This window comes from Sinohyriopsis cumingii, unplaced genomic scaffold (assembly GCF_028554795.1).
Source record: "Sinohyriopsis cumingii isolate HCF-2022 unplaced genomic scaffold, ASM2855479v2 utg002414l, whole genome shotgun sequence".
NCBI classification, from domain to species: Eukaryota; Metazoa; Mollusca; class Bivalvia; order Unionida; family Unionidae; genus Sinohyriopsis; species Sinohyriopsis cumingii.
This window is the reverse complement of record NW_028316202.1, coordinates 8,924-153,102: the sequence shown is the minus strand read 5'-3', so window position 1 is coordinate 153,102 and position 144,179 is coordinate 8,924. Positions and strand designations below refer to the sequence as shown.

At 34.0% G+C, this 144,179-nt stretch overlaps 1 long non-coding RNA gene across 1 annotated transcript; it reads right to left on the bottom strand.

Moving 5' to 3' along the window:
- Window positions 1–75,085: 75,085 nt before the first annotated feature.
- On the bottom strand, window positions 75,086–135,892 carry LOC149770752 (uncharacterized). The gene is made up of 5 exons (XR_016418477.1): window positions 135,869–135,892; window positions 114,372–114,395; window positions 111,320–111,343; window positions 110,858–110,872; window positions 75,086–75,787 (listed from the first exon to the last, which is right to left on the bottom strand). It is a non-coding gene; the product is annotated as an uncharacterized LOC149770752 (long non-coding RNA).
- Between the last annotated feature and the right edge of the window lie 8,287 nt (window positions 135,893–144,179).

The window sequence follows — 144,179 nt, the reverse complement described above, 5'->3', positions numbered from 1 at the left end:
TAACTGTACTGGCTAACGTTTCATCGGCGGTTTCACAAATTCAGTACTCACAAGGAATGTAAAATATGTTCGATAATGTCACGCTTTTGAATCCATTGTTTTATTTGTGTTACAATTGTTTTGCTTTTAATGAGAGAAACGTACTAGTGCAGTCTTAGCTATGTCACCTATTTTGACGACCAATCTTGCAATTCCTTCTCCAGCACCTGGTCCCACAATCGTTTTTAAGTCATGGAGGAGATCTACATCATCACGCTGACGTGCACGGATATAATTTGATGCTTTATAAGCAGGGTCATGTAGGCAATAAGCAGCATTAAGACCATTTCTGCTGATTCCCCAGGCTTTCTTTGTTATAATCGACTTGTATATCCAGCTGTGTACATGGCGGTCATTAACTGTATCTTTTAGCTTAGTATGTGGCGCTTCTTTGCTCCATATCTAACATAATTTTCAGTAATCATTGCACATCCAGTATGTGTTGAACTCAATTTAGATTTGCGACACGAGGTTTCATGCGAAGTCGTACACAATACGAATACATGATCCTATTATATACTGTCTCATTCAATGGTCGCAAGAAAAAGGTAATTCGCATATGCTTTCTTATATTATTCGGTCATTGACTTCTCTACACATCCATCTCTTAAACCGTCCAAACATGGAGATGGATACCTATTTCTAAACTCAGTTCGTGTATCGATCATTGGTCCCGCTGAATCAGGAAAATCCCTAACTGTTGCTGAATATGATTTTACGAGGGCTGCAGCTGGATAGTTTATACATGATCAACGGTGCTATGATGTTTCATAATGTTTTTCTGAAAATACTACTAAGCAGAAATGGCAACACCATCACAATCAATTTATTTTCCGGCATCGGTGAAGCACCAACCATCGATGATCTGAATACAAGCGGAAACATTCATATAGTACACGACGATATGACGCTTGCAAATCAAGTCAATCCCACACAAGTATTCTTGTCATGAATCAGTCTCAAATACACTCACGTTATCTGTGTGACTGAACGATAAACACATGAGCAGAAGGGGATTCGTGAAAACTGTAACATGTTGATACTATTTTGTGGCATTGACAATCATATAATTTGGGCTATTTACCAAGGAATAGTGTTCAACAACTTTGAATTAGTTAAGAAGAGAAAGGTCTCGACTGATATTCAAAAATAATGCACTTGTTCGGGTAATAATTATTAGACAAAAACAATCGTTAGATGGAAAGGTAGCGGCGTACGCGGTGTGCTTTTAAAAGACACGGGTGCAAAACACCCAGAAACTACAATCGCTGGAAATTTAAATATCCCTGAGGCAAAGGGTTACTGTGATTGTACGACACTTGTACCAGTGAACAGGGCTAATTGGCTAGAACTGCGTGAGTGTACTGCACCTGTAAAACAATGACTTTGGACAGCGTCTGCCCGTCCTGTAACTGTACTGCGCGATTGTATTATTAATACAACTATGATGAGCATTACATATTCTCGACTTGAAAAATTAAGCGAGGCAGAGAAACAGCTGTGAGATGACTCACAAAGAGATCCGTGCTGATAGTAAAATAATGTATGCTCGTGGATGGTCTTAGATGATATTGTGATCTTCCATCAGCAACAACTGTTGATATTGGTGTGACTGGAATCATATGAACGACAACCATCTTAGGTGCCCAGATTGGAATTATTTTCGGGTCTATATCGATAATAACCGCTGTCTCTGGCGGTGTTATAAATTAATTTGATACAATTATATTCAGGAATACGTTTCTTTTGATAGCTTTTAGCAGTAACACAAACAGTGTCAACACGATGAATATACCGTATTCGGTGGCTATCGAGAATAAAATAACTAGCATGGCTGAATTTGCGACCGTTTTGACGAAAATGGGAAATGTCCGACAACTCCGAGCACAAATACGAAACAGTGCTGTTTGGGGATTTACAAACAATATAATTCAAGCAAGATTGGCCTCAGCTGTAATCTCACAGCAAATAGCCTGGGCAACCTTCTATCAATTCAGAACTTATGGCTGCTTAATAGCCGCATGCACCCTAATGTGTACAAATTTTGACTATTTTTTTATGGATTAACCATCCTGGGGTTGCGCATTTCTTTATTTTGTTTGCTTACCTTGTCAGGAAGGATACGGGCTGTGGAGACAAGTCAGGATCCAAAGTGGGAGAGAGACAAAAGCCCCATAACAACACTACTGAAACATTAACATACATTCTAAAGCAATTGATTGTAGCTTTCTAAACAAACATTTCTTCAAAACGTACATGTCACTAATCAAGCATACTAATCAAATCAGAAACATAAGAGCAACTTGAAACAGGAAGAAATTTGACTGTCTAACATTAAGTGTTTCTGCTCACAATATTTATCGGGAAGCTTAATCGCCTGCAAAACGAGGATCGACGTACATTTACTAAGGTGTGTTACGTTCAGAAAATTGCTTATGACGCATTCCCTCGTATCTTTCTAAACTATTGTTCTCCTTGGCTGGTGAGTCTAGATTACACAAACATAGAAATATTAATAACTTCAGGCAAAAAAAATCCTCGTTGAAAAATAACACTACGCTCTTGCACTTGGACTAATATATACAAAACAATATGGGATGGAGAAATGTATGCATCCATTGAAAGTAAATCTGATGATCAAAGCAAACACGTGCCATCCAGTTTTTTAAGATGAGAGAATAGAAATGTGAATGTCCGAATTTGGACTAATTATAGAATTATATACTGTGGCTTTGACATTAGCTATGTATGAGATAATCTTCAATGCGCATCTTGTGAAAGCGTTGAAAATGACTAATACATACATGCATACATACATGCAGGCGTACATATATATATATATAGATATATATATATATATATATATATATATATATATATATATATATATATATATATATATATAGATAGATAGATAGATAGATAGATAGATATATACATACATACATAGATACATAGATACATACATACATACATACATGGGAACTAACTGTGGTGCAGCAAATTATGAAATTATTTTAGATTTTTAATCGGCAGTCGCTCAGTCGCTACAATTAACCATATATAATCTATTATCGGCTTCGTTTATGAAATCAATCCGCGTAAATATCACATGATAGTAATATAAAAGCAAGCACGAGTCTTATCGGGCTCTTCAGAAATTTTACACTATTTCGTTTTTTAAATCATTTGAATCCCTTCTAGCTTACTATAACATAGTCAGAGTAAGATATATTGGTTACACATTACAATGGTGAACTCCAACGCTCATTTGTCTCATTGTATCCCTTTTTCCTCCCCTATTACTAACTATTACTAACTTTATGCGTTCTTCCATACAATTTTATTCTAATATTAGTTTGTTCTTTCTCTGCATAATGTGCAACCTTTGTATTCAACGTTTTCTCTATGTTGTAAAAATGTGCTGCCGCATCCGATCAAAAGAGTTACGAAAATACAGTGGTCTAACGAAACTCAGAAACTGTCCTATCGATTTAAACATGCAGTGCATTGGTCACTTGTACACGAATAGGCATTCATAGTTTTACAATAAAGTTTGCAATGATATACTTTTCATAGTTCAAAGCTGAGGTGAATTTTGTTTTGTTGTTGTAGTAGGGTTTAACGCCATTTTTCAGCACACGATAGGCTATACATGGCGGCCAGTATTAATGGTGGAGGAAGAACCCGAGAAAACCCGGGAAAGAACAACCGACCCACGAGAAGCTACTGGCAAGTGTTCTCACATACCCACATTGGCTGAATCCGAGACTCGAACCCACGCAGATAGAAGTTTGATGGCAGTGATCCGTAACGGAGAGCGCTTTAGACCACTCGGCCACTAGTGGCCCCAAGCTGAGGTGGAAAAACCATAATAAATACGTTAATATATCCTTTTCAGCCCAGGTAGTATAGTTTACGACCAGTAATTAAGGCGTTGCAATACATGAAAATCTAGGCGGAGAGCTCCATTTTGCTCCTATTCTATCGGTGGTATGAATCATAACCAAAAATGTACTAAACGTACCATAGTAATCAGACCAGTCATCGAACCAACAAAAGATATTTCAATCTAGTTAGACCGATTCGTCTTACCACAAATATTTCTAATCTTTAACTAAAAATATTAAGTATGTAAACACACTCTTAGTTTTTCATATCATTTATTAATATATTGAAGGGATTGAATTTTCAACGTTATGTCCGAATCACATCTCCGGGTCATTTATCCGATGTCAATGGCAATGAATGCATATTCCTTTCAAATCTAGTTTTAGTTCCATAAAGAAAGAGACCATTATATATATATATATATATATATATATATATATATATATATATATATATATATATATATATATATATATATATATATATATATATATATATATATATATATATATATATATATATATATATATATATATATATATATATAAAGAAAGAGACCAGTATATATATATATATATATATATATATATGACAGAGAGACATTTAATTTACACTGTGAGCTTGACCTTTGTCCACGATTGAAGATAGAGGTATAGCCAAATTGACTATTCTCGATTATTTTAAAAAATAAATATCTGAATTTGAATTCCGGACTAGGATTTGATTACGACTTTAGAATATTTTTTTGTAAGCAAACTTCTTTACAATTTTATTGACATTTGCATTTAAAACGACCCAAATCTTGTAGACACTATGATATCTTATGTCATGTGACCCTCTCATCAAACGAGTCACTCGCAGAAAAATATGCATATGTTGTGATCTATCAGACTCATTTATTCAAGAGTTGAAACAATCCGAAATCATTCTCCTTCATTTCGGAAGTTGCTGACGTTTCATCATTCATGGTCTGAGTTTGACAGGGAGAAAACAAAATGTTTATGTACAGATGATGCATAATTTTGTCACCATGTGATTTATTTATAGACGACTATTTAGGTAGTGAATCCCTGATAATTTTTGAGTCCACTAATATATTCGAGTGTGTTTATCAGGTATCGCTATAAAATAGCGATCTTGCTGGGACCGTGAGGTTTTTACGAGATATTATTTACCCGCTGATCTCATTCGGTTCAATAAAAAAATATGAATCTCTATAGTATTCCAATGCTTCATGATTCCGCCGTTTTCTGTTCTTGATTGCAGATAGTACAATAGATCTGAACAGTATGAATTATACTCTCAAAGATGGATATTCGTTTTGTTCATCCGCTTATAAAATGATGAAAATCACTTCTCTGCTCCATTTTGCATCATCTCATTCATCCGCGTCGATTATTTTCAGATACGGCGATCGCTTTGAGATATGTTACTGACATCACATTATGTTGATATGATGGATCGCTAGGTCTTGTATTTTACCATAATGACATTCATACACAAATCAAGATACTTGCATCGTTTTTCTTCAACGATGACCAGACGCATTTATTCTTGCTTAGCCACCGTGATTAGAATTAAGTTTAGGAAACATCTGAGTCTTCACGTGTCTAACTGCTCCATACTGGCCACTTTCATAATTGTCATTGATTGGTCTTCCAGTAAGATATGTTGATATTATTTACTGACACATTGTATTTTCTACTGCTTTCATTTCTTACTATGGCAATGTACGCATATATGATGTCTCTAAAGGTATCTTCTATATTTTATATTTCCTTATCGACATGAGTTTCTAATGCATTAACGCTATGATGCATTTAAAAGCCTGAAAATGCTCGATGACATCGAATGTGTCGACAGCAATCCATGAGCATGACATAGTCTGTCAATGTCTTGTTTGTCGGTTAATCCAAGCTCGATGATGTTTTTCTTATCTTCACCATACACATGATTCATGCAGGCGATGATTTATGTCTGTATCTTCCAAAGTCAGTATTATGTGTTCGTTTATCACTATACGCATTGAGACAGCAAATATTTGCTAGAGACAATTCCTACCAGCAATCAATAATCGGCTAATTCCGTACTTCTGATGACAATTCTAATCCTGGATAATTTTTTGGTAGATAATCATCATACAAATTACCATTAGTGCGAAGATAAGGATACTTAAACTATAGTACTCGATCTTGTCATCGATAACCATTTATTCATTTGGTAAATACATGAATCGTGGAACATCGAATATGGAAATATCATCACTTACAATCTTTGATTTAGTCACGTGTTTCATGTACCTCTTAGCCACTTTCTCAAAAACAGCCCCATTTGCATTGTAAATAGGATGTTTCTCTTTTCGTGAAGACCTATCTTTTTGTGAGCAATGTCTTCCCGAACGAGTAATGATTCTGACCAAGGATATATGCATTTTCCGATACTCTACTTGTGGTCGTGATCATATAGTGTCATTATTATGAATCATGTTTGATCTTGTGTCTCAAAGAATTTGGCAAACTTCTTAAGATTTGTCATTATTATATACAATACCATTCTTTAATTACATTTATTTTTAGATCATTCTTCAACTGGAGGTAGCAACGATACCCATGTTTTATGAGCCACACTGAAAATTACCCGATAGGTGTTCATCATGTCATTTTTTCCTAAGAGATTTTATCTTTCCAGACATGTGAATATTTAATCTAGTTCCAAATCTTAATTTGATCACCACGTTGCTGGAATTTGTTGGTTATCGTAGATAATCACATCCTCATTGATCTATTATGTTCACTGATATGTATTTTATATATGTAATTGATCATCGAAGGACGCACATAAAATATGCGGATGTATTTCACAGACATACCGAGTAGAATTCTGCCAGATTCTCAAGAAAATTCGTTGAATCTTGAAACGATTAGTCTATGATTTCAGGAAATTTAGCTCATCCTATGCTTGAAAACACTTTCGCTCGATAACCCTAGACCTTAGCTGGTCTCATGAACTAAAATTTACACGCACGAATGAAAACAGCTTCTATTTCCTTTCCACTTGGATACCTCACATTTAACAGACGTGACATAATCAATTTTTCCGTAATGTCCACAATTAGAATATTGCACCAAAAAACGTGTCAGTGATTGTTTTTAATGTGATAGCTTCTGCTTTAGTTAAAGTCGCTTCTAGACAGAGGATCAGAATCTAATTCTACCTGATAAGTACAAGTGAGTATCATTGGCGCTGATAAATATTATATTCTATCGTTTATTGTTTATCTTCTTCTTGCATAATTTCATAAAATTTTCGTTGTGTAATATGCGATTAGTCCAGGCTGAATTTCTTGATCGTTCTCATGAAGTCTTTGTCCTTGTTGCTGATGACAACGGTATAATAATCTGATGGAATGGTTATTTTCTTATGCCTCAATGCTGTGGCTACAATGATCTGGTCAGGTTATTACTTTTGTGTGTGTTCCTGGCTACAGTCAGTGCTAACTCTGCTACAACCGATCTGAAATATATTGTTAACTAATCGTATTTGGGTTCATCCGGGTTCCAAAACGGTTATTTATGTTCTCATGCTTGTTCAAACAATTTCATGAATTCCTGCTGCAGAGGTATTCTAATATAAGCAATGATAAAATCACAGCGAGACAACAGGACACGATAGGAAACAACTATATGAGTAAGGAGAATGCAGATGATATGAAGACAATGGGTGGGAGCCAACGTTCTTGGGATAGAGCATATATGATGACCAGTGGTGGGGGCTAATTCTCTTGAGAAAATACAGATGCTATGATGACTAACGGAGGGACCAATATTTTGATGCAAATGATTGAAAACCAATTAAATAATTATATATATATATATATATATATATATATATATATATATATATATATATATATATATATATATATATATATATATATATATATATATATATATATATATATATATATAATGCATAGTGTATATGCAGTGTTTATTACAAATTTTATTTCGTTATATGCAATTGGCAATGTAACAATTTTATGTAGCACTTAACCTTGTCGAAAATCAAGTTTATCTCCTACATGACCTGAATCATTCATGTTGTAACTACTATATAGCTAACACATTCTCTACATTTTATGAGTTGAATATTAGGATGACAGTTGTAAGTATGATTTCACGCTCAGTGCCTGTATCAGCTTCCAGCAGAGTCTTACTGTTAGAAGTGACACCAGAACATTAATCCTAGCTTTCTGGATATTTGATACCAGAGACTGTCAACATGTTTCATTTTGTTGTTAATCTTCCCATGGCTAACTGGGCCTGAAATATTTCCTGCCCTTCTGAAAAGGCACAAATGTTACATTATTTAAGGTCCTTTATCTCTAACCCTTTCTGGAGCAAGAGCAGAGTGGTAGAGCAGGCAATTTTTAGTTGGGCTTGATATTGTAAGCAACACTGGCTTTCTAGCTGATGTGGAGATTTTAGCGCTATTTTGCATCAAGTAGTTGGACCCTTACTTGGTGTTTGTGTGTCCTTTTGAACTCGAATGTAACAGACCTGAATCATTGATGTTTTAACTACTATATAGATAAAACATTCTCTACATTTTATGACTTGAATATTAGCATGATTATTAATAAAAGTAAACATATATATTTGGGTCAAGGTCTTGGTTACTGAATGCCCCATATAAATATACATGGTTCCCGTGATATAACTTTAAAACCAGACCTTTTAATTATAACTGGGGTTCTATCATGTAAACATTAGGAAACTTCCAGAAGAATATTTTCCATAAGGTAATATTCTTTATTTCGAAACTATTAATTGTGAGCAAGTAGAGGACAATATAATCTTGTTCTTCTAGAAATTATGCATTCGTTCTGTAAAGATTTAGCATGATCAGTTATATTAATTTGTGTCCAGTACTTTATTTAGGATGTAATTTATTAATTCAAATTATTTATTTACTGGACACACAACGTGCTCTTCAAACATAATGTCCTTGCAAATAGACACTTCCAATTATAATGAAATCTCAAAAAGGATATATTTTGATTGTATTATTGCCATCCAAGAAAATTATCTTTGTACATCATCACAACACGGGCCATTGCAGGCACATCATCACTTCTAGTATTCGATTTAATTTTTATTTCCACTATAGTTTATTCAGAACCATAATCAAAGGGACATGCAAACACTTGTCTCTGTATTTCTAAGATTATTTCAAATTTAATTCGGAATACGGTAATTTCTTTCATTACATTTGTATTTTGAGGAAATAATGTATTTGTTAAATTGTACAATGCTTGATGCTTCTCACTCTTGTCTATTGCGTATGACTTGATTTGAGACAATCTAGTCCTAATATATGTATAAGCATTTGAGCTAAAACTTTATTTAAAAGTGTATTAATTAAACCTAGCCTTTTATCTGAACCGTCAGAAATTGTACAGTTTCTCCACTTTTATATCCTGATAATATTAGAGTTATCTAGAAATGAGTCACAACATTTGCAATGATCGAACGTGTCACAGGTGAGCTATCTATATATATCTTTCTCGCGCGCGCGCGAACATCATAACTTTGTGCATTTATTTAAAAAATGTTTCGATAATGTTATTATGATACATCAAGGATGTTGGCACTTCATCACTTTGTTGGACCATATAGTCGTATATATATATATATATATATATATATATATATATATATATATATATATATATATATATATATATATATATATATATATATATATATATATATATATATATATATATATATATATATATATATATATTGGCAAAATGTGCTATTCCAATACCCGCCAGTCGTATAACCAAAAGAGCAGAAGCGAGTAAATCAATCACATTAGATTGCGTCATGGAGTTGAGAAAAGAAGTAGTATATAGGATCAGGATGTGTCAAGAGGTTTCTGAAGATGAGTCTCAACAAAGCAGTGAGAATTTAAATATATATGCATATGTGTTTACATACATAATAGTTCAAAAATTAGTTAGTAAAGATTGAAATAACTTATGTACACCATGCTGATTGAAAATGATCGGATGTTGATTACCCTATAATAAACGGGATACCATAAGCAAGCACGTTATTTAAATGCAAGAACTGGCGATTTATGAGCAGTACAACTCTCCGGATTCGTCCCCAATCCACTCTGTAGTTTTGGTGAAAAAGAAAGACAGAAGAAAATATTGATGCCTATACCTTTCTTTAAATAATTGCTTTCTATTATGAACCGATGACAAAAAGAGAAATTGTTTTGTTTTCACAATTGGCAATGCACAGATAATTCAGAACTGGATGACACAAAATAATACTGGCAGGTGCCCATTGCAGATGAAGCCGGACGTAAAGTTCGTTCGAGAACTATATTTTCTTTGACGATAAACATGTGTACCAGCATTTACGGGAAGAGCACTTTACAGATTTAATAAACATTTTTGACAAACTATTAATGCTAAAATCACACGGAGACATCCAAGTGTAATGTAGTATGCAATGCATTTTTACCATCTAATAAGTCTGTTCGAGTAAATGAATCCAGCCTTGACAAAACTGAATACACCAGAAACGAATATATTTCAAAAACAAATAAACAGATCCCATCTCTCTTTCGGTTAGTCGGGTTGTACAGAAAATTCGTGAAATTCGATGTTTATAGTCTGATGATGGACGTGGCTAGAGAAAGGCTAACCGATAAATATGGTACCACGCCAGAAGAGACATTATAAAATTCTTAGAGAAAAGTAAATCAGTTCACCAACCCTACATTTGCCAGAGCCTCCGACAAGAGAAAGTTTTGTAATAGGATCAAGAGAAAGTAAAATTACTCCACACTAATGCAACACGAAATAGCTAACTCTGGCGAAAATTTGTTCCGAGATTGAACATTACCAGTACAAAGTTTCTTATAGAACAAAAATCACAGGTAACTTTTCGGAACGGAATATGTTCTGGAAATGGATCACAAGCCCTCCATGTAATCCCCGAGTTAGTAATATTATTCATTATCAGTTTTAGCATAACCCTGACATATCTCATTATATTATTCTCTGCTTCCAGATCGAATGCGTGACTATGATTATATATATAATTGTTAATAAAACCCGCCATGACTTGCTTTCTATACACTGCTATCGTGAGATAGACGGTGTGTACTGAAAGTGCAGTCCATTTCGCAATTATACAAAGACAGATATCAGAATCCTTTATAATTAATTTGCTCCTATAACTCAATAGTAATGTCTTACGTTAGTTATGGATGCAGTGAGTTTTCCATATCGGTTTTCCCCATTTCTAGTTCTTTAGTTTCATTAAATCTAAAGCGAATCAAGCCATTCATATTAATGAATGTGTAGGGTACATTTCCTCATTGCGCTTTGTTGTTCATTTGTGGTTAGTAATTTCTGGGTTGATAATGATTTCCTCTGATACTTTTGTCTTACACCTATAACATTATATGAAGTATGGTTAAATTAGTAAAAACCAATAAAATCATTAAAATGATGCTGATAAACTTCTACCTTTTCAGGTACATGTAAAAAATCATACAATAGTTTATTAAACGAGTCTAGCAAATATTGCATAATGTTTTGTTTGATAAATTCGACCTACGTTTCAGTCGTTTCTATATGGATTCGCTTATTATATTACTTTGTCGGCAATACCGCTGAGATTTCGTTATAATTGCAGTTTTTATATCGTGTGTTTCTTGTATTACATTCATCCATTTTGTTAATAATTTACTTTACTGTTAAACAAACTACGGAATAACTATTGAATGTGTTTAATATACTATTTTTTATAAAATGTCTAGAACACAGCTTTTTCTATTGACATATCTTATATTTATTAATCGCTACTACTTTAGAGAAATAACATTTTCTTCCGGCTTCTAACTATAAAATGAACCATGTCATTCTGTCTCTTTTACACTCACTATTCTAATTTATAAATGTTCTGTCTGAATGACGTCATATTCCTTGTCGTATGGAGTTAGTTCTTCCTAGTCAAATATTCCTTCACCATTCGTTTCCTTTATGTCTTCTAGTCCGTACATCACATGGTCTCCTAAAAGTGCGTGTTTGACTGTAAACAGTCTCTTCCGAGGAATCGGAAAGATAACGTTTCGAAAAAAAAAGACATCTATATTCAGATTCTAACTTTTTAACTGCTGTCTTATTTAGGTATTCATACTTATTTATTGGCGGAGTGACATATATGACATGTTGCTAGGTTATTGGAAACAACTGCTGACATGTATTTTGGCCGCTTGGAAGACTGATCTATCATGACCTAAAGTTTTGTTCAAGTTGAATACAAAAAATAAAAGATAAATAGATGAAACTACTACTACTGATACAACTACGGCTATTACAGCCATTACTATTATTTATTATTATTATTATTATTATTATTATTATTATTATTATTATTATTGATAGTATTATTATTATCGAGGGCAACATGCTTTCCACATATGTTAAATACTAATATATAATATGTTTTATCAATTGGTACCTGTTTCCTTTATGTAAAAGTTTATACCTGGCAGCAGAAGTATTACCATGAACAATAGTATACTACCTAATTTGAATATGCTTTCTGGAAATAAATCAAAAACATTCCAGCTTGGGTATTCATTTGGTTTCTTGCATACAATATTTTAGCTTGAAACAGAAATTGCATTTAGTTGTCACCATTAAACTACAACTTGCAGTTCATAACGTTGACGACATGCTTATTACGGGTACGAGCGGATGTGAATGGGGAGATCTGGAGTGGCTTGGTTATTAAACAGGTCATCTTTATGGCATATTACAAAAAAAATACGGCTTCCAATATATTCTGGCTTATATAGATCGGATGCAAGAGCTTGTTTGCGGATCAATCCAGGAAAGTATAGTAATTTTTCCAAACAGCGCCATTACTGGCTATTATAACTGAGTTTATTGACTCTGTCTTATATAGTTATTTCTTGTATTAGTAGTTTTCTGCCAAGCAATTTCGTAGGAGATTTTGTTTTAAATTATACTATAGTGCACTTGAAAGACTTTGAATATCAGAAGAAACCCTAGTTCTACATTGCAAATATAAAGTTAGGAGGAGAGAGGACGATGTACGTTGTAACAACATCTGTCCAATCCTTTTGCATAGTATTAGTTAATAACATCCGTTTAAACTTCAATTACATCCTGGTGAGCAATAATGTATAACAATCCAAAACAATTGGCTCTGTATCTGCATACGTTTTCACCTAATATTGAATATTCTCGCTTTTGCTGACAGGTTTAAACTTCACAACTACAGTAATAACGGTTCACGGGATCGAAACAAAACTTGAAAATATATCATATTAAATAAATTATATATCCTACATTCCCATGGAAGTCTAACGTAAACTGAAATTCCTGTGAAAGCTGTGTACACAATAGAAATATAAAATTTGTTTTGGTTTCTGTACCAAAATAATCCGTCGAATCGTATCGTTAAGATATGGTTAGAGATGGGGTAAACGCCATAAAGCTGTACAAGAGTAATTTGAATGTCATTCATTAGTTTCAAAGAAATTTAATGTGATGTGACTTTTGCAATATTATAGTGGAAAATGTTGACATACTTTATGATGATGACATCTTATGATGATGCAAATTATCTTGCTTAAATCTTTCCTTTCGAAAAAGTATTAGTAAATAAATATTTATGTCTTATGAAGCTCGCTTATAGAATACCACATGGAACAGACTCTCACATTTGTGTTAACTGGTTTAATATCGTTATAATCTCTAAGTTATTTCAAAATATCCTAACTAAATACATCGATTTAGATTAAAGATTCAACGGAAATGTAATAGTAATCTTGAAAAACCACTCAAAAGAGAGTAAGTTCGAGAAAACATGAACAAGTCGTACTAGAGCGGAAAATATGAAAAACATAATATTGTGATGCGCAAATTAGGGATATACATGATCCTTCATAATGATAACACGGTTCAATCCGATCTTGTATCAAATTATCATGCAAAAAAAGTAATCTGGTATTAAAATGTTTGATGCTTATAGTGCGGATAACTTGCATAAATTAAATATAATGGATATTTGAATTAATTATGACATTCGCAATATTCCACTTCATTTGATAGGACAGCGCGATAATGGCGAACTTATCCTAACTTACTATAACTCAATAAATGCAACAGACACATAATAATACAAGTTAGTTATGTGTGGGTTTGTGGGTTTTAGGTTTGCCCTGGCATAATAATGGATAGCCATTTGATAAATATGTTTATGAAATTTGCACGTATATTGCATAAATAACAGTTGAAAGACGACACGAAGATGTACCAATATCGCATTAGAAGATAGGTATGTTGGTCTTTACTCGAAATTTAATCGTAGGATTCTTTGTTCTTTGTTTTTCTTGATATCAAGATATCACAATCCTGGTTAATTTATGTCGCTACGCTACAATACGAAATATTATGAAAGGTGTATACCGGGGAAACAATTTCAAAATTTCCCCAAAAACTAAAGGTATATGCTTGAATGAGTGTGCTAATAGAAGATGTTTTAAAAACAATGAATTAATCTATTGTATCTCTTATTGTGCCCTGTACCATTTCTACATCGATATTCTATTATTACAGTGTTACAATTATTATGATGCATTAGAACAGAGGCATTATTTATATTCCAGCCCTTGTGTGCTTATATGCTCGATAAAGCAACATTATTTAATGTATTCTACCAAAGTTGTAATTTTGTGCGGATTATATTTCATTACTGGGAATATTTTAGACGTTAGCATAATTTGCATGTGGCTGATATTTACACACACACACACACACACACACACACATAGATATATATTATCCAAAATGCGACCTTTAGTCGACATACGAGTAATCGTATATATCTAATGTCACCCTAAAGTCAGACAACATTTTCTACTGTTTCTGTGAAAATAAAACTTTGTTAGTTACTTGATATGTATAAATGAGATAGTAATAAGGTTAAAACTTATGTTTAAGTCAACTTTTTTAAAAGGATATTTAGTTGTTAAAATTTTAATTTTCTTATATGTATTCACGGTACAACCTTTCGGCGACATCATGTATACTAAGCATATCTTTGTTGGTAGCGTGTATGTTTATATCACTAACATAGATTTTAAGTTTATTTTTGATCATTATCGTTTTCACGTATCGCACCGTTAACATAGATAATGAAATATCATAGCCCCACATATTAGATAGATATTTTTCCCACTTCTAGGTTTAACCTCCGAAGTAATACCTTCGAACGTGATGCGCATGCTTATATATTGGCCTAGTCAGCCTCCAGAAAAGCCGTCTCGACATTTTCAAAAATAATCGCGGGTTTGCAGTTGCCTTACAGAAAGCGCGTTGTAACTATTGCAAATTTAATGCAGGAATTTGTAGACGTAACAGGGATCTAGCAATGTAGCCAGCTGGAAGAATATTCCAAAGTACGGAAGAGGTTGGTTGATCATGCAGTTTGGCTGAATGTGACTTGCTTGTTTATTCCATCAATAACAAAACTACAGTCGTATTTACCTGATATACCCATTTCACAACTAAGCTTGTTTAATAGTAGGCATTTCAGTTTAAATGCAAAAAGAATAATGATATCACATATGATGGATGTCTAGGAGGAATTACAAGTTGCTGCAATTACAATATTATTTTTTTTTTCTTCAAATGCCCACTATATGCACATACTGAGTGGCCCCCACCCTTTCTCTATGTTGTTTACATGCATATCTTCAGGCATTTAACCTTTGATTACTGCTGTTTTTAACTTTTACTTTACAAAGTAATGATCACATTAGTTATAAAAATGTTGATGCACAATTTCAGTTTGTTACATAAAATATGGTATGGTTTGGCTGTTGAATATTTGTGACCATCTTTGAACTTAAAGTCCAGCAAGGAACCAGCCAGTAGTGGGGGGAGGGTCCTTTCAAAGGGTTATTTTGTTTTCTTTTAAATCAAGATAAATTTGTTTTTAAAATAATTAAATTTGTTTTTAAACTAATAGATACATGTATTATGTTGTTGTTTTTTTTAAAAGCTCTACTGGTCATATACCAGAAGTGAGTTTGGATGGTATGTTGACTGTCTTCAGTTTTCTATTGTTTGTGTGTGTTAACACAAGTTTGTTGTTGTTGCTTCTCCTAAACTACTTTTAGGATTGACCTGAAACTTTACAATCACATTAATCTAAGGGTCTAAAAAATAGTGCTGCTCTGACATCCAATATGGCGACCACAGTGGCCATCTTAAAAATAGTTGTATCACTATTCCTAAAGGATGGTCATATCACCATTCTGTTTTCACATGACGTCTAGCTGGTCCCTAATGAAAATGATACCACCAGTCTGACTTCTGGTATGACCCAAACGACAGCCATGATGGAAATCTTGTTATTGCTACTTTTTCTGATTGGATGTCCATATCAACCCGGAGTTTTCACTTAGAGATTTTGTATAATATCTAGCTGGTCCTAACAAAAATGGTGCTGATCTGATATCCTAAATGGCCACTACATTAGACATCTTGAAAGTCTTGTCATTGCTACTTCTGAATGGATGGTCATATCAGCATGGAGCTTTCACTAAACAACTTCTTGGGCTTAAATGACAGTGTACTATAATAAGTTCAGTATGGCTACTACAGTGGTTATTTTTAAAATATTGTTATTTCTACTCATCCATTAGGGATGGTTGTGTTAACATGGGGTATTCACCAAAAGAATAATAAAGATGTCTAGCTGATCCTAAATAAAAATGGATCCGATCTGACATCCAATATGGCCACCGTGGCAGCCAGCTTAAAAATGTTGTCATCACATCTCCACTTAAACAGAAAGTAAAAATGAATTGGGGTTTTCACTATGATAATAATGATAATAATAATAATAATAATAATAATAATAATAATAATAATAACAATAATAACTGTATTTAAAGAGGGTAACACAATTAGCTAAGAACTAATCTACTCTGAGGTCCTCATACAAAGGAATTTATTTATTTTAGCTGCATCTCTGAAGCCACTGGATATATTGGGTTTTGAAGAAGGAAATAGAGTGGGCACTTCTGATATTTACTGAAATACTATTCCAGAGCAGAGTTCCAGAGTATAGGAAACTTTTTTAAATAACTCCTCATTTGGTTCGGGAATTTTATACTGTTTGGTAGACATGTATCGCAGGTGGTGAGTATTACCAGGTTGCCTTTACTGGAATAGTGATTGTAAATATTCAGGAGCGATATTATGGGATATCCTGTGCATTAATTTGGCTTTTCTCAAACAGATTCGGTCTTTAATAGGTAATATTTTTAACCTACCAGCCCAATTTTCCTTGCTTTCTTTCTGGATTGATATTCGCCCAAATGCTCGTTTTTGAGGATGTGCCAGTTTTGCTATGTTTTTTATCATTTGAATTACCCCATACTGTATTACAGTAGTCTAAACAGTGTTGTATGTAACTGTTATAAAATAGTGTCCTGTGCCTCTCAAGGAGAACATGTCTTATCCTACTGAGAAGTTATACAATTGAATTGACTGTTTTACTGATAGGTTTGATATGTTCAGTCCATGCTAGGTTATTATCCACCAGAACATCAAGTAGTCTATCACGACAGACCATTTGCAAATTTGTATCCTTCCATGTCAGACATAGTTCATTACTCTCAAGATTTGTCCTTCTTTGCCGTGTTGAGATAAGGTTTATTTTAGTTTTACCCGTATTCACCACCATGCCATTGCACGTGCACCAGTTTTTCAGTTTGTTTAGGGCATTCTGTAAAGAGATTTCTAGTTCATGCTATGTGTTTTGGATGTCTGACAATGTTGTGTCATCTGCATAGAGATTTGTAGATGATATTGAGTCTCTTAGTAAAAGTGGTAGGTCATTAATAAATAAAATGAATAGTAATATACCTAGAATCGAGCCTTGTGGTACCCAATATCTAATTGTTCCAGGTTCAGACAGAACATTATTTATGTAAACATATTGTGTTCACTCACTTAAGTAAGAAGTAAACCATCTAATTGTTCTTTCATCACACTGGTAGAGTTTCATTTTCTTCAAAAATAATTTCATAATCCACCATGCCAAAAGCTTTCCTGAGATCTACAAATACAGATCCTTTTATTATACCTTGGTCAAGTGCATGAAGCCATTGATCAGTTAGGAAGACTGAGGAAGTCTCACAGGAATGTTTCTGTCTAGAGCCTGATTGATTAGGGTGTAACAGCAAGTGTTTGGTTAAATATGACACGAATGAGTCATGGACATGTTTTTCAATCAATTTTGACAAGATTGGTAATATTGAGATTGGTCGGTAGTTATCAGCGTCATTCTTAGAACCAGATTTGTGAATAGGAGTTACTTTTGCAGTTTTCCATATTTTGGGGACATATGAGGTTGCAATACTTAAATTAATTATGAATGTTATGCTATCTACAATAGCAGAGGCAGAAGATTGAATGAGTCGTGGACCAATCTGATCAAGTCCTGTAGCTTTCTTGGTATCAAGTTCACTGAGACATATGGATTTGTATGATGTCCAGTTGGTCTTAAATGAAAGCTGTGATATTCTGATGACAAAGATGTCCATCACAGCAGGGCTTATCATTGGAAAAGTACAGTAAATTTATTTGCTTGATATATTTAACAGTTGAAAGTGTTGTGCATTCTCATTGGGCCCAACATTATGGTAGCTTTCCCAATGCGCTATGACTTTAGTCATGCGACACGTTAGAACCCACCGTTATACTTTAATATTTCCTGATATCCATTGAAAGGTACTCAGTTAATTAAACACCCTATCACCAAATACTAAAACCCCATCATTCAAATAACACCTGTTCTTTTCTTTTATTATTTGTGTGATTATTAATATAATCCAGGATAATTACTGCCTCACCTGGCCGCTACATGTATCTGTTGTACCTGACTTGACCAGGCTTCTAGTGGATGACTTTTTTGTTTGGATTTTCAATGACATAGTCACATGATTGGCCTGCCATGATGGAGTCCACTGGTATCATGTAGCATATATCTCACTGATTTCCATTATCAACTCATAATGTGTGACACATATTTTCAATTTTTGTTTAGATATGCTTAGTTACAAATGGGTGAACCGCTCCGGTGGCCTAGACGTTAGAGCGTCCGCCTCGGATGCGGGAGGTCGTGGGTTCGATCCCCGGCCGAGTCATACAAAAGACTTACAAAAATGGTACTAACAGCTGCCTCGCTTGGCGCTTAGCATTAAGAGGTTAGTGTTAGGACTGGTCGACCTGATGTCAAGATAATGTGACTGGGTGGGACATCATGCTAGTACTAGGCATCACTATAAACTGCCACATTGCAGACATCGTAGCGATATGACTGAAAAATTGTTAAAGTTCCGTTAAAAATCCAAATCACATTACATATCACAAATGGGTGATGGGGTGGGTGGGTTGACATGGTTTACTTTAGGTACTATTAAAACCTGTTATTAGTTCTACTTGTCATAGAACAGAAGAGGTTACATGATTGTCTATCATGCATCATTTTTTATCCATCCATTTGTCTGTTACTACTAATTTGTTATCACATCTCCTAAACTACATTGAGGATAGCGGTGAACCTTTTCTTACACACGCATTCACCTCATGGTCTAATTGGTCCTAACTGAAGACACTGCTGCTCAGACATCCAATATGAAAACAGAATTTTCACCAGAATACTTAACATACAGGTATCGTCTAGTTGAAAATGTTGTCATTACTTCTCCTCAATGGATGGTAATATAATGTTTTTAACTAAAATACGTGTCATGATGTCTAGTTGGTCTTAAATGAAAAGGTGCTGATCTGAGTTCCATTACAGCTGTCACAGCCTTGATCGATCTTAAAAGCTCTTTATCATTACTTCTCCATAGCAAATAGTTTTGTGACAATGTCACTGTTCACAAATCCAATATGGCTATCATAGTGGCCATTTTGAGAATGTTGTCATCACTTCTCGTGCTAAATGGATTTCAAATTAACATGGGGATTTTACTAAAAACTTAAGGTGTCTAATGAAACACAACAAAAGTGCCATGTAACAAGTGAGGCATTCTTTCTCAATCAATTAGTGTCTTGTTCATCTCCTACTTGGGCCAGTTACATGGTTTGGTCAAATCAGTGAGTATGCATGTAGATAACTATCTTCAGTCTTTTAGTACTAGTCACCCTGACTTTTGATACCTAAAATTAATCAGACTCTTCCCAAAGGCATGCTGATCAAACTGTTTGGTAACCACAGACAGTATGGAGCATAACTTATTCCTAACAAAATAAAGAACAAGCAGACTGACATCTGTAGAACAGGTGCAGATATATTATTAAATGGTTGTTGTATAAAAACCGTAAGAAGAATCATTAAGGTTGCCATGCATTACTAGAAGGTACAGCTTACAAGTATCTAGTCCAGAGTTCTCAAACTAATGGCCAATGGAATTATTTCCTGCAGCCCGCAACGACATATGGAATTTGTTGTTGTTGTTATAGGGTTTAATGCCATTTTTCAACGCAGGATAGGCTAAACATGGCAGCCAGTATAAATGGTGGAGGAAGAACCTGGACAAACCCCAGAAAGAACCACCAACCGACGAGAAGCTACCAGCAAGCTTTCTCACATACCCACAGTAGCCGAGCCACACAGACAGAGGTAAGATGGCTGAGATCCATTGCAGTGAGCGTTTTAGACCACTCTACCACTTTGGGCTCCACGGAATTTGTAAAATAATTAATAATGCAATTTTTTTTACAGTCAGCCAGTTTAATACAAACTGGATTGTTACATCATTTACTTCTTCTTTCCAACATTTCAACTAGCTACTATTTTTTTATATGAACCACTTTTGACATGTCAAAACTTACTAATCTTTGAATTTCAATAAATGTCAAAACTCATTCATGTTTGAATTTAAAAGTTTAAACTATCCAAGTTATATTTATTCCAAACGTCTGACATAATGTAGTTTTCAGTTCAGCTATGGCGAATATAAAATTAAAATTGTAAAAACAGCTCACTGGTTGAGGTTTTTGTGCTCACATTTGTGACTCTAACAAATGAAAGGATGATGTCAGTTAATGCAGCAATATACTGATTATTAACTACCATCACTTAATTATCATGTAAAAATTCCAATTGCAACTACAGTAGCTTATCACTGGGAAAATATTTGAATATAAATTAAGGAAGAATCCCTCACTTTTTATTTGTGTTTTCAAAACAGGTGAACTGGAAAATCCAAACTGCACCTTTTCCTACTTGGATATACAAAAGAAAAATTCATAGCGCAGCATTCATTTCAGTTTTTTTTATCTAAGTATTTTTTCTTCTTCTCTTGCTTGGAGTATACTATGCAAAAATAAGAGCAACTCCTGAGTAACATCTAATTTGTTTTATCGGTATAACAGAATGGATAACTGCATTTCTTATAAGTTTTGAAATTCTATTTCTAAGAGAAAGTATATCCAATGTCATGTTCAGTTTCATACTGTTTATGTAATTGATTAAACTGTTATTTTTTTAATGGGGGAGCTTGTGTTGTCCTATTCAATATCACTACTCAGATCTCTGGTATTCCATCCATTAATTTCATATTTGACATTGTTATTTACTCAGTCTGGGCAATAACACCACAGTTAATCATATCCTGTGCCCAAAGTTTAAGCATGTCAGTGCAGATTAACAGTACATGCGTACAAGTTTTGTTTTTATCTATATGTTTATAACAGCTTGAACTAACTAGACAACAGTAGTATGCAGTTATATAAATATGTATTACAGTATGAACTGTGTTTGTAGCCATTAATCGAAGAACTTCAGATACCATGATGGAAAACTGCATGGTAGGTTTCTCAGATTTTACTTTTCATACAAGATTTTTTTAGGAACCATATAGAGCTTCAAGATTAAAAGAAAACTGATAGCACAATGACTCTCTCTAAATCAAGATTGTGCCCCTCTTGTAAGCTATCTGTCTGATCTTCTCATGAGAGGTGCTATATAATTTGCCTGAAAGAAACCTTGATCCATTTGTCGAAATTATGCATTTGCACAAAAACTTCAAAGTACAGGTATAGTAGGCAGATGTACCCCCCTCTGAAAAATTTCTCTGGGGAAACAACTGACTAGCTAATTCTTTCTCCCTCCAGCTGAACATGCCCCCCGCCAAATAATTAGCTAGGTGATTCTCCACCCACACCCCGCTACTTACACCATTAGAAAAATTAAATAGCAAAACTAAATTTATAAAAACAGATACTAACTTAGTTTAACAATTTTATAAGAACAAATCTCTGCAGGACCCCATGAATATATTTATTTTTAAAACCATCCATATTAAAAAAAAACTATTTATGTTACAACCTTCCATATTAACAAATATATTAATGTCCATTCTTCATTGAGAGGGTTATTATGTTGTTCTTATTTTGTTTGGATTTTATATATAATTAGAATATAAGATGAGGAAATATAATTTTGTTAGGGTCTCACTTGGAAGAAATATGATTGTCCCAATTTGTCAGTTTTGTTAGCATGTATAAAATAATTTTGTATTTTATTGAAATTGCTATTTAAAACGAAAACAACAGGAAGTTTGCAACCAGTGTTGTAAGTATTCTAGGTGTTCCTTACTTTATGTATATTTAAAGAAAGTGTCACAGGTGTGATGATTACAGGTGAATGTTATTGTTCTAACTGATATTTTGGTGGTTCAGGGGATCAGGGAAGGGTAGTCAGATTTTGAAAACAAGTAAAGCCACAAAAGGTGTCTATTGCAAAACCCACCATAAATATCATATTTTGTATACATAGTAATTATGACATGTAATTCCAGATGTTCCCTACAGGAAATTGGTCTATAATCCCATTAAAAGAGCATCTGGTGGCATAAAATATTATTATAAATAAAGTTGATTAGCCTTAATATTACTTCTTGACTCACAATCATGGATGACAAGTTATACGTTGATATAGTATTAGATGCTAATGATAGCACCTACCCAGCAAAGATAACTTCTTAGAAGAAATGAAGTATCAGCAGTCCTCACAAGCTTTCATTTGGTAAGTAGTGCTTTAAAAAATGATTAATCATAATATAATATTAATGCAAAATTCTAAGATACTCTGATAACATGTACAGTACATGGGTCTATTAGCCATACCCCCTCCAAAAAAAAAAAACAAAAAAAAAAAAAACAAAAAAAAAACAAACAACAACAATATAACACTTCTTGCTAAGCTACTTAATATATGGATACATCCATACTATATCAAAATCAAGTATCCATCATTATTCCAGGGAGTAGAAACTGTTTGTCTCTGCTCTCTGTCTTCCTCTGTTTCTCTTTCTCTCTCTCTTCTGCTCTGTCTTTCTCACTCTTCTTACCTGTCATCATTGCTTCCTATCTCCATATTCCTTGTTTTCTTCTCATTCTTCTATTTCTTCCTCTCTCATTCTTCCTTTCTCTCCCCCGTCTTCTGTTATCTCGTCTCTTTTCCATTATGTCTTCTTTTTTTCCTATCTATCTTCCTAAAGTCTTCTACTTTTTCTTCTCTTTTGTCCTCTTAATCCCATTACCATTCTTCGTCCCTCTTGTCCCGTTTTCCTCTATATCTGCCTCTTCCACTGTGTCTGTCTTCCTTTCTCTTTCTCTACTCTCTTTCTTCCTCTCTGTCTTTTTCTATCTCCTATATCTCTCTCACTTTTCTTCTATGTCTATTCCTCTCTCTTTCTTCTCCTATATCTTTCTTTCTGTCTTTCTCTCTCACTTTTTGTCTCTCTCTCGCTCTCTTTTCACCATCTGTCTCAAGAACTCTCATATACTCCTCTTCCTCTTTCATCATATCTCCATCTGTCTCTCTCTTCCTGTATGTTTCTATCTCAATTCCTTTCTCTCTTCTTTCTCTACAGCTCTTGCTTTTACTCTCATCTTTCTCGCTGTGGTACATAAAGCCCATAATTATAAATTGTAAATATTCTTTTCTTGTACTTTTGAAATAAAATTGAAAAGTGTTTTTATTTTAACAGGTAAATTCACATGGTGTACATGACAAAACATATGAGAAATGCCAGGAAGGGCATTACTGGGTGGGGTTGAAACATCATGTAATACAAGATGTCAATGACTGCGATAAATACAATAGAGTGAATGTAGGCCAATACAAGCACTACCTCCTCTGAATTATTTACCAGTGCCATCAAAACTGTGTAGTTTAGATAACATACAGTGGGAACATATATATTATTGCAGCCACAGACAATTTTTTTCAAATGGTCTGATGCTGAAGGTCTCCCCAACAAAAGTGCTGATGAAGTAAAAAAAAAAAACAATTCTACTTAATACATGTATCATATGTTGCCTTGGTCCTATCTATCAGGGAAAAGAGTCTAAAACTTTCACTCATAACACTGGTCAACAGTGAAATCATTACTGACTTGAAAAGGCCCTAATCTGTAGTATTTTGGTGTGCCGAACACGAATATAACCGTGAAAAATTTGTATTGGCTCTCGTTTTGAAGATATTCATATACCTCATTTTCTATGTTTCACTGTGTAAATTTCTCCAGTAGGACTGCAGCAACATCCGGAATAATGATGTAACATTGCATAATACCATCATGCTCACATCATCCACAGTTGATTGCATCATTTTCTGATGCAATGCAATACTAATGCCATGCGGCTGCTGAAGTAAGTTGACGTCAGCAGTGTACTATACATGTGTAGGCCTATTATACTAATGCCAGGCGGCTGCTGAAGCTGACGTAAGCAGTGTACTATATAAAGCCCAATCAGATAGGTTCAGCATTTAAAATATTTTAGACGTTGTGCGAGACAGTTCAAGCTACTGTTAAATAAAACTTATTATTTTATCCATTTACGTACAATAAAGAACAGTAATGCCTCGAAAGTGTGTTAATACCGCGGACAATTTTTGCTATATTTGTGGGGAAGTGACATTTGCCAACGAGAAGAAAAGTATCAATTCTCAAGTGAAGAAGGCATATCATCTTTACTTCGGATGCAAGGTTGGTGACCAAGACAAGCCTTGGGCTCCGCATATATGCTGTGCTACATGTACAACACAGCTTTCACAGTGGTTGAATTGCAAAAGGTCATCAATGCCGTTTGCAGTCCCAATGGTGTGGAGAGAGCCAAGCAACCACATAAATGACTGTTACTTCTGCTTGGTTCCTCCTCTTTCCGGCGGAATAACGAAGCGAAAGAAGTCGAGAATAGTCTACCCAAACATTCCGTCTGCATTGAGACCAGTTCCACATGGTGAGGGACTTCCTATTCCAGAACCTCCAGCAGAATATTCTCTTGATTCATCTGACGAAGACAAAGGTGAGTCGACCTGTTCTTCTCCTGGTCCATCAGCATGCAGTGATCCAGATTTTCACTGTGGTGCATCATCAACCTAACACAGAATAACACAGGAAGAACTAAATGACCTGATTCGTGATTTGGACTTATCAAAGAACAAGGCAGAATTGCTAGGATCAAGACTCCAACAATGGAATCTTCTAGAAGAAGATGTCACAATTACTGCATATCGAAAGCGCCACCAGCAATTGGAGCCTTTCTTCAGAAAGGAAAGTAATCTGATATTCTGTTCCGATATTGAGGGCCTCATGAATGCTTTAAAAATCACTCATGACCCACAAGAATGGAGACTATTTGTGGACTCTTCGAAACTGAGTCTCAAGGCTGTGCTTTTGCACAATGGAAACATTCTTCCATCTATTCCAGTAGCGTATGCTGTCCACATGAAAGAGACATACGATAACTTAAGGCAGCTACTGAATTCCATTGAGTATAACAAGTACAGCTGGCACCTCTGTGGTGATTTGAAGGTAGTTGCCCTTTTAATGGGACTGCAGCAAGGATATACAAAATACATGTGTTTCTTATGCGAGTGGGATAGCCGAGCAAGGGAAATGCACTACATGAGGAAGGAATGGACTCACAGGCAGAATGTAGCCATTGGAGAGAAGAATATCCAACACCCAGCTCTGGTTGAGGCTCAGAAAATCTTGCTACCACCCCTTCACATCAAACTAGGTTTGATGAAGAACTTCGTGAAAGCCATTGACCGGACTTTGCCAGCATTCCGATACCTGCATGAAAAATTCCCTCGACTCAGCGAAGCAAAGATTAAAGAGGGAGTTTTTGTGGGTCCTCAGATTCGAGAGCTTTTCAAAGATGACCGGTTCAACAACTTGCTGGAAGGTGACGCGAAACAAGCATGGAATGCTTTTCGCCTAGTTTCTACAAACTTCCTCGGAAATGTTAGGGCAGAAAACTATAAGGAACTAGTAGAAGACATGTTGATGAAGTATAAGAAACTTGGCTGCAATATGTCTCTAAAGATTCACTTCCTTCATTCCCATTTGGATTTCTTTCCTAGCAACTGTGGTATTGTTAGTGATGAACACGGCGAACGTTTTCATCAAGATATCGCAACAATGGAACAAAGATACCAGGGAAAATGGTCCACTACAATGCTGGCTGACTACTGCTGGACACTCCTCAGAGATGCTCCCGAACAGCTGTACAAGAGACAGGCGAAGAAATCTAAGATGTAGTCAATGACTTGATTTTTTATAGGTAGGCTATTACAGTTGACCTTTTACTATTGGAATGCATTTCGTTATGTAAACATTAATTTCTTGCAGATTACAAAAAAACTAGAGCCAATTTTGCAATTTGACTGTCATATTCGTGTTCAGCACATAAAAATTGATAAGAATTGACTAATTTTATTTCAGTAACATGACTTTTGTAAAAATTTGTTGTCCAGTGTAATTTATTTACAAAACCTTGCAAGTGACCATTTTGGTATAGTGTTAGGTTATTAAGAAGAAGGGGTCCCACGTGGCCGAGTGGTCTAAATCGCTCACCGTTACGGATCAATGCCATCTCACCTCTGTCTGCATGAGTTTGAGTCTCGGGTTCGGCCAATGTGGGTATGTGAGAAAGCTTGCCAGTAGGTTCTCGTGGGTTGGTGGTTCTTTCCGGGGTTTCCCCCGGTTCGTCCTCCACCATTAATACTGACCGCCATGTATAGCCTATATTGTGCTACAAAATAGCGTGAAACCCCATAACAACAACAACAAGTACTAAGAAGAAGTATGAACAATATGTTATTCCATGTAGGTGATTTTTGAAAGGTTATTAGTCTGAAATTGTAATCTGTATCAAATTTAACGTAATTGATCATTTGAAATAAACCTTATGTGGGAGTGTTTACGCGAACTTATTACATGTATTATATTTGACATGTTGACATCTAAGCAGATTAGGAAAGAGTCCATTAATGAAAAGAAACCAATTAGTTGTAGTGGGGGAAAATAGGTGAGCTGATTCTGCCCCCATCCCCGATTTGTTAAGTGACCCATTACATGTATAATATTTCACATGTGCACATTAAGCTTATTTCCAATCAGTCCTGCGAGGGGGTGAACGAATTGTCTGTTACACTGATTGAGCTAAACTATAATCAGATGTGTATGAAAGAGGTGGTGGCCTTCTTTACCCCTACCATTCCAGCCACACCACCAACAATGCCAATAACGGAAATGTGATTGCTCTTCCATGTTAAATATACAAGTTTCATGAAGTTTGTATTACTAGTTCTAGTGGTATGGTATTGCACAAAAGGCTTCATCACAGAGTTGTTGATGATGGTGTTACTTAAGTTTGTGCAAACCTAGAATTCCTTTGTGTGCTTAGGTGTATGATTAATTTTTGAGCATGTGCTTTACTACATTAAACAGTGAGACACAGTATGTGCATGCGTGTTAGAATCTAATTGTAAAGTCTGAATATAATCAGTAAGAGCAATTAATGTATTGTATTTATAGCAACAAGATATACCAAGGGATGTGGGGAAAGTTTGGGGTTGAAAATAATCTCGATCCTGATGGATTCAACCTAAACTATGCATCAAAATAATGAGGGATCATAGCCAGTTATCTTCCTTTTAAAATGATAGGTGGCAGCATGGAACAAAGCAGTCCAAAATTATATACGGTATACTTCCTACCTAACAAACAAGCAATACAAAAATATAGCATCTACATTTTGCTTTGCAAAATGTCTCAATCATATGAATCATGGACATTATCGGCAGTGAGACATTAGTTTAAAAGACGAGGAGCTAAGTTATCTATGTCAAAAAATGAGTTAATCAATAGGTTAAGCAAACTAGGCATCAGTGATATTGTTGCCTGGCTCTGTCAAAAAGCGTATTTATTGTAAATGTATATCAAATCTTATTTACCTCTTCATGACCATGCATTTCACATTTGTTCACCCAAAAAAAATGCAATGTTTTAAGAACCTTTTATCAAAGTTTGAATACGAAACTGTTCTCAAAGTTGTTTTGCATTTTTAATTGCTTATAATGTGTGAATTAAAATAATGTATCTAGACTGATCAATACTAAATTGTTCGGGGGAATGATGAAGTCCAAGGATAACCAAATATCGGGACCAGGTATTTATCTGGCTCCACCTTTTGGAAAGATAGCTGGCTACGATCCCTCATTGAAGTATGTTCATCCATGTCATAATTCTTATGTGGACGGTAAAACATTGCTGTTTTATTATGTGACCAGGAAAATTATATTTTCATTTCTTCACACAAAATATTTGAAAACAGTTGAATACATTCATTGCGCTTGGTAACCATTTTATTAGTCTTGCATGAAATGAAGCTTTATGTACTAATCTTTAAAATATTTAACTGTTTTATCATATAATGCTGTGTTCATTAAAACGTTTTATAGAACTTATAACTAAGCAACTGTAAACTGAATGTTTCTATTATTAGCTGAAATGAAGATATGCTTAATGTGGAGATGGAATTTAGTATTAATATGTTTACATTGCTCCTATCCTTAATGTTTAGAAAGTTTTACTGTCTTTAAACTGCATTGTTTGAGGAAACACTATGGGCATTTACAGGTATATATTGGTCAGTATGAGTGGTCTCATTTACTTTCAAACCTAAGTTAATTACCTGCCTTGGTATGGGAATTTAAGAAAAAGTATATAAATAAGTTAACAAATAGGGATGCTTATAAGAAAGTTTGAAGATAGAATGCAAAAATGTAATTCAAAATGTATGTTAATATTTACTCAGATGTTTTGCTATGAACATCTGAGCAGATTTTCCGCCAAGGCAGATTTGGCTGAGTTTACCAGCCACGTTGTTGCTGACATAGGCTCAGGTGAGTTTGCAAATAGTGAAGATCGAACTGGTAAACTTAAAATGTGCAACACGCTATTTGTGGAATAGACACGGAAACAACCTTTGGTCTGAGTGTGGTATGAATCGCAACCACATTGAATATTATAATACACCCAGTGGAATTGTCGAAACCAGTGTCACAGATGATGCTGGTAGAATTATTTCGTTATGACTGCATTCTGGAACGCGTGTCTATTCCAAACTTTTCACGGTAGCACAAAACAGTTTCAGTACAATTAAAAAGTCTACTCGATGGCTATTGAGGATCAAATAATTAGCATGGCAGAGTTTGAGTTAGTGTTGGTGGAAGGTGGAAATGGAAAACCACTGGCAACTCGGTGCACATGTACGAAACCAGGAGTTTGTGGATTTACAGAGAGTACAAGTAATTTCCTTTTAAAATAAAAAGTTTATAAATACCAAAAACAAGCGCAATTCATTGTGTTTATCATGTCACAGTCACGAAGACATGGTTTTCAAGTACAGTGGTAAGAGCGGTATTTTGTTGGTTTCCAATTTAATTCACAATCTTTTACTCTACATGACTATCCTCTTGCATTGATGCCTGTTGGTATTTTTTATGGATTATAATCCACAGTTCACATGCATACATATGTGGTTTCATAAGATATGAGGACTAAGTCATGTTGGGATAGGGTTGTCACCTTTATCAGTAACTGGTACAACGATATGGTCATAAACTAAGTCATAGAAAGAACAAAAACTAACAAGTTTTGTAAAACTTAACAAATAATTTAATTATCAATGTTTTATAAAGAAATTTTAAGAGCAAAATATAATTATGAACTCAATCCAAAATAATCATATTAAGGTTAAAAAAATGAAATGTTCTGAATAATTTTCAGATCCAAGAATATACTTGTTTGCCAACAATCCTGATGTGTCAAAATGGTGTTATCCAGAACTTTTTTGAATAATTCACACTAGTTCCAAAATCAAATTATTGTCCAATGAACACTTTCTATTTCCACTGAATAATCCAACGATTTCCAAAGTCAGTTTCATTTTAACTTTATACGGACAGCTAATATCTAGGATTTTGAAGTATTGGCAAGGGAGACATAACTTTATCACCAGGTTGAAAGGTCTTACCTATGTACGTTGGACCTGCCTTAACTGTAATTTTGAGTGAGTAGACAGAAGATTATATATTGCTTCTTCACAATCAGAGATATAATTTAAACGATTAGTATCAGATTCCTCTGTACAATTCCAATGGTCCATGGATAATATATCTCCAAAAACTAGTTCAAAAGAACCGAAACAAGCCATTAACAAATTAAACAAGATCTACAACATTTGGAAACATGATGCAAGAAAGTGTAAAAATGATGCAATAACTTCTGATAGGTTTCACTGACTCCTAAATGAACAGACAAGATAGTTGAATGAGCTAAACTATGAATTTCTTGTCTATATGGCATAAGAGCAACAGTTTGATAGCTCACAGACCACTCTTCACCAGTGGGTGCCTCAGGTGCTCTCGATTTTGTCATAACGACCCCAATTTCCAAAACTCTCAAGTTGTTACATCTGCAGAACCAGCTTCACTAATAACCCTCTGAAACAAACAGGAACTATCAGGATATTTTTCCTTTTCGACGACAAGTGACTGCAATTTGCCAGTCAGATTAGAAATAAGAGAACGAGTAGTTAAACTATGATCACAATGATCAATACCATTTTATTGATCAGTAACAGGAGCAAAGGTGTCCTCATCAAAAGTCTGACCAATGTATGTGTCATCCAAAGGAATAATTTCCTGAAAAACATCTTTCCCAAGAGCGCTTTTTGCCATAGCTTTAGTAATTGCACAAGCAGGATATAAATAAGGGATTTCGTTTTCAATATGATCAGATTTTTTACCCAAACTAGGACTGACAGTTACAAGTTGATTAATCACAACCTTATCTCCAGCTAAGTCGTTGCCTATCAATAAATGAACATCCTCAATGGGCAAGGAACTCACAGCGCTGATAATCGTTGGTCCTGAAACTAGGTGTGAAGACAACCTAACGTTATGGAGTGGAATTCGAAGTTAAATGCACTCTACTACCTAAACAAGAACACTTTCATCAGAAGAAGACTTCTCAGACAAAGGCAGAGTACCTGATAATAAAATATTCCGAGAAGCTCATGCTTCCCGTAATATTTTTATTAGGATAGGATTGACCCAATCACCAATAAGTGATATTAAACCTTTTGATATAAATGGCTTATAATTCTCCATATAATCTGACTCGGGTTTATTTGACCCTGCAAATGTATTTCTCCTATACATGACTATGGCCTTGACCTCAGATAAATAAACTTTCTCAATACTTGTTTTTATTATTTAGCAATAATGAATAATGTACCCGTTCTATTCCACTGAATAATCCAAACAACTGTCTTTTCTTCTTAAATAATAGCTAAATACAACAGAGAATTCGTTTGCAAACTCATTTTAACATATGAGATTATAATCCAAAATAGGAATGAGTTTGATTGCTCAGTTATCTTCTTATATGAACCTTCAAGAGTCTGTTACGACTATTTGTCGCAATATACTCCAGGGTACAGATATGACTACTTAATCTAACATTTCAAAATACCTGTTCAAGTGATATAATCTACCAAATAGGAAAAACATTTCTTCTACGAACCCACCTAACCGACCTGTCCAGTGGGAAACAACCCAAAACTTGTCAATAGATTTACTAATTTTAATTTTAGTAACAGTAAACACGCGCGTGAGCATCTATTTATATACACTATCCAATTTTACGTTCATAATATCTTAATATAGAACATATGAACGTGCAAATTTTCAACTAAACATAATCAATGCAATTTTCAGTCATGAATTTAAAAAAAAAAATTATAGAGCTACATCAATCCAAAACCCATATTAGTACTCTATTGTTTGTGTGTATGTAAGTATAGCACGTGTGCATAAACATTCCGACACTTTTCGCAGGATAGCAGGATTGTGTGCTTGAATAGTGATCCAAAAGCGGTTGCTGGATTGCCAGTCTGATTAAAATCAGATCTCCACTGTTGTGCGTGAAGATCTAACAGCGACAACTTAGGGATCATGTTCTGGTAACGTTATCACCATAATCGCTAATTTTATCAGCCAGTGATATGAAGTCTTATATCTTTGCGTTTGGAGCCTGAGCAGTGTGGATGAAGAATAGCAATGGTACGGAACGATTTGATTCATTGTCAGATTTGTTAAAGCTGCATTTATACTGGCAAATGCAATGGTCACCAGAACATGACACATAAACGGTCGAAGCCATATCTTCACGTTGGACAGCGGAGATTTGATCTTTTTGAGATTGCTGGATTTGTAGTCTGTGTCTTTGGATAGTGATCAAATAACGGTTGCAATATTATGGGACGCGTGTATCGAACTAAAAACAAAACGGGTATATGGACTGTAAATGTGGCGCATTGGGTTTTAATTTTTAAAAAAATAAAATTATCATTCCCAAAATGTGAAATTCCCGTTTGGCTCCAGGAACACACAATGTTAAATTCCCTTTTGGCTCTAGAGTGCTTGTTATGTAAACCAACAGTATGGCGTAATTTTTAAAACAAACTTCTCAATTGACTCTAGGGTGACCCAGTATGACGTCGCCGAGAATGAAAAATTTAGAACAGAATGGAGACGGATAAGAGCTGAATGATTGTGTGCATATATATATGTGTGTGTTTGTGTGTGTGTGTGTGTGTGTGTGTTTAAAATTTAAATTTCACACAACTACATCAACAACATGAGTGCAAGCCTAACCTAAGATTCTAAATCATGCCGGAAATACATCAAGTAGAAAAAGAAGACGCAGGAGCAGATGATAAAATCAAAAAGTACTTAAGGTACTATCTTCCGAGTTGACACAAGTACTTACACACTTTTAACAATCACAGGACATTTACAACATCCCAAGGATTGGTATCTGGCAAATAAATGGCATGGCCACTACAAACACAAATGTAATCACGCAATGGCCAATAATTACCGCCCGATATCACTCATCAGTAATCTTTGCAAAGAGCTTGAACATATTGTATGTTCTAACATCACGAAACACTTGGATAACTATATGATACACATGATGCAATACGGAAATTGCACAGTTCGAAACACACCTTGCTAAGTTATTAATGATCGGGCTAAATATGTGGATAGAGGTGACCAAGTAGACAATTTGCATTTTTCACTTTGAAAAAACTTTTGACATGTACCCCATGAATTGTGGAATTGAAAGGAACGCTCAACGCTGAATATGCGCTTTTTATGTCTCCGAGAAAAATATTTATTGACAAATGGACCTAAATCCGGCTGGTGTTACTAGTATATGCTCTTTATTACCAGTTAAAAGTGAAAATCAACAAGCTTTGTAAAATTCAACAAATAATTTATTTGCCTTGAATACAAAAGTCAAAATTAAAAAAGAACTTACGGTATTACAAATTAAATCCAAAAATAATCAAGTAATTACAGACACAAGACCTAATAATTTAACACTCTGAATAAACTTAGTAGAAATCCAAAATTAAGTCCAATGCTGAAGGTGCTTGTGTGTATGTGATGACCTGTATCATGCTGATGTGCCAACAGTCTTTTGTTGAAACACATTAATACAATTCGAGGTTTTAATTCAGTGTAAATTCTAATGAATGTCTCTATCCAAGAATATTATTTTTTGTGAGCACTCTGCATTTCCAGAGAAAAGATTCATTGAATTTAATAATTTGAAGAAATAAATTCCAAAATGAATAATGGACACAACAATAATACAAAATGATTATTTAGCACGAGTGAATAATCTTTCCAGTGACAAGAGTATGTAGTCCCCTACTTGACGTTAGTTCACAATTAAAAGAAGAAAAAGTTACCAAACGGAAAATAACCTTCTAGAAAGATCTGAATGATTAGAAAATAAAATGCTTATTATTAGAAAGTGTTTTACTAAAATCATAATATATATCAGGTAAATTATAGGGGGATGCGAGTAACATAGACCCAGATCAAAATAAACATATTTGCTTATATTAATAATGATCCTGATAATAACCTATGCACATAGAGAATATTTTATCTGCGTATTAGTTGTTTACAGAATAGCATAAAACATGAAACAATTCAGGGCAAGTGGAAAATAAACTTGATTTTGGACAAAGTTATGTCCAATATGCAGTGTTACTTTACAATAGCATATAATAAAATATAATAAAAAATAAAAAAATAAGAAACAATGAAAAGTAAATACAGATAACACTAGTACAACGTAGCTTCTAGAGTACCGCAAGGAACAATACTTTGACCAGCACACTTCTCCTAACAACAGCAGTGACAGTCTAATTGAAATTGAATATTCGCAGAAGACTGTATATGCTACAGATTAATCAAAACCGAGCCTGATCTTAAGATATTACAAATAACATTAAAAATGCTTGGACGATGGGTTCGAAAATTTGACATGCGATTCCAACTTAACAATGCAGCATATTCTTATTGACAAGAAAGAAATGAATTAAACCAATATGTCGTATTTATTAGAAGATAGTATGTTAGAAAACAAACCTCAATCAAACAAAACATTTAAGGCTCACAAGTACTTGTGATATGAAATGGAACCTTCAAATTTAATTCGAACTTTGCACCAACAAAGACGTTATCTTGTCATCTTGCGCATAACAAGAAAAAAGGTTTACTTAGACCTATTTTAGAATACACTTGTACAGTACGGGACCCCCATTCCCAGTCCTAAGAACATGAAATTGAAAAGAATCCAGAAAATGAGCAGACAGGTTTGTTACGTCCAATTATGACTATATGCCAGGAAGTATGACCTCGATATTGGATTAGTTGTCTTTGAAGTCATTATAAAGATGTAGATTGAAAAAAAGATTAGTGGTTTTATACAAAGGTCTAAAAGCAAAGCAAATATATCATTCCATAATTTAATCAAGCCTAAAAGAACCATATAATACATCAAGACAATATACATATATCAAAACACGCGCACGAACTGATAGTTACAGATTCAGCCTTATCCCCCCCCCCATATTAAGCACAACTGCCAAATCCCCAGAAAACACAATTTACAAAGTTAGCGAGGACACGTTTTTTTAAGTAAACTATTTTTGTAATCAAGCAAACCGGACATTATGATGTAGCACCGAACGTATCATGATACACGAAGAATGAGCTTATAAGCCTCTCATTTTTGTACGTCCTACCCTGCGACCGGTTGGAGTGTCCGCCTCGGAAGCGGGAGGTCGCGGGTTCAAAACCCGGCCGAGCCATATCAAAGACATAAAAATGGTACAAACGGCTTCCTCGCTATACGCTCAGCATTACGAGGTTAGTGTTAGGACTGGTCGGCCTGGTGTCAGGATAATGTGACTGGGTGTGGCTTCATGCTACATTCTGCGTTATGATTCATCAGTGCAAGATATACATCACTGTAAACCACCACATATCGTAGCGATGTGACTGAACATATTTTAAAGTTACGTTAACAATCCAAATCAAACACACACACACACACACACATCCTCATCTGCGAACCTATCACTTTTCACTACAAGAGACATGAAATGATTGTTACATAAAATTAAAAGAAAGTCATAAAGCTGCTTTTAGATACTACTAAGACGTTTTCTTGTTCATGTAAAACCTAATTAGATTCAAACTGAATATATACTTTACAGTCACTATCAAAACTTAAATTAAATTTCTACCGACTGACATTATGTCAATTAGCCGTTAGCCTGTATGCATGCATATTGGATTCGCGCATCTAATTATATTCACAACTATTACTGTAACTAAGAGTATATTAGTTATAATGACCCATAATTAATACTGAAATGTAAAGATTTTGCGAAAGAAAATGAAAACATAATGTTGACGTAAATTTAGTATTTGTATAGACTTGACTTAGGGACTAGCACCTGATTTAACATTAGTTTGTCAACTATACTGCAGCTTTAAAACATTAAACCTGACTCCACACATTGTGTTGTATTTCGGGTTTGATTAGTGTGCAGCAAATTTAGAACCCTGTTTCCATTCTGCATAACTAGCTTTTTTTTTGTTTGGTTTTTGTGAGATTTATTCTTCGTCTGTTTTTCCCGCACATAATTATTATAAAATCACAATAGTCCAACATGAAAATATGCAAACATATTCATAATGATCTATTTATCTATCTATCTATCTATATATATATCTATCTATCTATCTATCTATCTATATCTATATATATATATATATATATATATATATATATATATATATATATATATATATATATATATATATATATATATATATATACCTGTCGGTATGTTTGCCTGCCTGCCTATCTATCTATCTCTCTCTCTCTCTATCTCTCTCTCTCTCTAAAACAGCATAGATACAACATATACTTTATCATTTTTCAGCATTTTGTTCTTTTCAGCATGTTCTGTACATGGTACTTATTTAAATTTTAGTGTGTGGGAGGACAACGCAGGACTGAATGTATGAAAGTTGGGAGGGACTGAGAGGATAACGGAGGGATGATAAAATATGCTTAACTTATATATAGGTCGACAGTGATTATATCCCAGGCCTATTGTTTAAACCAGGCAACTGACAATTTTCAAACTTTTCAAGAAAAAAGGGAACGGCGGTGGCGCAGTTGGTAGAAAGTTGGACTTATAATCCCCACTCAACCTGCAACCTCCCGCCTCCTAAGCGGACGTTCTACCACTAGGCCACCGTAGCGGGTTGAATGAGTTCAAAATAATCCCAACCTGTTTCTTTAGTTCATACAGTAATATGACAATAATTAATTCAAATAAATGATTCGTCTCAAATAAATCTAAACACAACATTAAATACATATGCATATTGATAGTAAAACAATAATAATAGGAATTGAAACAATTGTTCACATATGTCTTCATATACATCTCCAAGATTCTATTACGATTCTTCATTGCATTATATCACTAGGTGAAATCCCCTGAATATAATATTGTCCTCTCATTGGTTAAAATAAAGCAAACGTCCTACGTTTATTTATAACTTATTTTCAGTTGGCCAATAACAAGGCAGAATTGCATTCAGCGCGCTGTTCTTTCATATTAAGCGGGCGTGATCATAGCCATATTAAGCAGTAGCGTGGGAAAATGGTCTGCCATTCTATAAAGGTATAATAGCAAGCCAAAATGTGGATATGCACACAAAGTCGAATGCATGAGATAAACATCGGTAACAAATTTATTATGCTACGCGAAATATAGCTTGAAATATCAGCGTTTATTCTTAAATAGGTCGCGCGAGAAAGGAAAGAAGTGTCCTCCCTTCCCTTGTAGTTATTATATAGTACATGTATGACAGGTAAATTGTAAGGAACGATACGAGCCTCTGTGGTGTGAGCCGTACTACCGCGTGTTAGCCAGTAGCATTTCTTGCTGAAAGGGGCACATCTCTTGTTACTTAATTTCCTGTATATAGCGTTCGTATTAACTAATACTAGGATCTACAATTTTCCTATTCTTGTTGTTGTTGTTGGTGATGTTGTTGTGGGCTTAACGCCATTTTCAGCAAATGATAGGCTAAACATGGCGGCCATTATATATATATATATATATATATATATATATATATATATATATATATATATATATATATATATATATATATATATATATATATATATATATATATATATATATATATATATATATATATATATGGTGATAGAAGAACCAGGTAAACGCATGGGAAGGTCCACTGAACAACTGGAAATTGCTGGGAACCTTTCTCAAATGCACTTTATCGCCGAGCCCGATATTCGAGTCACCCGAAGCGAACAAAATGAGAATATGTTGTTATTTTAAAGGCGAGCATCTTAGACCACTCGGGCACCTGAACCCATGATTTTCCTTTTCTATTTGTTAAATTGTTTTTGAGAAGGATTCTTTCCTCCCATTCCTGGCGGGGAAGCCGTGCAGCTTCTATCTTAGGGCCCATCTCTTCTACTGGAAGAGGTATGTCTGACAGCCCTTTCTGGAAATGCACCAATCCCAAACCATCATTCACCGCCCCACCCCACCCCTTTTCTGTGTTTCGGCTATTTTCGGCGAAAATGACCACTCGGTATTAATTTATAAGGTTAATTGCCCGTCCTAGGACGGAAATTAAAAAAAGAGTAAAATAACTGGGATCAGAGACTTTAAAAGAAAGTTTTAATATACAAATACAAATAAAGTTTTAAAAGAATTGGGATGCTGCAAGTTTCGAATTCGCGACCTCTTGTTGGGCAGCCTGGATTTCGCAGAAAGACAAATGTGGGTGTTTATATATAACTAGGCTGATTGCCGTCCTAGGACGGGAATTTAAAAATTATAAAAGAAAATCAATAAACTGGGGGAGAAAGTTTAAAAGAAGTTTGAAAATAAAATAAAACAAGTAATTAAACAAATATATTGTGAATGCCCTACGAGTTTCAGAATCCTGACCTCTTGTTTGGCAGCCGGAACATATAGAAAGACCAATGCCTTGTTGTTGTTTTTTTCTTTCAAGTCGGAAAAGATGTTCTACCACATCTGATCATGATATCTGTAATGCAATTTATTATTTCGTTGTGTAGCTCTTTGCTAATTTTATCCGTTGTGTATAGCAAGCTTTCTATCTGAAAGGTACAATGCTGAGTTTTTATTTTGCAGTTAAATTATTTTTCTATGTGTTTTTCAGTTCAATATCGAATGATTGTTTTGCTTATAAACTTTGTTTTACATAAAGTGATATACTGGTAATTTTTAGAAAATATCTTCTAAATATAACATCTCCAGTTAGCCAAACAAATTTTTTTTTTCTCAGTCCACATTTTCTTGATGTGACTATATATTTAAGAACATATTTTTTATATATCTCATTTTTGTTGCTGGTTCTATTAATTTGGTTATATTATTGTTTCTGTATATTCCAGGCATTTTTTCAACGTACACACAAATACATATATATTTTCCACACAGACTCTCTTTTATCTAGTTTGTTTTTCAATGCTTTTTCAAATATTTTCTAATTTATAATGTCTCAGAAGTGGGATATTTAATCATCCCTCTATCATTATTTTATGCTTTTCGCTGCGGAGGTAATGTAATTTCCCTCCCTATATGAACCGGATTATTTCTTTGTCAAACTTATATATCATACTGTCCTTTAAATCTACCTAGTTAAAGATATACCATATGTTAATATAAATATGTCTAAGCGACATGCATTCGATCCATTATATTCAAATTTGCATGTGCCTACATCTGTAAACTAGTTCGTAGTTTTTCTCAGTTGTGTTGAATTTGTATACTCTTAGATCCCAACCCCACGCACCCAAACACAAGTCACTCCTAAACATTTTACACGTGTCGCTACACGTTCTGGTTCGAATCTGGGGTGGTTCCCAAGCCAGTTCCCTATTAACAGAATTTCCGTTTTATGCATGATTAATTTTAGATCCTATTGCTTCTCCGAATTCCATAAATTCCTTTTCTAAATGTTTGAAGGTGTAAGCATCTGAAGTAAAATTTGTATTAGTCATGAACATGCTGTACCATTTTTAGTTCCTTTCTGTGGTTTGGGAGTTAAATTCCCATCATATTTGTATTGTTATATATTTTTATTTGGAGGGCTTCTATTGTTATTACATATAATATCATCAATAAGGAACAATCCTGTCTCGATGAACGTTCTATATTAAATTGCATCGTGCGTATATAAGAAACTATATATATGTAGCTATACTCTATTCTGTCAACAGCCTTTTCTTGATATATAAGATCAAGGCCACTCCTCTCCTTTAATTTCCAAAAAAAGCAATCGCTGTTTTTGAGGTTAGAATTTTGTTATGAATATAATGTTAATTATGTTTCCGATACATGTTTTAATTCTGTTAGCAAGGATCTTATTTTATAGTCTGTATTTAAAAACGATATCGATATCCAACTCGTTATGTCTTTTACATCTCCTTTCCTCTTATACGTAAGTGTTTCCACCACTTATTTCATCGTGGACGTCATTTCATTATTTAATAGAATATTAACATATAATATTTTTGATATTAGAATTAAGAGATATTTTAAGGTAATATATAAATATGTCGATATGCCACCATAACCAAATGCTTTTCCTTTATGGAATTGTTTGAATGCTGCAGCTATTTCATTTGATATTATAAGTTTTTCGCATTGAGACCTAGAGTCCTGTGTGATTTGTGACAATTCTATATTCCTAGCGTATTCTTCTATCACCTCCACTTTGATATATTTGTCCAATGTTTAGTTCTTTTTAAAAGCTGTATATTTCTTCCATTATGTGTGTTGCTTTAGTTATGGTAACGTTATCGTTTTTAGTTTTTCCATATGCCTGCTACTTCTTTTTCTTATTTCTTCCATGATTTGCATCTTTCTTGCTTTAATATATAAATTGGAGAATTATCCTGACCTTATTTTGTGCTAGTTAATTTGTATTCTTATAAAGCTTCGTACATTCATCACTTGTATTTTATCCTCTTCTTTTTGTATTTAAATATGTATTATTATATGTTTTGGTTATTGATTTAATTTTCATCTTAATCCCCCTCCCCAATTCTTCCATTAGGCTGTAATATTCCCTATTTAAAAAGGTTTCTAACAGTACTTTAAGTATGGCTTCGTATTCTTCGTCTTCTACAACTGAATTGTTTAATTGGCATAGGTTCTGACCCAATCTTGCCCAGCTTCACTTTATAGCTGGTAAATCGTACCTACATTAACGGTCGAATAATTCAGTTTTCTTGTATTTCTTTGCAGTTTTGACTGTATTATACAAATCTGTGTTTCAGGATGCCTGAAACGGCTGCGATCAGTACACGTACTGATGAAAATAAAATTAAAACTTTCGTTTGTTATTATGGTTTATTTTTGTAACAACTAGTAAAACTGTATATGAATTTCATCAAACTTTTAAAAAATCATTTATTTATCATTAAATTGTTTAAAGATCGTATATATCATTCGAGTCGCCCTCTTGCCACACAACTTTGGAAATGGTTCAGAGAGCTTCTCATTTTAGCATTATGGATATAAAATAAAGGTGTGCTGTTTATCGATAGAGGGGATTTGCTTCATGGATATATTTCATTTATTTCATTTTTTTGTGGATGGAATATATGCGTTATTCACTCAATACAAGCCTATTTTACTTTATGTTCCGCTCGAACGTATTGGCTAGCAAAAGGTATAGCAAATTGAAGTAGATGCTCTCTTACTGGATAATGTCAGCTGATCACCATTTATTTTCTGCTTTGTTCATCTTGATATTTGTATAGAAAATAGTAGTAGTAACAGAGCCTGATTTTTGGCCGATTGGACCGATGTCACAGATGCCCAACGCGTTAGTATTTTTAAAAAATATACCTATAGAGAGAAAGTAACGTTAAAGAGATATAAGAAATTTTAAGCTCGATATCGTAAAATGTTTAAAAGTGTTTTTTTTTCCAAATGCAGTACTTACAGGAGGCCCCTCGCGTAAATCTAGTATTAGCATAGTTCTCTTTCATAACTCAACGTTTAATACACAAAATCAAAAAGAAAAATGAAAAGTAGGTTGCTGGATTCCAACCTGGTACACCTGCGTGATATGTGGATATGTTTACCATTAAACTAAGAATATTACGAAAATACTCTTCGGTTGTCTTGGTCATAATGTTATCAACGGCTATCGATCACATTAGGACAAAAACAATTTTAATTTGATTGGCTGGTTGGTTGGTTGGTATGTGTATGTCTATAACACCATTTTATGTGGCTCTACATGGCGGCCAATATTTGTGGTGGAAGAAGAACCCGGGAAGAACCATTGACCCACATGAAGCTACTGCCAGGTTTCTCGAATGGCGGCGTAGGTAGAGTCGAGACTCAAACCCATGCGGACGGAGGGTAGTGTCAGTGATATCATAAAGGTGAGCGCCTTAGACCACTCGGACACCCGTGACCCCATTCATAATTGACTCCAGTAAAATATGAAAATACATTTTAAATGAAAAATCCACTGATTCACAGACTAGCATATAATAAAAATATATATAATCATCTGAATTTCATGTATATAATGAATGCAATATACAGTTAAAAAAAATTAAAATAAAACAAAATAAATGCAAAATCGATCTATATCTAAAAAACCACGCCTATCTTCAAGATTAAAACATTTTACAGTCCGGATAAAAACTATTACGCTATTCCTGATTACGGCCAGTTATTCCAGTCCCGTGTAGTAAGTATACTAAATCAGTCGCCTGATTACGAGAAGTGATCACATAAGCCAATACTTTATGGATGCCGCCAGCAGAACCCGGATATTTAGACCGTCTAACTCATGCGATCACTTTATTTCCGTCTCGCTTGTTATCGTAATAGCTAAATGCGCTGTATATAATACTGTTAGGTGACAATAAATGTTACCTGAGCGAGATATATACTAAACGTTTGGGCGACACATGAACCATCCGGCGACCGGTCGCCCAAAGGATGGTTTTATGCATGAACGTACATCGTTTTACCTTTCGGAGAGAGTAAATGGGCGACAAAAAATGTATGTTTGTCATTTATTTTATTTTACCACTTTTTCGTGTATTTTTATATTCCTTTCAGTATGCTATACAGTATTCACTATATAGGCACAATCATGGCTCACACATATTCAGTATACAACGATGTCGCTGAAAGGTTGCAATTTAGACGTTGTTGCCTAAAGGTCGGATTTGTGCATATATATATATATATATATATATATAGATAGATAGATAGATAGATAGATAGAAAAATAGATAGATATATAGATAGATAGATAGATAGAAATGCAATGCACTGACAACGAACAGTGCTAAAGTAGTATATAGATAGCCCGAGCGCTTTCGACCCTTTAAAGAGTCTTTTTCAAAGGCAAATACAAAACATAGCTAAGACAAACAAATAAAACAGAAAACCGGTTACGTTTGCGAAACTTTACATGGCTGTTTCTACAGGAATTCAACCTTTTAACTCTATTATGTGTCAACTAGCCTATTTCAGCTTGTTGCTGATACTGGAACATATTTGTATTGACCTAGAAATTGATGAGCCAATACGAACACGACTTTTGTCAATTTTTAAATTGTTCGATAATGAACAGATATTACGTGCTGGTAGAGGTGTCTTATCATACAATGACATTGATATCTCTATTACTGAATGTAAATGTCATGTTGTCTTGCCAAAAACAGGTAAAGTGTTATCCTAATTAACACTAATCATTTTATGTTCGCATGGATTATCATACATTAATTATTTTATTCCTGTTATAAATAATAATAATTAATTTAGAATGGTTGTTGTTGGAACGAAAAGTTTAATTTGGGACATACATTATTCATATTTGTGTATTCGAAGTTTATGTTTCAAACAAGCGTTGCCTCTTTTAACACTCATCGCTGAAATGTACGCTAGACTACATCAAATTGAAGTCATACTTATACATATTTAAACAGAGTGTTGTGTACCATAGAGTGTCATCTAGTGATCTTATGTTCATTTGAAATAATAGGATGCAACGATTGTGATACTAATCTTGTCAAAAATGTTCAGATTAACACATATTGAATGTTTTGTCAAGCTTTTTCATCAGCGACCGAAATCACCATACATCATAGGGATGTTATTAGACAGTAATAATAGCATAGTAATAAAACTTTGAATGTGACAACATCGTGTATTATGTTAATTTCTATCATTAGAGCGATTTTGCTCAAATGTAGGTAAAATGCAAGACCTGTGGGTAATTGAACTCTCAAACTACACGTTCCCGTCTCGTATGGTGTTGGTCAGAAAGAAAGATGGCAAAAACTGTTTTTGTACTAACGTTTGCTAAAACTATCGCGTGTGATGCGGAGCAGGTGCCAACTATCGAGGTTTTTTCAAACTTGGTAGAAAACCAACATTTCGAAATTGGGTCGCATGACCATTGTATACTGCATATGTTCAAAGCCGATTATGCCACACGTTAACGGCATATGTAACACCAAAAGTTTTATATTAGTTGAAGTTCGTGTCTTTCGAGTGGTCACCTGTGTCGCATCATCATTTGTATTATGTGCAAATTGTTAAAATAAAAGGGAAATGTAATTATAATGACGATATGATTCTGCACACGAATTTCAGCGAGGAGCATATTATGGCTTTAATCAACCTGTTCGACAAACTCTATAATACCAATCTCACAGAGATGATCGCCAAGTGTAATACTGTATGGAATGCTTTGACCATCTAATAAGTGGGTCTTCGTAGATGACACCAAAACCTGACAATATTGAAGCAATCAGATTCGCGTCTGCACCAGAAACCAATAAATAAGTTCAGTTGATCCTTTCTTTAATAGCATTTTACAGGAAATGTGTATTAAAACAAATTCTTTAAAGCTAACCCGCTGACAGACTTGACTTGTAAAGGACAAGACAATAACTTGCCTTGGGCTTTGAGCCCGAAATAGATTTAACTCTCTTGTGTGAAAGTTGATAAGTCCATTAACCATTATTTGTCAGAGCTAAATAAACCATTATTTTCAAATACGGGCGCAGCATGAGGGGTGGTTTTGCTATTGGAGGAAAAGGGGCAAAAGTAACCGTCACTGATGTAAGTATTAAATTGCTCTCTCTGGAGCAAAACTAATTCTTGATCGAAAATAATCAGCAGTCTGGAGAGTAGGTAAATATCGCGCACGCCTTTTCGGAAAGGAATTTGTTCATGAAATCTGTCATAAGTCCCTCATGTTTTTTTTTAATGAATCGATATTCGCCAACGCACGATTAACAGATTGGGGTCTGACTTTACATATGCATCGCTTACAGATCGAGGAAAATAATATAGTATGTAGTAGCGACAAATCATCCCCATTACGATCTAGGTGCAAAAGGATAATCAATAAAATTTTCGTGCAAATACCTTACTATTTTTTACGCTTCCTCAATTTTTCTTTTGAGAGTATTTTTCTGTCCATTTAAAGCCTCCTCGTGGAAATGAAAGGCATATGGGCCATCAACATAAATTGTCGATGTGTTGATACGTTTTACATGGATATATATTATTCTCGATTATTTCATGGTTTGTCATCATTACGTTTGGCATAATACACATTGTTTGCTTTAGCGTCAACATTATGTCAATGAATCATATTATGGTCTCTTAGTAGTTGCGTGATGTTTAGTTTCTTTTTTCAAGATGACACCATGAGCAGGCACGTGTTTACTAAAATAATCCATTGCGTGTACATTGTAATTATCGAAAGAAACCCACATAAGTTACGTGTAATGCTTTGCACCTATTAAAAGGTAGAAATATGATTCCTTTTTTAATTTTACGCTGAGTTTTATATAAACTTGTTCGAGTTATTGTACTTTAGTTTAATTAAATCTATGAAATGAATCAAAGCATATGGATTGCTGAGAGTCGGCTTAGAAACCTGTACTTTTTTGCGGCTTGGTTTGTTCTGGAGTTAAGCGTTTGATCCACATCATTTTTGTCTTATTGTATTTTGGTTGCATTCATGTTTATAGTGGGTTCAATTGTGTTCGGATGCAGTTTGGGATAAGTTGTTTATTTAAAGGTTGCTTATTGGGAGTACCAGGGTGATCATTGACATTTTATACTAAATCATTAATTTCGAATTATTGCGAATTCATTTAAGGACACTCTGGATTATACCATTATGATACATCATTAATTTTAGCACATCAGCTCGTCGAAGACTATTAGCACACCAGCACATTCTATATTGGATTTCTTGGACGTGGGATAGCACCTTAAGGATTATTTGGGATTTAAATCACAATACTGTACTGTCCTTTTAAACGTTTTTACCTTGTATCCGAGGAAAATAAATTATTTCTTGAATTCTATTAAACTTGATATTTTATTTTTAATTTTCTGATAAATAGTTTAAACCCATATTGTAGTCCGAAGTAAATATATGAATCAAGCTATGCTTTAAATGGCCCTAATTTCCAAGCTTTTATATCTAACTTTATCCAAAGCCAGTCAAATTAGTAAAGTGATGTTGATGTATTTCTACGCTTTCAGGTAAAACTCAAAATTCATGTCAGAATTTATTAAACGAGTATTGTTGATATTTTGTAATAAGTGTTTTCTTACATTCAGTCGACATGCGTTTCATCTAATCCTTTAGTTATCACACTGCTCATGATATAAGGCATAACAATTTGCTCCTTTTTGTTATTTTCTGATCTATATCAAGCAAGTAGATGCTAATTGGTTTCATGGCTTTCTTAAATATTAACGAACAAGGAATCTGTAAAGCCACTGCTACCTTCACCTGGAATTTGAATGTTTGCACCTAGAAAAGTTTATTACATTTGCATAATGCTTCTTTTTTTCGATGATAGCATGAATTAACTTTTTATAATAAAAAATCGAGCAGGTTTAGTCACTTTGTCCGAGTTCGCTTGTAATTTATTGTTTGGTTGTATTCACTGCTTTTGTTGTTTCCACGTCCCTATTACTACACAGATTTCGTTATATTTGAACATTATTTACATTATTTTCTTCCTCCATTATATCCAAAATATCATCTGAAAACAGTCATTGTCTAATTGGTTCAATGAATACAACAAACAATTGTTATATATGACTAGTAATCTGTTTCTAGTGTTATAACTTTGGAATAATTATCAGCAACCACTTTAATGAAACAAGGTTTCCTCCCGGATAGCAATTATCAACTGATTAATCTCATTGTTACCATTATACAAATATACAACTGCTCAAGATTAACATTCATAGTTTTTCAAATCGTCTCAATTATTAATACGACATATTATCTGTCGTCTGAAGATAGCCCTTCCTCTAAAATATTAATTAACCATTTGTCCATTTAAGTCTTCGAATTTATGTACCACTTACTCTCCTTAAATTACAGGTCTGATGATAAGCAAAATATAATATAACTTTTGCAAAAGTAGACATATTGTTAGATTCTACCTCTCTACTATTTCATATACTAGTGTTGGTTCGTATGTAGCTATTGACAGAGAGCCTAATAAGTCAACTCATACTTTTTGAAATGTTGCTAGGTTACTGGTTTAAATTGGCGACATGTTTATTGAAATTTGATGTGACTTATTAAATCCTTCAATAGGTCCGAAGATATATCTACCCATTTCTGGATTCATTTTAAGTACAATACATTCCCGATTAGTCTTAGGAGAGTCCGACTAAATTGATCCACTGGTACACCTTTTTGTCTGATTAAGTGACACTGATCTATTGAACATTTCTTCATTGAATAAATTCGTGATGTTAGGTCATATATAACTTATTCCACTCATTGAACTGTATTTAGGCTGACTTTCTCTCTTAATAAATATGTATGTAAACGCTTCGTGTACATACTTTCCCTAATTTGTTTTTACTTGTTTAGTCTAGGCATCTTTTGCAATGACAAAACTCACTGGTAGAATAAATTCATGGAGATTAGTATACATTTGATAGGCTTGCATATCAACTATGCCTGCCCTGAACTAGACACGTAAGTGATTAACTTAAGAACCGAACAGGGAATCTCTTTTGACCTACTTTTGTAATGTGTAAATAGAGTATTTTATCACGCAATCTTTATGCATATAACACTTTAACGTCTACTTGATATACAATATAATTTGACCCCAATTGATTAATAATTATGAAGACAACGAGACTTAACGAACATGGAATATCTCCCTTAGGTATAGTTCCATATACTAAGAAAAAGTAAGTTTCACTTAATTGTTCATGCCGACATCATAGATGACAATCAAATGAAACAATAGGTAGGCATAAGAAAGCAATGCACCTATAATTGTACATTGGGTAGTATTAAAGATGAATGTCGAAATTGGAAATATTATTCAAGACATCATCCGTATTACATGACTCGACTTCAAAGCTTCTGATCATACAGAGGCTTTGTCCATATACTAAGCGGTTTTGTGCACGATTATTCGTAACAAAACATACTGCACACGAAAATGTAACATAAACTAGAGGATGGATCTCGACTGGCAGGCCGTGAGGCTGGGAATTCATGTCATTCGATAATAATATGAAAGTGAACAAACTGCTTGCACTGTTTTAAGCCTATCAAGAAATATACTACATGAGCAATTCAAAGAACTTTAAAAGGCTATGTATGTGGTAGGAAAGCTATAAACAGGATAGAAGCAGGCAGAGTAGTTGTACGCAACCTCCATTCAAATGAAGTTATGGGCAAATCATTTTTCTAGATTGTTACTCCATGACGATACTTATCCGTATGATGAGAAATATTGTTGGATTGTCCTAACAGGCCTTGAGCAACAAAGCAAAAGAACACGTTTTCCAACTTTGATAATTTCGTTCATTAAATTTATATTAAAGAAGACATCAGAAGTGAAACAAGATCATACAGCAAAGCAACTGCAGTGGTCGCGACGATATTGATGTTGATGATTTACTGTTTGCGATTTTCCCTAGCAGTATACCGTTATCTGGAATTGTATTCACAAACGTATATGAAACACATAAATACCCAAACTTCATTAAATAATCCATGGTAATTACCGTCTTTAAGGATGGGAGGAAGAGAAAAGTAGACACAAATACGTATAGGAACATAACAAATGTTCCAGTCACAAAAAAGGTCTGTAAAAAGAACAAGTTATTTTTTACTGAACAGAACTCTCTATTCCAAACCCATTACAACAGGGTTTTAGAAACAAATGCGGTAATGTAACTGTACAATGAATGTACTCTCCTATCATGAAAGACTCGTTCTAGAGCGTGACAAGTTATATGCTAGTTGTTGGAAAACAGTCTGTAGAAATCTTTTGTAAGCAGTGATTAGTTGAGGGCCATACTTTGTCTGCGTGGTTCGTATCCTAATGATAGACGAGTTGATCACTAAACTGAATAAAAATTTGCGTGGTCTCGTGACCGATTCTCAAAGCATCAGTCATGCTTCTTTAGCGGACTAAACCACTCTAATGGTTCATTCGCATCATTCCATGCAACACTTGCTTAACAAAATGTCAAACTACACGAAAGTATGGAGACCTATATAACAAAAAGAAAAGCTCCGTTGTTTTATTCACTAACAAAGGAATATATATTTTCCCGCTTTTCTGTTCGACAAAGCTCAAATCCTCTCAGTCAAAAATAAATTGATGATTATGTACATCTAACATGCACTTTAAAACCAAAAGAAAGAAATATAATCACCATGCGATAAAGACAATCATTAGTCTATGTCTTTTTATTGTATTTGCGTCAGTAACGGCGAAATGAAGCCCTTACCAAGTCTTAAAATCGGGAATTAATCACAGTACCTTCTGTTATATACGGCTGGGAACTACGGCATCTTGTATTACATGACGGAACAACTAGAGCTGTATCAGAGATGTACAGTAACGTGTATGCAATCTCTATTAGCTAAAGCTTGCATACGCTTCACTGTATACAGAAGCCAGTACTATAATACTTTGGAGAATGGTAGCAATGGTAATTAAGGCGAAATTTGCAGCGTTCAACAGATTGTGCTCGGGAGACTGGTAATATATATGGAACATACATTCATTATACGCTAATGTCAGTATTTGAGAAATTCTTTCAACACAGAAAGAGAATGCATTCGCAGAAAGTAGAACGTGTCTTTTAATGCAAAATTCAGCAATGGATATCGCGTTTTAAAAGAGCTGGATAAACATATAAAGTTAGTCAAAAGGATGTTAAAACGAGGTTGCAGAATTCCTCAAATCAATGATCATTATGAAAATCATAAAGTTCATTGGTAAACGGTTGAAACAGTGAACTATCCAATATCCACTGTCAGGGCTGGAAATCCAAGATGGCGCTCTTTGTGTACAACATTAAAACAAACTAGCGGCCATGTAGCCTTCTGTCTTTATTGCTATTATTTAGCATTCTGTTTTGGTTTTGAATATAAATTCAGATGGAGATCTGACTAATTGTACATTATGTTGTTTTTGCAACAAGCTGGAATGTTACTAAAGTAAAGATCGATGACTTATATTCACACAACCGATTTAAATTAATGCGACCCTCAAACCTAAAGCCATCTTCCAGCTACAGAAAAAACTGTGTTTATAGTATTGCTGCTATAGGTTATGTTTGGTGACGTACTGCCTATGACCCGGGAATGGTTTTATATTGCCAAGCGACTATTGGGAACAAACACAATATAATCGTTGACCTCCAACTAATTGTATTTAGAGTCTGTATTCACTTGCAATATCATGATAATTTCTTTTAAATCAATTGTTGTACCAAAACCATCATTCTTGTTCAACATTCCTAAAAAAAGCAATCATAACAAGTCATTGTTATACATTTTAGACAACATTTTCCTATTTATATGTTATTAAATATGCAAGATTGGACATTCAAGAAATTATATTGAATGAAAGTAATACTCGAAGATGAGGATAATAATTAATATACTGAAGTTCAGTATTTTTTATAAATAAGTTTCGGAACACCTACTACTTTCTTTTTCGTATAAAATATAGTCTTTGTTCTTTTTTGGAGTTGGGCTACTATTAAACTTTCAGAGCCATTGCTTGGGCTGTTTAATGTAGTTTTGTCATTCATGATTCATTATTTCTATTTCAAAACAATAAAGATATAAAAGGATTCATTGGAGACATCTAGCCCTCGGCAATAGCATGCACGTGAATTACAGGCCAGCGAGGTCCAATAAAGGATCATTGATATAGATCAGAGTATATAATACATTCCCAGCAAAAACGTATCGCGAAAAAGCCCCCAGATTTTCTGTTACTTTGATACTTTTAAAGCTATTTCAGGCCATTACCTGCAATGCTTTATTCGTTCAATTTAGATAGTAATCATCCGTACCAAATACGTGTCTTGTATCACAAAATACAGTACAATAATAGTTGAGATTGTTTCAGTGACTTCATATACTATAATCCTATTATATTCTAGACAATATGGGAGTAACCGTCTATTTGGATATTCAAGATAGTATTGTTTTAAAATTAAAATCTTTAAAGCTAGACATGGAGTTGCAGAACAAAAGTCTACGATTAAGCATAGGAAACACTAACAAAAAAATCGTTCTTGATAAACAGGCAAAATAAAACTGATTGTTTTGAAATAATCGATATGAACATACTAAAACTTCCATTTAGTGGTAACAATGTTGAGGAAACTATTTCAAAACAGGATAAGACGGAATAGCCTTTACTAACATTACAATGATATTGGAATGATTATATCTAACCTTCCCAATACTTTAGTATGGTCAAAATAGTTCAACTAAAAAAGATGCAGAAAACAGTCAAAGACATGCTGCGCGTTAAACTGACAACTGCTAGTATATATATATATATATATATATATATATATATATATATATATATATATATATATATATATATATATATATATATATATATATATATATATATATATATAAACTAAGGTGAGAATTAGGAAAGGAAAAACAAAAATAACGCAAATGCAAACTACCAAAGATTGAGCTTTGTATTTGTTACATAGTGATTTGCCAAATTCTAGAACATTTACATTAATGAAGTAAACACTTTCAGTCGGGATCCGGGTAAGCGAGTGGTCTAAAGCGTTCGCCTTACCAATCACTGACATTTCTCTACCGTCCGTGTGACATAGAGTTACGGGCTAGGCCTATGTAGATATATGAGAAAGCTGCATTTAGTTTTATGTGTGCTTGAGGCTTATCCTGTTGCTGTTTAATGCCATCTATTTTAATGGCCGTCATATACAACTGAGAAATGGCGTTAAAACTCAAACCAACCACATCAGCTTTAAGTTTCATTTTAGACACTAGATCGTATTAGTTATATATTGAGTGCATTAAATGTATTTTTGAACATGTTTGTTATTTTTTTAAAATGCAAACATATCATTTGTAGCTGAACCCAACTGTGCATGCTGTGTATATGTTTTCTCTTCTGAAAGAGAGAGGGGCAGAGAGACAGAGAGAGAGAGATTATAGTTGCCTGGTAAATAAATATGGGAATCATCTTCGCAGAGGTGTTGATTTTGAAAACAGCTAACTAGAAAATGTCAGCCTTCGTATGCAGAATGTTATACTTTGTTACAATTCTGTCCTGCAGGCCATCCTTGTTTAGACCGATTTCATCATAATTTATTAGACAAAAGGATATACGTCCGATATTATCAATTAACATTTACTAGAAAATGTATATTGTATAATGGATATAACGGTGATTGACATAGTTGATATCCTTAAGAAATTATTACAAGTTATTCTTTTTAATGTTAACTATCACACACTGTAACTCAGACAAGCAACTCCTAAACGGTTTCACCTTACCATAATAGCCACATCGTAAATCTGTCATTATTCAGTTCAAGTGTATGATATTCCACTCTAAACTATTTATCTATGTGTGCATGTGTGTTGCTGTATTTGTTATTTAATGTATTATCAACGCAGTTTACTATCCTGGAATTATTTTGGGTTATACTATGTTTTCCCACCCAGAATCAAAGTCTTCTATGTTAAGTAATTACAATGTTCAAGTCTAATTATGCATTTGTATTACTTCAGTCTTCCTGTCTCTTCCTTTTGCCCATTACCTTCTTCACTTTGTATTCTTTTTATGTTTGTTTTGATAGAAAATCACTGCATGCTTGTAATCATGCTTGGAACATTTTGTTATATAGTGCATCATGGGCTCATCGGAAACTACGTAAATTTTCTTCTCTTTGAATTTTATATTATTATTTTGCAAATCATCCAACTCCACTGATGATGAATTATTTTGGAATAATGTTTCTTGATAATAATATCAACTGTCATTTTGTATCTTACATGAAGCTGTTATGTCTTTCTTTTTCTCTTTCTCCCTCCCTCTTGATTTGTTGATTGACAGCTTTCAAGTTTAAATGGTTAGAAATGTGAAAGATACGTGTACATGTAAACTACAAGTTTTACGACAAAGGTATACAGCTTTTAAAGTCCAATCAAGTTTCGATGGCATCAAACAACTGAATGTTTAAACTTTGGAAAATCAGTTACATCTAATTATACATCGTTTAAGCTTGAGACGATAAATGTATTCTTTACTAATTAAAAATAAGCTGCAAGTTACAATGTATAATGTTGACAACAATATTATGCACATAACCTACAACTTTACGGATTTTCAGTCAAGAATATACTCATTTGAAATAAGAGGAAACAAGGATACTCACCTAGTGTTGCATGAAAAGATAATCAGGTGTCAAACGTTCTGTCGAATAACTAATGGCGCTGTTTTACGTAAAACGACAGAGATAAGGCAACATGTGCGACGAGAGCGATAAAATGTTTCGGGACAAATTTGGCTCGTGTCTAGAAATGTCAGATTAAACCCAATATTGCTGCTTTATGGTGCTTTCACTTGTAAGTCTTTATTTGTTATTACAAGAAACTCTTCGTTACCTTAATAATTAAAAATATGAGCACGTTACTCTCTTCCGTGTTTATAGGGATGTCATAATCGATTTTCAATATAAATGGGAGTTGTTTTCACAGAATATATTATAAAGCATCACGAAACCATCTTAAGAACCATTCACTTCGGATGATCAACATGATTTGCCTCAATTATCTATACTTGTATCTCTATTATTTGTGTTACTTAAAGGAACGATACAGTCGTCAATATTCAATCTAGTATAATAATGTGTTCCGATGGTGCGACAGCAATTAGAGGGCATGCTGTTTGTAAACAAGTGTAAAGTCATGGATAGTTTGCTTCACGACTTAATAAAGGGTGTCATACCTAATACATATAGAGGTTGGGAAATTGGCAGCTCACTTGGACAAACCGTTACGTATATATTTTTGCCTATTTATATCTGGAAGGGGATATGCTTCATAGCCATATTTTTAAAGAATTAACCTTAGTTTATGCTCAATAATGATTCTTTCCGAAGATAATACAAATACTACCCTTGCTGGAAGCAGTATAAGACATGTTTGCAAACGTGTATGCCATTCTCTGGACGATCACGGTGAATTCACATAAGGCACATATACGTGTTGTTCGCAGCGTCTAACTGAACAAAATATAGATCATTTGGAATATAGCGCCTTAAATTAAGTACACTTCGTCGGTCTGTTATTACGAGTTGTGACAACCTATCTCCAGTAGTTCACATCTTCTTGAAAAACGGTTTCTGCAACTGGTTTTGTTTCCAGGTTCGCTCTTCATAGATATGTTCATTTGCCATGTTAGCAAAGTTTTAACATAAATGGTGTATGTCCTCAGACCGTTATTCGTATCTAATGCGCTTGACACTTAATATAGTATGTCTTTGGTACAGCTTACGAGACAATGATGCAGACGCTACATTTGATGTATATTGTAAATGTTTCTCTTGCTTATTTTAATGTTACGATTGGACTAGTTTATTACTCAATTACTCCTGATTACTCAAAAGCGGGCCTTAATGGAAATGTGTTCCTAATTTGTGCGTGTTAGTTATTAGATTTTGGATTGTGCCAGCATCGAACGAACATTAACATAGGACAAATTACCTTGGAATTTTGAATCATAACAAATTGTTCATACGTTTTGAAGCATGTCATAATTGTGCATATTAACTAAAGCGACCCTGCGCTCATAAACTAAGTAACATAAAAGGGGGAAAACCAACAAGTTTAGTAAAATTCTTGGAATAATCTATTTATCTAAACTACAAAGCTAACAATATAAAAACCTAACATTATTGTACATTAACACCCAAATAATCCTATCACATTTCCAGAAAAATAGTGTATATCCAGTGGTGTTCTGAATGAAGTCAAATTTTCAATGTGCACGTGCACTAGTAGCCTCGAATGTGGTATAATCCATAATGTCTTTAAATGAATTCATAGTAATTTCAAAATAATAAAGTCTAAAAGTGTATGAGTAATTGTGTAATTCCAATCAATAGCTAAAATAAACAAATCCTCTCAAATAAAAATTCAGCACAATTAGATGGCTAACTCCAGTTCAGATGATTAATATAGCGATAAATAATCATGTTACTCACTACATGATATAGACAATTAAGACACAATTTCAGACAAAAAGTAAGAAACAATTTCAAAACCAGGTTGAGCATCATACATTTAGTTCCATCGCATTAGAATCAACATTCTCATACATAACGGATTTTGAGGCATTTGCCCTTGATATTTTTCAGTCACTTTAAGGATAATTTTAATGATATATATCCACTTTGTTCTGTGCTTCAAGCGTCAATTTTAAATGACCCAATCTTGATTTGCAAACGCTATTTGCGATTAATATATACTAAATCAGGCATTATTTCCAAACCGAAGTGCTACACTTGCCGCAAGATGTCCGTATCCGCCAATCACTCGAAACAGTGAGATTGGGAATCATCATCTTGTCAGGGGCTCGCAACACTGTCAAAGCATATTAAGAACATTAAGCGACGTAGTGTCCTCTCGTCATGGTGAGACTTTACAAAGAAAATAATATTTTGCATTGTTTTCGAATGTGAATGTCTATCATTGTCTGACGACAATGTAGTACACATAAAGTACCAATAAATATTGTTTTGCAAGTTCTAACAGAATTAAACATGGATGAAGTGGAATATAGTGCCTTAAGTTCTCACGGTATTATCGATATGCAAAACGGAAACGCAGTCCAAATATGAAAAAAACATAATATGGAGAATCAATGGGTTTCGCTGGGGAAGATTTGTTCCAACAGAATGTAAAATTTAGTTGAAAGAATGTTGAGGGGATTTATTCGAGTTCTTATTAACACCAACAGAGACACTATTATAGTGTTTTATTGTATATGTCTTTCAAACCTGAATTTGAAAATGTCATTACCGAAATTAACACCGGATACTTTAATGCGGAAGTGAAAACACGCGATTTATAAATATTTGAAATATTTATCTTAGTTATCCTAACGTTAATATTAATATAGGTCATTTATCTTTACTACAAGACACTGTAGATACTTAACGAATATAGTTTTCTTTCAGACATGCTACATATTACACTTTGTATTGTTCGAACAATCATGAATATTTAAAAGATGAGAAATAGAAAGTCAAACAAGCTTAGAACTGATCAACCAATGATTTATGTCCCTAAACAGAAAGTGCAAATATAATGTGATAATAGTCTTAGATAGTCTGATGTGCCAGCAGTCTTAATATTTCAGAATTATATAATCTAGAATATCTTTGAATGAATTCACAATCATCCCGAAGTAGTGTTAAAGTCCATAATGCCAAAGTGCACATTGCAGTTCCAATAAATAATTTAAATACAAGATGCATCCCCATATTAACTCTGAAGACCATTTAAATTAAATACAGGAATTATGAATGTTGCTTTACTTCGGAATCTTATATACATCCCCAATGTCGTAATAGCATTTTCCCAATGAAATCTAATGGTAAATTGCCCTTACCTGTAAACAAATAAGTTTCCAAAATTTTGGAAGATAGAAACCAAGGCTGGGTCTTTAAATCCAACCAAAATAAACATATATTTATAGCTTACAACAAGAGAAAAACACGAAATCAGAAAGGCAGGCCTTAGTCTCATGATGGACCAAGTTACCAATGAAAAATAAAACCACTTACAAATCAGTATAAGTTCCTCATGCGATGTAATTTCAACAGGCTTTTAATGTTACAAGTACCTGATAATATGTGTTTATACAGATTAATTTGCACACGGCAATAAGCGAGTAATTCGTGTTTGAATATTTGTATATCTTCTATTACATCTTGCATTAATATATGTTCTCTTTAATGATACAAGTCAGTCAGATCAATTTTGCAATATTATTGCCAAGGATTGTTTTTCAACGCTCTATGTTTCTTGTACTGACATATTATGATTTCTTCACTGTGATGTTTGCAATAAACAACAGTTCAAATCAATCAGCATATTTGTTATAATTAATAAGTATCAATATGTATAACATTTCACACGATAATGTACACAAACATGTCTCAATGATATACGTTTCATGCTAATGAAATGCATATATTTTTTCTAAATGGTTCTTGTCATGCGGCTTTTATCATCTACGGATTATACGTCAGGTATTGTAACACTTGTATATATAAGAATAATACACTGATGGTAAGACAAAAAATGATGCAATAGCAGCTTTACATTGTTACATGAATCAAATAAAAAAAATCTCTAGAAAATTACATTACTTTACAATCAAGGATGATAATATATACAATGTTGCGTATATAAAAGGTCTGATTATGAGTATAACTATGGTGAGAATAAATTGGAAACTGGACTGACATGCGAAACAGGTGATCTTGTGCAGCTACAGACGAATAATGTATTTATAGAGGTCCTAGTGTTAACTTATCATAATCTCCGTTGTGTAGATGGTTATATTTACCAGTATGATATAACCTTGAAACAACGGAATGAAGACATTCAGGGTACATAACTACGTATAAGCTCTAAAATTAATATTCCTCAATTACAGAGAGAAAAAAAATACTTTAAAAGAAAAAAGAACAAATATTGAATGTGGTCTTACACAGTAACGTGATACCATTTTTGTATGTTTAGTACTGGAAGCAAACACGTTGAAGTATAAGCATTATTGTCCCATTGTACCCAAAGACGTGCAAGAGATGACGTAGTTCACGTGAATTTTAATGGTATTTTTCCAAAATAGTCAGCGTCATTAATCGTGCCGTTCTATATATATTTAATTTGTTTTCTTTAACTATATGTTTCCTATTAGTATGCATCTTTGTACTAATATTTCTTCGAATCAATAACTTTTCGGATTCGGAATATTTTCAAATATAGTAATGCTGAGTATTTGTTGTTTTGAATTAATGGATATGAATAGGAATGTTGCCACACTGAGCGAAAACATAGAATAAAATAGCAGTTAAAAGACCACTAAAAACTTCTACAAGATACCTAATGGGTATATCAATTTGTGAAGTATGTTGACAATATGGAAGCAAAGTTAGGGCGAAAATAAAACTTTCTTAACTTTGAATCGAGAAGGCTTCTGGTGAATGTAGGGATATAGATGAACAGGTAATTCTTTAAAAATATATAATATAAGCTAGAAACAGCAGAGGCCGAGCAAATGGACATAGAGCCGCCATGCACGATGTAAGCTGTGACGAAGAAAAATAGACCGATAATATTCACGTTTACAAAGTTCAAAGACATTACTTCACGTGCTTGTGTTGCCCGGAATAAAACTAATCCAGTTTCAGTTACTAACTGATGCGAGGAATATTAATAAGACAGCTACGGTAAACTATGACAAATTTATTATTGACGGTAGTGGATATGTATTTGATTCACATTTGAATTGTTTAATGTTTGACTATATAGAACTTGCCTTGCATACATTAGTAGTTGAATGAAGAAGAGAGGATGACATACCGAGATCACATCGACAAATAGGTTTGTTGTTCATTAGCAAACATTTAGTCAGAATAAACATTGGATCTCGTTTGTCTTTAAATCAAGATATCACAATTCTGGTTATATTATGCCACATACCCACATTTATTATTAGAAAAAAGTATATCTTGTAAAAATTTCAAAACAATTTCAAAATGTTATATATATGAAGTATTTTTGAATGAGAGTGGTAAGCGAATACAGCTTTAACTAAAATAAATGAATGAATTGGTTCTCTTCCTGTGTCTTATTAAATGTATGCATGGGCATTATAATACTACTGTGTTACAACTATTATGATGCATTATAAAGGCGTCACTATATATATTATCACGCAGCCTCTGTATGTGTATATGCTCGCTCTATCTACATTATTGAGATTATCTCACCAAAATTGTATTTTTGTACGAAGAATGTCTTGATTAAATAAGGAGTTTTAGATGTTAAAATAACTAGTATAACTTGTATTACTCGTTTAAATTTCATTTTATCCAACCAAATACACTGTCAAACGTTATTCCAATCATCATTAATTGTTATCTTTGCATGGATTAGAATAAAATGCATTGTTACAGAGTTAGGTTAAACTATAGAGAATGATTAAATTTCACCCCTACAGCAACACTATTTTCCAGACAAAATCGCCTGATACTCCACAAAAGTTCATATATTTTCTAATGTAAGCAGATCCCATGAAATTTTCTGCTATGTCTACTTATGTAACATCATGGTGCATGTTCATTGTCAATGTAAACACGTACCCTAAACTGAAAGGAATAACACATACACCATATTGTTGGACAGTTGGTAATACATGAGACTATTACGCTGTTTATTGTGTTATCACTTAGGACAATTCATCAATATACTCTTTACTGACACGTATTGTTCTTTGCACTCGTAACTACCAAGCGATTCTTCTTACCAACGCTAAATTGATACCATTGATAGTTACATTTTGTTCAAATTGTCAAGGTCTTAGTTACGTTACTGTAGCTTTCCGTATGGAGAGATCTTACCCTCGTAATGTACACATATCAGATAATTCCCCTTATGTCTACCAATTTCTGTACAACTTTCTTTCCTTAAAGTACTTATCTAATTATGCAAATGATCTCTCCAAGAAATTAGAAAGATACACTTTAGCAAAGATAAACTTATATTTTGTTGTTGTTGTGGGGTTTAAAGCATTTTTCAGCACACGATAGGCTATACATGGCGGCCAGTATTAATGGTGGAGGAAGAACCCAGTAAAACACGGGAAAGAACCACCGACCGACGAGAAGCTACTGGCAAGCTTTCTCACATACCCACATTGGCTGAATCTGAGACTCTTACCAATGCAGACATAGGTGAGATGGCACTGATCCGTATTGGAGACCACTTTAGACCATTCAGCCACTCGGGGCTCCACTTATATTTTGAGCAACTTTCTTGGCAGACAGCCAAGTATGTCAACTCATACTTTTGAAATGTTACTATGTTACTGGTTTCGATTAGCGAAAAGTCTATTGATCTGTGTCATTGCTTATTATATCCACCAATCCAGTTTCTAAATATATCTACACATATCCGGGAATTAATTTGATTCAAATATATGCCCATTGTGCTTGAAAAGAGTCCGAATGATGTGTCTCGCTAGTGTAAACACAGTTTTTTGAATGAAGGAGCTATGATAATCAATGATAACGGAGAAGGTGGTTACCACAGTGATTATCAATTGTTAACATGCACATAAGCAACAGCAAGAAATACCATATGCAACATCAACTCGGATGACAAAGACAGAGATTAGGCGTCATAAAAAATTAAGTCAAAATTAAGTCAACACAACTAACATATAATAAGAGCCTCGGAAAGGTTAAGAATTCATATTAACGGCTATTTCTTATTTCAAGGATACAAGCAGACAGTTGTTGGGACGAAATGATAAAGTGTATCAGAAAAAAATATTGGAATAAAATAGGTATAGGTGAGAAACACAAACATATTAAAACATTTTATTGTAGAAGGTGTCTGATTTTGAAAAGGTTTCAGAGAATGGTTATATTGGATAATCACTATGACTATACCCTTTATTTAACTCTCTATCTCTCTTTTCTTTTTCTCCTGTAGAGCTACATTTTTGAGCTTTATTGTTCAAATGTGTGCAAGGTTTATTCATTATACAATGGCACATTCACTCTAATTACTTGCTTCATGTAACTGTCTCTATCTCTCGGTTTCTTCTTTAATTTTCGAATATGTGCGCGTTAAGCACATTTTGTATAGTGTTTGAAATACAATCAATGATAATTTAAAGTCAAACGATGATGCTATAAAAAATTGTGGTCATTTTTCTGGTTAATTTGTCTCTGTCCTGCTTATATCTCTCTCAGTGTGTGCATACTTTGAATAGTTGTATTGGCTAATGTAAAAAATATTCACCAGTAGCATAACGTAAATATATACAGAAGTCTGATACGTGAAGCCACACTTTCTAAATATCCCTATATATAAATTTGTTTTAAATTAAACATAGTTACAGATTCAAAACTAATGTCATATCAAGTTTGTCTCTCCTTTTCTTATCAGATATATAGTCGACCAGGACATAGTTTGCATCAAGTTATCTTAATCACCTTGTTACCTTGGGTAATATTTTGAATAGAAACAATTAATTTATAACACTTAATATAATCGGTTTTTATATGTGGCATAATAATGGTCCAGTCAGAATGTTTTCAATCGTGTTCACAACGTTCATTGGAAATACAAGCAATCTCCTTGACGAGTTGTTTAAAATAATGCCGCCCTGTTGAGATTGAATTATGTATATTTCACATTGTATGATATGGACAGGTCATGACATGTAATCTCTAACCTTGTTTGAGCAAACTGGCCGAAAGAGGGAAGCTTGGAAACGACACATTTACACTGTTTACGTATTTAATAAAAAAAGCTCGATTTGATGGGAAAATCATAAATATGTCATCATTCCTTCTTTTAGATCTATGCAGTGTTCAGGTGGAAAGTACGTTGGTTGTTTGTTGATGATGTGTTAAATGGTCAACACAATGGAAACTTGCATCAAATTGAGTTAGCTTTTCGAAAGGAAAAATCAACCACATATGTGATATCCATTTTGAATGCTGATAAAACAGAAGTTGTAAATTCGGAAATTCAGGTCAGTTGGGCATCCATAGATTATACAACATATTTAATGTTCGCTTTTTTGAATAGTTTAATATGGTCTGAAGACATGATATAGACAAGGTCATGTAATCTCTAACGTTTATTGATCCAGAAAACAAATCCATACTCATAATTTCACTCAAAGTTTTTTTTAGTAGAATCAAACCATGAAATGGGAATCGTTGTAATAGATAAATGGCGTGTATGACAATAAGTAATATGAATTTCTTTACTGTGTTAATGACGTCTATGGATGAGAGCTATGAAACAGACATCGCATGTCTGCTTTCCACTTGGTTCGAATATGTGTCGATTTCGTCTATGCTATGAGCCAAGTATTTAAAGACACGAGGAATAGTAATTTGTATGATGTAATAAGAGTGTGCATTCGAAATGTAAGATATGGTATGTCAATGAAAATGTCATTGTTCCTAGTACAGCACAAATTGAAACCCGTTAAAGCCTTGAATAGTTTGCTAATGGAAATGTCAAACAGTTTTCATATAATATCTGACTATAAAACCAAAGGGCTGTACTTGTATATTTCAAAGGCACTGATCAATGGGTTTATCTTCGGATATGGTTTTGCCATAATAGTGTAAAACTAAACCTTCGAAAATGACTTTTGATTTTGGTATGAATCAATCTGTATACACATTTGTTAATAAACACATATTATTCAGTTATATCCGCCAAAATTGTCGTGCTTTCCTCTGTCTTGAAATGATTGTCATGGCGTTTACTTGTGGCATATACAATTTGTATATTCAAAAATCTATGAGTATGGCGATAACAACGGAAACATCGGATTTTAGTTTATCTCAGAGAAAAATGTCCAACTGACATCAAACTAAGCACAGATTTATAGTGAATTATTATACCTTAAAAAGAATTGTCTAAAATATATGTTGAATGTGAATCAATATTCTGCTGGTCAAAATCATTTAATTGTACGTCAGGGTGGTAGCTGATGTCGACACTTAGAATATTCTCCCACGACAAGGTTGTTACGGCCCAATAAACATAAAGTCGCAAAAATGAATAGACTGAAGTGTAACGTAACGAACTGAATTAGAATCAGAATTATGCGAGTCATTTTGATGTGATCTATGTAATAAACATGGCTTGGCAATTCGCACATTATTTCACGCAGAAACAACGAAATAAATCGAAATCAAGCATTAATATCTTAGAGTATGCATTTTGTGGCCCACGTGTACATGCATTTATTTACATGCCACGACACCAGATCTTCGCATATTAAGCAACTTCACTATCCTTAGTTTAACATTGTCAGCCTTTTCACAATACTAAGTAAACATTTCCAAAGAATTGTTAGGACTTAATAATGTTTGTCTAAGACGTTATATAGAAAGAAAACCATGATTCTTCGCATCAAAATAATTGAGTTATACGTGGGTTAGGTAGCTGATATGGACAGTAGGCATATTCTCCATAATCAAGGATGTAATGATCCGACAAAAATAAAGTCACGCAAATAGAATAAAACTAATTAGAACATCGCAATCGGCACAGAATCGAAAATATAAGGTTTATGTTTACATTGATGACGCCTACCACATATAGAGTTTCCTTCTCTATGTTTCTGTATCTCTCTAACTCCATTGCGAATTTCATCTTACTGTGAATTATTTAAAAGAGGTATTGTATAATGCCATTCTGATAAATCACGACTGTTGGCACTTTAGCATGTTTCAGGATATTGGTGGTATATTAGCACAATCGGGACCTGGAATTCGTTCGTACGACATACATATGTAGGACTGTTTTGGAATTAGTTCACAATACTGTAGGTTTCTCTTCAATTCTAGTTTTTCTAATTTAAGTAATTAAATTATTCCTTCAGTTTTACAAAACATGTTTATTGAGCTGCCTTATATTGCCCTGTCTAAGACCAGAGAGTAACAACCTTGTATAAAATTTATTATGTACTTTTCCATGACGAAGACCAAAAGCAGACCCGAGTACACTAGATTACGACATGGGATGAAAAGTGGTATATTGAATCAGTACGTGTGTATAGTTTTCTGAATATCAGTTTTAACAAAGCAGGGAGATTTTAAATAGATCTTCAGGACTTCAAAACATGAATCGAAATTAAGTACCACAGAGTCAAAGAAAATTATAGAATGTGGAATACCGTATAATGAACGGGAGACACTCAGAGAGGAAGTCAGTAATATGCAGGACCTAGTCGCAATTATACACTCAAATTCTTCGAATTCACCGCAACCTTATGGTGTTAATGAATGTGTGTGTGTGTGTGTGTGCTACGATATCTGCATTATGCAGTTTATGGCGATGTCCAGCACTGGGGGACCAGGCCACATACCTGACGCATCATATTCTAACGTGCCACAATATCCTGACACCAGACCGACCAGTCCTAACACTAACCTCTCAATGCCCAACAACAAGCGAGGTATGCAGCTAGTATCATTTTTTTATACGTTTTTCGTATGAACCCAAGAACTACGCATCTGAATCGTATGCTCAGACCACTAAGCAACTAGATTGGTATGGTGTTAGTGAAAAAAGGGAAAGCTGGATAAAAAATGCGATGTACATAGTTTGTAAAAAAAATTGTTTTTGATGCCACACCGGAGCAATAAATATATGGAATGTTTTCAAAATTGGCAATGCACCACTATTCCAAATTTGGATCTCGCTAAAGAATATCGCAGCAGCCACTCGCAGATAAGGCCGCAAATAACCGTCAATCTCAAAATTTAGTTACGTTGACGATCTACTGGTTTACAAATCTTCCCAGGAATATGATTGTACAGCTTTAATAAACTTTTTCGGCAAATTCAACAAAGTCAATAGCAGAGCGAGCAAATCCAAGTGCAATATAATATGGAAAATGTTGTCAGTCTATTACGTCTGTCATGGTAATTGAAATTCAACAGTGACAACATTAAAGCAATCAGAGACGAGTCTAGATTAGAAACAAAGAAACTGTTTCTATCTCGCCTTTGGTTAGTGGGGTTGTACATGAAGTTTGTACCAACTTTAGCCGCTATGTCAAGCTTCTTAAATAAATTGACTAGAGCAGGGCGAGCCAATACACTTAGATTCACGCCCGTAGTGACGTTATAACACTCTTAACAGATAGTTGATCAGTGCACCAACCCTAATGTTGACAGAGTCTCCGACACGACACAGTTTATTATACGACAACTAAAGGCTAAACGTGTCTGATACTAATGCAAGTACGCAGTTGCAGTCTTGGGAGCAAAAGCGGTTATAACATCTAAAATACTCGATGAGGCCAAAGAGTGAGTCCCATTTTTCTTTGGTAATGCATATGATATGATGACTGAGGGTGGGAGAAAATTTTCTAGGGAAAATGTTGATGGTATGATGACCATCGGTGGGGGCAAATTGCCATGGAGTTGGGGCCAGTATTTGTGTGGAAATGATCTAACTCACTGAAATAATTCTCTAATTTATTAATCTGCTATTCCTCTAGATAGGTATATAGATATAGATGGATAGATAGATGCATAGATCGGAAACCACTGAAATTATGTTCTAATTGGTTATTCTGCTATTCCTCTAGACAGAGAGGTATATATATTTATTTTATTTTATTTCATGACATATTGATGACGTAACACGTTTGTTGAACTTGACAATGTCCAAAATTATGTTAATGTTCTACTTTACCTAAATCATTGATTTTTCTAAATACTGTCAACAACTAATGCATAGGTAAAAACATATTTGTGTGTATGGGTTTAATTTTAGGATGATTATTAATCTAATTAAGCATATTTATTTGGGTGTGGGTCTAGGTTATTGAATGTTCCTATAAATATGCATGGTCTATCTGCTGTATTCTACATTCTACATGATACATTTCCTAAGAACTATTATATTAATAACTAAATTTCTATCTTGAAAACATTATGAACCATTTTGGAGGTTTTTTTGCATTACGTAATAATTGTTTTTTTATAAAATGCTAACTGTGACGAGCGGTCAAGTAGAGAATATGTATAATATTGTTTTCTAGAAAGAATTAATTCGTGCTGTAAGATCTTTGCTGTGTAGATTAATTAGATTTGACAGGAATTTATATATTCAAAATATGTATTCAATTGAAATACGAAGTACTCTTCAAAAATAACATTGTTTAAAGAATAACTTAAATTTGTAGTGAAGTTTCAAATATGGGTATATTCTTGGATTGTATTATTGTGGTCCAACAAAAAAATTATTTCCACATCATCACCGCACGGGCCACCACAGTCATATCAACAATTCTAGCATTATATTAAATTCGGATTTCTACTAACATTAATTCAAAACTTTAATGAACTGGACTTGAGTCCGTTATTCTATGGTTTTATGGGGTTATTTAAAGTGCACATTATGTATGGTTGCTACAAATTGAAAAATAAACAATAATCCTGACGCAGATGGAGATAAGATTGTGGTTAATCTATATGTAACTGACAAACTTTGTTTGGATCATAAAATCGATCCTATTGAAAACGAAATCCCTAATTTATATCAAGCTTGTGCAGTTAATAGAGCTATGACGAAGAACATTCTTGAGAAAGATGCTGATGGGAAAAATATTCCTTTAGCTGACACGTGTTTTGGACAGGCTTTTGATGAGATCACTTCTCCTCCTCGTATTGATCAATAAACAGACATGGATCACACTAAACATTTTTAACATAATGTAGCTTCCTAATCTATCCATTCTGATTAAGGGTCAAATTGTATGTGCGGACTTTTTCAGCAATTTATGCATGAGTTACTCATCCAGCTATTCAGTCCAATATACGGAGAACTTCAATATGAAAACTTGAAACAAGTAATGTAACTAGAGATCAACGTGTATCCTTGTACCAACACCAGATAATACTTTCAGCATGTGCACTTACTATATAAAAGTTAATAGTGTGATTAAATAAGATTTATTTCAATTGCCATGAAGCGATGACAGCAGTTATACTATTGGATATGCAAACTATTTCACAAACGTTGACCTTTTGAAAGGAATCTGGAAAATTCCACTGAAGAAAAGGAAATATCGTAATGTATGACTCCATATCAACTTCATCAATATAAGTGTATTAAGTTCTGCATGAAAGCCTCTCCTTGTTCTTTCCAACGTTTAGTGAACATGATTACATTTAGTCTACATAACTGTGATGCTTACTTATTCCATGCCATCATCTACAATGACACCTGGAAAGATCACTTAGAGACAATATTTTTGACAAACGTATCGATACAAATATGCCAATTAATATATCTACAAGCGGGTTTTATTGTGCTTTTTTTTTACATTCCTAGAGGATATTATGGGACATAGACAGGTTAAACCTGTAGATAGTAATGGCACGGCTATCTTTGAATAGCATGTGCCAATTAGTGAAAAGCAAGAGATGCGATGACTGGATACTATCGGAATTTGTGCTCGAATTTCACTATCATTGCTGAACCCCTGACAAATTTGTTGAGTAAGACAACCAAGCATTATTGGTTTGAACAATGCTTGCTAGTTGATATAAACATTAGTTCAAACATATACCAGATGCAAAATATACCAAACATTTTTGATAAGTTGAACAAAAATCAAACGCGATAAATGTTTAGGAAAACACAAATATCGCTATAAAATGTATGGAAATTCAAACTGAAGAATGTGGTATTGTTCCTAAATCAGAAGAGAATGTAACTAGAAGAAAGAAATCATATCAACGTCGAATCAAAATTGTAAAGCTACAAATGATTGTCCTTATATTTCACATGGTTAGTATTGCAAATGTTTCCAGTGGAATTTGTGTTGTAGTTCCGAGACTTAGTTCTTGAGTTCCGGGGACAGTTGCACGATGTGGTATGCCGCGAAATTGTATAGGGTTTGTTGAAACCTTCCTTGGTTTGGGAGTAAATGTTGAAAACGACAAGGTACCAGAAAGTACAGTTTTAACTTACGATGAGATTTTAACATCTGCTTAAAGAAAGTTGGAGAGTGCTAATGCAATGGTAAGCAAAATGATAAGCGATACTGTAATAACGGAACCAGAAGCCAATGCAATAGACACAGAATAGAACACATGGTTAAATATGCAGTAATATGAAAAGGGGCTTTTATAGCCAAAACCAAGCTACAGCTCTGGGAATGTGCCTTCATTACCGCAAGCCTTTTCGCTGCAACATACATTAGTAAATCAGAGACAAGATCGTACGGGTGAGTTGAATTCGTTCTGGGCCATTGTATATAAGCTCCTCGTGCGGCAAAAGCCCCATGACCCTGTGCTTTCAGAGTGATTACATGATTGTTTTCCATATATACATTATTCGCGAATGCAGAATGTAAACACTATATTTTACCAGAGCAGAAAGCCAAACGACGTACTAATCTTGTAATCCAAGAATCAAATGCGACTAACATGCCCAAAACAGTTACTATTGTAATGATTATAACATATTCTGTGCCATAAATGGTCGCTGTAGCAAGTAAACCAGTAACAACTACAACGTTAAACCTGCGCTTATATTCTCCAAATATAACGGTCCCCTTTGAGTCGTTGTTCCTCTTCGATTGTCTATTTAGCGATCAGTCAGTCATTTTATATTAATATTCTTCAAGATTTGCTTAGACCCACATAAATAGGGCCCTTGCGTGGTGTTGTTAGTGATTGTTCTCGCTTTTGTCCAAGAACGTTTGAACGGTCATATGCGTCTTTGATAAATAGGTGTCTGCATTTTTCGTTCGCCAGTCGCGTTGATATTGTTAATTCGATATAGCTGACTTTGAATGTTAACACAGTGTCTTTCTCGGAATATAAACAATTTTCTACTAAATGTTCTGTTTGCTTTCTTTGTCGGGGGTGTTTTAGTTCTACAAATCATCTGATACATATAAAATACGATTCAATGTCTCAAGAAATAAAGTAGCTCTTTAAGGATGCTTCCGTGTGCACACGTTAAAATGAAGGCCATGTAGCCCTAGGGGTCCATATTCTATGGAAAGGCAACACACAGAAGTCTCAATTAAGTCATATCTGCTAATGATATGCACCGTAGATACAACTTCCAGTGAAATAGTTATTTTCTTACGGAAAATAAAACATAAAGTTAGTGACTAGGTTATATAGAAAGGAGAGAATCGGTTGTTTTCTTACGGCCACTTTTTAATCCATTACTGGTCATATCATGAAATGAAAGATAAACGTAATTCCAAAGGACATACTAATGCAGCAGACCTGGGTTGCCTAGAGAACTTCTCGAACACGCTAACCTTCGATTGCGAGTCTGAAGTTTTGAAATCTAGCTAGTGTATTCAATAATATGATTTATATATTGTTCTAAATGGCGATAAACAACGATTTACATTGGAAACAATATGAACTCTAAGTATTCAGGGATATAATACTACCATTTAGATGCAGAAAAAATAACATCGTATGGAAGCGTCATATACCACAAAAATAGACAACATTTAACTTAAGGATTTTTTTCGTTTACCGTCTGTGCGACTTGCAGTAAAGAACAATCAGCTCGAGTCATGAATAAAGGTACGAGGTTCACGTTATAAAATATTGAATTTACAATGAAACATGTTGAAAAGGCAAAGACAGACGAGTTTGAAAGAAAGCAATTTAAAAAGTGTGCACTTTTATATCAATTAAATATCACATATGTACGTATGTACGAGCTCTCTGTCTCTCTCTCTCTCCCTCTCTCTCTCTCTCTCTCTCTCTCTCTCTCTCTCTATCTGTCGATATATCTATCTATCTCAAATTCTTTCTCTCCCTTTCAACAAGATCAGTTTTAACAAAGCAGGGGGAATTTAATTAGCTATGCAGATTTGTTTACATGCATGATATTTCAGAAATAGTAAAGATTGAAGTAACTTAAGTACATCAGTCAATGGAAATTACAGGATATGAATTACCTATAATGAACTGTAGGCAATCAGAGATGAAATAAGTATACAACAGGACCTGGCGATACATGAAAAGTTAAACTGTCCGGATTCGTCCCCACCCCACACTTTGGTGTTGTTGAAAGAGAAGGAAGGAAGAAAATAGTTAAATAACTGCTTTCTATAAGGCACCGATGACAAAAACAGAAAATTTGTTTTGTTTTCACAATTAGCAATGCACCATTATTTCAGAACTTGATCACAATAAGTATTATTGGCAGGTGCGCATCGCAGATGACGCCGCACGTAAATGCCATCGGCAAACTATAGTTTCTTTGATGATATACTCGTGTACAAGCATTGCCGGGAACAGCACTTTACAGATGTAATAACATTTTTCGACAAACTATTAATGGCTAATATCACATGTAGCACCAATAGGTGTATTATACTATAGATGCATTTTGACCATTTATTAAGTCAGTCCGATTAATTGAAACCCGGCCTTGAGAAAATTGAATACAACATACGATTCTAAATTAGAAACATATACGCAGGTCCCATCGCTCTATTGGTTAGTCGTGTTATACAGAAAATTCGCACACAATTATGTCGCTGTTCCAAGTTCATTGACTAACGTGGCTAGATAAAGGTAAATCAATAAATGTGGCTTCACGCCATAATAGACATTATAACACTCAGTGTACCAACCCTACATTTGTAAGAGGTTTGGATCAAGAGAGATTAAAATTACGCACATATATATATATATATATATATATATATATATATATATATATATATATATATGTGTGTGTGTGTGTGTGTGTGTGTGTGTGTGTGTGTGCGTGTGTGTGTGTCTGTGTGTGTCTGTGCGTGTAATTGTTATAACTCTAACAATTTCTTGCATTGTATAAACTGATATCGTGAGATAGACGTTGTGTATTTAAGTGCATTCCAGTTTGCAATTACACAAAGACAGATATCGGAATCCTTTATAATTCGCTTGCACCTATATATCAATAGTACTGTGCCACTTTAATTATGTATACAATGAGTTTTCAATTAATGTTTCATATTTCTAGTAGTTCAGTCTCATTAAATCTTAAGCGAATCAAGCTATACACATTAAGAATTTTTTTCCTAAAACGCAAGGGTTCATTTCCTCTATGAGTTCTATTATTCATGTGAGGTTAATAATATATGGATTGATAGCGAGTTCCTTTGATATTTGTGTCATACACTGATAACATTATCTGAGGTATGGTTAAATTGGTAGAAACCAGCAAAATCAGTAAAACATGTTCAAGAATTTCTCCCTTTTCAGGTACAAGTAAAAAATCATCTAAAAGTTTATTAAACTAGTCTTGCGTTTATTATATACTAATTTTTCCTTTTAATAAATCCGACATACGCATCAGTCTCCTAACTCAATTAGCTGATTTTATTACTTTTGCTGTGATACCACTGTGATTTCATTATAATACTTAGTTTTTGTATCGTATTTATCTTGTATTTCCTTACTCCATCTTACCGAATATTTATTTTAATGACAAAAAAAGCGCGGAATAACTACTGAATATGTGTCGTAGAAAATTGTTATAGTATGTCTTTAACACAGATGTTTCTATTGACTTATATTATGACTATTAATCGGTACCTAATATAGAGAAATAACATTTTCTTCGGGCTCGCAACTCTCAAATGACCTATGCAATTCTTTCCGTTTTACCAACGCAACATTGCTACAAGTATTATTTTTCAGTTTCTAAATTGTCTGTCTTAATGAAGCCATGTTGCTTGTCTTATGGAGATAATTCTTCCTAATCAAATATGTATTCACCATTCTTTCCCTTTAGTCATCCAATCCTTAACCACATGGTTTCCTAAAAGTGCTTGTTTGACTATAAACAAAGTCTCTTCCATGACAACTTTTCGAAACAATAGTCTTATATATTCAGATTCTAACATTTTAACTGCTGTTTTGTTTAGATGTTTCATGCGTAATTATTGGCCGAATGATAGCTATGACATGTTATTAGATTGTTGGATCCAACTAGCGACATTTCTATTGACAACTTATAAGACCGATCAATCCTGACACAAAGTGTTATTCTAGTTACATAAATGAATGACTATATAAATAGATGAAATTACAACTACTGCTAGTACTACAGTTTATTCTACTATGATTACTACTACTGCCAATACTACTACAACTACGACTACAGCCACTACTACTAGCAAAGTAATTATTATTATTTTCATCATTATTATTATTAGTAGTAGTAATAGTAGTAGTAGTAATATTGTTATTATTATTAGTATCATTATTGATATTAGCAGAATTAGTAGTAGTAGTAGTAGTACTGGCATTATAAGTATTAATATCGAAGGCACCATCCTTTCCACATATGTTAAATACTAATATGTAATATGTTTTATCAACTGGTACCTTTTTCTTTATTTAAAAGTTTACACCTGGCAGCAGAGGTATTACACTGAACAATAATATACTGCATAATTTTGAAACTGCATTCTGGAAACAAATCAAAAACATTTCAGTTTGGGTATTGATTAGGTTTCTTGCATACAATATGTTAGCATGAAACAGAAATTGCATTTACGTGTCTTCATCAAACTACACATTGCAGTTTTTACTGTTTACGACATACTTATTACGGGTAAGATCTGGAGTGACTTAATTATAAAATGAGGCTTGTGATATGGTATGGCTTACATAGATCGAATGCAAGATTGTCATGCCAGGAAAGTATAGTGATTTTTCCAAACAGGATCATTAAGAGTTACTATAGCTGAGTTAATTGACTCTATCCTATATAGCTATTTCTTGTATTAGTAGTGTTATGGCAATAAATTTCTTAGAAGAGTTGTATATTATTCATTATACTATGGTGCACTTGAAAGAGTTAATAACATACGTTTTAACCTCAATTACATGGTGAGCAATAAATTTTTAACAAGCCAAAAGCATTGGCTCTGTATCTGCCAAAAACAACTTTCACCTAATATTCAATATGCTCAATAGTACTGATATACATTGCACCGGATTGATTCAAAATTTGAAAATATATCGAATTAAATAATTAATTATTCTACATTCCCATCAAAGTCTAATGAAATTTTGTACTTTCTGTTAAAGCTGTGTACCAAATAAGGCATAACAATTGTTTTGTTTTCTGTACTAAAATAACCCGTCCAACAGTATGACAATAGATGGGGTAAAGCGGATAAAGCTGTACAAGAGTAATTTGAATGCCATCGATTAGTTTCAAAGAGTTTAATTTGATTTGACTTTGACCATACTCTAGTGCAAGATGTTGAAATACCTTATGATGATAACATGTCATGACCATGCAGACTATCTTGCTTAAAATGGATTTTTTCTTTCGACAAACTATTATTAAATAAATATTTATGTCTGAGGAAACTCGCTTTAACAATGCCACATGCAACATACTCTCTCATTTGTTAATGTTTATCTCGTTTAATACCGTTCATGTCTCTAAATTATTACAAAATATCCTAACTAAATTCATCGATTTTAATTAAAGATTCAACGGAAATGTAATAGCAACCTTGAAACACTACACTAAAGACAGTGTCAGAAAAAGTAAAACATTCGTACGGCAAAATAAAAAAAAACATACCACTGTGATGCGGGAATTTCATAAGATCAATTACACGTGGATAAAATCAGATTATATTTCTCATTTCTGGTTGGGTATCACACAATTAGGAGACAGTCCACCTTTGCGTAATTTCCAAAATTCGAATTTTGCAGCAAGAATATGACAGTGATTATCTTTAATGTCATAGCTTTTGCTTTTGTTCGAACCCATTATAGACATTTTATCAAAATCGAATTCTCTCTGATAAGTCTAAAGGATTATCGTTGGTGCTGATAACATATTTTTATTTGAAATCTCTTTTTTAATATCCTCTTGCAACATTTCATTAATACTGATTTGTATTATTTGTCTTTAATCTTGGCTGCGTTTTTTGATCATACTCCTCAAGTGTTTGACATTGTTGGCCTTGTGGTGCTGATGACCGCGGTATAATGATCAGCTGGAATGGTTATTCTCTTATGTCTAAATGATGTGGCCTCCAGCATCCGAGGCTGATACTTTAAAAACTACATGTATGTGTTGAATATTGGGATGATTATTAATAAAACTAAATATGTATTTGGGTCACGGCCTAGGCTATTTAATGCCCCGATAAATATACATGGTTATCCTTATATATTCCACATCCGATGTTATAACTTAGTAACAGACCTTTTATTTATAACTGATGTTCTATCTTGAAAATATTAGGAACATTCTAGAAAGATATTTTCCATCAGATAATAGCCATTGTTTAGAAAATGCTAACAACGACCTGAGTTAAAGTAGAAGACTACATACTCTTATTTTTCTAGAAAGCATTAATTCGTGATGTAAGGTCTTTGCATAATCGGTTGTATTATTGTTCTGTTCGGTGATTTATTGGGGCAGGAATTTATTTTTAAAATTTATTTATTTACTGGATATACAACGTGGCCTTAAGAAATAATATGTTTGGAAATTGAGACTTGCATTTATAGTGAAATTTCAAATAAGGATATATTTGGAATTGTATTATTGTGATTTAACAAAATGGCATGTGCAAAACACCATTACACGACCCACCACAGGCACATCAGCACTTCCAGCATTGGGTTTACTTTGGATTTCCGCTAAAGAAGTTTCTTCAGATAATTGATCATTAGCACTTGCTACGACTATTATCTTTCAGTTGATGGTTTTTATCGGACTTAAGTCGCAATAACGAATTTCTTTCTTTACATTTGTATTCTAAGGATATACATTATTTGCTGAATCGTACAAAACCTGTTCCTTCTCACTCTTGTATATTACTTGAATTGAGATCATCGATTATATATATATATATATATATATATATATATATATATATATATATATATATATATAATGCGAATAATTAATCGAATCATATATGGTAATGGAATGAAATACTATATAATAATGTAATTCATAACCAGAATCGAGCAATAATGTAATATCACGCGGCAAGTAACGCTTTATACATCATAGAGAAACGAGAAAATGAACACATAAAGCAGCTTGGCTTCGCTTAATGGCTTCCTCTGTTGATATTCTGAATTTAACACAACTTTTATCAATCTGTACATTTTGCAATATCTATTTGATTGTGTACATGCTGGTAAGCCTATCTTATCCTACCATGACATTGATATGTACATTACTCGATTTTAAATTCATTCATTTTTATTTTTGTATTCAAATGATACTTTTCAAACAATTATTGCCTTTTTTAATAATCAGCACTAAAATGTAGGCAAGACTGAATAAAACGACGACATACTGAAGCATATTAAAAGATATTGTTGCGTACTACTGGTTGCCTACAGTGTTGCTTACAACCGGTTGCCATATAGTGAGTTTATCCTCATTTCACATATTCGGATACAACGATTATTTTACTAATGTTGTCACTCACTCTCCACATTACCAGATCAACACGTGCCGAACATTTTGTCGATTTTGTAATGCTATATAGCTATTTACGACTATAAAGCTGGCTTACACTGATCTGCTACAGACATAATATTTTCCAGACACACGACGCCTGATGCTTCACAAACAAACTTCACTTTTTTGTTCTAATATACGTATAACCCATGTAATGGTCAGCTACATGTACTTACGTAACATCATGCTGTATGTTCATCGTTAATATAAACACTTACCAACTGAAAAGAAAGAAACAAATGCAATTAATGTTGTATCGTTATTCAAATGTACTATAACAACAGCAAGTTTAGTATGTTGTAGCATTCTTCAGACGTAATATAACAAGTGCATGTTCCATATGATGTAAGAACACAAGCTCCTGCATCACACCGACCGAAATCAAAATACATCATCGAAATGCTATTAGACACTATTACTATAATGGTAATACAACTTTTAATACAACAATGTTGTGTCTCGTGTTCGTTTCCAACATTAAAGCATTCATGCTGATTTTACTCGGGAGCACCTCAATGTTTACTCCGATAACCTCTGCGCTATGTAAATCATTTGCAATAACGTTACACATCATCACTGAACGACCAACCATATGCACATCAACACTTCCAGCGCTGGAATTAATTTCGGTTTCAACTAAGGAACTAACATCTATCAGAAGTTTGATCTTAAGAAGACTTGTTAAGACCTTTATCCCTAATTGTATGATTTTATCGGACTTAATTCGCAATAACGAAAGTTCAATCTTTAAATTTGTATTCTAAGGGCATGCCATATTTGTTGAACTGCAGAAAACTCGTTACTGATCATTCTTGTCTATTACTGGAACTGAGTCCACATACTCCTTACATATATATATATATATATATATATATATATATATATATGCGAAAAAATAAGTCGAGTTATATATGACAATGAAATGTTTGACTTCCTAATAATGTAGTGCATAACCAAACTCGCGAAATAATGTAATATCACGCGGAAATTGACGTTTTATACCTCAAAGTGAAACAAGAAATGGAACACATATAAATCAGCTTGGCTTTCTTCAACGGCTTCCTCTGGTGATTTTCTGAAGTGAACATAACTTTATCGATATGTAGCATTTGAAATATATTTTTGATTTTTACGTGCTGGTATGCATGTCTTATAATACAGTGACAATGATATATACAATAATCGATTTTAGTTTTATTCATTATTATTTGTGTATTCAAAGTTTGTTTCAAACAGTTATTGCCTTTTTTAATAATCAGCACTGAAATGTAGGCTAGATGTTATAAAAGTGACGACATACTTAAGCATAATGAAATATATTGTTGCTTAAGACGGGTTGCCAAGTAATAATTTCCTCCTCATTTTAAATAATATGATACAACGATCATGGTAATAATGTAGTCACCCATTATCAACATTACCAGACTAACACGTGCGGAACGTTTTGTCGAGTCTGTAATGATATATAGTTAGGTACAACTATAAAGCTGGTTCACATTGAACTCATACAAAATTAATATTTTCCAGACAAACGTCGCCTTATGCTTCACAAACAAACTTCACCGTTTTGTGCCAATGTACGTAGAACCTATGTAATGGTCAGCTACATGTACTTACGTGACATAATGATGTATGTTCATCGTTAATGTAAACACTTATCAGCGGAAAGGAAATTACAAAATGCAAATAAAGTTGTGTCATTATTAACATGTACTATAACGAGAGCACGTTTCATATGTTGTATAATTATTCAGACGCACTATAACAGGAGCATGTTCCATAAGATGTAATACCTCAAGCTCCTGCATCACACTGACCGAAATCAAAATACATAACCGAGATGATATTAGACAATATGTCTATTCTGGTAAAACAACTTTGAATATAACATGTTCGTGTCTAGTGTTGGTTTCCAACATTGAAGCGCTCATGCTGATTTTACTGCGGGAACACTTAAATCTTTACACTGAATAAGTCTGCGCTATTTTAGTAATTTGCTACTATGAACAAAGTTCTCACTTATGTATAAGGTTATATTGCATTAGTTCATTCATCAACAAAATATCGTAAAACATAAGCAGTACTTAATATCAGTATATCAGGAGAAATGTGCCCCAACAATCAATGTTTGGACCACGTTTACTTGTACCATAGTAAAAGATATTGTCATTTAAATGCATTTTGATGGAAATTGTTGCAGCCGACACGTCATTATTAATGAATAGCGATTACACAATCCTAGCAGCTGACGCCTTGAAAGTGGACTTATATAAACTCAGTAGGTGGTCAGATTAGTGATTAAATCCATGTGTTTTCACAAGGAATATCAGCAACCACACTTAGGAATGACATAATCATATATTTATTAGAAATATCAATTATCATCAATAACTGTATTTACCTATTGACACTATTAAAATAAAAAACACTTTTGTATAAAACAAATGTAATGTGGTATGACATTTAGAACATCGTAGGCCTTGATTTCACCATATGCCCCACATGCAAACAGTATAGGACATAGTGAGAGATCGAACGCAACACATATTGTATCAGGAATATATGTTTGTTTCAACAGGAGGTTTTTTCTTCATGTATACATTCAAAACAGCTTTCATACACACGTACATTCGTTTACGTTATAATTCAATATTAACCTAGAACAAAATCCTAAATTGTTACTCTCAACGTCAATTAGGACATAGAAGCATCTGATACACTGTAGCTCTTTAAAAAGATTTCTTTAAACCTTCGATTTACATGGAATGATAAAATAAATGCAGTAAACAAGAAAACAGAAAAAAAACTATATTTCAAATAAATGTGCATTTGAATTTGTCATTAAATTACAATTTTATCCTCTAAATGGAAAGTTTTCCAGGAGGAACTCTGACTGGACTAATATAATTTGCAGGTCCTTAATATATTTATAAGGAAACTGTCAGATCCACACACAGCCGACCAGCCTACGTAAGACACACTTTGCAACTAATTAAAATTTCTTACTGCGCGATTGTCTTGTAACTTTCTGAGCTATGACTCCCCAAACTGTGTTGACCACTGTGTACTAATATATATCGTCCAGTAATGGAAGAAGGAACTTATGCAATATTTAATGTATATTTGAAGATTTAACCACACACTTCCCGTTTTCTAATCTGCATTGGGATAAAACAAAGATATATTCCATAACTGAATTGGGATTAAATGCACTGTTCTACAGTATGACTGTAAGGCGTGTATTTCATAATTCTCTTTTTGCATGCATCGATCTATCTTAATCCAATGAGGCACATGTTACACCGACTTCAGGCCTAATGTTACACTGTGGTCTAGAAGTGTCAAACACGTGACATTCTTGGAACTGAGTATGACATGGGAAGGTATAATAGAGGAAAATGGCCAGGTATCAGCTTCTCGTCCTTGAAGGTTGTGTGGTGGACCTGGAGTCCTCCAGTGTAAATAGGGTGTTGTGGCTATGCCGGTACGACCCCTTGGCGTGCTATGGACTCCATCCGGTTAACTAGACATAGCCGCAGTGACACGCTCGTGGAAATGGGATCCTCTCCATTATATAACCGGTTACAGTGCTCTCTCTTTCTCTCTCTCTGTATGTGTGTGTATATATCTATCTATCTATCTATCTATCTATCTATCTATCTATCTATCTATATATATATATATATATATATATATATATATATATATATATATATATATATATATATATATATATATATATATATATATATATATATATATATATATATGTATATATGCATACATACATACCCATATATGAGCAACAATTTGTTGACCAAGGTGTAAAACTGACTCAACGTATGCAGCTGTGACAATTGGTTTAGATATAACTACAAGAATATACTAAAATAACACATGTAAACGAAATATCTAATGTAAACAAAAATTGGAAAGCTGGCTCAGTGTTCACATCAAATGACAAAAGCGTATTGTACTAATGCACTGCATTAATATGCAGCTGGTTTTGTATCCAGGAATAAATGTAACCAGCAGTGATTTGATGGCCTTTGCATAACACATACCTACTTTGAAGGTAGGATATATGTTGTTCAATTGAAGATAACTGTGGATGTAGGAAACAAGCATAAAGAGGTACATGCGTTCAGCCACTTATCTTGGTCGTGTACTTCCAGAAAACCCCTATGAATAGGATTAAAATGTACCTCTCATGCAAATATTTCCGATGTTTATCTAAGTATAAAATGATACTGATCATAATTACGTCACCAATTACGGAATAATTAATAATTATGCACATCAACCACGTTATTTCATTGTCATGCTTACAAATAAAATGACTAACAGCATTCATATTAATAGCAAAAATATGAACAGTTAATTTTGCAAATGTACATATATTGGCAATGATGCCAATTTTCTCTAGTATAACCAATGAATAGTATAATTAATATCACACACCTATATACATCTATCAATGTATATATCTATCTATCTATCTCTCTCTCTCTTTCTCTCTCTCTCTCTTTATATATATATATATATATATATATATATATATATATATATATATATATATATATATAAACATTTATCTGCAGAAAAAAGGAAAGCACTGTGAGCCACCTAATTAGCATTTTATAACACAAACGCATACACACACATAATATTGGTTATATAGTGACATAATAAATTTATTAAAGGTTGAATGTTCAATTGTTCTGTATGCTCTGTGTGAAATAATTAAACGATTCCAGAGATGCAGTCATGTGTTTCAAAACATGCATATAGGTAGAATTAGAGAAGAACGTTATAACAGAGTAAGTAGAACGTGTACGTGTCCACAACGATGATTTAAATGTGGTAAGGTTAAACAACATTAAAGAGTCAAATAGACTTCATCTCAAAACGCAATTGTAAAAAACATGCGGTAAAAGCAGTATCTGTTTCTGAGGCAAATATCCTTCACAAGTATCTCTCACATTGCTGCACAAGAACATTATATCGCTAACACTTCGTTTCCAAAAACAATGTAAAGACACGGCACTCACATGAAACAAGAAAACGTGCTTATGAGGAGAGAGTTTTATAGTTTGGAAGGTTGCTATTCGTATCGACAGGGAATGCTCCGCATGTGTGGAAAAGGGTTTGTCCAAAAGGTAGAATGTATATATATATATATATATATATATATATATATATATATATATATATATATATATATATATATATATATATATATATATATATATAGCTCCGTTTTACGTGTGCAAACACCTTTAGTCATGTTATTCGGTTGAGTATCTATTGTCTTTTCCACAATTCGAAGAGACTGTAAGCAAACAGTATTGCGGTGGTTAGGACGGTAAGGTTTCACTCGACACCGTGTGTATAGACGTAGGGGTATCTCGGAGACTTCTCAGAGATAACCAAAAGTCTGGCTTGAAATCGCACAATTCATCGTGTGTCGTGAAATGAAACATCGAAGCAATATATATGGACTATCCCATATACAACGTAACAATTCGAAATATTGAGTGTTCTAGACCCCATCTTTGTTACATTTTCAATTTCTCACTAGCATAGCGGAATAAACTAGGTCACATGTGGATAATAAGAAACAACTGCTCCATGGACTCTAAGGTTCAGAAAACTTAACAGATATTTCGCCTGATCAATTTAAGCTATAGCAAAGACAAAAATTGGCATTGATCTCATCATCGGAGAACAATGTGACCGGTACCTTTCCTAAGATTTTAAACCGGTGGTAAGAATCAATGTACAAAAGAATTTACCACGTCGGATGGTAGTAATTTTTCACCTTTAGATATGGAATACGTTATATCATTGTATTGTTCTAGGATAATTCTGCACCAGGAACTCGCGATGTCGGCTGGCAAATGTGCGAAATATTGTAACCGTGGAGCTCGAAGTAGGTGATAAAGTGTTTATACATCTTCCCTCTAGTAGTGGCACATTGTAAGTCAAACGTAAAGGGTCATTTTATGTCATGCTGGTGAAAGGCTAAATGTACAACATATTAGGAATGGACATAGTTTGGAACATATATGGAATATTTCATGCAAATAAGTTAAAGCGGGAAGTAGTAATGCCTGAGCAAATGATAGGATAGATATGCTGAATATGGTATGTACTATGGTCATCGAAGACTAGTCGGGTGGCAAACTAAAAGTATTCCCCAGTAACGAAATTGCTCTTGACTTCCCCATGTAGGTGGGAAAAGACGTAGTAGCTAATATTAGCATGTGTTTCTGTACAGCATCATTCTCTCAAATAGAATTTCTAATTTGTATAAGGACAGGATAACAAGCATGAAAAAGACGTAGGCACCTCACAATCAATCAAACTTAAAGGACATACAATACACTCTAACAATCGACTTAAAATTAGGTAAAATGCCAGACATGAGGGTAATTGAACCATCACACTACACCTTCCCGTTCCGCGTGGTGTTGGTCAGAATGAAAGATGGCAGAAACATTGTTTTGTACTGACCTTCGCAAAACTATTGTTTTTGATGCGGAACCGGTGGAAAATATGGAATGTTTTAAACGTGGTAGGGAAACAACATTTATAAACTGGGTCTCATGACCATTGCATCTAGCATATGTTGAAAGCCGATTATGCCATACGTTAAAGACATACCTAACCCCAAAATATTTATGTAACTTGAAGTTTGTGTCTTTCGTACTAATCACTTCAGTCGCATCAGCATCCGTCATATGCGCAAATTGTTAAAAGGAATGGGAAATGTAATTATATTGACGATACTCTTCTGCACACGAATTACAGCAAGAAGTATATTACGGCTTTAATCAACTTGTTTGACAAAACCTATATCGGCAATCTCACAGAAAGAACCAGCAGATGTAATACGGTATAGAATGCTTTGACCATCGAATAAGTGAGTCTTGGTAGATGGCACCGAAACCTGAAACAAATTCAAGCAAACAGATTTGCTTCTGGACCAGAAACCAAGAAAAAAAATTAAATTGATCCTCTCTTAAATAGACCTTTACATGAAATGTGTATTAAAACATTCATTTAAAACTAACCCGCTGACTGACATGACTAGTAAAGAACAAGAAAATAACGTGTCTTGGGCTTTGTTCCCGAAAGAAAGATTTAACTCTCTTCTGTTAAAGTAGAGAAGTACATTAACCATAATTTGTCAGAGCTAAATAACCCATTATTTTAAAATACGGAGGCAACATGAGTGGAAGTTTTACTATTACCGGAAAAGGGGAAAGCGTAAATTGCTCACTCTGGAGCAAAACTAATTCCTGATCTAAAATAATCAGCAGGCTGTGGTGAATAGGAAAATGTCGCGCACGCCTTTTCGGAAAGGAATGTGTTCATGAAATGTGTCATAAGCCAATTGTTTTTATAATAAACAGACATTTGCCGTCTCAAGATTAACAGATTTGGCGCTGATTATACATATGCATCGCTTACAGATCGAGGAAATTAATATATTATGTAGTAGCGATAAATCAGCAGCAGTAAGATCAAGGTGCAAAATGATAACCATTAAAATGTTCTTGCAAACACCTTATCATTTATTTGGATTCTTTAAATTTGTCAACCATCACTTGTTGACATCATGGATTATTTATTTCGTTTAGATATGTTTCTATCCATTTAAGGAAATCAAAAGCATATGGACCATCAACATAGATTGTCGACGTTTGGATCCATTGACACGTATGTATATTAATTTCGATTATTTCCTGGTTTATCATCATTAGGCTTGTTAAAATACACATTGTTTGCTTTAGCGTCGATACTGAGTCAATCAATCATATCATAGTCTCTCAATATTTGTTTGATGTTTAATATTTTGTTTCAAACGGGCACCATGAGCTAGCACATGTTTACCAACAAAATGCATTGAGTGTACTTTGTAATTATCTAAAGAAACCAATATAAGTTATGTTTGATGTTTTGTACATATTATAAGGTAGAAATATGCCTCATATCTTTTTACGCTGAGTTTTCTATAAACTTGTTCGAGTTATTGTATTTCAGTTTAATTAAATCTTTGAATTTTATCAATGCCTGCTGATTGCTGGGTTTTTTCTGGAGGTAAGCGTTTGATCTACATCCTTGTTGTCTTATTGTTTTCTGGTTGTATTCATTTTTATATTGGGTTCAGTTATGTTCTGATGCAGTTTAGGAGGAGTTGTTTATTTAAAATTTGCTCATTTGGGAGTAGCAGGGTGATCATTGACATCCTTGTTGTCTTATTGTATCCTGGTTGTATTCATTTTTAAATTGGGTTCAGTTGTGTTCCGATGCAGTTTAGGAGGAGCTGTTTATTTAACATTTGCTCATTTGTGAGTAGCAGGGTGATCATTGACATTTTAGACTATATCATTTATTTCGAATCATTGCGAATTTATTCAGGGCACTCTGGATTATACAATTATGATACATCAATACTTTTAGCACATCAGCTCTTCCTAGACCATTAGCACAACAGCACATTATATACTGGATTTCCTGGACTTGGGATAGCATCTTAAAGATTATTTGGAATTGAAATCACAATATTGTAATGTCATTTCAAATGTTCGTTTACCTTGTGTTTTACCTTGTATTCTAGGAAAATAAATTATTTCATGAATTATATTAAACTTGTTAATGTTTTTATTATTTTTCTGATGCATAGTGTAAAACCATATTGTAGTCCGAATTAAATAGGTTAATCAAGCTATACTTTGAATTGCCCTAATTCGCTAGGTTTTCTATCTAATTGTATACAAAACCAATCAAATTAGTAAAGTGTTGTTATTGCATTTATACGCTTTCAGGTACAAATCAAAATTCATGTCATAATTTATTAAACGCTTATTTTTGATAGTTTGTACTAAGTATTTTCTTAGATTCTGTCGACATGCGTATAATATAAGCTTTTAGTTAACAAAGTGCTAATTATATCAGGCATTACAATTTCCACCTTTTTGTTATTTTTGCCATATAGCAAGCAAGTAGCTGCTATTTGTTTTCGTAGCTTTCTTAAATGCTAACGAACACATAATCAGTGAAGCCACTGCTAGCTACACCTAGAATTTGAATTTCTACACCTTGGAAAGTTATTACATTTGCATTGTACAACTTTATTTCGGTGAAACTGTAAGTGCAAAATCTTCATGAAAGAAGCGTTAGTGCACCGTTTTATAATAAAAAATCGAGTTGGTTTAGTAACTTTCTCTTGTTCACTTGCAAGTTATTGAGAGATTGTATTCACTGATTCTTTTGTTTCTACCTCTCCATTACTACACAGATTTCGTTATATTTGAACCGTATTTACATTATTTCCTTCATCTATCATATCAAAAGTATCATTTGATAACAAATTCACCGTCTAATTGGTTCAATGCACACAATAAACAATTGTTATATATGATTAGTACTCTGCTTCTAGTGTTATAACTCTGGTCTAACTATCAGCAGCTACTTTAATGAAACAAGGTTTTCTCCCGGATTGCAATTATCAAATGATTAATCTCAATGTTTTTTTCCATTATACAAGCACACAACTGCTCACCATTAACATTCGTAGTTTTTCAAATCGTCTCACTTATTAATACAACATATATATATCGTTGTCTGAAAATAGCTCTTCGTCATACAATATTAATTACCTATTTCTCCGTTTCAGTCTTTAAATTTATGTACCACTCACTCTCCTTGAATTACAATTCTGATGACAAGCAACGTGTAATATACCTATAGCAACATTAGACAACTTTTTAGATTCTGTCTCTCTACCTATTTCATCTATTGGTATTGGTCATGATGTATCTATTGACAATGAGCCAAATAAGTCAACTCATACATTTTGAAATGTTGCTAGGTTACTGGTTTAAATGGGCGACATGTTTGTTGAAATGTGATGCGACTTATTAAATCCTTCAATAGGTCCCATGTTATATCTGCCAATTTTCTGGATTCATTATACGTACAATAATTTTCCAATTAATCGTAGGAGACTCCAAATAAATTCATTCACTGGTACAAACGTCTCGTCTGAGTAAGTGGATATGTATCTATTTTACATTTCTTCATTTAATAACGCCATCATGTGAGGTCATATAACTTATTCCAAGGACAACACTGTATTTTGGCTGATTTTAACTTACTAAATAAGTAAACGCATGGTGTACACACTTTACCTAACTTAGTTTTACTTTCTTAGTCTAGGCATCTTTTGCAGTGACAAAGATCACTGGTGGAATACATTCATGGCGATTATTATAATTTTATTATGTCTGTATATCAACTATGCCTGACTTGAACTAGTCACCTACGTGACTAACGTAAGAAAAATATAGGGATTTTTTAAAACTACTTTTGTAATGTGTAAATAAAATATTTTCTCAAGCAATCTATACGCTTGAAACGCTTTATCCTATTGTGGACAGTCAGTTTAATTTGACCCCAACTGATTAATAGTTATGAAGACAGCGAGACTTAATAAACATGCCATATCTCCTTTAGGTATGGTTCCATATAATAAGAAAAGTAAGTTTCACTTAATTGGTATGGTCGATATCATCGATGATCAGCAAATTATGTAATACGTAGGCATAATAAGCAATGCAGTTATAAATGTACATTGGGTAGTAAGAAAGACAAATGTCGATATTAGAATTACTATTCAAGATATAAATATTACATGACTCGTGCACACATATTCGTAACAAAACATATCGCATATGGAAATTGGACATAAACTTAGAGGATAGATCTCTACTGGCAGGTGATGAGGCTGGGGATTCCTGCCATTCGCGAATAATACGAAAATGAACAAACTTTTTGGATAGTTTGTATGCCTATTAAGAAATATACGAAAGAGAGCAATTCAGAAAACTTGAAAAGGCTATTTCGGTGGAATGATAGCTGTAAACAGGACCGAAGCAGACGGAATAGTTATATGCGACCTTGACTCAATTTAAGTTATGGACAAATCATTTTTCTAGATTGTTACTCCATGACGATACTTATCCGCATGATTATAAATATACCCGGATCGACCTAACAGGCCTTAATCAACACAGCAAAAGAAAACTGTTCCAACTTGTATAAATCCTTTCATCCAATGCATAGAATAGAAGGCATCAGCTGTGAAACTGTGTCTTCCAATAATAAAAAATAACTGGTCATGACGGTATTGATGATGATAAGTTACTGTTTCCGGACTTTCAAAGCAGTATACCGTTATTTGGAATTTGATTCACAAAATAATATGAGACAAACAAATACCCAAACCTCATTAAATAATTAATGGCAATAACGCTCTTTAAAGATAGGACGAAGGGCTAATTTTACATGAATACTTATAGGAATATAACTATAGCTCCAGTCACAAACGCCTAAAAGAAAGTTCTATAAAGAGAACAAGTTATTGTTTACTGAACAAACTCTCTATTCCAAACCCGTTACTACAGGGGTTTAGAAATAAATTCGGTAATGTCAAGTTATGAATTAGTTTTTATGGGAAACAGTCTGTAGAAATACTTTTTAAGCAGTGCTTATGTCAGGGCCATAATTTGCGTGGTTCTTTTCCTAATGATACATGAGTTGATCACTAAACTAAATAATCTTTGCGTGGTTATGTGATTATCTCAGCATGAATTACGTTTATTTAGGAGACGAAACCACTTGAATGGTTCATTCGCATCATTACATGCAACATTTGCTTAAAGAAATGTCAAGCTATACGAAATTATGGAGTCTTATATAACACAAAAGAAAAGCTCTGCTGTTTTATTCGCTAGCAAAGAACTGTCTGTTTTTTCCCGATTTTCTCTTTGACAATGCTCAAAACCTCTTAGTCAAAAATACGACTTATGCGCTGTTCATCTAACATGCTATTTAAAACCAAAAGAAATAAAGAGAAGCACAATGTGATGAAGACAAACATATGCATATGCCCTTTTATTTTATCTGTATCGGTAACGGCGAAAACAAGCCCTTAGCAAGTTTTAAAATCGAGGAATAATTAAAGTACCTTCTGTTGTATACGTATGTAAACTACGGCATTTTGCATTCAATGACAGAACAACTCGAGTTGTATCAGAACTATACAGTGACGCGTGTGCAAGCTCTATTATCTAAAGCTTGCTTACGCGTCACTGTACAGAGAAGCCGCATGAGATACTTTAGGACTTTGGCAAATGAATCAAGGGTAGAGAAGGCGAAATATTCATCGTTCAATAGATTGTGCTCGGGGAATGATAATGTATATGGAACATACATTAACTATATGTTAATGTCAGTATTTGACAAATTCGTTCAAAATCCAGAAAGAGAACGCATTCTCAGAAAGTAGAACGTGATTTTTCTTCGAAAAAATGTAAAATAATAAAGCGTCGATATCGCGTTTACAACGAGTTGGATAAATTTGGTAAGTTACCAAAGGATGTTTCTCAAATCATTGACCATTCTGAAAATCATAAAGTGCATTGGTAAACTGTTAAAACAGCACACTATCCCATGGCCACTGAATTAAAGGCGGGAAATTGAAGATGGTGGTCTTGGTGCAGAACATGAAAACAAACCACCGGCCATTAAGCCTTCTGCCTTTATTGCATTTATTTAGCACTATGTTTTGACTTTGAATACAAATTAGGATGGAGATCTCACGAAACGTACCCTATCGTTTATATTTTTTGCAACAAGTAGGAGTGTTACTAAAGTAAAGATCGATGATTTATATTCACACAACATATTTCAATTAATGCGAATCTCAAACTTAGAAAAACGTGTGTGTAGTGTTACTGCTGTAGGTTATGTTTGGCGACATACCGCCTAGGACTCACTAAGGTGCTAAATTCCCAAGCGGCTATTGGGAACGAACACAATATAATCTTTGACCACTAAATAACTGAATTTAAATAATGTAATCACTTGCTATATCCTGTTAAGAATAACGCAAACAACCAACGATTGAGGTTTGCATTTGTTGCATGGAGATTTACAATATTCTAAAATATTGACATTCTAGAAGTAAAACCTTTCAGTCTGTAACTTTGGACAACAGGGTGACCGAGTGGTCGAATTCTGACGCCTTACCGATCACTGACATCTCACTTGCGCCAGCTAGGCCGATGTATCTATGTGAGAAAGCTGCCAGTAGCTTCCAGTGGGTCTGATGTTCTTAATGTGGCTTCTTAATCCACCACTTTAGCTGGCCGCCATATATGGCTGAGAATTGGCGTTAGACCTCAAACCAATAACAATGTTTAAGTTTTCTTTTAGAAACTAGATCCTATCAATAATATACCGAGTGGATTAAAATTATGCTGAAGATGTTTGTTGTTTGTTTTTTTCCACAGACAAACAAATCATTTGTAGGTGAGCGCAACTGTGTGTGCTGTGTATATGTTTTCTTGTCTGAGAGAGAGAAGATGCCGGAGAAATAAACATATGAATCATCTTCGCAGACGTGTTGGATTTGAAAGCAGCTAGCTAGTAAATACCAGCCTTCCTTATTTTCGATCGAATTCAGCATAATTTACTAGACAAAATGATATATTACCGATATTATCAATTAATATGTACGAATAATGTATATTTTATAGTGGATATAACAGTGAGTAACATATTTGTTATCCTTAAGACGTTATTCCAAGTTATCGTTTTAAAAGTTAATTATCACACACTGCAACTCAAGCAGGTAACTCCTAAAAGTTTTCACTTTACCGCAATCGCCACATCGTAAGTCTGTCATGGCCCATTTCAAATGGAGCATATTCCACTCCAAGCTATCTCTGTGTGCATGTGTGATGGTGTATCTGTTAATTCACTGCATTCATAATGCCGTTTGCTATACTTGAATTATGTTGGGTTATACTATGTTTTCCTACTCAAAAACAAATTATTATATGTCAAGTAATTATATTATTCAAGTCTAATTATGGATTTTTAATTCCTTTATTCTGTCAGTCTATTCATTTTGCCCCATTCCTTTTTCACTTCGTATTCTTTTTATTTTTCTTTTGTTAGAAAATCACAGTATGCATGTCTTCATTCATGGTATATTTTGTAACATATTGCATTATGCGCACATAGGAAAATACATATATTTACTTCTCTTTGAACTTATATTATTCTTTTACAAAGCATGCAACTCAACTGATGATAAATTATTTCGAAATAATGTTTATTGATTATACTATCAGCTGTCATTTCTCGACTCGAAACACTGGCAAAGCATATTAAGCGACATTGTATCCTCTCCTCATGGTGAGACGTTACTAAAGTACACTCTCTGCCATTGTTTTCAAATATGAATGTCTTTCATTGGCTGAAGTCAATGTAGTGCGCTTAAAATACCGGCAAATATTGTTTTACAAGTTCTAGCAGAATTAAACCTAAATGGAGTGGAATATAGTGGCTTAAGGTCTCACGGTATTACCGATATGGAAAAATTAACAGCTGTTGAAATTTGAAAGAACATAATATGGAAAACAAATGGTTCTTTCTGGTAAAGACTGGTTCCTAATGAATGTAAAATTTAGTGACAAGAATATTGTGGGGGTTTACTTGATTCCTTACTGACAACAATATAGACAATGTAGTAGTCGTTAATTCTCTACCTCTTCCTAGACTTGAATTTGAAAAATGCATTACTGATATTAACACTTCACACCTCAATACGCAAAAAACGAGATTGATAAATATTTGAAACAAAAATTGTTATTTGTCCGAACGTTAATAATAATATAGTTCTTTTATCGATACCATAGAGCAGGGTAGACTCTTAACAAAAAATAGTTATTATTTTAGACATGCTAGATAGTACACTTTGTATTGTGCAAACAATCAGGGAATATTTAAAAGAGTTTTACCTCTCTGTTGTCTTAAAGTAAGTAAGCGAAATAGCTACAACTACAACAATATGATTTCTTCACCGCGATGTTTGCAGTAAACAATAGTTAAAATCAATTAGTATATTAGTTATAGCTATTATGTAGCAATAAGTATAATATTTCAGACGATATTGTACACTAACATATCTCAGTGATATATGTCATGCTAATAAAATGTAAACATTTTTCAAGATGGTTCCGATCGTGTTGTATCAGCTCAGGATTATATATCAAGCGTCACAAATATTTATATATAAGAAAACGACGCTAATGATAGGACAATTAATGCAATATCAGAATTGTATTGTGACATGAATGAAATAAAGACATCTCTAAACAATCACTATATTTTACAATAAACGAGGATAATATGCACAATGTTGCATTTATAAAAGTACTGATAAAGACTATAGCAATGGTGAGAAAAAGTTGGAAACTGGACTGACAAACGATAACAACTATCTTGCGCAGCTACAAAAGAAGAATGTGTTTAAAGACGTGAATACAAAGGTAGTCAATAATGGTAATATAATAACAATTATAATTATATTTCATTACATATAATAAATTATTACTTGATTTTGGTTGAAACAAATCATGATTGAGCAACTCCCAAATATGAAATATCTGAAATATCTGATGGGAGAGAAATAGTCATAGTACAATCTCCGTTGTGTAGATGGTTATATTTTCCAGTGTGATAAAAATGAAGATATTTGGGTTATATAACTAAGTATAACTTAATTCTTAGAAACAGAAAATAATTACTTTAAAAATAGCTAAAACGAGGTATTGTGCATGGTAAAGTGATATCATTATTTGCATACTTCATAAACAACATTATTCCATTGTACCCTCAGGAGTGGAAGATATGGCATAGTTCTAGTGTCATTTTGTACTCTTCTAAAACTGTCAGCTTCAGAAAACTTGCCATTCTATATACCTCTAATTTGCATACTGCAACTATTTGTTGTCTAATTGTCTCTGTCTTTGTAGAAAAAATTCGTTTAATCAATAACTATGCGGGTCCCACTTTATCACACCACGACGCATATATTTCATACATTGCAACCTCACACTTGTTTTTAATCAGACACACTTTGTGTGAAGACGATTGCTTGATGCCCGCTAACACGTGTTGGCCGTAGATAGTTGTTTCAATATGGTTAAAAATTTGTCGGCCAGAGAAATGGCTTTCCGAAAAAGCACAATATAAAAAAACTCATAATGGAAGGACCTCTGCCAATGTTCCAGCTTGACCAAAGCATAGAACAAGCAACTCAAAATCGTAGCGATTCTGAACATCACTTATATAATCATCTTGCTGGCATTTCAAGACAAAAGTGTGCATCATGATATGTATTATGCTACCTCCAGTCAATAAAATATTAGTACAGTTATCAAGTAAAGGCGCAAATTTTATAAATGAGTAAAACTTGGAGTGGACTGTGACGTGGAGTTAGGCAAACCTATGTATTCTTGGATACTGGCACGACTCACGCAATGTAATAATTCAAATTGCACCTTCACAGTCTATAATGTAACCGTATATCAAGGAAACCAAGGGATTATTGTGACTTTTGCCGTTACAAAACAGTATGTATAGCTTCCGAATCGTAATCGATGCGTTGCTTTAACGGCATTATCGAAGACGTAAATATATTGAACTATATGCCTTAGATATAGGAAAGGGACATCAAAAACAAACAAATTTTACAACCAATTTCCTTGGTTATGATCCACGAAAATTCGATATAATCAAAACATTTCGAATCAGAAGATTAAAATTAAAATAAATGTGTAAGCTCCCTTATCCTGGTGTATATCATACCAATATTATATCGAGGGGACTAACATTTCTACGTTGATGACTCTGCATATCTTCTTTCTGTATTTGTTATGAATTCAATGGTAGTCAGTGCTGATCATTTCAAATTTCTTGTTATTTCCACGTACAGAGTGATCATTATCATGTTCATTTGTGTGTTGCTGATACATTTCATATGCTAGAGTGTAGGCATGAGACAGATGAGATAGATACAATAAATACAATTTAGACCAATTCCATATATACGTCGTGGCCGACATTAGCATAAATAAGAACCTTGAAAGGAGTGCACAGTTCACGGTTTGTAAAATAAATAATAAATAAAACACGGCACGCATAACAAGATACAAAGTTTTATTTGTTAAATAATTATTTGCCGTTATATTATATACTTTATCATGCTACTGGATCATATGTGAAGTGACACTTTCGAAGGGAAATAAAGTCGAGTATTTCAATATATCATCAAAACATACTACACTGTAAAATCATTACGTTTCTAAACATGCTCTGTATATTTTTCTCCGTCTCTTACACTTTATATATTCAAATTAGTCTTTATTTATTTTTAAATTGTCTTAATATTCCCGACATACTCCATTTGTATTTTCGTACTGTACATATTTTATTATTTACTTATTATATCTGCATTATAATAATTTATGTATTGTTCTATTTTTGTTTGAAGAGGTATTTTTGCACACAAGTTATCGTTGGAACGTTTCTTGCCTATAATCACAAGTAACACTTTTTCGACTTGATTCCAAACTATATATGTCCCGTATACCGTTGCATAATCAATATGATTACACCCTTTATTTAACTTTTCTCTCTTTCTTTCTTTCTCCTAGACCTACATGTGAAGCTTTATTGTTCAAATTTGTGCAGGATTTTTTTCCTTATACCATGATACATTCACTCTAATTACTTGCTTCATGTGACTCTCTCTATCTCGCATCATCTTCTTCTTCTTTAATTTTCGAATATGTGCAGTTAAGCACATTTTGTATACTGTATGCAATAACATTAAGGATAATATAAAGTCCAACGATGATTCTAAGAAAAATATTAAAATATGTGGTCATTGTTCCTTGTTCAGTTTATTAAATTTCTGTCCTGCTTATATCTCCCCCAGTGTGTGCATATTTTAAATAGTTGTAACGGCTGATAGACAACATAAACACCAGTAGCATAACGTAAATATATACAGAAGTATGTTATGTGAAGCCACACTTTCTAAATATCCCATTACATAAATTTGTTTTAACTTAGACAAAGTTACCGGTTCAAAACTAATGTCATATCAAGTTTATATCTACTTTTCTTATCACATATATATTATACCTAGACATATTTTGCATCCCAGCTACCTTAATAGCCTTGTTACCTTGGATAAGATTTCTTTTATAAAAACAATGCATTTATAACACTTAATATAATCGGTTTTTATATGTTGCATAATAATGGTCCAATCAGAAAGTTTTTAATGATGTTCACAATGTTCATTGGAAATACAGGCAATCTCTTTGACGAGCTGTTTAAAATGATGCAGCCCTGTTGAGATTGAATTGTGTATATTTCACATTATATGATATGGACAAGGTCATGTCATGTCATCTCTAACGTTTCTTGAGCAAACTGGCAAAAAGAGGGAAGCTTGGAACGACAAATTTATAATGTTTACGTATTTAATAAAAAAGCTCGATTTGATGGGAAAAACATAAGTATGTCATCGTTCCTTCTTTTAGATATATGTAGTGTTCAAGTGGATAGAACGTTGGTTGTTTGTTGATGATGGTGATAAATGATCGACACAATGGAAACTTGCTTCAAATTGAGTTAGCTTTTCGAAAGGAAAACTCAACCACATATGTGATAACCATTTTGAATGCTGGTAAAACAGAAGTTGTACATTAGGAAATTCAGTTCAGCTGAGAATCCATGGATCCTAAAATGTCTTTAAAGTTCGCTTTGTGTAGTTTAAGATGGTCTGAAGACATGGATACGTTATGTGTGTGAGAAAATAACTAAAACGTGCACAAGACATGAAAATATGTAATCAGATTATGTTTGTGTACGTATTGATTTCATACATAATCTTCATTTATTCCGTGTGTTGTGCATAATATGTATATCATATATTTTCACACATATAACATGTAGTATTCACCACATTTGTACAGTAAATTATATCGATTTGGTTATTGTTTTATAGCTAAATGACGCTGTTGTTTCCTCGTTGTCGAAAAAAGAGTTGATATATCAGAGCATTTGGAATCAAAGTAAGTATCAGTAAAACTAAATTGTTGAGTTGGCAAAGACAGCAACAAAATCCACTTCAAATATATTTTTCACACTACAGCATATAAGGCTGTTACATAGTTCACAGTTTTAAAAATTAAATTTGGCTTAAGTGTTAATATGTATCCATCTATAAATATTTGCCAGGTCGTATTTCAATGTCATTACCGGCACGATAGTCTTTAATGAATATGCTAGTTTGATAGCAAAAGTTGTTAGTTATTCGATACTACCATCAGGTCGAACGTATAGCTTACGTTATTCCAACGAACAAATTTTGCCTAGCATATATCCGGTGTGAGGAAATCTGCAAATGCACTGATGTTCGCTACAGGTTATCTACGTGAAATCTTAATAAGCAAATCCTGGTGGTGATAGGAAAAGCACTGTTCAATGTGCATTGTATAATTTCGCGGTATAAGTTGCAAATGAAAATACATTTAATTGGAAAACGTCAAACTTTTATGGTGTGGAATAATTTGCTACATTTATTTTACTCCAATGAGCTAACGCACTGGATATGACTAATACATGCTTAGAACGTTATAATATCAATATCAACTTAATTTCGGATAAGATTTCCATAAAATATGTACTGATATGTGAATATAATAAATATATAGCACAAATTGTACCACACAAAAACACAAAACATGATGTGTCGCATTTACTATAAAAAGTAAAAGGTAATGATCAGAGGAATACGTAGGAGAGAAATACAGTAAGAGATAGTCAAAAAGACGGTTTGTTGAGCACCATACAATTGCATTTTTATTGTAACATCCTTTGGACACTGATTACTATTACATATTATATTCGAATTTAAGCACATTATGGTTGTGATACGTTTGACACCGAGTACAATAACAAAGATTATCCTAATTTAAGAACATTACAAGGATGAGGCTTTTGAGACTGGGTATTAAAATGTTGGAATTTCACTGGTCATAACTCTGACTTAAATGTCTGGCTCCAGCATGCGGTCTCTAACATTAAAACAAAACCGGAACGTTGGAAGAGTGGTTGGATCAGGGATATGCAATGTATTGTCTTTTTCATATGTCACACGTAATACAATACAGTCTTTCAACTCCAGTGATTCGGTATACACTTTTCACACTATATCAGATCTATATTCATTGCATATCCCCACTGTATAACAGTTAAATCTGGAATTAATTTGATCACGAAAGGCTTCTAATACTCTTGGTGCTCTAACATATATTTGTTACGTTCTGACGCCTCTTAATTAGTGTACGAGAAACTTACACCATGATGCCAACTCCATGACAGTTTACTATAAACTTCACTGGGAATGTATGATTTGAAAGCTCTGTTATTCACCATATTTTCAAAGTTATTATTAATCCACTGAACATTAGTCGATAAAGCTATAACTTTTAAACCTATTAGTAAATATGCATATATCCAATATTAGGTGAAAGCTTGAGTAACTACGGAGCTCGAAGTGATGTAGTTTCATCATATATTGTTCACCAGTGTGAATACAGTGTGCGTTTCGTTCTTTAAACTGTACACATATCATAAATATGTAAATACGCGCATTCATTAGAACGCTTTACTTACAAAAACTGGGTCATATTATCAGATAATCTAGCCCTGAGTCTCACTGCAAATTATTTGTTGGAACCTCAGCTGTTTCGTTTAGGTTCCGACGTTGAGTACCATATTGGTAAATTAAAACCACGATCACCCATGTATATGCTATCGGAACGTGATCAAATCTTTCCAAAGCTGCATTTTCAGCAACATACTTGAAGACATTTCTGCTATCCCAAGTACACTTTCGAACATGGTTTTCCTGTCTTATGCCAGCTAGTTATTAGAAACCAAGGATCATGAATTATAACGCAGGTTTAGAGAGAAGACGAAGATAATAAGGGAAGACACGTATTTTATATCATTGCAGGACTAACAAGGCAAGATTTTCTGCGTTATTGCAAGCTACGTAGAGAAAAACTTTTTCCACTGATTTGGAGTTCAAGTACATGTTTGAGTCAGCATTACAAGAGCAGAAACAATACTACTAAATATGAATATATTCCGAGATTTTTGTAACTGTGCTTGGTTAGTTTTCTACATTAAGACCTTAATCTTAGTTTGCTAATGTTACTTTGATGCACTGATGTCAGTATGTTAAGTATCAGGCAGCTACCTCTCTGCTAATGTTACTTTGATGTATTGATGTCAGTATATTTAGTATCAGGCAGGTGTCTCTCTGCTAATGTTTTTTTGATGTATTGATGTCAGTATATTTATTATCAGGCAGCTGCCTCTCTGCTAATGTCAATAAACCATATATATATATATATATATATATATATATATATATATATATATATATATATAGAGAGAGAGAGAGAGAGAGAGAGAGAGAGAGAGAGAGAGAGAGAGAGAGAGAGAGAAAGTCATTCCCACAACATGATATTTGTACGAATGGTGAGATTTTCATTGTACGCTGATTCAGTGTAAGTCCCTAACGAGTAGCTGACACAAGAGGTTTTCATATACAGGAGTAAAACATCGATCAAGTACAGACAGGCAGACAGAGAGGCAAAATAGAAGTCAATAAAAAAATAAAGAACTATTTTAGTACTGGAATTAGACCAATAAACTTATATTATCGATCAATATGCAATTTGACCCGACGTTTGACACGTTTTGTCGCTTAAGGCATTAAAGCCACTTTACACACGTGACATACAGATTTTGGACTATGTAATCACTTCCATTATTGTTGTTCTTCTGCTTTCATCAAGATCTAATTCGTGCCATCATGCGTCAATCAATACACTGTGTCCATATCTATAAATCTTCACCTAGTGGTAGGAATATTTTCTCATATAGTAATGTTGATTATTTGTTGCATTGAATTAGTAGATATTAACAGGAATGTTGCCACACTGGGGAAAATATACAGTAAATAAATTAGTAAAAAGTATATTAAGAACTACTACAATGTACCGACGTGGTTATATTAATTTGCGGAGCATACTGACAATATATAAGCCAAATCATGGTGAAAAACAAAACTTCCTTAACTTTGATTTCAGGAGTCTTCTGGTGAATTTAGGGACATAAATGAAGAAGCAATTGTTTAAAAAGTTATAAAATAACCTAGAGGTACCAGAGGCTGCTCAAATGCACAGTGAGCAAACATGCACGATGTAAGCTGTGACGAAGAAAAATAGACAGATAATTGTATACAATTTAAAGACCAGTATACTATATAACTAATGGTGTGAACAATTCTAACAAGTTTTTCTAGAGAAGTTGTTACCGAAAACCTTACTTCATGTATTTGTGTTGCCCAGAATAGAGTATAATCCCGTTTCACCGTTTCAGTTTCTTACTGATGCGAGAAATATTAGTCAGATAGCTATGCTAAACATAAATTATGACAAATGTATTATTGACGATAGTGGATATGAATTTGATTCAATTTTGAATGGCTTAATGTGTGTCAATAAAGCACCTGTCTTGCATAAATTAGCAGTTGAATCAAGACGCGAAGATGGCTTATCAAGATCACACCAACAAATATGTTTGGTTTTCATTAGGCGAAATTCAATCGGAATATAATTTGGTTCTTGTTTGCCTGTAAATCCCGATAACAGAATTCGGGTTATACTCGTTCACAAATAGATCTACAACTTATTGGAATTTCTTTGAAATTTTTACGACATATATTCTTGTTAAAATAATAAACGTGGGTCTGTGGCAGAGTGTGGTAAGAAAATAAAGCTTTAACTAAAATAAATTAATTTGTTGGTTCTCTTCCTTTGTCTGGTTAAATGGCTCTATTGTTATTCTATTCTTACAGTTACAGTTATTAGGATGCATTACAAAGACGTCCCTATATATATTCTCGCGCAGTCTATGTATGTTTATATGCTTGCTTAATCTACATTATAGAGCTTATCTCACCACAATTGTATTTTTTTTACGAATTGTGTTTTTATTACTTATCATAGTTTATATGCTAACATAACTAGTATAACTTGTATTACCTCTTAAATTTCATTTTATCTCGCCCAATACACTGTAAAACGTTATTCCAAACATCATTAAATGTTTTGCTTGCATGGATTCACATACGTGAATTATTTTTTGCCACTTATATAAAATAATAATTACTTTAGAATTATTCTTGTAGCAGCACAATCAGTTTGTTTCGGGCTTTCATTATTATTTACATAATAAAATTTAAAGCTTCAAACAATCAACGCCTTTGTATTAATCAACACAGAAATGCATGCTATAATTTATTACATCTATGACATTCTTATCATTATTTAAATACAGTGTTGCATACCAAGGATTGCCATCTATTTTCTTACCCATTTGAAATATTAGGATGGAACGAGTGTGATACTAATGTCCTCAGGCATTTTCCCACTACCACATTAACATTTTTGAACGTTTTGTCGAATCCGCAGTGCTAAAGAATAGATAAAACTATATGGTTAGCTTATAATTCACCTCCTACAGCAATGATATTTTCCAGACAAACATCACCTGATGTTCCACAATAAACTAAATATATTTTTGTAATGTAAATACACCCCATGACATTTTCAACTATGCCTACTTATGTAATGTCATGGAGAACGTTCACCGTTAATGTAAAATCATACCCTAAACTGAAAGAAATAACACAAACACCGTATTGTTGGACGGTTTGTAAATCACACAGAATTACATATGACTATTACACTGCTCTTTGTATTATCGCTTAGGACAATTAATCAATATAATCTCTATTGACATGTAATATTCTTCGCACTCGCAACTACCAAGCAAATTTTCTACCAACGCTAAATTGCTACCATTGATATTTACATTTTTGTTCATATTGTCACAGTCTTAGCAACATTATATAGCTTTTCGTATGAAGATAGCTCCTCCTCTTGATATACGCCTAACAATTGAATCCCCTTATGTCCACAAATGTATGCAACACTTTCGTTATTAAAGTACATATCTGATTATGCAAAAGATCTCCTCCAAGAAATTAGAAAAATATTCTTTATTAAAGATAAACTTGTATTTTGAGTAACTGTCACACCGATTAGCTTTTTGGTCGTTTCATATGTATATCTTTGCATACAGCCAAGAATGTCAACTCATACTTTTGAGATGTTAATATGTTACTGGTTTAAACTAGCGACATATCTATTGATCTGTGTCATTACTTATTATATCCACCAATCCAGTTTTGAAATATATCTACCCATATCCTTGAGTTAATTGCAGCTAAACATAAGAGCACTGCACTTGAAAAGAGCCGACTGAGGTGTTCCACTAGTGTAAACACGGTTCATCGAATGAAACAGTTTTGTTAATCAATGATAACGGATAAAGTGGTTACCACAGTGATCATCAATTATCAACATGCAAACATATCATAAGCAGCTGCAAGAACAAAATACCATATGTAATAACATCAGCTCGCACAACTAAGACAGAGACTAAGCTCAATATAAAATGAAGTTATGACAACTAACATACAAAAAAAGAGCCTTGCAAAGGTTAACAATTCCTATTAATGCATAATTCTTTTATCAAGGATTCATTTAGACAGATGTTCGTAATAGAACATTCATGTGCCATCTGATACATACAACTTACACTTTGCTTTAGCGTCGATAATGATCTTGAATCTCACTTTCGCCGAGTTGATTTATCGTTATAATTTTTCTGACATCAGTAGCACCCTTTAGCAACACAATACATGCTACATCATTTATATGTCTTAACTGATAAAAGCAAACCATAAAGACCCATTTAAACTAGAAAATAGCTTTATGTTCAATTTCTAAATTAATCCCTTTGTCGTTATATTATATAATTTATATTATTGCTATCTATTCTTCGAATTGAAACTTAAAAATGAAAATAACGAGTCTTTCACTATCTTGTCAAAGCAAATTACAGTATATAGTCATAATATGGTTCTAAACAAGCCCTGTATATTGCCTCTGTCTCTTGATCTGTATCGTTCTCGCTTATTTAGCATTTACTTTTTAATTGTCTTAATAAACCCGACATACGCCACTTCTATTTTTATAATCTATGTAGTGTATTATATATTTATTATATTTGCATAACAAGAATTTATATATTGTTTTGTTTTTGTAAACATGTACGTTTGGCTCAATAATTATTTTTTGGAATGTTTCCTGATTATAAAAAACAAGCATTCTGTAGATTTGATTCAACAATATACATCCCGTATAATGTGGCATTATCACTAAGACTACACACATTATTAAACTCCCCCGTCTGTCTTTCTCTCTCTGTCTTGCAGTTATATTTGATGCTTATTATTTTAATATGTGCAAGCTTTTTCCCTTATACAATTGCATAATCGCTGTGATTCCATGCTTCATTTATCTGTCTCTCTCTATGTCTATCTCATAGTAAAATGTGACCTTCTTATTGTTTAAAAATGTGAAAGCCGAGTTCGTGTATTGTGGGCAATAACATCAGTGAGGTTTCCGAGAGAATAAAAATGCAATATATGATCAAGGTTTTCTTTTATGTTTGTCTGTTTCTTACTGTCCTGTTTATATTTCTCTGTATAATTTTGATAGAAAGCCTGCTATATAAATCTTCATCAATGCGTTACATATGCGTGTACAGAAATCTTCCACATGAAGTCACACTTTGTAAATATTCCTTTCTACAAATATGTTTTAACTTAAACCTATTTACGGATTCAATATTAATGTCATCTACAGTTAGTCTTTTTTTTCTTATGCGATATATATTCTGCATGGACAAAGTTTGTATCCCAGTTACCTCAATCACCTAGTTTCCTTGAGTAAGATACACATATTTTATTGACAACACTTAATTTAAACAGTTTGTATATATTACATAATAATGGTCCAGTCTGAAAGTTTCCATTCATTTTCACGAAGTCCAATGGAAATACTCACCATTTCCAAGATGAATGGCTTGAAATGAAGACACATGGTTGGAGTTGAATAATTTTTATTTATAACTACCATTGTACGAAATTTAACGGGAATTATTTAATATTTAAAACGTAAGTTCTTTAACTTTGTACTTTTATATAAGAATGTGATTGATGCTACGTTAACATACTATTGGGGTACCTAGTGTCCGAGTGTTCTAAGGGGCTCGCCTTTACCGATCACTGACATCTTATTTCTCTCCGGTTGGATTTGGGCCCCGTGTTGTTAATGTGTTTATATGTCAGAAAGCTTGAAGGTATCTTCGGCTGGGTCGGTGGTTCTTCACGGAATTTTACCGGGTTCTTCCACCACCATATATAATGGCCGCCATGTATGGCTAACACGTGCTGAAAATGGGTTACACCCAAAACAAAATACTACTGCCATAGTAATATATACCATAATAGGGTATATCTACATAGGCTTAACAATAGCGTGAAGTTTTACGTCAACACCTCAAAATTTATATTTTTGGATGTTGAATAAAAACTGTTGCATAATGTGTAGCACCAAATAAAAAGTAGCGTGTTCAATTATATATATATATATATATATATATATATATATATATATATATATATATATATATATATATATATATATATATATATATATATATATATATATGCTAATAATTTTCAATGCTTTTTGTGTTTAATACTTTGTGTCAGATATTTACAATTATTATAATAACAATGGATCTCACGTAAAAATGCCCAGTGTAACGCTTCGCAAAGAATGTATCTTAAGCATCGCGTTAGACCTACTGTCACTGATGGTTGCACGAAAATGTGTGTGTGTGTGTGTGTATGTGTGTATGATTTTGGAGTTTTAACGTAGCTTTGACAATTGTTTAGTCATATCGCTACGATGTCTGCAGTGTGACAGTTTATTGTGATGCCTATCACTGGGGCATCATACCGCAGACATGTAGCGTAATGTCCCACCCAGTCACATTATCCTGAAAGCAGGCCCACCAGTGTTAACACTGACCTCCTATTGCTGAACGCCAAGAGAAGCAGCTGTAGGTACCACTTTTTGGCAAGTCCTTGGTACAATTCGGCCGGGGATCGAACCCATGAACTTCCGCATCCGAGGCGGACGCTCTAACCAATAGGCCACCTGAGTGGTTTTGCACGGAAGAACATGCCTTCCTAAAAGCGTTGTGTTTAAAGAAAACCACACCGATGTAAGTAAGCGTCCATACACTGAGTATAGGAATCACATGCCAGCACTTTTTAAGGAATATTGTATCATGAATAATAATGATGATTATTTGTTTGATGATGGTGATAATTGGTCTAGGGAATGCCGACTTTCATCAAGACTGGTTTATCTGAAGAAATATGTGACATATATATATATATATAAGGTTGATTACTCTGAAATGTACCAAGGAAATGCGTGTGTGGGCTTGATAAAATGTATTTTGCATTTAAAAATGTATCATATTTTAGGGGAGATAAACATTTATATCCTCTTTGATGGAATTTGCATGCGACCTAGCCAATCCATCTGTTAAATGTACGGACTTGGATGTAAATATTCCGCCAAAGTGACCATAGTTAAGGTTATTTCTCTTAGTCACACTATGTGATGTTTGGTGTTTCTTTTGGATGTATAAGACTAGGACGCGACTTTGTATTTAGTGTCCTAGTTCATGAAAAATATTATGCTTTCTGGTGCGTACATTGGATTTGATGTGAACTTTTAGGTGCTAAATTTTATCAACAACTTCATTAATTTTTTAAATATCATATACAGTTTCGAATATGGTGCAATATCCTGTGTTTGGAAAGGTAAACTGCATCATGTCGGTACGAATAAGGCTGCGGTTTTGTAAGACGAACAAACTAGACTATCACTATCTCTAGGCAAGATAGAAAGGGATTTCACCTACAAGTGTGTATCATGATGAACCTAAACATTTCATCCAAAAATCAAATTGAAACTCAATGAGTTTCTCTTAATATGTTGTCCTTAAAATGTACCATTATGCAATATAATCGTTTTAAAACTGGTTGGCAACTATAGCTAGAAGCATCGAGAGTAGGATCAATACTTCGAAAATGCCCTATTACGGAATTTGTTTGTTTTGAAACATATTGGAGAAATGTATAATCTGGATGAAAGTGATAAACATTTTTTCACTCTACGAGATCTATGCTGGCCTGTAAATAAGCAAAAAAATATCATCTTTGACCTCAACAAAATTGAATTTAAATGATTTAATCACTTGCAAGTTCATAATATATTCTTTTGAATAATCTGTTTTACAAACAAAAAGCATGGTCATTGTTAAACGCAAACATAATATAGCTTGGTTTATATAGCTTAGAGATCATTTCCCTATAAACTGTTATTCAATATTGATAGACTGAACAGCCCCAAAATGATACTGCATGAAGGTAATACTCAAAATGATGAACAGAAACGTCCTTTATAATCAGGTAAAATAAAACTGATTGTTCTAAATAATCGATATGAATATATTAAAACGTATGTGCACTTCTAACGATTTTGAGGGAAACTATTTGAAACAAGACAGAAGAAGTAATAGCCTTTGCAGACATTACTATGACATAGGAAGGACAATATATAGCCTACCCCATATTGTAATACTGTCAAAGTTGTTCATATAATAAGCCTTGTCCCTCATCTCCTAATGATTTTAAGAAGAATGTCAATGACTAATGTTGCCCCCAGAATTGACTACCTCTTGTATGATGGAGATCAAAATGGAACCAAACGGACTTACCTACAAACTAAGCTTCGAAGAAAGAGAAAAAAGAAAGAATAACCAAATCAGCAAACGATTTGGGGTTTGAATTTCTTAAACGTAGATTTGCTATATTATAAAACATTTAAATTAATGAAGTAAAAGCTCTCATTCTGTAACTTTCGGGAACCGGGTGACCGACTCGTCCAAAGCGCTCGCCTTCTCGATCATTGACATTTCACTTCTGCCCTCTTGGGTTCGAGTTTCGCACTAGGCCAATCTAGATATGTGAGAAAGCTACCAGTAGTTTCATGTGGGTAGGAGCTTCTTGCTGGAGTTTCTACCTCCACCACATATACTGGCAGCCATATATTTCCTATCGTGTACCGAGAAATGGCATTAAGCATCAAAACAAGAATAACATCTTTAAGTTTCCTTTTATACCACTAGCTCATATCAATAACTAAAAGGGCAATGTTACAGTGTAAACTCTGAATGAGGGCACAGGGTGCGTTTAGTGTTTTTAAGAACACCTAGTTCAAGTATTTTGACAAAGTTTATTATTTTCACATGCAAGCAGGTCATTTGTAACTGATGGCAACTGTCAATGTTGTGTATATCTTTTTGATAGAGAGAGATAGAGAGAGAAAGATAGAGTAAATTCACCTGGCTAATAAACATGGGAATCATCTTCGCAGATGTATTGACTTTGTAAACAGCTAACTAGTAAATGGCAGTCTTCATATTTAAAGTTGTATAATGTATTACAATTCTATAATGCAAGCCTTCCTTATTTTCGATTTACTAGGAAAAATGGATATACTACAGACAGTAATATATTTGATATCCTAAAGAAGTTATTACACGTTATCCTTTTAATGTTAACTATCACACACTACAACTCAAAGAGTTATCTCTTTAAAGGTTTCTCTTTACCATAATCGGACCATCGTAACTCTGTCATGACCCAGTTCAAGTGGAACAAATTCCACTCTAAGCTATGCATATCTGTGTGTTGATGTATATGTTAATTTAATTATATCTTAATGGGATATACTATAATTGAGTTAGTTTGGGTTATATTATATTTCCCACCCAGAAGCAAAGTCGGGAGTGTGGGGTAATTATCTTGTTCAAGTCAAATTATCTATTTTTAATTCCTTCATTCTGCCTGTCTTTTCTGTTCTCACTCTACCATCTTCACATAGCACTACGTTTTATTCTTCTTTTTTTAGAACATCACATTATACTTGTCTTTATGTTTGGTACATTTCGCAATTCATTTCATTATATGCAAATAGGAGCTATGTACAAGTTCAAACGTTGTATTATTCCTTTTCAAATCATCCAGCTAAACTAATTAAAAATAACTTTGGAATAATGTTGCTTGATTATAATATCAACTGTCAATCTGTAAGTAGGATTTATCAACGTAAATTTGCAGCGTACAATATCATATTCACTAATTAGTTGTACGGAACCACTTATATATCTTTATCTCTCTTTATCTATTGATTGGATTATTAACAGCTCTATAATGGTTAAAAATGTGAAAAATAAGTGTATTTGTTCTGCTGCAAGTTTACCGACAAAGATATTCAGCTTCAAAGGTCCAGACACATTTCGATGGCAACAAGTAATAGCACAATTGTTTTCACCACTATTACCAATATTATCATGACTCGTCAAAATGAGAAAGATTGGAGAAGCAACTGCAAGAACAAAACGCTAAGATCTCAACAACAAGAGCTCCCACGACAAAAAAAGGGATAAAAGTCATAAAAACAAAGTTACCGCAACTAACATAAAATAAGGGCTCAGAACTGTTATCAATTCATATTAATGTCGAGTTATAATCTGAAGGATACAAGTAAATATTTGTTGCGTAGAGATAAACAAGTGTATCAGGAAGGATGATGGAACAAAGCGGATTCAGGCGAGACACGCAAACCTTTTAAAACTTTGGCTAGTATGAAGGGTCAGATTTTGAAAAGGTTTCATAGAAAGGTTATTAGACACCAGTTATCTGTGCATGTTTATAATATGAGAAATATGTCGATGGTGACAATAGCCGCTATTATCGAATTTAGAGAAATGAACATTTTATAACATACGTAAATTATGGTTCAGCAATCAATGATCTTTGCTGCACTTTATCAAAATTATTTATTTTGGCCGTCAAATATCTGACCATACGTATCGGCAAATGACATTGAACGTAAAAGGGGCAACCTACGATTCACCGTAAATCAACTGATTATTAAACGGTGTAGACATTACAGTAACTCAATGGGTAATATATTATACAAGGAGAGCTTAATTTCCCGCACAGCATAAATCCCGTGATTAAATCCTTTCACATTCGAGTAATAGGCTAACAGTGAAATTTGAAGAAGACTAAGGGACATGGAGTTCTGGGAATAGCAATCACATACTGAAAGTCCATGTGCGTTATTATTGTGTCGGGAGCTCGTAAAAATCGAACGTTAGATGTAGTTGTAAAATCTAAATATAAATGTAAATAGTATGCATCAGGAACCATGTTGCCAGTATCTACTTACTAGTTTAGCAAACCACTTCAAAACAATGAAAGAATTGAAACAATGTTGTATAAGTTTTGCCTCGAAACCATCTAAATCTCTGACAGACCATACTGCATTGCAAAAATAAGTTTGTTTTAGTGGTTAAGGCCAATATCTCTATGAATAGTTGAAGTTATCATGTTGTTGTCGTTTGTGCAAATCACGACAAGGCATGGGGTATATAACAACATATGTAAAATAGAAGAGAACATCGACAAGACAGATGAGTGAGTAATTAGAAAAAAAATAATAGGCTCCAAATATTTAAAGTTACTGCATATGGTCGAACGAGCGACGAATGTAGTTATTGGAGTTGTTTTTGATAGCATGATGAACAGACTGGAGGACGAGACATCTACGTTTCTGTCCGTAACATGAGTTTGTTCGTATGGTAATCCGTTTTCTGAACAACTAACGGTAAAAAAATGTGTTCATGACGAAACGCAGTAGATACGTAGAAAATGGAACTCGTCTGGTGCTCACAAGGCTGGGAATATCGGTCACTCACGAATTATAAGAATGTTAAACAATTGTTGCAAACGAAGTAGTGAAAATAAAAAATGTACGACATAGTACAGTGTAGCAAGCTTGAGAAAACTGCAGAGTTTTCTAAACTCAGTGAGATTGTTTTCATGGAAGGAAATATTTAAACAGGATTGCATTTCTGAAATTTTAGCAAACGGAATAATAGTTCTATGCGACCTCAACTCTCAACTCTCTTGGAGAGTTATGGGCAAGACGATTTATCTAGTTGTCATTACATGACGATACTTATCCGTATGACAATAATCCTAGCATCGGTTTGAAGCAAAGAAAGATGCCTAATTTGATAAATTATTAAGCAAAGTCATGCTAAAGAAGAACTCCGCTCTGACGTTAGATCCCTCAATAAAGAGAAGACTTGACATTATATTCACAAAAGTGTACTAGACAGGGCAATCCCCGAGCCGCTTCAAACAATGCAAAGTTATACCTTACAAGTTCGGTGGAAGAAGAAATTAGATATTAATTATAACCAGGATATAACTATAGCTCCAGTGTTTCAAACAGTCGTATGACAATATATACAATAGTATTTCTATCGTTTTTTTTCAGAACAGATCTCTTTCCAACATCCATTATAACTGTTTTAGAAACCACTCCGTTAGTAGAACTACAGCTACCTGTATCAAGAAAACGATATGATATTATATGGATAGAGATATCGATGTATACGTTACATGTCTTGTTAATTTTACCACATGCTATGCAGTTGGCACTGTTATTTAATGTACAAGATGTTAAGACTTGGAATACGATAAATAACATTTCGCATCATGAAAGACTCGTTCGAGAGCGCGACATTTGTTTTTATTTTGTAGAAAACAGCTGATCATAATAAACATATCTTACCAAACTTTAACAGATCTTGATCGTAATAACAGATAATGTGATCACTGAATTGAACCATTCTTGTGTGGTCTATAACATTGCTGGTGTCCACGTGTATTGCTTCTTTTACATGACGAAATCACTAAAATGGTTCCTTCGCATCATTCGATATAACAGTTGCTTGGAAAAAGATCTAAGTACGCAAAAAGGTGAAGACATATATAACGCCGCAAAGACTCTGTTTTGAATTAATTAACAAAAGAATGTATACTTTCTTCCACTTTTCTGTTTGACAAATCTCAAAACCATCCATTTAAACTAAGTAGTATCCTGGCGTTCCTCTAACACACAACTTAAAACCATATAACGCTGGAGAAGGAGCACGTGACGGGAGAAAACTACTGTTAAAGTCATTTTTATTGTATCTATATCACAAACGGCGAAATAAATCCCTTAACAAGTCCTACAATTTGGAAAAATAAGTATTCTACCATCTGTTCTATTCAAATGTGTAACATGGTAGCACACACTCAATGACAGAAAAACCGTGTTATGTAATAGAAATGCAGCCAAACATATACAGATAAGGCGAAAGTATCCCTTTTCAACAGAATGTGAACGGGTAAGGAGTGACATATATCTGAAAAAGTATGCTTACTACGTTTACCTGTCTATATCAGTATTTAAAAGACTCTTTAAATCAGTAAGGATAGAATAAGTCATTTACTAAATTGCTAAGAATTACGGCACGGACGATATCATTTCAGACATGTAGCAAGAGTATAAAAAATCGTTTGGAATCGACACATTAGTTATGCTATTCCTTAGTTATGCTGTTGAATGTCAAGAATGAACAATCTGGAGAGAAAATGTTGAATTAATGGTTAATGGAACTAACTTCAGATATATTCATTCGGATTTAACGATATGTAACATGTGGTTTTCTTTGAACTATTGACACTGAGTGAATGGCCTCTGTCTGAAGTAGTGAAAACTATTTGTGCATCGCGTATCTAATTATATATTGTGTTAATGTATGGAAAAGAGAGTGACGACAGAGTGAACCACCTTTTTTTAGGCTACGAGAAGCTACTTGTAGAAGGCAATGATTTATTTGAAAGACTGATTGACACTTTAAAGGTGTGAGATGCAATTTATTGTTGTTTCAATCAAGAAAGTGATAGAGATACTTCCTATAAGCAGTGTTGACTGTTTGTTTTATATCAATGACGATGTATGCAATAGATTAATGTTGGTGAAGGTAGGTGGTATAGCTTAGTTATGCAATAAAATGCATCCCTTAATTAGGTCTAACATCTCGTACCATAGCAATGACATAATCAGTATATTATCGTTTTATGAAACCAAATATGTAAAGACCAATTATAAAACTTGGCAAATCTTTTTGAATAACAACCTATTGATATGTAATGCCCTTTATTTCATATATAGTAATTACTGCCACATACAAACACTTTTTTATTTACCTGGTGCTTGATCCTGGTTACACTTACTTTAGTTACAATTTTGTGGCTTTATTAATTTTGTCACTGTTCCATTTCTCTATCGTTTCTTTAATAGTACATGTTTATTTGTCCCAAAACTAATCCGCTTCTTGCAAAGTATCTATTATTTAAGAACAGTGATCGTATCAGAAACTAAATCTCACTGATAAGTAGCCACATTTATCTCTAAACAAGAACGACGAATACTGCTACAACCCGTACACATTTTGTCATGAAGCAAGAAATATACAAACTGCTACATCAGTATACATTTTCCTTTCTGTTTATCCCAAATGTGCTTGAGATGATTAAGTGTAAAGTAAACAAGATTAATACTATCAAACATGTTCCAAGCTTACAAAGTACATATTCCTCTCTTACCACCAGGTTTCACATGTACGTACATTATGTATGGTACAATTACTAATTTCAGGTAAATGTCTATATAATTCTCAGAGAAGCTAAAGGTAAACAGAGCCTATATATCTACAAACACAGTTGTTATGTGATACATAAGTATTATTCCAATTTATTAAAAAATAACACCATATGTCCGTCTCTACAACACAAACATGATGTAAACATAATCAATGATAGGTAGTCAATATACCCTTGAGGAAGATGAAATCAAGTAAAACAACGAAGGCTTTACCAGGCAAATGTATGGGGAATGCATCATTATGCAATGATTAGTTCATAATTACTTAGCAATGATGACGAACGTCTGGTCGTTACCTTGCCAATGAGCATACGTTCGTTATAATCTTCACTGTCCACTATGTATTTCTTATTTGTTATAATAGTGTACGCCTTTATTACTCTGCAGAATATTTATACCCATATAATAACACTAATCCTGTGATATTGAATAATATAAAAGAAAACTTCGATACTCGCTCTAGAAAAACCTTTAGTAGACTCTAATGTAACCTAAACTATTGCTATGAACATCTGATTCTCAAAATTATTGTTAAATTATATGATAAATGAATTGATGACTTTGCTATCAGTGGTCAAATAACATTTAAATTCGAGTAATATCTATCATGTAATGCGTGTTCGTGCACATTTTAGTACTTACATATCCCGTCGAGCGCTGAAATAACACAATAAACCTGATATTAGAAACTGTGAAATATACTTTCGGTGGTGTAGCATGAACAAAACTCTAAATAAAGGACGCGCCTTCAATTGGGTTTCTCATATTTGTATTAAACAATTACGTCTCCCTTTCTCGGTAGAGAAAATAAACCTGTATTAAGAATGTCTTAATGTACAGTATGAGTCAAAAAGAGGATAATCTCATTATGCGGAAATCTAAAGCATTTATAAAACCTGGTGTGATCTGAAATAATGTTATTGAAATTTCATCCAAAATATGACAAAGGTGCATAATAATAAAACGGTAACTTTACTTTATAATGAAGTATAACTTAATCTTTGACGAATACCTATTTTTAATGGATGTACGCGTCTTGCTAACCATATAAAATACATAACTTGTTCACATTAGACTGAGGGGACATATATTTGTTATACTTACCAATGCATGAATCTGCTTTTCTTCCTGAAAAAAATAATATAACAAAGGTGATATTAGAAACAAACGTTGCTATTTGGTATCAAAAATGGTACTTACAAGTACAATTGTCGCTACATTAGCTGAGTATTCCACAATAGTTGCCGTTTAACGTAGTCTACTAGACAGGCTGTGTCATGTGCAAATATCCGTATTTGAACGTTTTTCTTTCTCTTTATTCAGAAAAGTTAAAAAAGGAGCCGCAATAATTTGCGCTAAATAAAATAGGCGTAACTGTATAGGTACAACCGACGTACTTAATCATACAGATACCAACAAACAAACATATTTATATGTTCTTATTTTCCTATTCAAAAATATAACTTCCTGATGTGTCTGATATACTGGCGCATGGTTAAGTCGCATTAGCACAATTAACCCTTCTGTCAATCACATATAGATGTCAATCAGATGGCTATTTATTTGCAATTTGTTTTCGCATCGACAGGTGTTATCAATACAGTTTATCCGAAGAAGAATAAAATGACGAAAATTGAGTTATCAATCGTGTAGAAGGCGAACGTACTAGTATATGAGTCTACGTGTGATAAAATTGTATAACTCATAAAAAATGAATTGCATGTCGACGAATGTTGTTTGACTTCATTTCCTATAACAATGAAAACTCCTTGATCCCAATCAACATTACCCTCGGCATAGAGATAGACGTTGCTTATTAAAGAAAATCAGCTTCTCGATGTCAATTTTTAAATGATTGGAATTCAACATTTTCTATAAATATAGAACACTTTACCCCGCCATCAAGGACAAAGATTACACCAAAATAAAACAAACACAACAACATGGTTGCAATATCAAGTCGGGCTGGTGTGGGCTAATTTCCTATTAATAATGTGGAAATATTCATTATCATACGCAATATCGACTAGGTACGTGACGAGTCGTCTTGTCGCAACCATGCTGATATTAGTCACAATTTTACAGTGCTGACTGAGGAAAATTCCTATTAAAATAGTTCTCAATCATTGAAACTCTCGTATCCTCATCTTCTCAAATTGTGTCCAAATAGCATCGCATATTTATTTGCCACGGCTGAGTTGTTCACATAAGTTTCTGGAAGCAAGTTATGTATTTGCAATATTGATTTAACCCAGACTATGTTAGCAGCTTTGGTTTAAACTCGGTGGAGTAATGTTCGTTCCATGATATGTATTACTTCGCTAAACATATTTCGCTTTCGAATACGTTCCTCGATCACATTCACCTTAGAGCAATAGTCCCTAGCTCCTCCAGAATCCACGAGTCCCAATAACCGAGAACTCGTCGATTCTGTTTGTGTTATATAGGTAAAGGCAATAACTCTTGTATATTAATCGCCTTGGCGACTACAGGCGGCGCCAGTTTAGACGTTTCAGTAGTGAACTGATAAGATTGTTTACTTCGACTCCCAAAATATACTGGAAATGTGTTCTACTTTTCGTTTCATCTATTCAGTATTTTGTTAATTTTTTATGTATTCAGGACTATATTGCACGTGACATAAATTATTCTTTGAATTTGGATCATAATTATTTGAAATATTTACCTTTGAGGACTAGTGTTCTGACCGTACGTGATAGTTTCAGCACTACGGTCTCCCACATATGGTTGTTGATCGCAGTGATTTCATTGTACTTATTTTTGAAATAGTTTCCATCCCACTGTAAGCACGAGTCGAAGACATAGCAGTGCTTAATTTATTTTGGGTTGCATTTGATTTTATTTTTACTGGTTTATCTTGTCAAGGATGCTACGAAGTCTTCTACACTTTGATCATTCGTGGAAAAAAGTCCGTATCTATCACGGGGGGTGTTCAAATAATAACGTTTATATATTGCTTCAGTACATTTCTTGTTATTACATCTGTGTCATCTGTGGGAGCAGGAACATTTTGAATGGCGTTAATCGACCACATTATAGTTCTGCCGGCTAGTGGCAACACATTTAGGGTGGATGTTATAAATGACCTTCAGCGGAGAAACTTCAACACACGCACATCTGGAAACTACCTAAATTAGTCTAAACTGCCGGGACAAACAGCCGTACGGATTTATACTGGGCTGTGTATAATTTGTTTATCAAGCTGGTTTTCGAAACTGAAATTATAGTCGTTGTGATTATGTTCTTGTTTTCATCAATCGATCAATCTACGGTTTCCCCGTCAGGACTTAGTAACGACATAGTTACGCATTTAACTCAACGGAAAGTTTCCGAAACTTCAGTATGGTTTAAGGCATCGTCACGAAATTGTATCGTCAGCTCGATAATAAACCCAATTTGATCCCGCTCAAACGAAGATTAGTAACGTTATAATCTCGCTCCTCGAATAACTGCTCCGCAAGTAAATACAGTTTGCAAGCAAGTAATGGGACCCCGATGGAGGCTGTTGGTAGATATTTCTTTGATTTACATGGACGAGTATTCGATCATAATTGTATAAACCCAATAGGCGCTGTTGATATATATATCAAAACAAAACGTTCATTTAGAATCAACTAGACATAATAAAACGTCTTCTTTTGAAACCACCATTTCAATATGTCTTTTTGTTGAGCTATAGAGAGATTTTCAAGATATGCATTGTAACGGCGATAATGGACATCAGAATGTCACCAATTTTCATTTTCGATCATTTGGTCGAAAAAAGCGTCCATCTTAACGTATTTATTTAGCAAAGCATTGTCGTTTTGCAACTAAGTAAAAATTTACTTTTTTGAACAAACACAATAATTGCACTATATACTGAAAAAGGTTAAATGCACTAGGAAAAATGGTTGGTTTCTAAGCGGTATGGCTATATTGATAATGACATGACAGGAAACGTTTATGGATCTTTTATATCTTTCCAGATCATAAAACATAATTAATATTAGCAATGTTCGATTAAATACGAGGTAAATTCGAGAAATAGTTTGTTTTTGTTTTAATAAATTCACTAGTCTTAGCAATGACATAATAGTCGTATGCATTGCATTATTTCGTCTTATTTTGTGAAAGCAGATGTCTCAATACTTACTCTTTCTTTTATCTCTCTTTCTTCCTGAAATCATATAATAATGTTTATATTAAAATGCAAATGAAATGCGGATCATTACTTTAAAGGATTAGTCCACAACAGCGTTCATTTAAATTAAATTACTACGCGGACAGTCCCGTATTTAAAAGTACGAATGTTACAATTCCGTCCAGTCCTTATTTTGATGAGACAAAACAAATTAACGAACCACAAAGTACATACAATACCTCTAAATGTTTAACTAAACCTGCATATTCTGTTACTTAGACACAACATAACAAAGAAATAGACTTATTTGTCAGTGACGAGTATTATATCCATTATTGACAGAGTTGGCTGCTTCATAATACAACAAATGAGATGGCATCCAAATCTGCACTTTCTACTGTTTGCGTTTTGTTTCCTTATTTATTTATTTTTTTGTTCTTTTTCACTCACTGAGCCCTCGAACGGCGTATATAATATTAAATTTGCACTTCGCTGAATTTAAATCTGAACAGATTAAAGAAAATTGTACCGAGGAGGCCGTAAAATGTGCTCTGAAAAGTGGCAGGGAGAACGAAGTGTTCAGAATAGAATAAACCTTTCAACCATAGCTCATCTTCTTATGTCTGCTCAAACTGTATATGTCATTAGTTTCTGCTTTCCTGTCTTTGCAAATTCATGATAATTTTTTACTTGTTGAATAATCATTTCATATACACCAACATGTGTAAATATTATAGTGAACATTATTTTTGACTGAAATACTGTGATGACATTTTGATTCATAAACGCCATGCAACCTATTAGTCAAGCACCTGGTCATTGGACTATTTCAATACAAGAACGAAAATGGACACTCTATGCTGTATTCTTGCACTATGAAAAGACACAATGCCGTTTCTGTATGTGTATGTGTGGACATTCTTGAAAGACAAACTAGCAGAATCAGGTTCGAAATATTTGACAACTTGTTTTCATTCTCTTTTACATGAGATTTCATATTTGAGTGGACAATTATAGTACATAGTAACATTTAAATAACTGATGGCAACGAGGAGAATTAAATTCAAATTCAAGAAAATACATTAGAGCATTCAACATCCGTTATGTAAGCGTTATGAAGTTCCCGTTTTGGAGGGTGAGATTTATAACAATGATAAGTATTTGTAGGAGTATTCATGCATTACCCTTTGCCCTGTGAGCGAAGTAATTCTGCTATAATAAAAAAATATAATGCATGCACTTCGATATCACATTTATATGTTCCACTGGACAGTCAAATAAAGAGCTTTGTCTTGTAGCCCAGTACCTCCGTGCGTGTCGGACTACATCATAATGGTAACAAATCCATTCTGTTTTTCTTGCCAAATTCTCATATTTATAGGTTTGTCACACAAAGATGCCCAATACGCTATTGATAATGTGCTGTCATTGTTTTGGGTTTAACGCAATTTCCTGGCACAAGATAGGCAATACATTGTACATACTATCAGTGGTGGAGAACGAATCCGGAAAAAAAAACAGACGAGGACCACCGACCAACGATAACCTACTGGTAGCTATATCATATAACCACATCGGCCAAGGCCGAGACTCGAATATTTCGGACAGAGGTGAAATGGTAGTGATCGGTAAAAACAAGCGCTTTAGACCACTCGGTAAACCTGGATCCCTGCTTGACAAAAAGTAAGAGAATAAATCTCATACTGTCATGCTTTCAATATCTTTTCTCGGCTCTCAATTTCCATTGAGACTGGCTGACATTGTAACCATGTGATATCTTATCTGGATAATTATGTAGCATGGGAGATTCAATAAATAAAATAAGTGATGCATGGTAGAAGGAGAGCATAATGAACAGACAACATTGTAAAAATGGGCGAGAAGTGTAAATGATATGTTCACTGTGGGTTTTCAGCTCACTTTCTCCGCTTTTTTAACTACGGATCCCATTGCAAATTTTTTCTACATCTAAATTTTGAACAGTGTTATATCGAGGAACTCCAATTAGAATCAAAAAGGAATAAAAAGCAAAGCAGCACCTTTCAGTACTAATTCAAACAAAATAATAAAAACTACTGTGTACCCTTCCTTACAGCGTATTATATAATGTTTTATTTTACCACTATCATGATGACATGCAAGTTTAGTCCGATGTAGAAACGTGTGAATTATGTCAACATGAATAACAAAATAGAAAACATGGAGCAAAAACTCAATAACCATTTTAAATGATGATTATTATGTTTGTATTACAAATTGGAATTAAGACAAAGTTTTGTTTACTTAACACGTTTTTTGTTTTTGTTTTTTGGCTTTCTATGTTATCATGCCCATACTAGCAGGGTAATTGCCATTTGAAAATGTCATCAGACATACGAAGAAACGGTCTCATTTTTTCCGATCGAGACAACGCAGTAATTTTAATTTGTCCTGAACATTTAGACACAAAATGAAGGAAAACAACATCATTGTATAAATTTGTTTCTTACGTCAGATGTTTTATTAGAATCACTAACGCTTATGCACCTGAACGTCTCTCAATGATGTGGCAGTACAATCGCTACAATACAACAATTATTGCAATACAGTCCATATATATATATATATATATATATATATATATATATATATATATATATATATATATATATATATATATACTATACAGTCTATATATACACAGAAATCAACAAAACACGAATGTACACATATATGCATAGTGATGTGGCAACATTAGACGCTCTGTATATGTACATATGTAAGTATATATTTCTCTCTCTCGCTCTCTCTCTCTCTCTCTCTCTCTCTTTATATTTATAGGTTACTGCATTTATATGGGAAATATGAGAGAGTTTTTCAGATGGAAATACTGCATGACCTTGGTAGTGCAGTATATCTATCCAAAATACGAGTTCATATTTTCCCATATAAATGCAGTAAACTTTGTATTATCTTCTCATTTTCTTATTCTTCCTAAGGCTTAATTATGTAAACAAAAATACACTACACGAAACAAATTAACTGAATGTATGCCGTATTCTAAACTAAATACACAAGCACAGACTCATCATTACACAACAACAACATTATTAATGCGCACTAAATTCCGCCCAGACATAACTTTCGAAAGAAAACGGCATTTTGGTCTACTAAAAATTGAAATTTGGAGTCATATTGTGATTGAATGTGCGTTTTCTATTTGATCTGGAATGAACAGAGTTAGGTAATTGTGTCATTTCTTCGAAATTGCGTGATTATGGACTGGATGTGCCAATTCTACATGAAGTACATTGGATTTCAGCGGCGACGGAGGAGCGTCTTGACATCTGCAAGTGTGTATCTGTTCTGCCATTGAATGTTTAAAATTATAATGTGGGAAAAATGTGAAGTTATTCAATTTCAATCATCACATGGATGCTATGGAATATAATGTTTATTTCATTTGGATTGGAGTAAGGGGTGTGTAACTGCATTAGGAATGTAGTCGAAATAACAGTACAAATGCATAATCAAGCTTGAGAAACCATGGCATGGCTCATGTAATTCGTATTTGCAGAACTAAGAAAGTATATTTTGAGGAAATTCAGGATGTAAAACTGTAATACTCGAAGTATATTTTTGCCATTCTTATTAAAAGCTAAAGGAGACAGTTTATGCTTTGTAACTTGCATGTCATTTGTGGTTACCCACCAATTTTATGAAATCTGGCGTCTATCGCCAAAATCCGAAACATTGTAAAGTTAACACGGAATGCAGCAAAGTAGCTAGTATGTGGCAGTCCACGAAACATGTGCTTTAGTTCAATCAGAAACAAATTTTATCAACCTAAACTCAAAGCGTCTGCTACACGAGTGTACATGAATTGTTTACAAAGTAGTTCCTAATGCACTATTGGGAACACGTGTCCTGCAAGTGAGTGGAATATGGAGGTGTGCAATATCGCAAAATACGGAACGATTCTGACGATGTAAAGTTAACGGAGAAAAAAAATGAGCTTATAATAAATGTGGGTATCCGTTCCATATCACACAGATTGTAGAAGTCGAAGTATATATAACTGAAATTAATTTGAAAAATCTTAGAAGAGGACATTATATAATGTGATGTATTTATGAGAAGAATTAGTTTGACAGCATGTAGGTTCAGGGATATAAGAAACAGCAAATGTTGCATTGTGTAGAAGTAATGAAGGTGAATAGTGAATTGGAAAACATGCAATTTAGTTAGCACGTTATATCCATGCAACAGACTGCTAGATAAGTAGAATTCAGCAGTACAATACAGCAGCTCTCTACACTCGGAGTAAGAACACCTTAGCTAGATGATTTCTCAGCTAAAGATAAGGTGCCTGATTGCAAAAGATACAAGCACCTAATGTCTACCTTAATATCTGAATAGGGATAAGCTTCGCAGAATCAGCAATAAATTATATAAAACTTATCGAAATGAATGGTCCATAATTTTCCAAACTAAAATCAGATAGAGGATTGGTGACCCAACTAATGCATAGCTTTCAATGAAAACCGTGACCATGATATCTTTGAAATAAAACCACTTGCAATAGCTACTGACTTTATTATATTGTTTGTGTTCAAAAAGACCTACATCAGTCCTAAATGACGTGTCATTTCTTTAAAACTAAGTGCATTTAGGTAACGATAGGGATTTCTGATTGGTCTTATAAGAAGTTTATTTATCCATTTAACAGTAGAAAAGAAGCGAAAGCAAAATTTATGAAAAGTGCAACAAACACTTTATAATATATAGTGAATATTTAAAAGGTACTTACATTAGTATGAATTAAATCCCAAATAATACTAAATGCCCTATCACAAATATAAAATACAGTATGTTCCGTAATCAATTTCGATAGTCTTGAATGTCATGATATTTCGAGTGTCTTGAAATTCCCAACGTACCACAATTATTGAATGTCCTGATGCACCACAATATTACAATCCAAGCGCTTTTTGAATTATTTCTCAGTAGTCCCTATCTAGTTTGTATAGCCCAAACCTTCAATGTGTACCTTGTCTTTGCACTGAATAATTTAAATAAATAAATAGTTTATAATTTTATATGAACACAAGAGTATATTATGATCCTCACATATTGATATAAATAGATATTCAAAATTGTTTTAACTTAACCTCCATTTATTTATTGATACCGATGCTTTGCAACAATAGATTGCTCTGGATAACAACACATATGATAGAAAATGCCACTAAGTCTTGAACTCAAATTGGAATGAGCTTCTTGTTTAGTAGTTATAATCATGGAAAATCTTAAGCACAATCAGGCCGAACGTCAAGAATGCTATAGAAATCAAATATATATAAGAGCATGATAAGAACAATCCCCAATTACATATGACAATATGTTCAGCAGGAGATGCAAAAGAGTTTACAACTGCAATGTCCATATTGGATCTCCAAGTAGCAACATGTTCGTCAGGGATGAATTAGCTCATATGATAAATGTGTTTGCAAAGTTTCGTCTAAGTACTTTAGGAAAGGTATCCATGAAAAACTTGAGACATGGGATAGAACACCAGAGGTAATGACAACATTTTTTACTCCCTCAGGTTTTCTTCTCTATGTCTGAAATTGACCATGCAAAAAACTAAATAAGGAGAGACATTATATTTTGTCATTAGTTATTAGTTATTTGGACATACCATAATGGATGTATAGGATGTATAACTGTCATTGGATTACACATGTACTGTATTAGTTATTTAGACATACCATAATGGATATATAGGATGTATAACAGTCATTGGATTACACATGTACTGTATTAGTTATTTCGACATACCATAAAGGATATATAGGATGTGTAACAGTCATTAATATGAATGGATTTAATGCCTTGATAACATAGGAATTTCTTCTTCTTTGAAGAAAAAATGGAGGCGGAGGGTGTTTATTAGAAGAGCCTTTATTAGAGTAACTACAATATTCATGGCAGTGTATAACTTCATCTTTTGTGTTAGTGTCATGGTGTGTAAAGCAATGCGTATCGTGTCAAAATTGTAAGTCTTATAAGAATATTTATGTGTGGTTGTTGTTGTATACTTACCATTATATTTCTTTTCCAATTTCATTGATGCATTACTATTTATGGTGAGGGTTTGTAGAGACTCTTATACTTCATTATCATAAACATTATAAACATTTCATTTGCATACAGTGTGTTTTAGTCTTTTCACTTAATCCTATTATGGTAACCCATTCATTTTCAATCTTGTTTCAGTCCATTTTTTTTAAACCGGGGCACATGCTATTCATATGTCCATTCATCAGTCTCTCCATTTTTTCATTCATTGTTCATTCACCTACTTGTCCATCTGTCTAACACACGTTTCCCACTATGTACTTCTCCATATGTGTAATTCATTTTTCCTCACTCTGTACTTCTCCATCTAACACACGTTTCCACCCATTATATACTTGTCCATCTAGTACACCTTATTCCCACCCTGAATATATCCATCACATGCCTATTTGTCTAACCCAGGTTGGCTGCCTTGTTGCCTCAATTGCAATCGGATGTTATAGCAAATAATCAGCTAAAAGTGTCATAAGTTTATAAACCAAGTCTATACATGCAGGTGCTTCATCAGATGCACAATTATTGACATAGACTTCGTCTGTCAACATTTAGAAATTCCCATTTTAAAATGTGACTGTTTAATTGTGAGATGTGAACTCAGTTAAGAAACTCTATGAGGTACTATCATAATATTGTTTGACTTTATAAACATATATATATATATATATATATATATATATATATATATATATATATATATATATATATATATATATATATATATATATATATATATATATATATATATATCATGTGTTACCCTTTATTTTGATGCTTTTAAAAGAAATTATCTTTTTTATAACATTTAAGGAATTTTAACAAATTTACATATTATTATTCATCCTGTAGGACATCATATTTGCAAGAATTTTTCTTCTTAATTTTTTTGGATCTTTTTATCATAGCATTTTTAAAACCTAGCTTATAATTGGTAATATAAAGCCAGTAGTGTGCTGATATGCTGTTAAACTCTGTTCATACCAGTTCATTTATTATCATACGTAGTGTAAACAATCATAATATTTCACATGGTTGATAATTATAATTACATGCTGGACAGTTTCTTTAATTCATACCACATACAATTATAATTACATATTGTACAGTTTCTTTCACCTATAATATATGATTATCTGTTATAATTATATATTGTATATTGTTCAATTTAAATCACATGCAGTGGCTATAACTCATTAAAATAATCCATATAGCGTGGTGAAAACACATATACAAAAGAGAAGGGAGGTAAATGCTGTTGTTTGATTGTGATAGTTATTTATCTTGCTAAAATTAATTTATTCTCTATTAGCACATTTATATCTGGCTAGGTTCAGTAACTATGTTTCTTATTTTATGTTCACATTACTGGTATGAGATGGTGTTACTAGAGGTGGTATGCCTGAATAAAATTAACCTTGCCTGAATCAATTCATGCAGACTATTGTTGCTAAAAAAAGGGAAGATAACAGCAAACGAATTAACTGATCCGTGCTCTTTTATTACTATTATTATCATTATTATTTGCTGAAATTATTGACACCACATGTGAAATGTTGGACTTGATATCCAGCAGGGCAAATGGTGAATACTATGATAGACAGGAAAGATAAGATGGACACTGTAACAGTTTGAATGGGTCAGAGATGTTGGATTGTAAGTGTTTTATATGTGCAAGTATACGTATAACATATAATTATACCATAGGTTACTGATTTGGTCAAGTACTAATTAGGGAATCGAGCATTAATCAGGAAGTCAAGCACTAATGAAGACATTATTATAGTATGACTACTGATAAAACATTTGCTACATTATTAAACTCTTAGTATACTTTGCAACTGTATTGATTTCAAGATCTAGAAATACATTTCAATGAAATATTCTTAGGTTTATTAGATTCAGAACAAAAAAATTGTTTTTATTTTACAATAGCATTGAGAATGACGCTTTTATATTCAAATTTTTATTTTATCAGCTTCTATACTTATTTTTACAGAGCTATTATGCCCTTCCATTTTACATTTTATCTTGTACTACATATATTTATAATATCTTAATATAAGGTGACCTCACAATTAGCCTGCAGTCTTCTTAGCATGGCTCTCATAAACAGTGTTACAATGAGGGAGTACTTATATAGTATCAAGATTTTTACAACAGCAGTTAATGATATTTGACTGTCCAAAATTTACCTTGCAGGTGTCATAGTTGTTCGGTATGACTATCCTACATTAACCTTACAAGTACCTAGATTTTACAGTTTGAATGTCCTAAATTATCCTCACAGGTACCTAGATTGTGCAGTTTGACTGCCCTAAATTAGCCTTACAGGTACTGTGTTTGTACAGATGATCTATTAAAGCACCCAACTACTATATCTGTCTGGATATAGCTAATGTAAACATAATAAACCCTCCCCTGCCATCACTTGATGCACCAATATACATGTATCAGTATATATATATATATATATATATATATATATATATATATATATATATATATATATATATATATACACCACTCTGGGTTGCTTGCACAGCAGGTGTTGATACGTGGGTGACCCTTCTTCTTGGCGTGGTGCAGCTTCTTGGGTAATATTCGCACCTTGCTGGCCACGAGGGAATGGTCCGTGTCACAATCGGCACTGTGGTAGCTGCGGGTAAGGAGGACACTGGCCAGTTCTGCACGCCTGGTGATGACGAGATCTAGCTGGTGCCAGTGGCGTGAACGTGGGTGTCTCCATGACACCTGGTGGATCTCCTTGCATTTGAAGAAAGTGTTGGTCACACATAGGCTATGGGAGCAGCACAACTCCAGCAGTTGCTGACCATTCTCGTTGATCTTGCCCCTTCCGTAAAAGCCGAGACAGGTGGACCAAGCCTCATGGTCAGCTCCCACTCTAGCATTGAAGTCTCCTAGTAAGTAAAGGCTTTCATTGTTGGGGATACTGGATATTGCCTGATCCAGAGCCTCATAAAACTTGTCTTTCTCCTCGTAGGTGGAGTAGAGGGTTGGGGCAAACACACTTAAGATGTTGACCGGGCTTAAGGATGTTGACAGCCGGAGGACAAGGATTCTCTCAGTACCTGATGATGGAGGTTCAATGAAGGCGATTAGCGTGTTCTTCACGGCAAAGCCTATACCATGCTGCCTAGGTTCATCCAAGGGCTTCCCTTGCCAAAAGAATGTGTAATTGGCTTCCCTGATGGTGCCGCTGTCAGCCAGTTGGGTCTCCTGGAGGCAGGCAATGTCGATGTTCGGTCGGGAGAGTTCTCTGTCAATGACGGCAGTCTTCCGTTCATCGTCGATCTGCTGTAGGTCAGTGGTCAATAAACAACTGCAGCGATGGTTTGAGCACTATCTCGAGCTATATGCAACCCAAAACAATGTCACTGGAACTGCCCTGGATGCCATTCCAGACCTGCCTGTCATGGAGGAGCTAGACACACAGCCCACCCTGGAAGAGCTCGGAAAAGCCATCGATTGCCTTGCCTGTGGGAAGGCTCCTGGAAGCGACGGCATTCCGCCTGAAGTGCTCAAGAGCGGAAAACCAGCACTGCTCCAGCCCCTACACACACTCCTCTGCCTTTGCTGGGTACAGGGATACATCCCACAGGACATGCGTGACGCCAACATCGTCACTTGGTACAAAAACAAAGGAGACCGTAGCGACTGCAACAACTATCGGGGCATTTCCCTCCTCAGCATCGTCGGAAAGGCCTTCGCCCGTGCTGCCTTGGCGCGCTTGCAGATCCTAGCCTCCCGCGTCTACCCAGAATCCCAGTGTGGATTTCGAGCCGGCAGGTCAAGTGTAGACATGATCTTCTCACTACGTCAGCTGCAGGAGAAGTGTCGCGAGCAGTGGATGCCCCTCTACATTGCCTTCATAAACCTGACGAAGGCGTTTGACATGGTTAGTCGGAGTGGACTCCTCAGACTCCTGCAAAAGATCGGCTGCCCCCCACGTCTGCTTGCTGTCATTATGTCGTTCCACGAGAACATGCACAGCACAGTGTGCTTCAATGGCGCAACATCTGAAGCATTCCAAGTCATTAGCGGAGTCAAACAAGGCTGTGTCCATGCATCGACGCTCTTTGCAATATTCTTCTTCATGCTTCTCCAGTACGCATTCAAGGACTGCAGCGAGGGAGTGTACATCCATACCAGGGCTGACGGCAAGCTGTTCAACATCGCCCGTCTCCGTGCTAAGACTAAAGTCACAGAGATACTCATCCGTGAATTGCTCTTTGCCGACGATGCAGCCTTGACATCACACACGGAAGATGGACTTCAGCAGCTGGTATGCTGCCTCTCCCATGCATGTAAGGAATTTGGACTGACCATCAGTTTGAAGAAAACGAATGTCATGGCACAGGACACAGACTCCCCTCCCTCTGTCTCCATCGATGGGTACAATTTGGAAGTTGTCGAGAACTTCACATACCTCGGGTCTAACATCTTCAGCTCACTCTCCATTGATTCTGAGGTGGGCAGCAGGATTGCCAAGGCAGCAGCAGTGATGGCCAGACTTAACCAGAGAGTCTGGAACAACCCAAACCTCACAGAGAAGACCAAACTGCGTGTCTACCAAGCGTGCGTGCTCAGCTCACTTCTCTACAGCAGCGAAACATGGACCACCTATGCAAGACACGAGAGGAAACTCAACAGCTTCCACCTGAGATGTCTGCGGCGCATTCTGCACATCCAGTGGCAGGACAAAGTACCCAACACAGAGGTTCTAGAACGCGCCAACATGAACAGCATGTTCTCCATACTCAGCGAGAGGCGCCTTCGCTGGCTCGGCCATGTCAAGAGAATTGATCCAGGTCGCATTCCCAAGGACCTGTTATATGGGGAGTCAGCAGAAGGTGCACGACCAACTGGACGACCACATCTGCCTACAAAGATGTTTGCAAGAAGGATATGAAGACAGCAAACATCAATGTCAACGACTGGGAGAGCTATGCAAACAACCGTTCCAGCTGGCGTCTAGCTGTCAGGCAGGGAGTTCAAAACGCAGAGGAAACGAGAAGAATAAAGCAAGCTGAAAAGAGAGCTAAAAAGAAGGATAAGCAAAAGCGTACTTTGGAGCTATGCCATCGTCTCTCGTAGACGGACGGATGCCAAGATATACCACTCTCAATTTATTATCAATGAATCACATGTTCTCTCTCAATATATTATAAATGAATCAAATGTTCTCTATCATTATATTCTCAACGAATCACATGTTCTCTCTCATTATGTTCTCAACGAATCACATGTTCTCTCTCAATATATTTTCCAAGAATCACATGTTCTCTCTCAACGCATCTTACGAAGGCTAGCACAACTACATAAAAATCTACAGGAAACATCTATCTTCACTATATATTTCCTGTTCGGTGTTTAAAATAAAATAAAAAATATCTGATTCAGAACAATCTCGAACAGTTAACTTTTATTATTTTACAGAAGCAGCCCTATTCTGACCTTCAAATCTCAGTGAACCAATCAAATGCTCGAGCAGTTCAGTTGTTGATTTCACCATGATCAGCTGTACGAATGAATTCTACTACAAAGTATAGATATACTTGTATGACAGTACTAACTATTGAATTAAACAACTTAAATTGTATGCATGTGTGGTTGGGTGGGTGACTTGGATTTTTAATGTAGCTTTGACAATTGTTCAGTCATATCGCTATGATGTCTACATTGTGTCAGTTTATATTAATGTCTAGCACTGGGGCATCATACCGCAGACATGTAGCATGATGTCCCACCTAGTCATATTATCCTGACACAAGGCCGACCAGTCCTAACATTAACCTCTGAATGCTGAGCGCCAAGCGAGACAGCTGTTAGAGCCATCTTTGCAAGTCTCAAGTATGATTCGGCCGGGGATGCTTCTTCAAACTGTATCCAATTTTTAGTTAGTACAGAACTCTGTCTGATGATAACTTTTGCTTGGTCCTATTGATATCAACTAAATCTTATATGCAGTGCTATATTGACAAGGTCTCAAATGAATGTATTCTACATCATTATCTGATTGAGTTATGCCCCCTGATTGTTGATCGTAATAGACTTTTGCTCTCATTGGTTCACAAAAACAACTTGTACTCTTCTTCTCATGAGATACACATTGTGCCATGTACCAATATCACTTGTCCTAGTGCTCAGGTAATGATGATTCACACCAAGTGAATAATTTTGTATATATTTCCACCATTAACAATTAGCAATGTTCAACATTGCTTAATATCAAGGATTGTCATATATTATTTACTTTTGCATAGTTTTAGTTTCTGTACCTGTCAGTCAAGGATTTGTTGAAGAAGTGGCTGGTGTTTGTTTGTACACAGGTATCTGACACCAATTTGATACAAACATGGGTCATGAAAATAATGTTTAGAGAGAAGACAAGATTTAAACTGTTTCTTATGTACAATATATGTATATAACATATACAATGAGGCAAAGTTTGCATACTAAATTTAAAAATTTCTGTTTCACACCAGGTCTTCGACTAATGAGGTATATTATCATTTACATTGTCACATTTCAGTAATATAGGCATAACTCTATTGTTAGAGACATGTTACCTTTAATGTAGAGAAGCCATGAAATAACTATTTTTGTATATCAACAAATTTGGACAAAAAATTATAAAAAATCATCCTATTGACTGAGATTTCCTAGTCAACTACTTTCGTTGGCTAGTTGCATATGTCAGTCTAGTGTGCAATCAGTCCTATTTTAATATCTTTTTGTTTGTTTTTTGTCCTGTTTGTTTAATGTCCAAATATGTCAGAGTACTTTAACATAGACTTTTGCCATAGTTACTTCTCGGGGTATGTAAATATGACTTTCCATACGAATATGGATGCATGAGGATCCAAATAAAGTGAATAATTGCTATATAAAGGTATGCATGACAAAACAGTTATGACACCTGTTACTGAAAGAATCTATATTGAATGCATGCGTGACCAGGTCTAACTTTTACTTTAACCATATATAGGTTATTGGACATATGACATAATTAGACACATTCTGTATAAACCCCGGCAAGGGTACCTGCCCCTGAACCTGAATACAAATAATACTATCATACAGGTTAGATAACATTTAATTTGTACTCTACATATATTTAAATTGAGGCCCACAAGCCTGGGTTTAAATCTCCATAGAGTATGAATTAAACATTCTCAGGATACCATATAAAGATGAAAAAGAAGATATAATTTATGGACGTATTCTAACTAAATGACATGTACATGCTAAATTTATACATGTTTAAGAGATCCTGAGTGACTACCATCAGTACACTAAATTACAACAGGTAATGTATTTTTGAGTATTCCATATTAGCCATACATATCAATCATAAAATGTTAGGGCAGCACATTGACATTTCTAACAAAACAATGTAATGTATAATCTATTCATATTTGCTCCACATTACTTGACCTCCTACACTTTGTCCTATATCTTTAATGTCCTTGCTCTTTTTATCACCTACACATATACTTTCATTTTTCAGCATCATGTATAAATTAAGTGAACACTTTATTCAGTTTGTTAGAGCTAAAAGTGATACATGTTCAATATTGATATTATCTTGCATATAGGTAAGATAACATTTGAGAAAGAGTAGTATGAGTGCATTGTATATATACACAATGAGCTATCAAATATCAAGCGCAATGTCCCAAAGGTAAGTAAATACCTCGATCAGTCCCTTGCTATGTGAAATAACTAAGCATCATTCAGAGATGAATATATCATATCAAGGAAATCTAATTTGACTCATATATGCTCCAGTTTTCCAGGAGAAGATTAGACCTTCAAGGATTAGAAAGTTAATGGTTCGAGATATATCAGCTAGAAAGGTTCAATAATAATTGCCTTTTTGAAGAGTGTATATACAGCTGAAACAGTTAATAAAAATATAATCGCCCTAATACATATCATATTATCTTCACGTGCAATCTAAATATATTTTCTTTTTGTAATGGCCAAACTAGGTCTTGATAATACTACATTAGAGTATGTTACCAGTAGACTAAGGAACGGAGAAGGAAGTACAGTCTTGATTTATTTTCAACCAAAACACAAATGATTCAATGATAAAGAAACATTGATTAAAGCTACAGTTCATAACCATGACAGCCTTGTTTTTTTATACAAGGCCTGATTACTATCATTGTTTTGATGTACAGTTCGGTACATGAAAATGTCACACAAGTTCAGGATATATATATTTGCCCTATTCAATTAATTCATTATATAACGTCTTTTGATGAATGGACATTATATAAGGAGTATTACATTTATATTATCTTGAAATAAGGTTTACTACATAAGGGAAAATATGACTTGATTGTAATAAGTCAAATATAAAATCTGGAGCGAGAATGATTTTTAATTTACACTTCAACTATATCGTAATAAGTACCTGAATTGAATTGATATAAATGACAATAAATTGGTTGTCAGGTCGGTGAGGATAACAATAAGAATGATTTAAACAGCTAGTAAATTATACAATAAACATCATATAAATTATAATTTATAGATTGATAGATTAATTAGGTACTGTTGAATTTAATTCGCATGTTTAGTAAGTGAGGATCACTCTCAATGCTGTATTTTACCGAAGGTCTCTTCGAACATTTCATATTCGATATTTATCGCATATAATGTGTCGGAGAGTGACTCGTGTTAATTTGCAACTTTGGCTCGAATTTGCTGTTCATTCTCGAGCGGCTTGTCGTCCAAGAGTGGAATCAACAACATTTATGTGGATCGTTTGTGTGCTTCCGGGTCCTCGTTATGGCATTTTGCATTTATCCATCAGTCGTATTTAAAAGCAACTGGATTTGTAATGAAAACCACTGATTAGCCTTTCGTTCTAGTCATATGTGGTTCATTTTTATATCAACAATGTTTTTCCCCGTTCATCCACGCGATTGTCCCGGACATTGTTAAAAAAAAACACAGCTTATACCTATCATCAGTGACATTTCTAAATATTACATCGGTGACATATGAAGGATCTAAAATATTTGGGACGATATTGTGATTCGTTTCGATACCACATTTCATACACCCATTAAGCAATGGCAACGAAACGCTGTTAATAATTAAAGTTTTAGCCATTGATGTAGAATGAACATTCTTTAAAATCATAGGGACTATATGTCGGGTATTTCTCCCCGACAATCGATATGTACATAGAATAGTAATATATAGATGTCATACACTGTAGCAATGGGAATTCGTATATTCATTTATTTGCGTCACCAATAGCGATTTGATCTTACAAATTTGTTTATGAATTTATTACCGCCGTTATTTGCCATCGTCAAAGTTCCTTCGACGAGTTGCAGCCCATTCGGTGCGATACAATACATGCACTCCCGATGAGTAATGACGATAAAATCAAGTACTGACCCTGCATCAGGACTCACGTGTTTGGGAACGGCGTCGAATATGTGTAAATTGCAGAGACTAACGCTAATAAAGATATATAGAGATCCGTTTATTATTTCCTTACCAGGTTGGTTTCCAAAGGAAGTATTGGTATATTTGTTAATGTATTGTTTTTCATGTCATATGATTCATCCGTTGTGCCAACATAAAGACTTATAATCGACATAAGTATGCATTTATCACAATAGCAATTTCCTGAGATATCTCTGATGACAAAATTCAACATGAATTCCATAAATCGTATCGTGACCTTGTTAATATATCCTGATCTTAGCCTACACCACATGAAGATTGATACTCTTATAAACTCGCTCCTTTCCGAACACTTCCACAAATACATCCATGCTTATCACGTATACATTATAAAACTTACTGAGAGTAGGCTCGAGTTTACTGATTTAGTTTACATGGACTTATATTTGAGGTGAAGCTGTTGATATATATTCATATGAGATAAATATAGTTTTAATCAACCCATACAAATTCACCAACGATCCGAACTCAGACAAGTTCGCATTATGGTTAGTAAAAACCACGCTGAAATGTACAATACATAGTTGTATCTATGCTGGCAGTCAGTCATAGCATAATTATGTCTTTTATAATCTTGTTGAAATGTAACACCCGTCGTTGTACTTGCCGTTTACGTGTCTCTGTGTTTAAATAACCCGCGGAGATAGTCACAACAATGATAGTAGAAATGTCAGCTGAACACTTGAAATAGGCCCATAAGAATATAGACAAACGAAATTACTTAATGCAATCCCTTCAAAGAGATTTTGAACGTGGCCAGCACTATTTCGATTGTTAAATATAATTCACCCGGATCCCCCAAGGTAACACCGTTCAGAGCTAAGTAAAACATGTTGTATAAAATTCATCATATATAGACACATGATGACAGTGGAGAGGGACAAATGTTATGATACACTTCCCTGCGACGACGCGGCCAACGCGTAGCTGCATACAAATTTACCAACGTTGGCTGACAAAGGGAAGCCGCCGCTGAGAAAATCGAATAGACCTTACTTCAGGAACGTGTACATACTGCGCAACGTAATCTTGATTAGACTGAATACTACACGACAACTAATCGCTGCAACCTCATTGGTACATAAACCATATTTGTTATCATCGTCGTTGTGGTTTATCTCGTTACAATTTCCACGCGGTTTAGCCTGCTGATATCGGTATGATTAACGCCACTACTGTATCACAGGCGACTATTCCGACAACCGCAGCGGCCATTTTAACAAATTCCACACCATAGCTCAAATTATACCCAGACAACCTCTCGAAGCAGCCACACATTTTAACAATCAGAGTAAGAGTATGTTTATCCACCATTGAACGATGTCCCACGCAGACCGATGTAATTCCTGATGATGCAGGTGCTTGTGGTACAGGTACTTTGGATGAAATCGTTAGTGCCGAGGAAGGGACATGTAGTGCGGGTGACATAGTGATTCATTTTGTGGCTGATGCCATTTTTAGGCGATACGTCTTACAGCTAGAATGCCTATTACCTTCGAGGTAGATAAAAACTAACAACCGCTATTCCCTCTGAGAAATATAGTCCCGGGAACGAAATATAGTCGCAATAAGGCTCCGTAAGGCTCACAATAAATGGCATATCTTTCCTCTAATTTGTCATGTAGCAGAATTACCCCTGCTCGAACGTGTTCGATATCTGCAATTTCTTCTGTACGGGAACTTATTTAATCTTGTTCTACTTGTATTTCCTCAAGACTCGATCCACGGTTTTCAAGGTCGGCTGTTTTATCTGTGGGAATATCTGCACTCATCCGTCCGATAAATTATAAACAACCCAACAAGACAACTTAAAATCAGCATCAGCTGTAATTGTGTCGTCGACAAATTTTGATATATTCACGGAATCAGCTATGGCATTATTTTAGATAAATAATCTTGTGGTGAATGCGTGTTTGTGCGTAGTTGTAGTGTCGTATTCATCAGGATATAACTCGTAAAACTCTTCTACGACGGCCTGACCTTACTTGTGGTTTTCCGAACATCAACAGTGGTTTTCTGCTTTCCAACACAGTTATCTACAACTGTTCCCTGATCTGACTATGACATATAAATTCACGTTGGTATCTGTACCACATTTTGCAGAAATTTCCAAAGTACAGTTTTCAGTGTCGCGATTAAATCTGTTTCATCCGGTTAATATATTTCACTTTGTATAGGAGACTATATTTTTATAACCATGTAGCATTTGTAAAACGTGTATTATGAGAATGCAGATACATATGACAGTAAATTATACCACTGAAATGTACTGAACAACTTTTGTTTCCTTTTCCTCGACGTCAAAACTTTGGTGTGGCTTTTGCTATATCCTGTACACGTTGTGTATCCACATATTTGTACTTGGCAATGTCCACTCCGAGGTCCTTTTGGAATATGTCCACTTCAGGAGTGGGATGTTCTGCTATACATTGAGATGGTGCTATTTCTGCCATTTGTGTGCTTATCCAAATAAATTCACTTAATAGTATACAATTTGTTAAAAATTACATAATCAGCAATGCACCTAGACTCCATTAGAATATCCTGATGTATGGATCACTCATCTACTAGCGGCGACATGGGTTCGGATACATACGGGCTCCCCATTGAATCGATTAATCTCCTGATTAATAAATAACAATAAAACATTACAAAGTTACATAGTTTAGTTGTTACAGCAGCGTGAGCTACGGTGATTGTTCAGTCACATTTCGGCGAATGTGAATTTGCTTGTAATATTTTCAAGGACGATTCGACGAATAAGTATCATTTGCACGACTGGTAATACAAATCGCTAAAGACACGCTGCAGGACCGCCGATACATGAAATGGATACAAATCATTGAAATTTTGCCACATTTAGAAAAAAGTTAAATGTCTAATATTACCGATCCCACAGAAATGATCATACTCTTTCTAAGATTCATGTCAATCGTAATGTAATCTCGTTGCTGACATTTATGTCAATATACTCAAAAATCAGTGTGTGGGTAATTACACAAAAGGCAACCATGTGTTCTGATTGTTTCGAGAACAAACATCATTCCTGGTTACATTTAGCTATAAAGATTAATTTCGTTCGATAAAGAAATACGTGAAACTAATGTGGTTTTGGTGTTATTTTGCTTTGTTTTTGTTTGTTTTCCTTTTTTGCTAGACTGACATTTAGCGACTTGACAATATTTAGAACAAAATAATTACGCGGAAAATTATAATTAGAACCGGTCTCCCTATTGGATATGTATCAATATGACTGATTTTTTCGAGTTGAGGATAATGGCGCCAACACATATCAAGGTAGTGTTCACGGTAGTCATACATACGGTCACTAAAGTATTACATATGTGAACACAATGTCTGAGTTCGTCGCGAACTGTTGAGTGACAAGAAGACCATGGATGATAAGCGTATTATATCAGCGGCACGTAATAATATACAGAATGGCTTCGTCCACGGAACGTATCGGGAATATATTTGTAAAAATATGACAGCGGCGGGTGCCTGTAAATTATCTGACGACGAAGTGATTTTGTAATCATATCGTTTCAATACCATAATCTGTGCCGCTATGATAATATCACTTGGTTAAACCCTGTTGGTGTGTTATGCGACATTGATTCGTTGCATAATAAACACAGACAATAAAGAAAACCTCTCCGTGGATCTGACAAACATTTAAGGAATATGACCCACGTTGAAATTCATGTCAAGTAATATTGTTATTGAAGTTCGTTGTACTTATCTCGTGATAACTGTAGTCGTGGTTGGTTGAAGATAGCGCACCAACCTAACGACAATTTATGAAGGATGTTATCACCGGAAGAGCAAATATGATCTACTCAAACTTGAGATGGACGCTAGTCCGAACAGACGTCGGCCCGCATCCAATGGATTTCAACCATATATTCGCGAGAGTGACCGTAATGACTTCATTAACAACAACCCACACCCCCCCATTTATACTATAGGCAATCTAAGCGGCTCATTAAAATACACACTTGATTGTGTCATTATCGTACATCAGCACATTCAAGACTTTTGAAATTCGTTCCAAACCAGTATTTACTTTTGAAATTATGATAGGACATTTGAAATTATTTGGAATATAAATCACAATAATGTCTGTTTGGAATATTCACATCTGTAATCTAGATATATGAAATGTCTTTTGTAATTTCTTGTTTAAATTCTTTACTCTATTTAGTTAAAGATCTAGAGTCGTAACAACAGCAATGACAAGATGTTCAAGATGGATGCCATTGTGCCATACTTCATATAAGATTAACAACATTTCTAGTTATTACGTATATACTATACATTGTAAGAAGGATTTGAAGGAAAGCACAATTTAGAGTTGAACAGTCATGAGGAATACGTAGTTATTCCAAGCTTGTCAGGATGCCAATTGGCAAACATATTACCAGCAGCGTGGGCATTTTTTTAATTTAAAACCAAATAAGCATCAATATTAGTATTTCGGCGAAATCGCTATGCTGATATAATCACTGATTCAGGAAAAAATATTGATAACAAGGTTTTCAAGATCACCACCGTGACAGGAATATTCGATGCCTGAATGGCATCGCTAGGACAAACTTAATTTCAAATGACCATCCATTCCGGAGGAACGGGTTTTACAAGAATGTTAATGATATCCGTTATTTAATATTTTAGAAGGAGTAGCAGCAACAAACTCATTGTGCTTACAGGCGAAATAACAGAGCTAACGCACATATTTTGGACTACAACCGATATATTTTCAGCGAGAAATTAAACATACATTTAGATCTAACATACGTTGCCATCAAAGATAATGGTTAGAATGTATATATTTGACATTGTTCTGAAGAGTGTTTCAGACACTATTTAATACCAATGAAACCAAATACACTTTAGAAAATTTACCAATATAGAGTAAGTATGGTCACGAATTTGAGATTTGGCGGCTATTTTGAAACATAGTTACGCCATTTGTACTGCCTCCGTCATATTTTCAGTGGAAAATCAATCGGACATTTAAATATAACTAATGTTGCTATGAAACGGAAGGTGTAGAATGTATATATTCGATAATGTTATGTGCAGAGTTTTAGACACTATTTACTATCTATTTAATGAAGTAGACAATACACCATTTACAGAGTAATTGTGATCACTAATTAGATTTGTGCCTGCTGTGCTTTGAAACATAGTTGCGCAGGGATTGTTAGGCCATATGTACATATAAACTAAACGTTCACATAATGTTAATTTCATCTGTTGGCGCTCAATAATTAATTGTAGCCTAAACAAAACCGAAGGTCATACAAGTAAATCGGTAATTTCTGTGACATTATCATTTTAACAACTACAGGACTATATTATACTCAAGCTACGCATCCCGTATGTTTTGTTGAATAGGATAAGAAAGTGTTGTCCGTATTTCTAAAATCAAGTTTCATGGTTACATATCCCTGCTTGTGACCTTGAAAAGTGAGATATAACAAAACAATGTTAATCATAGTATATATTTAGAAAGTGCAACTAATTATCATGTCAAGGCTTGTAAAGTTCAAGGCCGGGCAGTCAATAATTTAACAGGATGGACAGCTGGTAGGTCAATGTAGAACTATAATATTCACATCATGAAAAAAAGATATAATTAATTAGCCAATACAAGTGTCGGTTTGTACGGATTTGCTAAAAGAAGGACGTTATTTCTTTTTCCCACAAGAGCAATAAATGCGCGATATAGAACCAATAAGACAAGGGTATGAATAAAAATTTTGGATAATAATTACTTTTCTTAAATATATTCGTCTCAGACATCACATACTAAATGTAAGTAATACATGATTTGTGATTATTTACGCAGAGTATCTTTATTTTTTACTTACTCTTTCTATTTTCTCTCTTTCTTCCTGAAAGAAAAGAATAAGCCTGATATTAGAGAAGATGATCTAAATCCCTATAATATACTCTCCAGAAAGGGAGAGGACACGCATACACAAATTCGTCATACTCGTCAATGGAAATACAGGGCAAAATACACAGTGTAAGTCATTAAATATACACTGCCTCTCTGAAGTTTGTGTTTTATTATTGTTTTCCTGCATTGGCCTCGAACTGTGTGTATAATTATGAAGTCATGCATCTCTCAATTGTCGTGTGGACTGGTATAAGTAAAACGTACCGCGGATGCGGTAATGTGTGATCAGGAAAGTGGGCAAACAAAACCAATATTGTTTTATTTCAGAAAAGTATAGCGTTTTCAAACATGCTCATCTGCTTATTTTTTCGAAGACATTAGCTGTCATTCTGTTTTCCAAACCCATGCTTTTTCTTCAGTATTTGACTAATTTGTATAATTAAAGAGTTTTTTGTTGCACAAATGCCTGCAGAACATTTCTCTCTCTCTTTCTCTCTCTACAATACAGTAAATCGAAAATGATAGTTCTGTACATTGGTATAAATTGGCAGAGTATGTTTATTTCTTACACACAAATGATGCAAATGTGTTTTTTGTATGTACTGATGTGGACATTCTTGAAAAACCAAGATAATATGATCACAAATTCTTATCAGGTTTCCTCACTATTTTCATCAAGGAAAAGGGATAGGTAGTACATTATGCAAAGACGACACTGTCCTAATTAAATGCACATTGCACACTTGATAGGTCTTCCAGCAGATAATTCTTTGTTGATATTTGAATATTAGAAGAAAGGAAAATAAGAAACTTGCACTTTTCATAACAGTTCATCTTACGCTATGAGATTGTAAGGACCGTTCTCTCTGCATTAGATAATAAAATATTATTTTCGTCAATCGATGTAATTTGGAAAAGAAAAGAAAAACGTGGTTCAAGCACGGTCATAGGACGGCAAAATGCTATTGTACTAGATTTGTATAAATTGGCAGTGTGTGTTTCATTTTTTTATACAAAATAATGATAAAAAGTGTTTTTGTGTCTGTGCTGTTGTGCACATTCTCGAACGATAACGAGAATCTGATTAGCAAATCTTACACTATGGGTATTTCAGACCAATCTGAATACACTTCTTTGGAAGTGTTAGGCAACGTCAACTGCATCATTTTTGTCAAAGCTGATTGATTTATGTCCCTATATATGGAGCATGGACGTAATGCTATAATTATCGGAATGGATAAGTATAAAACGTGATGATTTTTTATGACAAAACAAGATGTCAAACATAGTCGAGTGCACATATGTTTGTTTAACCATCTTTATACTGGCTGAATCCAATGAACCATTATTAATGCCAAAATATGTATTATATCTTGATGAAATATATCTGTAATAATTGTGTCATTTGTCTTGTATAAATGGCTGATATAGCTCATTCACAATTGCATGATTCTGACCAGAATTAGTTGTACTATCCCCACCAAATTAATGAATAAACATCAAATGTATATTAGCCGTAAATTCAAGATGGCTGACAGCAGTTAATTCGACTTCATTTAAAGATTGAAGAAAACGCGATGTATAAATATAATGATATTGATGCAACTAACGTAGGACACCAAGTCAATTGGTGGCTAAAAGCACAATATAAAAATCAAAATCACTAATGAAAAAACAATCCACATATCTGCTAAGAAATATTCCTATCATCTGGCAGACTTTCGATTAAAATTAAAGTAAACGTTTTCGGTACCGAAGCATTAAGGGATAAACAAATTGATAAACAGTTCCACTTTGAAAACATCAATGATTAAATATAAATAAAATGATTAGATACAAATAAAATGATTAAATACAAATAAAAAGGTCATGAGGATACTGCATATTTGTTGTATTCACGCATCATTCAAATTAGAATTTTGTATTGTAAGGAACACTTTGTAAAAAACACAACAAAATGGTTTTGGATGAAATAGCAGGTTGAATGATGATTCTTTTATTTTATGTTATTATTATAGGGTTTAAAGTCATTTTTCAGCACAAGATAGGCTATGCATGACGGCCAGTATAAACGGTGGGATAAACCCGGGGAAACCCAGGAAAGAACCATGAGAAACTACTGGCAAGCCTTTTCACATACCCACATTGGCCAAGACCGAGAGGCGAACCCACGCAGACAGACGTGAGATAGCAGTGATCCGAAATGGTGAGCGCTTCAGACCACTCGGCCACAATATGACCTCAGATCGGACACAGATTTATCATAGTAATTATCTTAGTGAACATTTCATGTTAACATGATCATCCATTTAGCAGTAACGATGATGACAAGATTTACAATATGGCCATCATTGCCGGAAATTCAAGTATGCATATTTAATTGTTGATTTTCCCGTCTAATATGCAGTTAATATACTAATTAAAAGACTCATTTGTTCGTTTAATATATGTTTCGGTCAACACTTTTAAGTCGATTAAAAAGAAGGTACAACCCGACTAGTTTTATTTTATTTGTTTTAGAACTTATCTCGTAATGACGAGGTTTCTCTGATATTCTTCTTTCTTCCATCCACATTTGATTTTGACTGGGTAATATAGCATTCGATACATCTGTCCAATCTGTCTTTCAGTATCGCACACCTAGAATGTTTTCTTTGTACATAAAGCCTGAAAGTACTATTGATAATGAAATATTCGATAAACAGTCAGCTGTTAAAATACCAGGAATTATTTATTGCTATAAATTTGAAAACTAGTGTGTCATTTAATTTATTAAGATTAGTAACGGGTCTGAGGATGCGATTGTGTTGCATACAGTATCTGCTGAAAATTGGTGATTTTGTAGATACGGTCTAATGAGGGATACCGTTAAATAGTGACTATGGTTGTCTAGGAAAATCGCACTACCTACCGCTAATAAATTATAGTTGATTGTGACAACTTTTTGGACAGAATGCTGAGATTGCAGATGAATTGTGATGTGATGTGATTGGGATTTTTAACCTAGATTTAACAGCATTTCAGTCAGCAGAAGAATTTGGTGTGCAAAGTGACTGCAAACGTAACAGAGATGGACAATCCATGTACTATGCCGATGAAATCTGCTATATGCCGAGAGTAATACAGGACAGTATCAGCATACATGTAAAAATGTAAAACAATTATAAAAATTGTGATGAGCGAGTTCAAAAGAACGTTTTAACATGAAAACAAACAAAAAAAGTTAAAAATAAAATAAAAAATTGGGATGCCTTAAGTTTCGAACTCGCAACCTCTTGTTTGACAGACGTTAGTAATAAAAGATAGTTTCAATATAACAAAATGGGAAGCCGCAAGTTTCGAACTCGAGACTTCTTGCGAACGTTTAAACATAAATATAAAAAGCAGGAAATACCGCAATAAACTTTGGAATGCGCGAGTTGAAAAGGAAGTTCAAACATGAAGAAGTAACAAAAAACAAAGTAGATGCTGCAACATTCGAACTAGCGAAATATTGTTTGGCAAGCGTAGTAAGAAAAGAAAGTTTCCACATAAATTTTAAAAAAGAAATAATAAAAACAAAACTGCGCTGCCGCGTGAATTAAATTCGGAACCTAGTGTTTGGCAGGCGTTAGTCATAAAGAAAGTTTGAAAATAAACAAATTGGGTGCCGCGAATTTAGAACTGACAACTTGTTGCTTAGCAAACGTTAGTATAGAAGAAAGTTAGTAGTTACTGGGTGCGAACCTTGTTTCTTCTAGCATTTCAACTTAAACAATAAAATAATTAAAATTGAAAACTTGCGATCAGCGACTTTGAAAGAAAGATTCAACATTTTAAAAAGTTAAAATTATAACAAGATTGGGATGACGCGAGCATTGAGCTCGTTACCTCGTGTTTGGCAGACGGAAGTCATAAATAAAGTTCAAACATGAAAATAAAAAGTTTATAAATGGCAATTGGATGAGCGAGTTGAAAAGAAAGTTTCAACATCAAACTAAATGAAAGGTAAAAAAGAAAACAACAAAATGATTATGCGAGTTCAAAAGAATGTATGCACATACAAATTAAATCAGAAGCAAAATTAAAATATAAAAGAAAACTTGATATGCCTTATCTAGTAAATATTACGGAGACAGTGGTTCAGGCCTGGAACGCCATTTTGGTTTAATTTTCGTGTTGATTTTTCTTAATAGTTTTCAACATTATGCTGAGTATGAATGATCTATAATTAAAATATCATGTTTTACAGTAATTTGTAACGTCACGAATAAAAAAGGATATCGGCCAAATTTACCGGTATGGAATGCAAAAGAAAACATATCGTTTTGTAACTTCGAATAACTTTTACCAAATCTGTTCTGCAAATTTTCAGTATGAGTATACTAATGATAGCTACACAAATTTTGTTCTGTGGTATAAATAGGAGAGACAGTACTTAGAGTTTACTCAATAGTAATCTTGAACCTCTTCAACACAACTTGAATTTCTAGAGTTTTGATAATATCTGTACAATTAGCAATAACACCACCAGATAGTATAAATTATGGCAATGGTATATATATATATATATATATATATATATATATATATATATATATATATATATATATATATATATATATATATATATATCTTTGGTAAAAAAATAATTGACATATTCGTCATTAAAATAATAATAATGTAATTGTTTTTGTTTCGTATGTTACAAGGATAAATTGTATATAATGCTTAAAAACGTAGACAGATAGCAGATACACAAACACTATTTATGTACATTGAATATATCCAATGAAAAAACTTTTTCGATACCCTACTTCTCTAAACATTCCTAAAACTATGAGAGATAATCAAATCAAATGACTTGAAACAAGTCAGTTGATGACAAAATAATATGAAACCAGGTATGCGTAACAATTTATAAACCAATGTTTCAATATTAAACCAGTTAATATGGCGTGTCCCTTTTCGGAAACCAGTTTGAGCTTGATATAGTATCCCCCCTTCACTTGCCCATGCTGGCATTCGTTATTCAAGAAAGCGCTGTCGTTCTTATTTTGCACAACGATGTGTGGAAGGCTCTGCCAATTTTTGGGATCTTTTAATACATTATATATATATATATATATATATATATATATATATATATATATATATATATATATATATATATATATATATATATATATATATATATATAATAGCATGTACCCACGCATGCCTGCAAGACTAAAATATATAATTAAACAAGTGGGTCAATACTGGAGCAGTTTATGTCACAATGTGTTTTAATATACCATTGAACATACTCCAGAGTAGATATGTATATCTTAAAGTTATAGCACCTTAAAGTATTAACTTGACCCTTTCATTTAAATATTATTAGTGAACAGCTGCTTTTTAGAGATAAACTCATTGATTCTTAATAAATGCTAAAATGCCTTAATTGCTCACGTAACAACAGAAACCGTACAGACGTAATATCTTGTGTGGCTTCGTTTTTGCTTTAGGGACTACGCATCGCTTATGTTTTGATGAATATGTTAAAAAATAAAGTGTTTCCGGTATTTATAAAATTGTATTCCGGCCGCGGAAACAAGTTGTATGATTACATTTTGCTTCTTGTGAAATTAAACTTTCGAATCAAACAAACAATATTAGCCACATTATACATTTGGAAAAAGAAAGCCACTAATTATCATTACAATGCTTGTAAAATTAAGAACCAGACAGTCAATAATTTAAAAGGACGGACAGCTGGTCTGACAATGTCATATTATAATAAGCACAGATTGAGACAAACGTTTGACACCCACATTTTTGCCATAGCGCGAGTGTTCTGGACTTCAAGTTTTTAAACGTGCACAATTTGGATGGTTGATTAACATTAATATACCACAGGAAAATTTGTTTTGCACAAGACACGTCATGGCCTCAACTGAAAAAATATATATTTGTAGCTAATGTGCATTATCAGATTGTATTCTTTGAAAGTACAGACACAACGTTTAAATTAATGTTACTTCGCTAGTTCCTCTCCGTGGATCTGACAAACATTTAAGTAATATAACCCACATTGAAATACATGTCAGGTAGTCTTGTTATAGAAGTTCGTTGTACTAATCTCGTGATAACTGTAGCCGTGGTTGGTCGGAGATAGCGCACTAACCTAACGACAATGTATGAAGGATGTTATCACCGGAAGAGCAAATATGATCTAATTAAATTTGAGATGGACGCTAGTCTGAACAGACGTCGGTCCGCATCCATTGGATGTCAACCATATATTCGCGAGAGTGGCGGTAATGACTTCATGAACAACCCCCCATTTATACAATAGGCAACGAAAGCGGCTCATTAAAAGACATACTTGTTTGTGTCATTGTGGTATAAAAGCACATTCAAACTATTGTAACTTCAACGCATTCAGTGCATTGTACGGCATCACTGTGCGGACTACTGGTACATAAGCACATTCAAGACTTTTGAAATTAATTCCAATCCATTCTTTACTTTTTGGAATTATGATAGGACATTTGAGATTATTTGGAATATAAATCACAATAATATCTGTTGGGAATTTTCACATTGTAATCTAGAGATATGAAATGTCTGTTGTAATTTCCTTCTTTAACTTGTTTACTGTATTTAAGTAAAGATCTAGAGTCGTAACAACAGCAATGACAAGATGTTCAAGATGGATGTCATTGTGCCATAATTCATATAAGATTATCAACATTTCTAGTTAGTACGTACATACTGTAAATCGTAAGAAGGATTTGAACGAAAGCACAATGTAGACTTGAACAGTCATGAGGAATACGTAGTTATTCCAAGCTTGTCAGGATGCCAATTGGCAAACATATTACCAGCAGCGTGGGATTTTAAAAAATAAGTTAAAACCAAATAAATCTCAACATTAATATCTCGGCGAAATCTCTATGCTGATATAATCACTGATTCAGGAAAAATATTGATAACAAGGTTTTCAAGATCATCACTGTGACAGGAATATTCGATGCCTGAAAAGCATGGCTTGGGCCAACTTAATTTCACACGACCATCCATAAAGGAGGAGCGGGTTTCACAAGAATTTTAATGATATCCTTTATTTAATATTTTAGAACGAATAGCAGCAACAAACTCCTTGTGCTGACTGACAAATAGCAGAGCTATCGCACAAATTTGGACTACAACAGATATATTTTCAGGATAAATTAAACACACACTTAGATATAACACAGGTTGCCATGAAAGATAAGGCTTAGAAAGTATATATTTGACAATGTTCTGTAGAGTGTTTTAGATACTATTTAATACCTATGAAACCAAATGCTCTTTAGAAAATTTACCAACATACAATAATTATGGTCACGAATTTGAGATCTGGAAGCTGTGTTTTGAAACATAGTTAAGCCAATTGTACTACCTCCGTCATATGTTCAGTGGAAAACAAGCGGGCATTTAAATATAACACATGTTGCCATGAAAGGGAGGGAGTAGAATGTGTATATTCGATAATGTTATGTGCAGACTTTTGGACACTATTTACTATCTATTTAATGAAGTACATTTTAGACAATATACCATTTACAGAGTAATTGTAGTCATTAATTAGATTTGTGCCTGCCGTGTTTTGAAACATAGATGCGCAAGGATGGTTAGGTCATATGCACATAGAAACTAAACGTTCAGTTAATATTAATCTATTGTTTTGGTGCTCAATAATCAAAACAAAACCGAAGGTCATACAAGTAAATCGGTAATTTTTGCGACATTATCATGTTAACAACGACAGGACTATTTTATACTCAAGTTACGCATCCCGTGTGTCTTGTTGAATAGGATAAGAAAGTGTTGTCCGTATTTCTAAAATCAAGTTTCATGGTTACATATCCCTGCTTGTGACCTTGAAATGTGAGATATAACAAAACAATGATAATAATAGTATACTAGTGACTTGAAATGTGAGATATAACAAAACAATGTTGGTCATAGTATATATTTAGAAATGTGCAACTGATTATCATGTCAAGGCCTGTAAGGTTCAAGGCCGGGTAGTCAATAATTTAACAGGATGGACAGCTGGTCGGTCAATGCAGAATTATAATAGTCACATCATGAAACAAACGTATAATTAATTAGCCCATAAAAGTGTCCGTTTGTAAGTATTTACTGAAAGAAGGACGTTACTTCTTTTTCACACAAGAGCACTAAATGTGCTATATAGAACCAATATGACAAGGGTTTGAATATAACCCTTCCTTGGCAACTGGTGAAGGTGAGGAAATTGTGGAGAA